General features: G+C 45.2%; 4 protein-coding genes across 4 annotated transcripts; 3 read left to right on the top strand and 1 right to left on the bottom strand.

Moving 5' to 3' along the window:
* Positions 1 to 7,411: 7,411 nt before the first annotated feature.
* On the top strand, positions 7,412 to 29,216 carry LOC136629156 (zinc finger protein ZFP2-like). Its single transcript, XM_066605313.1, has 7 exons — positions 7,412 to 7,450; positions 12,811 to 12,911; positions 13,181 to 13,360; positions 15,019 to 15,142; positions 15,225 to 15,289; positions 15,770 to 15,860; positions 26,016 to 29,216. The coding sequence occupies exons 2-7, from the start codon at positions 12,834 to 12,836 to the stop codon at positions 27,314 to 27,316; spliced, it is 1,839 nt and encodes a 612-aa protein (XP_066461410.1). The 5' UTR covers positions 7,412 to 7,450; positions 12,811 to 12,833; the 3' UTR covers positions 27,317 to 29,216.
* A 29,817-nt stretch (positions 29,217 to 59,033) lies between these two features.
* LOC136629199 (uncharacterized) lies at positions 59,034 to 69,439 on the bottom strand. Its single transcript, XM_066605373.1, has 4 exons — positions 69,376 to 69,439; positions 68,754 to 68,943; positions 61,113 to 61,266; positions 59,034 to 59,783 (listed from the first exon to the last, which is right to left on the bottom strand). The coding sequence occupies exons 2-4, from the start codon at positions 68,935 to 68,937 to the stop codon at positions 59,108 to 59,110; spliced, it is 1,014 nt and encodes a 337-aa protein (XP_066461470.1). The 5' UTR covers positions 68,938 to 68,943; positions 69,376 to 69,439; the 3' UTR covers positions 59,034 to 59,107.
* A 1,344-nt stretch (positions 69,440 to 70,783) lies between these two features.
* Positions 70,784 to 80,559, top strand: LOC136628749 (gastrula zinc finger protein XlCGF66.1-like). The gene is made up of 5 exons (XM_066604848.1): positions 70,784 to 71,130; positions 71,959 to 72,016; positions 72,088 to 72,237; positions 80,157 to 80,336; positions 80,419 to 80,559. The coding sequence occupies exons 3-5, from the start codon at positions 72,160 to 72,162 to the stop codon at positions 80,557 to 80,559; spliced, it is 399 nt and encodes a 132-aa protein (XP_066460945.1). The 5' UTR covers positions 70,784 to 71,130; positions 71,959 to 72,016; positions 72,088 to 72,159.
* Positions 80,560 to 80,607: 48 nt separating this feature from the next.
* LOC136629206 (oocyte zinc finger protein XlCOF22-like) lies at positions 80,608 to 111,638 on the top strand. Its single transcript, XM_066605385.1, has 3 exons — positions 80,608 to 80,689; positions 81,209 to 81,299; positions 109,736 to 111,638. The coding sequence occupies exon 3, from the start codon at positions 109,969 to 109,971 to the stop codon at positions 110,818 to 110,820; it is 852 nt and encodes a 283-aa protein (XP_066461482.1). The 5' UTR covers positions 80,608 to 80,689; positions 81,209 to 81,299; positions 109,736 to 109,968; the 3' UTR covers positions 110,821 to 111,638.
* Positions 111,639 to 144,179: the final 32,541 nt, after the last annotated feature.

Here is a 144,179-nt window from a genome sequence, read left to right as displayed (position 1 = left end):
ATAGTAGCACTCAAGACAGGCCCCAGTAACAATTCCGAAGCAGCAGTATAGTGGGAGCGCAGTCTTAGTTCCATTTCAGTAGCTGCAGTATAGCCAAGGCCCAAGTTACATTTATGTAGCTAAAGTGTAGGCCAACCCCACACACACTTCTGTACCATGAGTGCAGGTGAAGAACATACAAATTGCTATGATTACACTGTAGGTGAGGGCCCCAAAAAATTGGTGTACCAACAGTACTAATGTACCTCAGTAAAAATTGGCCATGCCCAACCAAGATGGCAGGTGAAACCCATTAATCGCTTTGGTTAATGTGGCTTAATTGGTAACTAGGCCTGGAGGCAGCCCAGTTTAACGAAAAATTGGTTCAAGTTAAAGTTTCAACGCTTTTAAGAGCATTGAAACATATAAAAATTGTTTCGAAAAATTAGATGAGTGAGCCTTGTGGCCCTAAGAAAAATTGCCCGTTCAGCGTGATTACGTGAGGTTTCAGGAGGAGAAGCAGGAGGAGGAGGAGGAATATTAGACACAGATTGATGAAGCAGAAATGTCCCCGTTTTGGATGGTGAGAGAGAACGTAGCTTCCATCCGCAGGTGCAGCCTACATATTGCTTACGTATCGCTGCTGTCCGCTGGTGGAGAAGAGAAGTCTGGGGAAATCCAGGCTTTGTTCATCTTGATGAGTGTTAGCCTGTCGGCACTGTCGGTTGACAGGCGGGTACGCTTATCTGTGATGATTCCCCCAGCCGCACTAAACACCCTCTCCGACAAGACGCTAGCCGCAGGACAAGCAAGCACCTCCAGGGCATACAGCGCTAGTTCAGGCCACGTGTCCAGCTTCGACACCCAGTAGTTGTAGGTGGCAGAGGCGTCACGGAGGACGGTCGTGCGATCCGCTACGTACTCCCTCACCATCCTTTTACAGTGCTCCCGCCGACTCAGCCTTGACTGGGGAGCGGTGACACAGTCTTGGTGGGGAGCCATAAAGCTGTCCAGGCCCTTAAAGACTGTTGCACTGCCTGGGCTGTACATGCTGCTCGATCTCCGCACCTCCCCTGCTACCTGGCCCTCGGAACTGGGTCTTCTGCCACTAGCGCTGTCGGATGGGAATTTTACCATCAGCTTGTCCGCCAGGGTCCTGTGGTATAGCAACACTCTCGAACCCCTTTCCTCTTCGGGAATGAGACTGGGAAGGTTCTCCTTATAGCGTGGGTCGAGCAGTGTGTACACCCAGTAATCCGTAGTGGCCAGAATGCGTGCAACGCGAGGGTCACGAGAAAGGCATCCTAACATGAAGTCAGCCATGTGTGCCAGGGTACCCGTACGCAACACATGGCTGTCTTCACTAGGAAGATCACTTTCAGGATCCTCCTCCTCCTCCTCCTCCTCCTCCTCCTGCCATGCACGCTGAAAGGATGACAGGCAAGCAGCAGGGGCACCGTCAGCAGTGGGCCAAGCTGTCTCTTCCCCCTCCTCCTCATGCTCCTCCTCCTCCTCCTCCTGAATGCGCTGAGATATAGACAGGAGGGTGCTCTGACTATCCAGCGACATACTGTCTTCCCCCGCCTCCGTTTCCGAGCGCAAAGCGGCTGCCTTTATGGTTTGCAGGGAACTTCTCAAGATGCATAGCAGAGGAATGGTGACGCTAATGATTGCAGCATTGCCGCTCACCACCTGGGTAGACTGCTCAAAGTTTCCAAGGACCTGGCAGATGTCTGCCAACCAGGCCCACTCTTCTGAAAATAATTGAGGAGGCTGACTCCCACTGCGCCGCCCATGTTGGAGTTGGTATTCCACGATTGCTCTACGCTGCTCATAGAGCCTGGCCAACATGTGGAGCGTAGAGTTCCACCGTGTGGGCACGTCGCACGGCAGTCGGTGCACTGGCAGATTAAAGCGATGTTGCAGGGTGCGCAGGGTGGCAGCGTCCGTGTGGGACTTGCGGAAATGAGCGCAGAGCCGGCGCACCTTTACGAGCAGGTCTGACAAGCGTGGGTAGCTTTTCAGAAAGCGCTGAACCACCAAATTAAAGACGTGGGCCAGGCATGGCACGTGCGTGAGGCTGCCGAGCTGCAGAGCCGCCACCAGGTTACGGCCGTTGTCACACACGACCATGCCCGGTTGGAGGCTCAGCGGCGCAAGCCAGCGGTCGGTCTGCTCTGTCAGACCCTGCAGCAGTTCGTGGGCCGTGTGCCTCCTATCTCCTAAGCTGAGTAGTTTCAGCACGGCCTGCTGACGCTTGCCCACCGCTGTGCTGCCACGCTGCGCGACACCGACTGCTGGCGACGTCCTGCTGCTGCTGACACATCTAGATTGCGAGACAGAGGTTGAGGAGGAGGAGGAGGGTGCTTTAGTGGAGGAAGCATACACCGCCGAACATACCACCACCGAGCTGTGGCCCGCAATTCTGGGGGTGGGTAGGACGTGAGCGGTCCCAGGCTCTGACTCTGTCCCAGCCTCCACTAAATTCACCCAATGTGCCGTCAGGGAGATGTAGTGGCCCTGCCCGCCTGTGCTTGTCCACGTGTCCGTAGTTAAGTGGACCTTGCCACTAACCGCATTGGTGAGGGCGCGTACAATGTTGCGGGAGACGTGGTCGTGCAGGGCTGGGACGGCACATCGGGAAAAGTAGTGGCGACTGGGAACTGAGTAGCGCGGGGCCGCCGCCGCCATCATAGCTTTGAAAGCCTCCGTTTCCACAACCCTATACGGCAGCATCTCAAGGCTGATAAATTTGGCTATGTGGACGGTTAACGATTGAGCGTGCGGGTACGTGGCGGCGTACTTGCGCTAGCGACGGCTGGACTGTGCGGTGCGAGACCTTGGTGGATGGGGCCGAGGACAGCGGAGGTGAGGGTGTGGGTGCAGGCCATGAGACGGTAGTGCCTGTGTCCTGAGAGGGGGGTTGTATCTCAGTGGCAGGTTGGGGCACAGGGGGAGAGGCAGCGGTGCAAACCGGAGGCGGTGAACGGCCTTCGTCCCACCTTGTGGGGTGCTTGGCCATCATATGTCTGCGCATGCTGGTGGTGGTGAGGCTGTTGGTGGTGGCTCCCCGGCTGATCTTGGCGCGACAAAGGTTGCACACCACTGTTCGTTGGTCGTCAGGCGTCTCTGTGAAAAACTGCCAGACCTTAGAGCACCCCGGCCTCTGCAGGGTGGCATGGCGCGAGGGTGCGCTTTGGGAAACAGTTGGTGGATTATTCGGTCTGGCCCTGCCTCTACCCCTGGCCACCGCACTGCCTCTTGCAACCTGCCCTGCTGCTGCCCGTGCCTCCCCCTCTGAAGACCTGTCCTGTGTAGGCGTTGCACACCAGGTGGGGTCAGTCACCTCATCGTCCTGCTGCTCTTCCTCCGAATCCTCTGTGCGCTCCTCCCTCAAACTTACTGCCCTTACTACTACCTCACTGCAAGACAACTGTGTCTCATCGTCATCGTCCTCCTCACCCACAGAAAGTTCTTGAGACAGTTGGCGGAAGTCCCCAGCCTCATCCCCCGGACCCCGGGAACTTTCCAATGGTTGTGCATCAGTGACGATAAACTCCTCTGGTGGGAGAGGAACCACTGCTGCCCAATCTGAGCAGGGGCCCGAGAACAGTTCCTGGGAGTCTTCCCGCTCCTGAGCATGTGTCATTGTAGTGGAGTGAGGAGGCTGGGAGGAAGGAGGAGCAGCAGACAGAGGATTCGGATTTGCAGCAGTGGACGGCGCAGAACTGTGGCTGGACGATAGGTTGCTCGAAGCACTTTCTGCCATCCAGGACAGGACCTGCTCACACTGCTCATTTTCTAATAAAGGTCTCCCGCGTGGACCCATTAATTGGGCGATGAATGTGGGGACGCCAGAAACGTGCCTCTCTCCTAATCGCGCAGCAGTCGGCTGCGATACACCTTGATCAGGAGCTCGCCCTGTGCCCACACCCTCACTTGGGCCTACGCGTCCTCGGCCACGTCCACGTCCTCTAGGCTTACCCCTACCCCTCAGCATGCTGTATTACCAGTGATTTGATTTCACAGGCAGGAAATAAATTGGCGCAAGCCTGCAGGCCAAATATAATTTTTTAACTTTTTTTAAAAAGGAAAGGCCCACTGCCTCTAGTGAATGAATAATAAGTTTAATAACTGTGTTGCGGCCCTGCAAAAGTGTCACAGAACTTTCCTGTTGCAGAGTTATTAACTGTGGCAGAGCAGGTATTTCCCAGGCAGGAAAGAAATTGGCGCAAGGCTGCACTCAACCGTAGCTGGTTGCGTCTGATTTTTTTACGTTCTCCACGCAGCACACACGTACACAGAGCCCTGACGGCTGTCAGAGGCAGGGCAAATATACTTTTTTCCCTTTTGTTTAAAAGGAAAGGCCCACTGCGTCTATTCACTGAATAATAATTTTAATAACTGTGTTGCGGCCCTGCAAAACTGTCACAGAACTTTACTGTTGCAGAGTTACTAACTGTGGCAGAGCAGGTATTTCCCAGGCAGGAAAGAAATTGGCGCAAGGCTGCACTCAACCGTAGCTGGTTGCATCTGATTTTTTTACGTTCTCCACGCAGCACACACGTACACAGAGCCCTGACGGCTGTCAGAGGCAGGGCAAATATACTTTTTTCCCTTTTGTTTAAAAGGATAGGCCCACTGCGTCTATTCACTGAATAATAATTTTAATAACTGTGTTGCGGCCCTGCAAAACTGTCACAGAACTTTACTGTTGCAGAGTTACTAACTGTGGCAGAGCAGGTATTTCCCAGGCAGGAAAGAAATTGGCGCAAGGCTGCACTCAACCGTAGCTGGTTGCGTCTGATTTTTTTACGTTCTCCATGCAGCACACACGTACACAGAGCCCTGATGGCTGTCAGAGGCAGGGCAAATATAATTTTTTCCCTTTTGTTTAAAAGGAAAGGCCCACTGTGCCTATTCAATGACTGATAACTGTGTTGTGGCCCTGCCTACACAATTCTGTGCCTGTAGTATCAATGCAGGGTGCAATGCTCTGCACCGCCGATTTTGAGAAAAAAAAAAAGGAACACAGCTAACAGCAGCCAGCACAGTACTGCAGACGGTTAAATGTGGCCCTAGAAAGGACCGTTGAGGTTCTTGAAGGCTACACTCACTCCTAACACTCTCCCTGCCTAAGCACCACTTCTGTCCCTAATGCCGGGTGCAATGCTCTGCACTGCCGATTTTGAGAAAAAAAAAAATTATCTCCACTGCTAACAGCAGCCTGCACACACATGCATCAGCTGGGCCATCATGGGGCACAGGGACCATGGTAGACAAGTTCTGTTGACTGTTCGTCATACACCGTCCTGTTCTGTTGCTCCCTTTTTTAGTCTAGTTTTCCTTTTCTTCCTTGCTGGCCTGTAACTGTAATGTCCTTAGCATATCAAAGTCAAAGTTTTTATCAATGTCCAAAATTTAGTCAATGTCTTCTTTTCTTCCACGGCTTGAGGGCCGCTGCCTTTGCTGTGTGGTCTGCAAGGGTGTTGCCTCTTGCTTCTCCATTGTAGGAATTGGTGTGAGCTCTCCACTTTGTCAGGCAGAAGTAGGGCCTCCATGAGACTCTGCACCGCTGCACCATTCTTAATTAGCTGTCCAGCTGAGGTAATAAACTGTCTGGCCTTCCATGTTGGGCCGTAATCATGAGCTATGCCAAAATCATACTGGGAATCAGTGTAAATGTTTGCCGTCTTATCTTCTGCCACTCTACACACCTCAGTGAAGGCCTTCAGTTCCGCTTCTTGTGCTGAGACATGCGAAGGCATTCTGCTTTTAGGACATCTTGTTGTGTGACCACTGCATATCCTGCAAGTCTGCATTTCCGCCTGAGGCAGTGTTATTCATATACGTAGTTAAACAGTCGTTATCTAGATACTGCGAAAGCAGCCAAGCACGCGGCCTTTGTATCCGGTTCTTCCTTGTGGTTTTCAAGATACATTTTGTCTTCGCCTTGCAAAGCCTTGGAATATCTGATAAAAGGCGACATATCAAGTTTTTGTCATTTTAGCCTAGAATTAGTATGTATGGAAAAATAGAATTAGTATACATATAAAAAGAAAGACACATACCGATATATATATATTTTTTTCCCGTATTTTCTACCTACAAATGTATATATTTCCCTCTCAGTAGTGCTGTATGTGTAATGTATACGGGGTAGTAGAGCTGTGTGTGTAATGTATACAGGGTAGTAGAGCTGTGTGTGTAATGTATACGGGGTAGTAGAGCTGTGTGTGTAATGTATACGGGGTAGTAGAGCTGTGTGTGTAATGTATACGGGGTAGTAGAGCTGTGTGTGTAATGTATACGGGGTAGTAGAGCTGTCTGTGTAATGTATACGGGGTAGTAGAGCCGTGTGTGTAATGTATACGGGGGAGTAGAGCCGTGTGTGTAATGTATACGGGGTAGTAGTGCTGTATGTGTAATGTATACAGGGTAGTAGTGCTGTATGTGTAATGTATATGGGGTAGTAGAGCTGTGTGTAATGTATATGGGGTAGTAGAGCCGTGTGTAAAATGTGTACGGGGTAGTAGAGCCGTGTGTGTAATGTATACGGGATAGTAGAGCTGTGTGTATAATGTATACGGGGTAGTAGAGCTGTGTGTGTAATGTATACAGGGTAGTAGAGCTGTGTGTGTAATGTATACGGGGTAGTAGAGCTGTGTGTGTAATGTATACGGGGTAGTAGAGCTGTGTGTGTAATGTATATGGGGTAGTAGAGCCGTGTGTGTAATGTATACTGGGGTAGTAGAGCCGCGTGTGTAATGTATACGGGGTAGTAGAGCTGTGTGTGTAATGTATATGGGGTAGTAGAGCCGTGTGTGTAATGTATACGGGTTAGTAGTGCTGTGTGTGTAATGTATATGGGGTAGTGGAGCTGTGTGTGTAATGTATACGGGGTAGTAGAGCTGTGTGTGTAATGTATACGGGGTAGTAGAGCTGTGTGTGTAATGTATACGGGGTAGTAGAGCTGTGTGTGTAATGTATACGGGGTAGTAGAGCTGTGTGTGTAATGTATACGGGGTAGTAGAGCTGTGTGTGTAATGTATATGGGGTAGTAGAGCCGTGTGTGTAATGTATACTGGGGTAGTAGAGCCGCGTGTGTAATGTATACGGGGTAGTAGAGCTGTGTGTGTAATGTATATGGGGTAGTAGAGCCGTGTGTGTAATGTATACGGGTTAGTAGTGCTGTGTGTGTAATGTATATGGGGTAGTGGAGCTGTGTGTGTAATGTATACGGGGTAGTAGAGCTGTGTGTGTAATGTATACGGGGTAGTAGAGCCGTGTGTGTAATGTATACGGGGTAGTAGAGCCGTGTATGTAATGTATACGGGGTAGTAGAGCCGTGTCTGTAATGTGTATAAACTCCTCCCAGCCTGGAGCCTGACCCCTCCCACACATGTGACTGATCACATGACAGTGACATCATCACAGGTCCTTGAAGCTGCTGTGGGCTCTGCAGGTGGAGGTCTGTGTGTCCGTCATGGCAGGTTATTATTAACCCTTCACTCCCTGTGTGGGATCAGACATCCCGGCTGTGAGGTGACTGATAGCTGCGGCTTTCCTCCTCTTCTGTCCTAGTTCAGTAGCTGCGCTGAGTCCTCAGCAGACAGGCGCCATCTAGTGGAGGACAGCACACACTACAGATGTATATGGGGTGATTCTTTTGTTAAGAAACCCAAGCATTCCTTAAAGGGGTTGTCCCGCGCCGAAACGTTTTTTTTTTTTTTTTCAACCCCCCCCCCCCCCCCCCCGTTCGGCGCGAGACAACCCCGATGCAGGGGTTAAAAAAGAACACCGGAGAGCGCTTACCTGAATCCCCGCGCTCCGGTGACTTCTTACTTACCTGATGAAGATGGCCGCGGGGATCTTCTCACTCGGTGGACCGCAGGGCTTCTGTGCGGTCCATTGCCGATTCCAGCCTCCTGATTGGCTGGAATCGGCACGTGACATGGCGGAGCTACACGGAGCCGGCATCCAGCACGAGCAGCCCCATTGAAAAAAGAAGAAGACCGGACTGCGCAAGCGCGGCTAATTTGGCCATTAGACGGCGAAAATTAGTCGGCTCCATGGAGACGAGGACGCCAGCAACGGAGCAGGTAAGTGAAAAACTTCTTATAACTTCTGTATGGCTCATAATTAATGCACAATGTACATTACAAAGTGCATTAATATGGCCATACAGAAGTGTATAGACCCACTTGCTGCCGCGGGACAACCCCTTTAATACCTATGTTTCATCTGATTCCTCATGACATTTGACCCAGTTAAAGCTTTTGGGGCAGGTCTCTCTACTGGTGGCCTGTTGGGGGTCCTGAGCCCAGTCGCCTTGTGCGCCCCCATCCACTTGTCCCAACACCCCCTAAGGCCTAATGCCCACGTGCACGCATGTATTCCGCTGATTAATTCCCACAGCAGAATCCCTGCATGCCTGCAGACATGGGCGGGGAATGCCAGCACACTCACCTGTCCGGACACTGCGGGTCTCCCCACTGTCGCGGACGGATCTTCTTTTTCCCTCCCGGCAGATATGCTCAGCACGCCGGTAGCGCACATGCGCCGTGCACATTATTTTAAACTCCTTCTATCCAGCACATCCGCAGCACAAAAACAGCTGCAGGTGTGCCGCGGGTGCGGACGACTTCCATTGATTTCAATGCGAGCCGTCCGTGTGGGAGATCCGCAGGAAAATGGAGCATGCTGAGATTTCTTGCTGTGCGGGCGACCCGCAGCCGGGAAAAAATCCCATCCGCATGCCTTTAGCTGCCCTACTGATGCTAATGCATTTCTATGAGCGGCAAGACTCACGGACTTTATAAATAAAATCCACACGTGGACATTGGGGCTGACAGTCCGGACAGAACGGCCGGTGGGGACAATTCATGGATGCGACCATCCAGCTTCTCACACCCCAATAATGCGCCCCCCTCTGGTAACGGGGTGAAATCTCTTCTCTGCGTCGTAGAGGCGTCTAGTGGTCAACAAGCTCTACACAAGCGGAAGAAGAGGTCACTACACACAAGGAGCCTCCGAGAGCCTCTTATAGGCCAAGGGGGGAACCACTTTTAGGGCCTCCGGTGACAAGACCGTTCATCTAATCACCACAACTCTCATCATTTGTATGTCTGCCTGAGATGGAACTGAAGGACGGGTTTTACAGCAACACGACAACTTCTTCTAGGGGCCGAGAGCGTACATTGTGTTATTGAAAGGTTCAGTATGCGGGTTCAGCCATTCGTCGGTTGTGGAAGCACACATTGCGCTTGTGTGGGATGCGACTCGGCTGCTTACCAACATTTGTATCGTATCATCAAGGTCATTTAGATAATATGACCGTAACAGGTGTTGAGCGGGTCAGGAGACCCCACAGAGGAGGGGGCTGGGAGCCGTCCTGTCTCTCGGCTGTCATCAACCGGGGGTCTTAATGCTAGAACAGGTTTTTTTCTATATTTATTAATATACGGATTAATATCTACTTTTTCCCCTTGGAGGCGCACTTTATTCACATCTGCATTCATATGTATGTTTAATTATTCTGATTTATATCAAAATACTAACGGCCACCTGTCCGTGAGTGACTGTGAGTTACATGTAATGATGTCACTGTCATGTGATCAGTCACGGGGGCTCTGAGCTCCACCCCTGATCACATGACAGGACATCATCACAGGTTCTAAAACAGCAGCCCTGTGCTTTCGACTCCAATCCCTTTCACTATATTATATTAGTAAGCGGCTCACTGCAACATCATATAAAAAGGCGACAGCCCTGATTGACTGACTCACTCGCTCACTCACTGACTGACTCACCACTAATTCTCTACCTTCCCGATGTCATACAAACATGAGATTTGGCACGAGCTTTTCTTGGGTCCTAAATAGGAAAAGTAAAGGGGTCACAACTTGATTATTCTATGCTAAGTGCAAAACTAAGTGACCCCCTATGTAATTTACCTAATCTAATTCCCTAACTTCCCAGTGTCGTACAAAAGTGAAATTTTGCATGATCATTCTTTTGCATGATCACAAACTGAGGAAAATCTAACTGACCTCTGAGTGTATATGCTGAAAGGCTGTAAAGTACATAAGAAAGCGGCCATGGACTGCAGGGTTGGAGTATGCCTTTAAGGCTAAGAAGGGGCTGCAACCTCCAGTATTGGATTAAATTTGAATAAAAAGGGGCATTACATTTAAGGGTAGAAAGTGAGGAGAGTGGGAGGGGGGCACATTCTGCAGAGGGACATTGGTACATGCAGTCTGAGGAGAATCTAACACTCCTTTATGTGTATTAATATTTTATTTCTCGGCTCCTCCGATGTAACCACGACTTCATGCCCTTGAATGGTTAATATTAACCATGTGATCCGACTTGTGATATAATTAGTCTTCACATGTGAGGAGGGCATGTAATTTTTAGAAATGTTGTGTGTTTATGCTGTAGGACCAGACGAAGAGTAAGAGCCAAGCTTTGTAGGCTTGAAATGCGTCACCACCGTTCCATGACTTTTACCTTTTGCCCCTCTTTTAATCAGCATGCATTTAAAGCAGAAGTTTCTTTAGTTTCTTCCTCCTTCTATGATGGGACAGCTGTGTACGGTCTGCATCCGTTTTGAATCATTTTCAGGCCGGTTTTACACTGTACTTTTGAAGTGTTTTTATATAAAAAATACTGAGCATTTCAAGTTTTTTCATCCATTTCATTTTTTTACATGAATTTTTTATGGTATTTTATATTTTGTAGTCAGAATACAGGAAATTGTAATAGATTCCACCTCCATTCATGTCCTGTGCAATGTTCCTCCATGCAAGATGCAACAGTGCCTCTACAGCGCCACCTATCGGAAGGCAGCATTCCTGCAAGTCAATGTCAGACGTTAACAAGCCTTGTAACAATGACTGGGAATATAAGCCAAACTCTACGGAGAAGCTATACCCTTCTTGACTCGCATCGTGGGCCTCTCATCCAGACAGCCAGCAACCTGCTCTGCACTGAAACAGCTGTCTGTACATCGTCATGTCTTCCTTCTGGAGAAGACTCTGGCTTTGGATAATATTCCCAGTCATTGTTAGAAAGCCTGTTGAAAAGTCAGACATTAACTTGCAGGAATGCTGCCTTCCAATAGGTGGCACTGTAGTGGTATTGTTCCATCTTTCTTTTGCATAAATTTCCTAAAGGAGCTAGTAGGTGTCATAAGGCCTCATGTCCACGGGCAAAATAAGAATTAAAATCCGCAGCAGATTTTAACTCTTCTCCTGCCCGCGGATCCGCACCCCATAGGGATGCATTGACCACCCGCGGGTAGATAAATACCCGCGGATGGTCAATAAAAGGGATTTAAAAAAAGATGGAGCATGAAAAAATCTGGACCATGCTCCATTTTCATGCGGGTCTGAATTTACTCACACGCTCCGGTTCTTCTCTTCGCCGCGACGCCATCTTCTCTCCGTCGCGGCCGGATCTTTTTTCTTCGGGCCGGCGCATGCGCGGGGCACGTCACCAACGTCATCCTGCGCATCCGCCGGGCCGAAGAAAGAAGATCCGGCCGCGACGCAGAGAAGATGACGCCGCAGCGAAGGAAGGATCCGGAGCGGGCGGGAGGTAAGTTTATTCTGATTTATTCTTATTTTCAGCCCTCATGTCTGCAGGGCACAAGGGACCCGCTGCAGATTCTCCATGGAGAATCCGGAGCGGGCCTGATTTTCCCCGTGGACATGAGGCCTAAGTCTCCTAACACCTACTAGCTGCTCTTGCTAAGGGCTCCTTCATACTGCCCAGGGCCCAATATAGCCTTCAACATCCATGTGAGAGCCTCGCCTCACTCCAGGGATGAAGGAAATCCCCCATCGCGGATCACAGAGTTCTCCCATTGTTTTCAATGGGGCTGGCGCTGCGATATCACACAGCCGGATAGAACATGCCGCGTTTTGTTTCTCACACATCACGGTGCTATGCAGGAAATTCGCATATTTGTGAGTCTCGCAACGCACAAATCTCGCACGATATTCTTGGCTATGTTCACATCTGATTTCCATCTTTCATTTTCTTGTTGTATCTTGAGAGCAAAAAGTCGGATCCAGTAAAATTTCCACTGATGTGAATTATTTTATTGCCGTTCCGTCTGGTTTCCGTTTTCATAAAGACTGAAGTGCAGGATGCTTTTTTCCTGATCCAATATTTAGAATTGTGCTGTCAGAGATATTTCCCCCCTTTGTTCTCAGTGGGGGACGCACACAAATATAAACTCTCCTGTTTGTATCTGTTGAAGCTTTTGTTCGACGGATCTGTAAAGCTGGGTGCCTGATCCTGCGCAGTGGTAACGTGTATGCCACCCTCCTGGGATTGGGAAGGCGCTGCAACCACATTCGAAATTGATTGCTGCATATGATATTTATGTGTAAAAAGAAATAGATGTCTGTCACCTGAGTTTGCTGAAATAACTCAACAGCTGTTCAATCTGCCCCATATCCAGTGCCGATTCTCCCATGGTTCCCTTCAGCCTCTGTATACACTCTTTGCATTCGTAACATTCGATGCAGCGGTAATACCAGTGTGTATGTCAGGTGAACTCTTCTGCATTCATGGTCTGTAATGGTCACACATCATACATACTGACACTGCAGCCAGTAATAGACTGTAGACATCAAATGAAGATCAGAAGATCCTCAAACACATGGCCTGACAAGATATTCAAATCTGTATACAAAAAGAGAGAATAGAAAATCTACACTTTATTATCTCCCCAAATGTTTACCCTCGTTATCTCCTGTAATTGTATAATTTTATGTGGTATTTTGTGTGATTTTAACTTTGTTTCATCTTTCCATTCAGGTTCCTACAAAATAGGATCAATAATGGAGAAGGACCTGAACAAGATGGCAGGGAGTGTACTAAATCTCACCCTAGAGATAATCTTCCAGCTTACTGGAGAGGTGAGAGATTCTGATGATGTCACATTACATAAATCTCATCTATGGTAATAACAGATGATGTCACTGGAGAGGGGAGAGATTCTGATGATGTCAAATTACATCATTCTTATCTATGGTAATAACAGATGATGTCACTGGAGAGGGGAGAGATTCTGATAATGTCACATTACATCATTCTTATCTATGGTAATAACTGATGATGTCACCGGGGAGGTGATGGAGTCTGGAAATGTCTGCAGTGATATTTATTACTGTTTCCCCATATACAGGATTACACAATAGTGAAGAAGACCTCTAGTGATGGCTGTCGGGCCCCTGTGTGTGATGGATGGGGAAGACCCCTGAGCCCAATCACGGGGCCCCCACCACACCCCCTGATACATGAGGACATCAATGTACAGAAGATTCTAGAACTCACCAACAAGATGATTGAGCTGCTGACTGAAGAGGTGATGCTGCAGGGAATGCTGGGATATTTTAGTTAGTGCTCTGCGATGTTGCCAAAATTAAAATCTTGTTTTTTTTTTCTTCTAAATCTGTGGACGATTCGCAATTTGAATCTTGCTTACTTTTTTTGATTTATAAACTGAAAATAAGTCCTCTAAGCCCTTGGTTTTTGCGGGATGCTGTACACTTTTTTTGGCACCACATTGAGGTACATATAATGCATTGCGTACGTTTTATTAACTTGGTTTTGGTGGGATGGAAAAAACCCAGAAATTCCACCCCAGATTTTTCTTTTTGCAGTGGTCCCTATGCAGCATAAATAAGATGTTCCCTTATTCTGAGGATCACGGCCATTACACCAACAACAAATTAATCATTTATTTCATGTATTTTCTTTTTTCTACAACAAACATTTTTGAGTGTTTATTTACATCTTGGCATTCCAAGACCTATAAAATGTAATGATCACCTTCAGGCCTCTTGTCCACGGGCGATATATCATTGTGTTATCCACGGCAATAATCCGAATGCGTTAATAATAGGTTTATCAAGGAAAATCGCTGTGACTTTAGCATTCTCCCGTGGTGGAAATCCGCTGCGGGAAAACACTACGCCTGTGGACAGGCGGCTTTATGTACATAGCACATGCATATTACACAACATTTATATCACTTAATATTGGGGTCTTTTTTCGCCACTGAGGCTTACAATCTATATTCATCTATCTGTATGTTTTCGGAGTCTGGAAGGAAATATACGGGGATAATATACAAACCCCACGTGGGACCCAGGACCCCAGAGCTGCCCGCTGACAATACTAACCACTAAGCCACTGTGCTGCCCACAGAGATGTGTGAGGTCTTGTATTTTTATGGGATGAGTCGTCATTTTCATTGATACTATTGTGGGTTACATATAACTGTTTCTTTGCTTTTGATTGAGAGTTGGATGAATGAAAAATACCAATTCTAAAAATGTGTGGCATCAGTTCATTTCTCACACCGACAGAAGTGCTCAATTACTGTAGGAAATGAACTACTGTGAGAGTCGCCTGCACATTCACTCATCCCTTTGTCGGGCAGTTATGTGCCCGACAGTTTCCCACAATTCTGTTTTACATTGAATCTCACAATCTCATTTTTCACAGCAGGCACTGCACTGCGCTATACGATAAAAGTAACTTACAGCGGGAAGACTGATGTGCTCATAAATGCCCGACAACCGTGACACCGACTATTGTTCCTGCGCTTTCACACAAGAGCTATAGTTGTTAAGTAATTGGAAGCGGAGCACGCTGGGGATCTCTTCCAGTCGCCTGCGTTCCTTCATTCCTAAAAGATAAACAACTGCCTATTTACACGGGCCGATAGTCGCTTGGTTTTTAGGTGAGCTAAAAACCAAACAGCTCTGACAGGTCAGTGATTTCTGTCTCTGTGCCTTGTTAGTGGCCGCATGCACACAGGACAACTAATGCCCCAAATTTCCATTTCCAGTGACTATTCGGGTGACAATTGCCCTGTGTAAAGGTACGTTCAGGGGCAAATTAATCAAGTTAATTTGATTAGTCACACAGCACTGTGCACCTTAATATTACTGAGACTTCTGGGTAATGACTATATTGTGGAAGCTTCTGAGTGATGACTGTATATTGTGTTGTCAGGTTCCTATAAGGTGTCAGGATGTTGCTGTCTATTTCTCCATGGAGGAGTGGGAGTATTTAGAAGGACACAAGGATCTGTACAAGGACGCCATGATGGAGACCCGCCAGCCGCTCCCATCACCAGGTAATAGACAGGACTAAATACACGGGGACTTTATTATCTGTATGTAAAGAATGACTTCAGTGTCTGTCTGTGTTTCCTTCAGTTCCATCCAGTAAGAGAAGCCCACCAGAGAGATGTCCCCGTCCTCTTCTTCCACAGGACCATCAGGTAGATGGAGATGTCCCTCTGATCTGTAGAAGGCAGTGAAGCTCTTGTCTTCAGTCTTATTAGATGTCTTCTACTTGTGTGATGAAGCCGGTGGAGAAGGCAGGCTTACCGCTGACCAGAGACATTCCATGTTGTCTGGATCTTCTCCAAGTTTTCTGGCGGTAGAGACTGCTGGTGGGAATAAGGAGCCAACAGGTTGGATTTATATCTATCTGCTCCTTTATGTTCCCTGAGACAAACAGCGGATGTGTCTGGTAGATGCTGATCTCCTCCACTGAGACAACGTGCAGCGTGTCTAGCCATGCCGGATATACATCTGTATGAGGTTCCTGAGGGGTCATTGAGCCGCCATCAAGCTCATAGAACTACTCTTGTCGAGTAATTTGTAGTCGTCATTACGGTCTATGGTCTTTTCTTGTCATGTAAAACCTTCCACATGACTTCTCTAACCGTCTGCTGACTTTTCCATTTTTTTCACAGCTTTTGTATCCGGATAAAGATCTGACTGTTATTAATACTACCAAGATAAATTTGACGGTCAAGCAGGAGCCTAAAGAGGAAACTCCTACAGGTGAGTACTACCCACTAAATAAAGCAGAGAACAGTCACAAATTCTCCTCAGTCTCCGGCTGCAGCTTCTTTACGTAGGTTTTTAAGTGTTGTGATCCGCCAGAATTTCCGCTGCATAATACCCCATTCATCCAAAATGCAAACTAATTACGGATGACGTGATGCCGTTATAGGTGATAATACATGATCTCAATCCCACTGAGAACCTGTGGTCAATTTCTTAAAAGTGGATGGACAAATAAAAACACAGAAAGTGTGATAAACTCCAAGCACTGATTCGGCAAGAATGGGTTACCATCAGTCAGGATTTCACTTAGAAGCTGATATCCAGCATGCCAGGGCGAAATGCAGAAGTCTTGAAAAAAAAGGGGCCAACATTGTTAATATTGAGCCTTTTCCTGAACTTGATGTAGTTGTTAATAAACATTTAAAAACATATTAAATAATCTTATTAAAATGATATTTTATACTTGCTGCATAAATTCCCCACATTGGATAACACAGCGCTTTTTTATAAAATCAACAGAATGTTTAGAGAACTTATTTGGGGGAAGAAGGGGGGGGGAGGGGGAGGGGAGTCCCCCGCATTAAACTGGAAGTTCTGAGTAACCCTAAAGAGAAGGGCGGATTGGCAGTACCCAACCCCCTGTCATATTTCATAGCTTCCCAATTACAACATCTTAGGGGTTGGGAATCGGAGGAAGCACAAGATGCTTGCTTCCGGATTCTGAAGGACTGTTTCGCCGGGTCAGACTTATTCGAAGTTCTAGAGAGAGGTATGTTCAGTAGAAATGGTCAAAATACCCCCACGCTACTACTTATCCACAAAACATGGTGTAAAACTAGGTCTATGTTGGGAATAACTAGTTGCACACAATACACTCCAATATGGAACATTCCATGTTTCCCAGAAATGTACAAATTGCAGGATTTCCAGGGATGGGAAGATAAAGGAATTGTAAGAATGACACAAATATTGGATGGAGGGGAGATGAGAACCTTCGAGCAATTAAGACAAGACTACGATCTATCAAATAAGGAATTTTATAAATACCTGCGGTTAAAACACGCCTTCCGGGCGGAGGGGGCCACGGAGGTGGAAATAACGGTAACAACAAATATAGTGGCTAATATAATCGGAACCGCAACCCAGTTCGGTCCAAGGCAAAATGGGAAGAGGACATTGGCCCTATTGAGGAGTCGCACTGGGAGGAAATCCTACAAATGATACCTAGTTTGTCTCTGAGTGAGTCGCACAGGCTGTCTCAAATATACTTGATACATAGAGTGTACCGTACCCCTGCCTTCCTACATAATATAGGAATAAGAACTTCACCTATGTGCGCAAGATACAAGACCCACACGGCAGACCTAATCCATATGATGTGGCGGTGCCCAAAGCTACATAGATATTGGACCAAAATATGCGAAATAATTAATACAACATTTGGAATAACTTTGGATCTCACACCGTTTGTGTGCATCCTGGGTAACATCCACGACTTAGCATTAGATGAAAACGAAAAGCTAGCGGTAGCCAGACTGCTATATATGGCAAGAAAAACGATTGCACAGCACTGGCTGGATGAAGACCCTCCCACAATATGTGAATTTAAAAATAAAGTTGCCCAAATACTTCCATGGGAAAAAACATATATGTTAAACGCAAAAATAGCCAAAAAAAAAAACATATTAAATTCTTACAATTGTACTTGAGTGTACTGTACAAACATCTGACTAAAAGATCTAAGTGGGAAACTTTGTGAAAAAGTCTCAATACTCTTGGCCATGACTGTATTTAATGGAAGAAAATCATCTGAATCTATAGAAGGTGAACTGTGTTAATGTGGTATCAAGTTGAGTGCCAGGACTGTTCAGGACAGACTGAAAGAATATGGCCGAAATGCTAGAATTTCATGAAAAAAAGCGATTAGTATTACTGAAAGAAAGATTGAGAAAATTTCAATTCTATCCTTTCAGTCATGTCCGACTCTTGGATACTCTGTAGGCCAGTCCTCTCCATGCTTCTCTATGGCTGCTTTCAGTTGCCTGATGTCCATTCCTGTGTCCTTCTTGATGGTGTTCAGCCCATGTGCCTTTTGTTTTCCCTGTTTGAGTACACTCACCATTCCAAGTAGCATCTCTTTCTCCACTGAATTCGCCTTCATCACGTGTCCAAAGTACGTCAGTCTCTGTCTCGTGATCTTGCCTTCCAGGGACACCTCTGGGTTGATACCATCCGGGACAGCTTTGTTGGTGACCCTAGCTGTCCATGGGATTAGTAGAAGTTTTCTCCAACACCACAGCTCAAAAGCGTCAATTTTTCTTCTGTCTGCTATCCTCAATGTCCACATCTCATAGCCATATGTTGCAATTGGGAAGATGATGGCTGTGATTAACCTTCGTTTGTTGGTGACTGAGACATCCTTGCACTTCTATGTTGGGTCCATGCTCACCATGGCCGTACGCGCCATTACTAATCGAAGCTTTATCTCGCCTGTCGAGCTGCCACTATGATGGATGAGGGACTCAAAGAATACAAAACTATTAACCACTTCAGTTTCCTTGTTGTTGACCTTTATATGGACTTCTTTGTTGGCAGTGGTCAAGATCTTGGTCGTCTTGATGTTCAGATGGAGTCCCATCTTCTTACTTTCATCTTTTAGCTTCAGGATCAGCATCTTCAGATGCTTTGCTGTCTCTGCTACCAGGATCGTATCATCATGTGTCTTAGATTAGTGATGGTTCTTCCACCTATTCTCAACCCAACATGCACATCATTTAAGTCCAGCCACCTAATAATTAATTCCACATAGAGGTTGAAAAGAAAATGAGAGAGGAGGCATCCTTGTCTTGTGCCCTTTTTGATCTTGAACCATTCTGTATACCCATACCTGGTTCTCACTGTGACTTCTTGATTGCTATAGAGGGACCTGATCAATGTCATGAGGTACTCTAGTACTGCTACCTCCCTTAGTGCTTCCCAAAGCTTATCATGCTCAATGCAGTCGAAAGCCTTGGTGTAATCAATGAAACATAGGTATAGCTTCTTCTGATACTCTTTTTGCGATGGTTTGCTATGTGGCCACAAGTCCTTCTCCCCAGTTTGAACATCAGGAAGTTCCTGGTCAGGGATATTGCCCAAGTGCTTCTGGATGATTTTCAGAAGCACCTTACTGGTGTGGGCAGTCAGAATAATTCTACTATTGTTTCCACAATCCTTGACACCGCCCTTCTATGGCAGTGGCATGAAAATTGATATTTTCCAATTCTTTGGCCATTTGCAGGTCCTCCAGATTGTCCGGCATAGTATTGTAAGTGCAGCTGCTAGGACCGGTTTGAGCAGCTCTGCAGGAAATCCATCAATGCCAGCTGCTCTGCTGTTTCACAGCTGTCTCACCGCCAACTCTATTTCACTTTCCAGCAGGTCTAGTTCCAGATCTTATTGGCCCCCATGTTCCTCTGGGTGGTCACTGCTGACACCATGGTTGCTAATTTCATTCCCGTCATGGGCCTTGAGGCTGCTTGGCAGGTGTAGAAAGACTTCTTTACCTGTTTCACAGTAGCATATTGCCAAATAATACCCTGGTGTGACTCTTCTTATAGGCTAATTCAAGGTGCATGCATTGAGACCTTCCCTTGACCGTAGTCTCTCTCTTTTTATCAGCAATCTGGAGGGTGATTGCAACTAACCATCTCCCACTGCAAACTAGCTTCTTATATGGCACGTATTCTTGAGCGACTTCAGTGATGTTTCCCTTTATCTCTGCCCACAGTTCATTTGGGTTTCTACTTTCCTGCCAGAACAAGTTAAACCTGCTCTTCGCCTCGACTGTGTATTGCACAGGGATCTTGCTGACATCATATTTTCTCTGCATGGCTGGACACTTGAGCTTGCATAGTCTGACCTTGAGTTTGTGATCGGACCCACAGTCTGCACCTGGTAGTGTTTTTGCTGTGACAATTTAATCTTTCCATTTCTGCTGGCAGAGTATATAGTTGATTTGATTGCAAGGCTGCCCATTTGGGGATGTCAAGGTATACAGGAATCATTTTGGCTGGGTTAAGAAGATGTAGATGATTCTAAACTTCACTTGGCAGAACTGAACAAGGCGGTTCACAACATCTCCCTTAGGTTGTGTTTGCCGACCACTCATGCTTCATCTCCTACTCCAATTTTGGTGTTAAAATCACCCATGATGTAACATAGTATGTTAGGCTGAAAGAAGATGATGTCCATCCAGTTCAGCCTGTCTCCACCCCCCCCCCCCCTTGTTGATCCAGAGGAAGGCAAAAAAACTGCTATGAGGCAGAAATCAATTTAGCCATTTTTTTTTGGGGGGGGGGGGAAGTGCCTTTATATAGTGGAAGAATAATGTTCTCGCCCCTATACCTCTTTTAATGCACCCCAAGAATTTATTTTCCTTTCAACAGCTGACTGGCATTGAGTGTTCCAGTTATGTTTTCAGTCAACTAGTACCCCCAGGTCTTTTTTCAGATTAGGTATCCCTAGCAGTACCCCATTATTGTATATTGGTGACATCCATTTCTCCTGCCAATGTGCATAGCCTTACATTTATCGATGTTGAACTTAATTTGCCATTTTTCATCCCAAGACCCCAGCTTATCTAGGTCCATTTACAGCCGAACATTGTCCTCCGTTGTATTAATTATCTTGTATAATTTTGTTTCATCTGCAAATATTGATATTTTGCTGTGCAGCCCCTCTATCAGGTCATTGATAAATATATTGAACAGAATGGGGCCTAATACTGAGCCCTGGGGCACCCCACTAGCAATGGTGGCCCAATCAGAGTATGAACTATTTATTACCACCCTCTGCTTTCTATCTCTGAGCCAGTTCTTTACCCAGATACACATGTTTTCACCCAATCCGAGCTGTCTCATTTTATATATCAACCTATTATGCAGCACGGTGTCAAATGCTTTAGAGAAATCCAGATATACAAGATCAATAGACCTTCCCAGGTCTGGCCTACAGCTTACTTCATTTTAGAAGATGATCAAATTGCTCACACATGATCGATCCCCATGAACCTGTGCTGGTGAGGAGTTATACTGTTGTTTTCCTTGATTTATTCTAAGATGGCGTCTCTCAGAAACCCCTCGAATATTTTTTCAGTTTAAAGTGAGACTTACCGGCCTGTAGGTACCAGACTCCCTTTTAGACCGCTTTTTGTATATTGGAACCAAATTGGCAATACAACAATCCAGTGGTATAACCCCGTTCTCAACAGAGTCCCTAAATATAAAAAATAGTGGTCTGTCTATCACGTCACTTAGTTCCCTTAGAACCCTTGGGTGTATTCCATCTGGGCCCGGCCATTTGCCGACTTTAATCTTTTTTTAACCGACTCTGCACTTCCTCTTGTGTTAGACAGGTGATATTTAGCGGGGAGTTCCCCTTATTCCCCTGCATCTCGTGTGACATTTCTTTTTCCTTCGTGAATACACTTGAGAAAAAACTATTTAATAGAACTGTTCGTTAAAGGGCCAGTACTTTCAGTGCAGATCCTTTTACTATTTATGGAATTGAAAAATAGTTTAGGGTTATCTTTGCTCTCTTTGGCAATTAGTCTCTCTGCCTCCTTCTTGGCAGTTTTGATCTTTTCCATATATAATTTGTTTTTTTCCCTTTATATTTTAATATTTTAAACACTTTCTTTTTTCGCTTATTGCCCCCCTTATAGTCTTGTCGAGCCACATTGGTTTCCTTCTACTTGTAGTTCTTTTATTTTTAAATGGTATGAACTGCCGACAAGAGGTAATTAGGATGTTTTTAAACTTCTCCCATTTGTCGTCTGTACTGTTATTTTTGAGGACATTGTGTCATTTAATGTTACCAAGAGTAATTCTGAGCTGATCAAATTTTCTTTACAAAAGTTCATTTTTTTTGTCGCTCCCTAATAGGGCTTTCTATTGAATGACAACTGGAAATTAATTATATTGTGGTCACTATTTCCCAAGTGTCCCTGCACCCCTGTGATTCTGTTCTTAATTTTTTTTACGTTTTTCCACTTTTCCGCAATAAAACCCCTTTTGTTTTTGGGAAATATTTTTTTCTATGTCGCTGCATTCAAAGTCCTATAACTTGTTTGTTTTTCCATTGAAGGAGCTCTGTGAGGGTTAATTTTTTGTGAGACGAGCTGTAGTTTTTATTGGTACCATTTTTAGGTACATACGGTTTTTTTGATCATTTTTATTGTGTTTTTTGTGATTCAAAATGAAAAAAAATTTTTTAATTCAAAGCATTTTGCCTCAGTTTTTCAGGTTTTTTTTTTTTACACTTTTTGCCATGCAGGATAAAAAGCGTGTTCAATTTATTGTACGTGTCATTACGGATGCAGCGATAGAACAAATGTGGGATTTTAATTAAAAAAAATAAAATAAAATGTATTCTAATATGAGGAAATGTACAAAAAGGCGTTTTTTTTAACATTTCTTTTTAACATTTTTCTTTTTTTACATTATTTTTATCCTTTCTTCCACTATTTGTGTCCCTCTGGGGGACCTGCACCATAGCACCTATGATCGCTATGATAAAGCATTGCAGGACTTCTCTCCTGCAGTGCCTTTTTGCTTGTTATAGCGATCATAGGCACTGGCAATACAGGGCGCCTGTAGCTGGCGTCCTATTGCGATGGCAACCAATCGGGCTCTCTGCAATTACATTGCGAGAGTCCGATAATGACACAGAGGGAGCGCTTTACATGCTGCTATCTACATAGCAGCAGGGAAGGGGTTAACAGCGGGGGGTCGCTGTCCCGATGTATCCCCGCTGTTGCAGCAGGAGGCTGGCTCTTAGTGACAGCCAGCTCCCACTGTCAGATAGTGCTGGACCTCTCCTGATCTTGCGCTATCCCCAGGACATAAATGTACGTCCTGCTGCGTTAAGTACCCCTCTGCCAGGATGTACATTTACATCCTGTGGAGGGAAGGGGTTAATTAATCAGAAGTACATAAGCAATAAAACAAAATTAATGAAAGCAATAATACAATCTTGGTTCCACATTATAACACCTGAAGAACTGAAAACTCCATGGGAAGGCCATGCGTTTTTGCTTTTTCTCGTCCGCACTTTAAATTCACCGGAATGGCCGTTTTTCTGCGATCACGGCCAGCGTTTTCTTGCCCATTCACACGACCGGGTGTGACGTTTTTAGCAAAAAATTACGCTGCACCCTGGAAAACCCTCGCTCGGCATAAATCCTTGCAATAACTTCAAAAGCCTCAATAGAGGCACCTGTAAGCTTTTTTCAGTGTTGGACGCTGCTAAAATACCTCCCCCTGCCTTTTTTTTACCAGCTCCCATAGGAACCTATTGGAGCTCCTGTCGTATATTGGCTAAAAGATAGAACCAGAACTATCTTTTTGAACACGGTATAATAGCCGACACGTATTTCGGTCACGTATGTTCCATTTTTTTCAGGCTGACGTGTGTCCGCGCCGTATCTTCGCCCGTGTGAACAAATCCATTGGTAACCAATGCCGCAGATGGTCGCATATATCGGTCTGGCGTAAAAACGCTCTGTAGAGGCACTCCTGTGAATAAAGCCTAAGGCCATCATTAAGGCTGAAGGTTCCTCAACCAAATACCAACTGACATGCTGAAAATTTTTGAATATTTATTTCCTTGTGTGTCTAGAACTGCCGTTCTACCATGAATTGTTGTATTAGATTCTGCATTAAAATATTTTACCGACAATATGTAATTTTATGGCCTTTATTGCAACAAGAAAAACTGGTGTTTTGAGCCATCAAACATCAAAAATGCATCTTTTTTAGAGATGAGCGAACGTACTCGTTTCGAGTAATTACTCGATCGAGCATCGCGATTTTCGAGTACTTCAGTACTCGGGTGAAAAGATTCAGGGGGTGCCGGGGGGCGGGGGAGGCATGGCGGCGCGGGAGCTAGCAGCGGGGAACAGGGGGGAGCCCTCTCTCTCTCCCTCTCCCCCCCACTCCCCGCTGCAACCCCCCACTCACCCACGGCGCCCCCCGAATCTTTTCGCCCGAGTACGGAAGTACTCGAAAATCGCGGTACTCGGGCGAAAAAGGGGCGTGGCCGAGTACGCTCGCTCATCTCTAGTCTTTTTTAAAAGGCTTCCACAATTTTGCCCACTAGTATAAATAGAATACAGAAAATGGAGACTATCTTATTTTCACTGACTTTTTATTCTTTTTTTTTAGTTTTATTGGGGGTAAAAAGCAAAGAAAAACCTTTTTTTTTTAAATTTATAGTTTTTTATTTTTAATATTGGCATATTTATGCTAAAATAAAGTATATGAATGGGTTCTCCAATTTGTTTAGGATATTTTGATGTATAATTTGTACAGTTTTAGATTATAGGACGCATATGGCAATGGTTTTGGTTGGTCAGCAGTGGGTGTTTTTCTTTTCTATACATATTTTTATTTTATTCCGTTTTTTTTTTACTTCTATGCCCCCCATGATGTCATATAGGACCTCAGGGGGTCATTCACATGTTCGTTTTTTTGTTTTTTTTTTATTTCACACTTTTGCACTGTAACTTGGGTATCCATAGTTGTAAGGTAAAAACATCCCCTTGTAGTGATAATTGTCACTCTCAGAGCTGATTTGGGTCAGTCAGGACCCTGCAGCTCTGCTGTGGCAGGAGGCACCCAGTGGTCACATGATCGCCTGGTTCGAATAGTGGAAGTAACACTTCCACTTTCTCTCTGCACTACATAGCGCTTATGGAGTGCTATGTGTCCTGTAATCCTTTAGGCAAACTGCTTCTACCTTCTCCGGGTCCTCGGCTGTGTCTGACAACCGAAGACCAAACCTGCTGCTGTTTCATTGCAGGAGCTGGAGCTTTAATCCTGTGAAGTACTTTTTTTATCTGCTGGGATTAAAGCCCAGGACCAAGCGCCATAAATTTTCCATGCTTAGTCCTTATAGAGTTAAGCACTGCTTGTTCATTGTTTCACATAGTGTATGTGAAATACTGATCGATTCTCATTCAATGAGTCAATGATGAATCTGCCTGTCTAAGCAGGCTGCACAAGCTAGCGATGATGTCACTAATCCAAACGAGAATTGTCCAGTATTAGAGGAATCTTTTTCACACTCACCTCGAGGTCAACGGGGTTGCGGTGTGAATAGCAGGTTTCTATCTTCTGAGTCTTGACCAACATCAGTTTATGGCGCTGCAATATATCTCATGGCAGCTCTGTGTAATAGCCCTTGTTGACCCATCAGAGAGCACATTAGTGGCCATAGTTCTTGTCTGACATGAAACCATATAGCATTATTGTATGTACTAAGCTTTTTCATATATGAGCAGTTCTATATTTGCTGTACACAATGTGTTACTGACATCCTGCTTTATGGGAGATTTTCTATGAGTTCTTCTGGAAAGCAGAAACTAATCTTTGTTCAGAAACGTCCAAATTTCTGTATAACATATTCTTGTTCATGTAGCTTGAGTTCTGTAATCCACCAGGGGTAGCAGAGGCTTATGGACCACAATGCTGTAAATTCTTCTACATGTCCCTTTGGTAGTCAGTTGGCTACTCGGGCGAAAAGATTCGGGGGGCGGCGTGGGGGAGCGGGGGATAGCAGTGAGGAACAGGGGGGAGCTCTCTCTCTCCCCCCCCCCCCACTCCCCTCTGCAACCCCCGGCGCCCCCAGAATCTTTTCGCCCGAGTAGTCAGTTACTCGAAAAAAGCGGTGCTCGAGTGCGAAATCACCCTAATCGAGTACGTTTGCTCATCTCTAAGTGCATGTATCTGTCAGGGAGTGTGTGAGATGGACACCACCTAATAGCACTGACTTACAGATCCCTTTATGATTCTCCTCGGAGCATTTAGTAAAATAGTGGTGACAGGTACACTGATACATGAACTTATGAAGATAGAGGCTTCACCACAGAAGGAGAAAACTGCAAGGCAGCTGCCTGGTGGCCAAACATCATGATTTACTGGTCCTCACTGTGAGGTCTGCTCTTAATTTGTGATCTGTTTTGCGACCACTTTCTCAGTTAATAATTGTATTTTGCTACTTAACTTGTAAATTGTATGGAAATACTTGGATAGAAATGTCATAAAATATAAATAACATTTTTAAGGTTATATTATTCAAATATAGTAAAGTCAGTTTTATTCTTTGCAGATGATGGTACTGGGAGCTCAGAGGGTTATCTGATAGCTGTAGATTGTAAAGCAGAAGATTCTGGTATCACACAAGATAGATATGAAGAGCCTGCCATTACCCCAGATATCCCCTCAGCCCTTCACAGCAAAGATCCATCATCTGATCCTTTTATACAAGGCTTATTTTCTGGTTCATCACAGACTGATAAGCAGAAGAAAAATTACAGGAGGGAGGAACATCCAAGAGCTCCAACAAGGGAGAAGCCGTATTCGTGTTCTAATTGTGGGAAATGTTTTACTCTAAAATCAAACCTTGTTAAACATCAATTAATTCACACAGGGGAGAAGCCATTTTCATGTCCACAATGTGGGAAATGTTTCTCAAGAAAATCACATCTTGTTGAACATGAGAGAATTCACACAGGAGAGAAACCATTTTCATGTCCAATATGTGGCAAATATTTTTCTGTGAAAACCCATCTTAATAGACATAAAAATCGTCACACAGGGGATAAGACATTTTCATGTTCTGAATGTGGAAAATGTTTTAGAGATAAATCCAATCTTTATCAACATCAAAAAATTCACACAGGGGAGAAGCCATATTCATGTTCAGAATGTGGGAAATTTTTTACTATGAAATCAAATCTTATTGTCCATAAAAGAACTCACACAGGAGATAAGCCATTTTCATGTTCAGAATGTGGGAAATGTTTTTCTCAGAAGTCAGATCTTGTTAGACATCAGAGAATTCACACAGGAGTGAAACCATTTGCATGTTCAGAATGTGGCAAAGGTTTCACTGTAAAATTACATCTTGATCAACATCAAAGTCGTCACACAGGGGACAACACCTTTTCATGTTCTAAATGTGGGAAGTGTTTTACAGATAATTCAAATCTTAATCAACATCTAAGAATTCACACAAGGGAGAAGCCTTTCCCATGTTTAGAATGTGGCAAGTTTTTTACTATTAAATCTAAGCTTGTTGTGCATCAAAGAACTCACACAGGAGAGAAGCCATTTTCTTGTCTAGAATGTGGAAAATGTTTCTCAAGAAAAGAACGTCTTATTGAACATCAGAGATCTCACACAGGAGAGAAACCATTTTCATGTCCAGAATGTGGGAAATGTTTTTCAAGGAAAGCGCGTCTTGTTGAACATCACAGACTTCACACAGGAGAGAAGCCATATTCATGTACTGTTTGTGGAAAGCGTTTTAACCAAAACTCAGCTCTAATTGCACATCAAAGAACTCACATAGGAAAACAGCATGTTTCTTGTCATCTTATTAAGAAATCACAAAAAAATATAAAATAAACAGTTACAGTCAAAGTAAAAGTTACAAGAGAAAGGAACTGTAATATATGATTCACAATAATTTTATTGGATTTAATTTGAAACAAATAATATGATGGCCCTAACTGTTAGCAAGGTAACAAGGTGTTTGAAACCATATCTAAGATACAATGATGAGCTGGAGCACAGTGGATGTCCAAGGGAGAAATGGATCCATTTCTCCCTTGGACATCCACTGTGCTCCAGCTCATGACTCTGTTACCCAGTATTTAGGGTTACAAGTTCCCTTCCCTGAAAGTGAAGTCATCCCAGCACTATTGATGAAGGAGTTTACCCGAAACGCGTTTATTAGCTAGATTTTAATTTTAATATTCTAAATAAAACGAGAAGTGGGATATTCATCCAATTGTTCTAGTACCTTTATTGGAACCTCCGAGGAGTTGTGCCTACACAGCAGATTTTTCTTTTAGCATATTCTACCCTCCCACCATTGGTGGGTTAATCTGAGTGGCAGTACATCCTATTATCTACCATAATCCAATTTAAGCACTTTAAGACCAGGGTATCTTCCCAGGCCTTTAGTCTTAGTCTTCAGTGTGGGTTTACTCCACTTCTCCCTCCACCTATTTCTCTTGTCTGTCCCTTAATCCTTCCTAGCCCAAGAGCACAGCAGAAATAATATCTATCGCCCATCACATTGGGTTGGCGACCTGACAGCACAGGATAAATCCAACCTTTTCTTTTGTGAATATACTACCTAATAAAAGTATTACGTTTTGTGGCCAATGCCTTAGTATCTTTAGATCAGTGTTTACCAACCTTTTCCAGCTTGAGGCACATCTAGGCAAAAAAAAAACATTGTCTAATGGCACCCGTGAAAAAAGTATCTGTTTCTCTCTTCTCTCACTGCACCCCCAGGAGCTTCTCATGGTACACCAGGGTGTCGTAGTGCCCTGATTGGGAATAACTGTTTTACACCGTTTTAAATTAGAGAAAAAAAAGTTTGCAGGTGTTTGGTATTTACCTGGTTTGGGTATAATTTGAATGTGGGCCTAACTAGCAGTAGGAGAGAGATGTAAACTGTGATGAAAAAAGTCTATTAAGGGTTTGCCCTTTTTGTAGTTCATTTTAAAAGCCATCAGGGCCAGGGGTTCTTGACGGCTTAAGGGTTTTAATAGTGCCACGTGCCTCAGCTAAAGAAATTTCCTTGCCTAGAAAATCCCTGTGCTCAGGCTTTAAGTGCATTTTGATAAATCAGATTTTGCCCAGTTTTTCTAGGAAATGTTCCTAAGGGCATATTTACATAAGTGATTCTCTCAAATTACGAGATGCAGAAAATTTGCATGAAAATAAAACGCATTCTTTGCAATCTATCCATTTGCATGCATGATTTTCATCCAATGGTTGAGAAAAAAAGTGCATTGCATTCACATTCATTGGTATGTAACATCTGTATCCACTGTGGGGTTTTTTAAGTCCCCTTAGATTTTTATGGACTATCTTTTGTCCGTAAATCTGAAACAGACTCTGTCTGTATAAGAGAAGCCATGAGGGTACTTGGTCAGATGACTGACTGTCTAAAGATGGTTCCTTGGGTATAATTCCACTTTAGGCCCCTCCAGCAGGAAGTCCTGTGACATGGAATAGAAGGCAATCGTCTTTAGACAAAAAGCTTAAATTGTCCACCCAATTGAAAAAATCCCTAGATTAGTGTCTGTTGCCCCAAAACCTTAAAAAGGGGTTCATTGCCTCTTTTCCCATTTATTTCAGTAACCACTGATGCTGGTCAGTCTGACTGTTGGGTGTAGGTGGCAGATAGGAGACTTCAGGGTTCCTGGCCTTCCCATGTCCACTCTCAATCCTCAAATACTAGAGAATTTAGAGCAGTATGGGAGACGTTGATGCAACAGAGGACATAATATGAGGGAAAAACATTAAAATAATTTCAAACATTACAACAGTGTCTTTTATTTGCCATCAGGGCAGCACTAGACATCCTCATCTTCAACATCTGTCATCAAGAATATTCTCCTGGATTGGAGGCAAAATAAAATCCTCAATGGCCATTCATCTAAAAGGCTCCTAAAACATCATAGCAGACTTTTTTGCTGACAGAAATTAGATCCACTGGTCTCTGACCACCGAAGTATTCAATCTGCTAATGTCTCAGTGGGGTCAGCCCTCTTTGCTTTAAAGGAGAAACTCAAAGTGCCACAGGTTCTCATCCCTAAATCCAACAGACAATGCCCTGGCACTGGATGCATTCTCCCAAGAATGGGACATGGACTTAGCATATGCTTTTCCCCCTCAACCCTATATGTCCCAAGTCCTACAAAAAATTCAGAACTGCCAGATTATGATAATCTTCATCACTCCAGTATGGACATAAAGACCCTGGTTCCCATTGTTGTCTTCACTGACGGTCCAGACCCCAATTCTGCTGCCTCTCAGGCAGGATATTTTGACAAGAGATCCACAGGATTAAGCTTACAGCTTGGCTCCTGAAAGGCGGAGATTCAGAGACCAAGGACTGTGGTCCAAGGTAATAAGCACTCTCTTAAAGAGCCGAAAGGACTCTACCTCTGCTGTATACTCCAGGATATGGGGAAATTCCATATCTGGTGCGGATCAGATAGACCAGACCTGAGCATGAACACGAATGCCTAGATAGGAGGACTAAGCCATAGAACCTTGAAGGTACTGGTTGTGGCCCTTAGTTCTTTCTTTGACACCCAACCAATAGAGAATAGGTTGGTCTGCAGAGTTCTCCAGGTAGCAGATAAACTTAAATCCTTTATTAGGAAATCAGTTCCCTCCTGGAACCTTAACCTAGTGTTACTCTGCGAGCTTCCCTTTGAGCCCATACAATCAGTATCTTTAAAAACCCTGACCATCAAAGTGGCTTTTTGGTAGCAATTACAACCACTAAACGGATTGGGGAGATACAGGCATTGTACTGTAGAGAACCCTATTTAAAAGTGCTTGATGATAGAATAGTCATGAGCCTAGATCTCGCCTTTTTTGCCAAAGTGGTATCGGTGTTCCACTTGGAACAGGAAATCATTTTGCCTTCCGTCAGTACCATATAAATGGCAAGAAATGGCACCTACATAACCTACACATCAGATGTGCAATCTTAACCTATTTACAGGTCTCACAGACCTTTAGAAGATCTGATAACTTATTTCTTCAGTTTCAGAGATAATGCGAAAGCAGCTTCAAAAGATTCCATCGCGGGCGTGGCTTACCGCTTGATGGAGTAAGTCGTGTCTGCCAGAGCTCCTGCCTGACCCGCCACTGTAAGAAGCAGATCCGCCGCCACCGACAAGAAGAGAGGCCAGCATGGGGAAGAAGAAGGCACCCGAAGCCCCCAGACAGCTGATGAAGCCTCCGAGTTTGGAGCGCTTCTTCTGCTCCCCTGGAGTCCTGACGCCGAGCAGCCGAATCAAGATGGTGTCGCGCCAGCCGGCGCGGGAAGCCGCCATAGAAGAGGAGGCACAGCCACAGTCACAAGAAGAAGAGGAGACCCGGGCCGGACCACAGCAGGCAGCGGAGAAGGAAGCTCAGCCGGAGGGGACAGACGGAGACACCAGCGAGGAGGAGGTACGGTCTCGGGCTAGAGACAGGAGAGTGGACGGCACGATTGAAGAGGGGGGAGGGGGAGCCAGCGCGCCACACAGTGAAGAGGGAGAACCCTCGGGAAGAGACCCCAGAGGCACGCAGAAAACCTGCTCCCCCCAAAAAATGAGCCCTGCAGGGCAAAATATAAAGCTAATTGTGCCACACACTAGCACAAAACAGGGAAGCCCAGAACGCCAGGGGCGACCAAATGGAGGGGGAAATGGAGAAAGTTGGAGGGATAGAGGGGAGGCAAGGAGCCCCCAGATGCCAGACCCCGATATGAACCGCCCCCTCGCAAAGATCCTCACAAGACATGGGGGAAAAGACAATCAGAGGCAAAACACCTGAAAGCCCTCCAAAGCAGCTCAACAAAAGATACGCTACAATCCGCACAACGGACAATAGTGAAGCTCACCACTCAAACCCTAAGGGGCCCCAGGTCCCACAAGTAAATGACGAAGAATGGGACTGGAGAGCCCATCTTAAGGCAATCCCCACAAAAGGGGAGATGAATGAACTACAAAAACTGGACGCAGCACACAAGCAAGATATAGCGATCCTACAGAAAGATATCAGAGAAGTGGGGCAAAGAGTAGTAGAAGTAGAAGAAGTACAGGATGAGATCCAGAACACTATAGTAGAACATGTGCATATATAAGAGGCACAAGCGCACCAGATAGCAGAACTGACCAATCACATCGATGATATGGAGAATCGACACATATGCAACAACCTTGGGTTAGGGGCCTGTCTGAGGAGATAAACAACGAACAACTGGAAGACTGGATTATCAAGTTTTTCAATAATTTGCTGCAGAGACCCCTGAACGTCGCCCTGGAGCTGGATAGAGTACATCGCGCTTTAGGCCCGAAACCAACAGACCCCACCAGGCCCAGGGATGTTCTCTGCCGAGTCCATTTTTACAGGGAAAAGGAGCAAATCCTACAGCGAGCGCGTAAGCTTGATACTCTGCAGTTCAAAGGTCGCTCGGTCTCTGTATATCCGGACTTCTCTAAACGCACGCTGCAGCTACGCAGGGCCCTGAGGCCCCTCCTAACTGCTCTGAGAGAAAGAGACATCTCTTATAGATGGGGGTTTCCCCTACAGCTACACGCAAGAAAAGGAGAGAAAGCGGCTGTCTTTAGACATCTAGGGGACTTACCCAAATTCTTGGGGACTCTGGAACTACCGCAGATTGCAATACCAGACTGGCCCAAAGTATGCGAGATGCCGGTCCCCCCTCCCAGAATAGAGTGGCAGAAAGTGGGAGGCCCCCGAAAGGAACCGAGAAACAAATCTCCAAGGACCCAAGACAACGGATGAAGGAGGAGGCACAGAAACCCTGATGACATACCCACACAAGGACTGATGCAACGAACTGATCAGACAAGCCTTCTACTCTATATGTCCAGTCTACCTTCTACAACGTGCCTTATCCTTCACCTCCTCATTTGCCTTTTTCTTCCTCTCTCTTTCTTTTGTTGAACGCTGAGAAGTCGGGCACGGCGGCAGGCGTGATCAGTGTCACCTGTTACACAAATCTATCTCATTATCTGTTTCGCACAAACTCTTCTTTCCTTTTCTCCACCCAACGGCGGAGAAGGCAGGGGCAGGCCTCTGTCGGTGGTCTCCCCTCCCCCACCTAGGGTAGGCAGCTTTTAGCTGCGCTTGAAGCTAGTCTATAGCGATTAATAGCGATTAGTTTAGAATAGTGAGGCCTAGTTCAAGGCCTACAGATGTTTTATGTTATGTACCCCTCCTTCCCCCTCTTCCCTGTGTCCTATCCCTCCCCTAGTACTCCTGACCCTGTCCAACCAAAACCTCGCCAGAAGAGTGCAACGAGAGACCGGTCCAGACCAGATTATGGCTAACCTGACGATCACCACGTACAATGCCAAGGGGTTGAATATTCCCTCCAAGAGAGGCCAGATTTTATATCACATGCAAAAAAAAGGGAGAAAAGTGCTCCTCTTTCAGGAGACTCACTTTAAGGCAGATGAGATTCCTTCCTGCTCCACAAAACTATTCCCTACCTGGTTTCATAGCCCGAACCCGAACCGAAAGGCGGGAGGGGTATCTATCGCATTTCATAACTCACTACAGGTGCAACCCCTTGGCATTCTACGCGATTCAGAGAGTAGATATCTATTTGTTAAGACGGAAGTATTTGGAAGATTGATCACGTTTGCAAATTTATATTTCCCGAACCAGGGACAGATACCCTTCGAAATTGCCGCCCTGAGGGAGCTGGCGAAGTTCGCGGATGGGACCGTCATAACCCTGGGAGGCGACTTAAACCTGGTCGTAGACCCGGAGCAGGATACTTCATCAGGTAAGTCCTCTATCTCACGGGCAGCAACTAGATCCCTGATGAGGGAACTGGGAGACATGCACCTGGTGGACTTATGGCGTCTGCTGCACCCGGGCGCCAGGGACTATACATTCCATTCCTTACCCCACAATAGCTACGTTAGACCTACATGTGAATTCGGGCCATTTGTCTGGTCTGATCATACCCCGGTATATGCCGACTTTGACGGCTTTCAAAAAGATCTCCGACTTAGAACCTGGAAACTCAATGACAACATATTAAAAGACCCCCAATGCGTTCAGGAGATGAAAACAACCATAGCCAACTTTGTGAGTGACCACCAAAACGATAACACGCGGGCCCCTGTTAAATGGGAAGCATTAAAATGTGTCCTGAGAGGTACCCTGATCTCCCAGGGAACAAGACTAAAAAAAGAGCGATCCAGGGAACTGGGAGACCTGTTGACAACCCTACAAGAGAAAGAGACGGCCAATAAAGAACCCCAAATGACGTCACTCGGGCAGAGATATCAACAATACGCCCAAAAATCTTGTCAATATTGGATCAGAGGATGCTGGCCCTTAGAGACAAGATACGTAGGGAAGCTTACGAGGCTGGGGACAAATGCGGAAGTAAACTAGCACGCCCGCTTCACCCTAGAACCTCGGCGACATTCGTACCCAAAATACAGAGAGCAGGGAGAACGCCGGCGATCTCCACAAGGGACATCCTGGAAGAATTTCGCACATACTATGAGAGACTATATAACATAAAACCCCACGGCCAGGCAATAGAGAAAGAGAGGAGGAAAAGGCATACTTAGAAAAACATGGACCGGGACTGCTGAAGTCAGAGGAGGCTGAAGCTACGGAGGAAGATTTCACGTGTGAGGAAGTCAGGGAGATAGTTAAAAATCTCAAGATAGGCAAAGCGCCAGGCCCGGATGGGTTCTCGGCCAGATTTTACAAACTCTTTGGAGAGGAACTGTCCCCCCTACTAACCGGGATGTTTAACGAGGTTTCCCAGGGAAGCCCCATTCCGCCTCAGGCCCTTCAGGCGCACATAGTAGTAATCCCGAAACCGGGAAAGGACACTTATTCCTGCGCAAATTACAGACCCATATCCCTGATAAGCCTAGATGTCAAGATGCTAGCAAAACGTATAGCAAATAGACTTAGTACTCACATCCCTGGCTTGATACATAGGGAGCAAGTGGGATTCGTCCCAGGAAGGGAAGTCAGGGATCATACGATTAAAACTATATCATTAATATCCCGGGAAAGGCAGGAAATAAACCACTGTGCTTGCTGGCGGTAGATGCAGAAAAGGCGTTCGACCGAGTCAGGTGGAGGTTCCTGGAGGGGACCCTCCATCAGATAGGCCTTGGCCAGAGGATGAGGGAATGGATCATGGCCCTGTACAAGGGACCATCAGCCAGAATTCGGGTAAATGGCGCCCTCTCTGACTCCATCTCGATCAATAATGGGATTGGCCAGGGGTGCCCCTTATCACCCTTGCTGTACGTCCTGTCTATGGAATCCCTGGCCAATGCCATCAGAGAAAACGGGTCAGTCAGAGGCTAAACGGAGGGCCCCTCCGAACACAAGATGGCGCTATTTGCAGACGACCTCCTCCTGTTCCTGTCGAACCCGAGAGTGGGGCTGCCAGTGGTAATGAAGGAGTTTGATAGATATGAAAGAGTAAGTAACTTCAAAGTCAATTTACAGAAATCGGAAATCCTAAATGTAACCCTAGCCCAGACTGAGGTAGAGGCCCTCTCGGAATCCTTCCCCTTCAAGTGGAGGACATCGTCCATTAAGTACTTGGGGGTTCAGATCCCGGCAGATCCTTCACAGATTTTCGACCTAAATTTCCGGCCATACCTGGAGGGCCTGAGGGCGGAATTGAGCAAATGGAGCCCGTTATATGTATCATGGACAGGGCGGATAAATGCAGTTAAGATGGATTCCCTTCCAAAGTTTTTGTATCTGTGTCAGACTCTCCCGATAACCTTGAATCGGCAATACCTCTTAAACATCCGGTCCCTAATCATTAAATTTGTATGGATGAGCCGTAAATCTAGACTTAGTCACAGGCTGCTCACGAGGACCAAAGAGGAGGGAGGGAACTGGTCTTTGGTCCTCCCCTAATGTTACGGTTATATCTGATATTGCCTCCATCTGTGCTGTCAGAATGGTCAGAATAGTAAAACTAGGATTAATTTTACCGTTAATCCCTTTTTCATGAGTCCATCATGACAGCACATGCCCTCCCTGGTAGATTACTGTATACTATGTATTTAAGATAACAATACATTGTATTTTCAGCAACAGTAAAAGATTGGGCCACATATCCATTGTGATATTTTGAAGTCCTAGTGGTAGGAGGTAGCCTTTTGAACTCTCCTCTTCCTGTCCCAGCTGGGTCAGAGGTCAATCCATGCTTTCATGATGGATTTATGGAAAAGGGATTAACGGTAAAATGAATCCTATTTTTTTATACATTTTTTTTAAAGGGGTTTACCAAGATTTTAAGTATCTTTATCCACAGAACAAATGATAACTTGCTGATTGGAGGGGGTCTCACCACTGAGACCCCCACCTGTCCGGAGAACGGAACTCTCGTGTCCTGATCTCCTGTCACTGCAGGGGACGCTTTTTCCTGCATAGTGACGTCACTCTGAATAGAGCGCTGGCTGAACATGCGCAATTAGTGCTCCATTTATTTCAAGGGGACTGATGGAAATAGCTGCTCGGCTATTTTGTCCGTCTCATTAAAAGTGAATAGAGTGTTAACACACTTGCACGACCATTGCTCCATTCAGTCCTTTACTCACTGTGGAGGCTTGGAGAAAGGGGAGTAACACTCAGAGTGAAGATGGGGGGGACTCGAGAGTCCCTTTCTCAAAATCGGCAGTGGTCTCAGCTTTGAGACCCCCACTGCTCAGCAAGTGGTCCACTTTCCACTATGTAGGGGTTGACTTGAAATCTTGGCATGCCCCCTTTAATTTTTTTTACAATATCCATTGGTCACTCTAACCACCAGAATTTTTTCCAGTTTATGATTGCTGAATTTATAATATTTATTATACGCTGTATTTCTATAATCAAAATAATTTCACATTTATTATAGTTATTTAGAATATATTTGTTCCCTGGCTGTTTTCCCTTGTGTCTTTAGGAGGTGCACTATCGCTGCAGTTTGTCTTTGTATGTTTCATCTCACTTATTTGTTATTTGATGTTCATTGGGGTTTTATAAAGAATGTATATATTTGGTCTTCTGAAAGATGGTTGCCATGTACGGTTTAAAGGAATTGCTGCGGTAATATAACGGTTAGCATCTTGGTCTCCAGTAAAATGGATGCAATGCAAGCCTGCGTTCCAATGTGGAGCGCATCATTGCAGAAGACAATGATATTTTCTCCTGGAATAACCTTGCAGGTTTGTATTTCTTTCATGATTGGCCACACTGGTGTGTGTGTGTGTATGTATGTATTGTGGCAATGTCTGCATGGACGGGATGGGGGTCGGCAACAACACAGCTGCACACAAAGTTCAACTTAAAGTCCAAATAACTTTATTTTCTTGAATATTGAGCAATAACAGAAAATCCAGTGGAAAACAATCGCCACTGGCAGCACATAGACTTTGTGCCCACCCAACGATGACTAAACAGTAGTTCTCTCACTTACTACTGATGTGTAGCAATGGTCAGCAGATGTCCACCAGGGTGGATGTGCTCACTCCAGGCTCTCACCCTGACTGCCTGAACTTGCAGCCTTTTATGTCCCAGTGCTTTTTCTTTCAGCTAAAAGTTAGGCATCTGAGCGGAAAGCGAACAGACACAATTTTAGTCAATGGAGCTAGTTCAGCATTGTTCGGCCACCGGGATTCCCCTTTCCTGCTGCCTGAATGGAGCAGGAAACCAGAAGCCTCGATGCAGATGTGAAACTATCCTGACTTTTTCATTTTTTCCCACGAACAGAGTTGATCCCTGTTTATTTTTACGGCGTTTACCATGTGGTGTAAATAGCATGTTAACGTTACGGTTTGTGTCAATAAGATTACAGCAATACCAAATGTATGTTTTATTGGTTTTTGTTTTTTTTATTACATTTGCCCAATCAAACACTATTTAAAACATTAGATTTGCACTACCACGTTACACAACCCAGAACATTTAGATTTTTCTGCCATTAAAGTTTCCTAAGGTTTTCTTTTGCATGAAAAGTTGCAGCTTCTACTGGTATCATTTTGGGATACATCTGTTTTTTTATCGCTTTATAGTGTGTTTTTTTGGGAAGCGGATGGATGAAAAACAGCAATTCGGACATTTGTTTTGTTTTACAATTTTTTACATCATTCACCATGCGGGATAAATGAATGCTATATTTTTGTAGTTTGGCTGATTAAAAACATGGTGATACCTATTATATATTGTGGCAAGGGGGTTTCTTGCCAGCCTCTCCAATCCGGGAAATGGTGCACCTCATGCATGTAAACATCACTCCAGGAACAGGAATTTCTTTAAGCTGGCACCTGCCAGCATTTATTCACACAGCACAGCAAATGCATACCACATATAACACAGTCCATATATATAGTCCAGAGTTTATCAACCCGGGGCATCTGAAGGGCATCCTCCTCCATCAAACATGTGATAGCTCCCAAACAGATCCCCACACGATCTCACTGGTCCGCCTTGGACCTCAGGCTAGCAGCCCTTCTAGCTCCACTGAGCTGGTACTCTCTCTCCTGAGTCTAGCAGGAAGTGGCACTTTTAACTTTAGCTTCTGCCACACCCACAGGTGTTAACCCTTTCTGCAGTATCAGAATGCCTGTCTCTAACCCTCTGCAGGCCGTTCTGTTTCTGCACTCATGCAATGTATATTTTAAAACATTCACATAAAAAATTGGGTTTCCTTGAGAAATTTTATTTTTTTTAGTGACCACCCATATGTATTTTCATAGCAGTTACTAAGAGGTCTTAGAAAGGGCTGCCGTAAAAATGTAGCCATCTAGACAAGGGGCAGAATGTGAATCTCATGCCAGGAAAAGCTGGGGCTTGACTGTCTACTGCCAGCTGGTCTTTTGCTTTAAAGGGGTTGTCCCGAGGCAGCAAGTGGGTCTATACACTTCTGCATGGCCATAATAATGCACTTTGTAATGTACATTGTGCATTAATTATGAGCCATACAGAAGTTATAAAAAGTTTTATACTTACCTGCTCCGTTGCTGGCGTCCTCGTCTCCATTGTGCCGACTAATTTTCGCCCTCCGATGGCCAAATTAGCCGCGCTTGCGCAGTCCGGGTCTTCTCCTCTTCTCTATGGGGCTCCGTGTAGCTCCGCCCCGTCACGTGCCGATTCCAGCCAATCAGGAGGCTGGAATCGGCAATGGACCGCACAGAAGCCCTGCGGTCCATGGAGACAGAGGATCCCGGCGGCCATCTTCAGCAGGTGAGTATGAAGACGCCGGACCGCCGGGATTCAGGTAAGCGCTGTGGGGGTTGTTTTTTTAACCCCTGCATTGGGGTTGTCTCGCGCCGAACGGGGGGGGGGGGTTTAAAAAAAAAAAAAACCCGTTTCGGCGCGGGACAACCCCTTTAACAGCTAGGAGCAGGGAAACCTCCAGTCTCAGTCATTGAACCACTCACAATGCATTTAGAAATGTTTAAGATTAGAGATGAGCGAGCACCAAAATGCTCGGGTGCTCGTTACTCGGAACGAACTTTTCGCGATGCTCGAGGGTTCGTTTCGAATAACGAACCCCATTGAAGTCAATGGGCGACCCGAGCATTTTTGTATTTCGCCGATGCTCGCTAAGGTTTTCATGTGTGAAAATCTGGGCAATTCAAGAAAGTGATGGGAACGACACAGCAACGGATAGGGCAGGCGAGGGGCTACGTGTTGGGCTGCATCTCAAGTTCACAGGTCCCACTATTAAGCCACAATAGCGGCAAGAGTGGGGCCCCCCCCCTCCCAAAAACTTTTACTTCTGAAAAGCCCTCATTAGCATGGCATACCTTTGCTAAGCACCACACTAGCTACAACAAAGCACAATCACTGCCTGGATGACACTCCGCTGCCACTTCTCCTGGGTTACATGCTGACCAACCCCCCCCCCCCCCCCCACAGCGCACACAAAAGTGTCCCTGCGCAGCCTTCAGCTGCCCTAATGCCACACCACCCTCATGTCTATTTAGAAGTGCGTCTGCCATGAGGAGGAACCGCAGGCACACACTGCAGAGGGGTTGGCACGGCTAGGCAGCGACCCTCTTTAAAAGGGGCGGGGCGATAGCCCACAATGCTGTACAGAAGCAATGAGAAATAGAATCCTGTGCCACCGCCATCAGGAGCTGCACACGTGGGCATAGCAATGGGGAACCTATGTGCCACACACTATTCATTCTGTCAAGGTGTCTGCATGCCCCAGTCAGACTGGTAATATGTACCTTAACAGTAACCGCGTTGGTGGTAATGTGGTGGTGACTGCGGACCTAGTAGCGTGGTTTTATTTTGTTGGTTTTCGGAATGTGGCCAGGATTAAGTGGGCCGTGGCGGGGGGATGGTGGGGGGGCTCTCTTGTAGTGTCGGTAAAGGTGAAATTCTTGGACTGGCACCAGACGAACCAATGCAAAGGCATTTGCCAAGAATGTTTTCCCTGTTGGAGGAGGAGGGGGATGTTTTTGAGGCACTACGTGTCCTCTCCACGTGTCCGTGGTTATATGCAGCTTAACAGTAACCGCGTTGGTGGGAAATGGCCTCGCCGCCATCATGTCTTTGGGAAGCCTCTGTTTCCACACCCCAGAGACATACCATTAGCAGCGGTATAGGCAGAGCCCAGAATTCGTAACATTTCAGCCGTAGCATTAGGACAGGCCCCACTAACATATCACTAGCAGCATTATAGCGGGAGCGCAGTCTTCGTTCCATGTCAGCAATAGTAGCACTCAAGACAGGCCCCAGTAACAATTCCGAAGCAGCAGTATAGCGGGAGCGCAGTCTTCGTTCCATGTCAGCAATAGTAGCACTCAAGACAGGCCCCAGTAACAATTCCGAAGCAGCAGTATAGCGGGAGCGCAGTCTTCGTTCCATGTCAGTAATAGTAGCACTCAAGACAGGCCCCAGTAACAATTCCGAAGCAGCAGTATAGCAGGAGCGCAGTCTTCGTTCCATGTCAGTAATAGTAGCACTCAAGACAGGCCCCAGTAACAATTCCGAAGCAGCAGTATAGCGGGAGCGCAGTCTTCGTTCCATGTCAGTAATAGTAGCACTCAAGACAGGCCCCAGTAACAATTCCGAAGCAGCAGTATAGTGGGAGCGCAGTCTTAGTTCCATTTCAGTAGCTGCAGTATAGCCAAGGCCCAAGTTACATTTATGTAGCTAAAGTGTAGGCCAACCCCACACACACTTCTGTACCATGAGTGCAGGCGAAGAACATACAAATTGCTATGATTACACTGTAGGTGAGGGCCCCAAAAAATTGGTGTACCAACAGTACTAATGTACCTCAGTAAAAATTGGCCATGCCCAACCAAGATGGCAGGTGAAACCCATTAATCGCTTTGGTTAATGTGGCTTAAGTGGTAACTAGGCCTGGAGGCAGCCCAGTTTAACGAAAAATTGGTTCAAGTTAAAGTTTCAACGCTTTTAAGAGCATTGAAACAAATAAAAATTGTTTGGAAAAATTAGATGAGTGAGCCTTGTGGCCCTAAGAAAAATTGCCCGTTCAGCGTGATTACGTGAGGTTTCAGGAGGAGGAGGAATATTAGACACAGATTGATGAAGCAGAAATGTCCCCTTTTTGGATGGTGAGAGAGAACATAGCTTCCATCCACGGGTGCAGCCTACGTATTGCTTACGTATCGCTGCTGTCCGCTGGTGGAGAAGAGAAGTCTGGGGAAATCCAGGCTTTGTTCATCTTGATGAGTGTTAGCCTGTCGGCACTGTCGGTTGACAGGCGGGTACGCTTATCTGTGATGATTCCCCCAGCCGCACTAAACACCCTCTCCGACAAGACGCTAGCCGCAGGACAAGCAAGCACCTCCAGGGCATACAGCGCGAGTTCAGGCCACGTGTCCAGCTTCGACACCCAGTAGTTGTAGGTGGCAGAGGCGTCACGGAGGACGGTCGTGCGATCGGCTACGTACTCTCTCAGCATCCTTTTACAGTGCTCCCGCCGACTCAGCCTTGACTGGGGAGCGGTGACACAGTCTTGGTGGGGAGCCATAAAGCTGTCCAGGCCCTTAAAGACTGTTGCACTGCCTGGGCTGTACATGCTGCTCGATCTCCGCACCTCCCCTGCTACCTGGCCCTCGGAACTGTGCCTTCTGCCATTAGCGCTGTCGGATGGGAATTTTACCATCAGCTTGTCCGCCAGGGTCCTGTGGTATAGCAACACTCTCGAACCCCTTTCCTCTTCGGGAATGAGACTGGGAAGGTTCTCCTTATAGCGTGGGTCGAGCAGTGTGTACACCCAGTAATCCGTAGTGGCCAGAATGCGTGCAACGCGAGGGTCACGAGAAAGGCATCCTAACATGAAGTCAGCCATGTGTGCCAGGGTACCCGTACGCAACACATGGCTGTCTTCAGTAGGAAGATCACTTTCAGGATCCTCCTCCTCCTCATCCTCCTCAGGCCATACACGCTGAAAGGATGACAGGCAAGCAGCAGGGGCACCGTCAGCAGTGGGCCAAGCTGTCTCTTCCCCCTCCTCCTCATCCTCCTCATGCTCCTCCTCCTCCTCCTCCTGAATGCGCTGAGATATAGACAGGAGGGTGCTCTGACTATCCAGCGACATACTGTCTTCCCCCGGCTCTGTTTCCGAGCGCAAAGCGGCTGCCTTTATGGTTTGCAGGGAACTTCTCAAGATGCATAGCAGAGGAATGGTGACGCTAATGATTGCAGCATCGCCGCTCACCACCTGGGTAGACTGCTCAAAGTTTCGAAGGACCTGGCAGATGTCTGCCAACCAGGCCCACTCTTCTGAAAAGAATTGAGGAGGCTGACTCCCACTGCGCCGCCCATGTTGGAGTTGGTATTCCACGATAGCTCTACGCTGCTCATAGAGCCTGGCCAACATGTGGAGCGTAGAGTTCCACCGTGCGGGCACGTCGCACAGCAGTCGGTGCACTGGCAGATTAAAGCGATGTTGCAGGGTGCGCAGGGTGGCAGCGTCCGTGTGGGACTTGCGGAAATGTGCGCAGAGCCGGCGCACCTTTCCGAGCAGGTCTGACAAGCGTGGGTAGCTTTTCAGAAAGCGCTGAACCACCAAATTAAAGACGTGGGCCAGGCATGGCACGTGCGTGAGGCTGCCGAGCTGCAGAGCCGCCACCAGGTTACGGCCGTTGTCACACACGACCATGCCCGGTTGGAGGCTCAGCGGCGCAAGCCAACGGTCGGTCTGCTCTGTCAGACCCTGCAGCAGTTCGTGGGCCGTGTGCCTCCTATCTCCTAAGCTGAGTAGTTTCAGCACGGCCTGCTGACGCTTGCCCACCGCTGTGCTGCCACGCCGCGCGACACCGACTGCTGGCGACGTCCTGCTGCTGCTGACACATCTAGATTGCGAGACAGAGGTTGAGGAGGAGGAGGAGGGTGCTTTAGTGGACGAAGCATACACCGCTGAACATACCAGCACCGAGCTGGGGCCCGCAATTCTGGGGGTGGGTAGGACGTGAGCGGTCCCAGGCTCTGACTCTGTCCCAGCCTCCACTAAATTCACCCAATGTGCCGTCAGGGAGATGTAGTGGCCCTGCCCGCCTGTGCTTGTCCACGTGTCCGTAGTTAAGTGGACCTTGCCACTAACCGCATTGGTGAGGGCGCGTACAATGTTGCGGGAGACGTGGTCGTGCAGGGCTGGGACGGCACATCGGGAAAAGTAGTGGCGACTGGGAACTGAGTAGCGCGGGGCCGCCGCCACCATCATAGCTTTGAAAGCCTCCGTTTCCACAACCCTATACGGCAGCATCTCAAGGCTGATAAATTTGGCGATGTGGACGGTTAACGATTGAGCGTGCGGGTGCGTGGCGGCGTACTTGCGCTTGCGCTCTAACACTTGCGCTAGCGACGGCTGGACTGTGCGGTGCGAGACATTGGTGGATGGGGCCGAGGACAGCAGAGGTGAGGGTGTGGGTGCAGGCCATGAGACGGTTGTGCCTGTGTCCTGAGAGGGGGGTTGTATCTCAGTGGCAGGTTGGGGCACAGGGGGAGAGGCAGCGGTGCAAACCGGAGGCAGTGAACGGCCTTCGTCCCACCTTGTGGGGTGCTTGGCCATCATATGTCTGCGCATGCTGGTGGTGGTGAGGCTGTTGGTGGTGGCTCCCCGGCTGATCTTGGCGTGACAAAGGTTGCACACCACTGTTCATCGGTCCTCAGGCGTCTCTGTGAAAAACTGCCAGACCTTTGAGCACCTCGGCCTCTGCAGGGTGGCATGGCGCGAGGGGGCGCTTTGGGAAAGTTGGTGGATTATTCAGTCTGGCCCTGCCTCTACCCCTGGACACCGCACTGCCTCTTGCAACCTGCCCTGCTGCTGCCTCCCCCTCTGAAGACCTGTCCTGAGTAGGCGTTGCACACCAGGTGGGGTCAGTCACCTCATCGTCCAGCTGCTCTTCCTCCGAATCCTCTGTGCGCTCCTCCCTCGCACTTACTGCCCTTACTACTACTTCACTGCAAGACAACTGTGTCTCATCGTCATCGTCCTCCTCACCCACTGAAAGGTCTTGAGACAGTTGGCAGAAGTCCCCAGCCTCATCCCCCGGACCCCGGGAACTTTCCAATGGTTGGGCATCAGTGACGATAAACTCCTCTGGTGGGAGAGGAACCACTGCTGCCCAATCTGAGCAGGGGCCCGAGAACAGTTCCTGAGAGTCTTCCCGCTCCTGAGCATGTGTCATTGTAGTGGAGTGAGGAGGCTGGGAGGAAGGAGGAGCAGCAGACAGAGGATTCGGATTTGCAGCACTGGACGGCGCAGAACTCTGGGTGGATGATAGCTTGCTGGAAGCACTTTCTGCCATCCAGGACAGGACCTGCTCACACTGCTCATTTTCTAATAAAGGTCTCCCGCGTGGACCCATTAATTGTGCGATGAATGTGGGGACGCCAGAAACGTGCCTCTCTCCTAATCGCGCAGCAGTCGGCTGAGACACACCTGGATCAGGAGCTCGGCCTGTGCCCACACCCTCACTTGGGCCTACGCGTCCTCGGCCGCGTCCACGTCCTCTAGCCCTACCCCTACCCCTACCCCTCAGCATGCTGTATTACCAGTGATTTCACAGCCAGGAAATAAATTGGCGCAAGCCTGCAGGCCAAATAGAATTTTTTCCCTGCTTTTTACAAGGAACACCCACACTGCGTGTATTCAATGAATACTAAGTTTAATAACTGTGTTGTGGCCCTGCCAATTTGTCCCAAAACTGCAGTGATGCAAAGTAATTCGCTACCTACAGCAGATCAGGGATTTCCCATGCAGGAAAAAAATTGCAGCACGCCTGCGGTAAAACGTAGCTGACTGCGTCTGATTTTTTCTGAACGTTCAGCGCACAGCACACACGTACACAGAGCCCTGAGTACTGTAAGAGGCAGGCCAAATAGAATTTTTTCCCTGCTTTTTACAAGGAACACCCACACTGCGTGTATTCAATGAATACTAAGTTTAATAACTGTGTTGTGGCCCTGCCAATTTGTCCCAGAACTGCAGTGATGCAAAGTAATTCGCTACCTACAGCAGATCAGGGATTTCCCATGCAGGAAAAAAATTGCCGCACGCCTGCGGTAAAACGTAGCTGACTGCGTCTGATTTTTTCTGAACGTTCAGCGCACAGCACACACATACACAGAGCCCTGAGTACTGTAAGAGGCAGGCCAAATAGAATTTTTTGCCTGCTTTTTACAAGGAACACCCACACTGCGTGTATTCAATGAATACTAAGTTTAATAACTGTGTTGTGGCCCTGCCAATTTGTCCCAGAACTGCAGTGATGCAAAGTAATTCGCTACCTACAGCAGATCAGGGATTTCCCATGCAGGAAAAAAATTGCCGCACGCCTGCGGTAAAACGTAGCTGACTGCGTCTGATTTTTTCTGAACGTTCAGCGCACAGCACACACGTACACAGAGCCCTGAGTACTGTAAGAGGCAGGCCAAATAGAATTTTTTCCCTGCTTTTTACAAGGAACACCCACACTGCGTGTATTCAATGAATAATGTATGTCTTCTGGCCCTGCCTACACAATTCTATCCCTGTAGTATTAATGCCGGGTGCAATGCTCTGCACAGCCGGTTTTGAGAAGAAAAAAAAATGCAACACTGCTAACAGCAGCCTGGACAGTACTGCACACGGATAGATGTGGCCCTAGAAAGGACCGTTGGGGTTCTTGAAGCCTACACTAACTCCTAACACTCTCCCTGCCTAACCCCCACTTCTGTCCCTATTGCAGGGCGCAATGCTCTGCAGATCCAATTTTGGAAAAAAAAATAAAAAATACTGTGCTAACACAGTACTGCACACTAGTAGATGTGGCCCTAAGAAGGGCCGTTGGGGTTCTTGAAGCCTACACTAACTCCTAACGCTCTCCCTACAGCAGCTCCAGCACGATAGTACTTTCTCTCAGCTAACTCACAAGGCATGTGTGGCGAGCCGCGGGAGGGGCCGATTTTTATACTCGGGTGACATCAGATCTCCCCAGCCACTCACAGCAGGGGGGTGGTATAGGGCTTGAACGTCACAGGGGGAAGTTGTAATGCCTTCCCTGTCTTTCAATTGGCCAGAAAAGCGCGCTAACGTCTCAGAGAGGAAACTGAAAGTAACCGGAACACCGCGTGGTACTGGTTACGAGTAACGAGCATCCCGAACACCCTAATATTCGCACGAATATCAAGCTCGGACGAGTACGTTCGCTCATCTCTATTTAAGATGTTTTAGCTTTTTTTTACATTTTGTTATGACCTTGTGTAACCTAAAAAATTCAAGTTTTTCCCCATCATTTTGCACTCAATACCCCAATAATGAGAAAGTAAATACCAGAATGTTGTTTTTTTTATGAAAAAGTACCGTTTTTCACTGACATACCGGTAAGTATTCACACCCTGCTGAAGCACCTTTTGGCAGCGATTGCAGCTTCTAGTCTTCTTGGGTATGATGCAGATCCTCCCAAGCTCTGTCAAATTGGATGACCATCTTCTTGTCTCTCCACAGATGTTTAGTTTTGTTCAAATCAAGGCTCTGGCTGGTCTACTCAGGGCATTCACAGAGTTGTCCTGGCTGTGTGCTTATGGTTATTTTCTTGTTGGAACCTTGTGGCCAGTCTGAGGTTTATTGCGCCCTGGATCAGGTTTTCATTAAAAATATCTCTGTACTTTGCTCCATTCAACTTTCCATCAATCCTGATCAGTCGCCCTGTCCCAGCTACTGAAAAACACCCTCGCAGCACGATGCTTCCACCATCATGCTTTACTGTTGGGATGGTGTTGGGCAAGTGCTGAGTAGTATTTGGCTTTCTCAAGGCATAATGCTTAGAATTGAGGCCAGAGAATATTGCTTCTCGCAGTCCTTCAGGTGCTTTTTGGTAAACTACAGACAGGCTTTTATGTGTCTTTTACTGCAGAGAGGCTTCTTTCTGGTCACTTTGTTTTTATAAAACCCTGATTGGTGGTGTGCTGCAGTGATGGTTGACCTGGAAGTTTCTCCCATCTGCACACAGATTCTTTGGAGCTCAGCGAGAGTGACCATTGGGTTCTTGGTCACCTCTCTTACCAAGGACCTTCTCCCCTGATTACTGAGTTTGGTGAGTTGGCCAGCTCTAGAGCCCTGGTTATTCCAAACTTCTTACATGCAAGAATTTTGGAGGCCATTGTGCTCTTGGGAATTCAGTGTAGCCTTCTCCAGATCTGTGTCTTCACACAATTCTATCTCTGAACTCTAAAGTCAGTTTTTTCCTCATGGCTTGGGTTTGGCTCTGATATGCATTGTGAGATGTAAGACCTTATATAGACAAAGGGAGTGTCTTTTAAAATGATGTCCAATCAAGTAAATTTACCACAGAGGGACTCCAATAAAGCTGTCGAAACATCTCAAAGATGATGAAGAGAAATGGAAGGGAACCAAAAGCTAAATTTCAAAGTGTCATATCAAAGAGGAAAATACTTATGTCAATGCAAAATGTAAATTTTTTATTTTAATTAGAAATCTTTCTAATATTCTCTTGTTACTTTGTCATTATGGGGTATTGAGTGCAGAATGATGGGAGAAAAAGTTGATTTTTTATTTTTAAATTTGCACAAGTCCACAACATTGTACATGCCACAGTCAATAGTGACCAGAACATGTAAGTGGCTGACAGGGAGAAGGGGTACCTAATCACCTATTGGTACTCTGGGATACGATTGAAAAATTCTGGTGGGTTGTCAAGGCAAACAGAGGCTCGAGGAAGGCCTCCAGGTCTGCCATGAATGCCAGCCTATTAGTTCCCCCCGCCGCTCTCCCCCGCCGACACCCGAATCTTTTCTGACGAGCAGGCAGGTACTCGAAAAGCACTATACTCGCTTGTGTATTTTCCCTTAATGAGTATGCTTGCTCATCTCTAGTAAGCATATATTTGGGAGGCACCTTGCTACACTCATTAGAAGAGCTTTAAACTAGAACAATAAGGGAAGTAAAAGGCCAGGCAAAAATACGCAACTATTTAATTCATTTGAGAACCTTGCTATTAGAAGTGGAAAAAGTTAAAAAAAATTAGAAGGAAAGTAGAAGAGCAAGAGACACCGATCACAAACTAAAATATTTCTACACAATTGCACAAAGCATGGGAAACAGACAATCAGAGCTCCTAACATAGGAAGAGAAGTATAATGTCATAGGCATCACAGAAACTTGGTGGGATGATACACATGATTGGAATACAGGGCTAGAAGGATGCACCTTATTTATAAAAAACAGACTTAATTAAAGGGGAGGAGGTGTTGCGTTGTATGTTAGGAAAGTATACACTCAAGTTCAGAGAATGGTAGTTCTGTGGAAACTGTTTGGGTAACAATACAAGGAGAGGGACTTCTGGATCTGGCCTCATGAAGTGAGGCAGCAGAAGAGAAGCACTCCATCCCCACTGCTGCAGAAGCGCACCTTTACATAGCCATAGACCGCACTGTAACCCTGGCATAAGCGCCGCTAGGTCAGCGGGCCCTGTCGGTGAGCAATGCGCCCTAACTTACTGCTCCGTTCACCTTGCACCACTCACTATACCGCTTGATGCGTTGGTGAGGAGAGACAGCACATTGAGTGCTGCATCTGCTGCTGACACTGCTCCTTCTATCGGGAATACCAGAGTAGGTGCCCCTGAACCTGCTCCCTGTCGCTTGCTTACCTGTCTGAGGTGCTGAAGAGGGAGCTGTGGTATGGAGAAGTGTGCCTTCTCCCCCCTCCTTGTGGCTGCAGTGGCCATCTTGGGACACACGTGGAGACAGGAAACAGGCAGCAGAGAAGGGTGCCTGAGAGGAAAAGCAGAAGCACTAAGTAAAATCCGTGCAGGAACTGCTGTGCCCGCACTTGAGGGAGAGCTGTATACTGCCACATTATAAATCAGCTCCTGATATCAGTGCCACCAATATAACTCTGCTGTACCGAGCAGAGAGAACATAAAAGATTAAAAAGAGAATTTTCTGTGTAAGAGTTGCATTGTTAAATAAGACTATTCTAGAGATCCCCATCTCTGCATGTTGCTCACTATGAGCTGTATCAATGCTTTGCATTAGGGATATGAATCTGTGATTGTTCCCAGCAAGAGAAACCACGTAATCTTGTAGATATACCACCTTTTAATGGCTAACAAAAATACATAATGTAATAATAGCGAGCTTCCGAACCAACGCAGGGTTCTTCTTCAGGCTTAAATGGATTGGATCTGAAGAGGCATGGATATTTATACACACTTATAACATACATACTTATGACAAGGCACAGATGTGGATGTGATTGGTTCGCACTTAAAAGGAATTCTGCAACAGCAAACAAATTTTTTTTGTCTAGGCACTGATAAAGGAGTGAAAGTTTTATGGTCCCTAAATTACTGTTGGGGGGGGGGGTTGTCAGGCTAGAATTGCTGCAAGAGATACACAAACATTTTTAGCTAAACACTGATAAGGGAGTGAAAGTTTATGGTCTCTGAATTACTGTTGATGGGGGTCTTATCTGTGCAATAAATGTCTCACACCTCCCATTGACGCATAAATCCTGGGGAATAATTTAACCCAGTATTCAGCGTGTCAAAGGTTGTTATCAATTTATACTCCCAAATTCTTCTGTGGTTTTGCGACTTGAAACCACCCTTCAATATCAAAACTCTCATATCTCCTATGTCATGTCCACGGTTAGAGAAGTGCTCGGCCACAGGCAATTCTCTTTTTCTGTGTTTAATCGTGTGGCGATGAGATCTCATCTTCGCTTTCAGTTTCTGTCCTGTTTCTCCAACATAAGGACCCCCAACAGGACATTTACTGCACATGATCAGGTACACAACATTGGACGTGGAACATGTGAATGTCCCTGGGATCTTATAGTCCTGCTGTGTGTTGTGGATTTGTATCCTGTCCGCAGTCAGTATATGTGAGCAGGTCTTGCAGCTCCTTACCTTACAAGGATGAGTTCCTTTTTGTGTGTCAGAGGGTAATGCACTCCTGATTATAAAGTTCCTCAAGTTAGGAGGTTGCCTGTAACACAGAAGCGGAGGGTCTGGGAATATGGTTTCCAGACGGTCATCCTTGTGTAGGTATGATGGAGTTTCTTTGCAGTCTTCCTTCATACCTCTGTGGATTGTAGGTCACTACTAGAGGCACATGTCTGTTTCTTTCCTTCTTGTATTGGGGTAGTTGATTCCTGGGTATCCTGGTAGCTCTGGTGATTTGGTCATCTATTGAGGTGGGATGGTAGCCCTGATTTATAAATGTCCTTTTAAGATGGTACAAATGTTCCTCTCTGTCTGTTGAGTTGGAGCAGATCCAGTTGTATCTGATGGCCTGGCTGTAGATGATGGACTTTTTGATGTGTTTAGGATGGAAACTGTCCCATCTGAGGTATGTGGGCCGATCAATCAGTTTTCCGTACAGGGATGTCTGTATTGAGTTGTTTGAAATCTTTATAGTGGTGTCCAAAAAGTTGATTTCTGTATGCGAGTAGCTTAATGTCAGGTTTATGGTGGGGTGGAATGCATTGAATCTTTCATGGAATTGTATTAATTCTTGTTTGGTGTGGGTCCAGATGATTATGATGTCATCAATGTAGCGGAAGTAGGCCAATGGTTTGTTGGGGCAGGAGGCCACAAAGTCACTCTCCAGTTTTGCCATAAAACAGTTGGCATATTGCGGTGCCATTTTACTGCCCATGGCAGTCCCCGTGAGTTGCAGGAATATCTCTTTGCCAAAGGAGAAATAATTGTGTGTGAGAATGAATCTTGTGAGTTGCAGCACTGCATCAGAGGCAACCCTATGGGCCTCAAGGTGCGCCTGGCAGGCAGTCAGTCCATCCTCGTGTGGGATGTTGGAATGCAAGGATTCCACATCCATAGTGGCCTGGATGGCGCCATTGGGGAGGGGACCTACGGTTGACAGTTTGTTCAGTAGGTCCGTGGTGTCTTGCAGGTAGCTGGTTGTGTTTCTCACCAGTGGTTTGAGGATGCCTTCCACCCATCCTGAGATTCCTTCAGTGAGGGTTCCCACACCTGAGATAATTTTCCTGGGTTGGCAGCTTTATGTAGTTTTAGAAGCATGTAGAATGTTCCAACCTTGGGGTTCTCCGGTATCAAGTCCAGAAGTTTTGTAGAGCCCACAGACAGACTTCTGATGACCCTTCTCAATTTCCTCACATATTTCTGAGTCGGGTCTTGATTCATTTTGGTGTAGTGTCTGGTGTCCGTCAGCTGTCTGTCTGCTTCTTTCTTGTAGTCCGATGTATTCATGAGGACTATAGCACCGCCCTTATCTGCAGGCTTAATGGTGATTTCCTTGTTGCTTTTAAGTGCATGGATGGCCCTTTTTTTCCTGCATATTGATATTAAATGTTTCACTTCCATGCTTGTCCATCAAATCCTCCTGATGAACCAGCTATAGAGAAATATATGTAGTTGGGGCAACGCGTTGAGGTGTATGAGAGATCAGCTGAGGGGCATATTCACATGCTATGATGAATGATACAAACATATGAATAATAGCTGAAGATATGAACTCATAGGAACCCCGGCTTCTATTAGGCAGCGGTCTTTATATAGAGACCAATATATGAGCAGGCCAAAACAGAACAATGCAGGGGACACGTGTTCTAGTATAAATAAAAAGTTTACATACATCAATAGACCTCAGAATACTCTGATGTGTGAACTATAGCCACCTCTGAAATCTGACATGCAGCTAGCCAATGCTAACGGCCCTATTAGCTGCATATCAGACTGAGAGATAGATATCCAACAAGAAGGATTGACTGGGGATCCTAACTCTAATACCCATCTGCAACAATAAACATATAGAGTGGTAGAATTATCTACAACTATACTGAATAAAGTGTTTGGGGTGACATTAAGGAGAAGAGTACATCTATATATTTTGATTGATGGTATAAGCAAGAACTTTATGGTACTGATTAGTGGACAATCATCAATAACCATTTTTTGACTTGCCATCTTTCTCCGAGAACATTGTAACACACTCTGAGACGAACATACTTCTCTAAATACCATATGCATAATCTTTTCCATTTCAATTAATGTCATCATCTATGACACTTTCAGTGGAACTTAATGTTCTTTAATTGTCATCATTTGGTTGATGCACAATTTATTTGATTACCTCACCAGGGACCCATATATTGTCAAAAAGGTCTGTCGCATAAAAAGAATACAAACACGCCAGACTGAATATACTTTATTATAATAGTGTGTTCTGCCATTGAACAACAAACACACTTTAATGTATGCAGAATACACTCGTGCTCTCATGAGCTTATAACCATAATGGGTCCCGGATTTGTCTAGAAACCCTCTATTTATTACCTTTTTTGTATGTAGTGTGTCCTTGACTAGGTCATTTTATTATTAATTAAATAAAAGTTAATTTTTAATCCTAACCTAGGAAATTGAACTTGGGTTTACTACATAAATATTGGAGCATAATCGTGTTTATTACATAGGCGAATCTGCATTTAAGACTACATTTGCACTCTGGAAAGCTTCATAGGCTGTTATTTTTTAAAAAGGAGATCAAGGCTGCAAGCCTGCAGGTTTCTGTTTGTTTCTGGCATTTCGGCCATACAGAATTGAATGTGTTAATCTGGAATCAAAGCTGGAATCAAATGGACACCAGAGCATCTACCTTTGTTCAAAAAGCACTTGGAAACTAAAGGCAACCCTGACAGGAAGAAGAATGGCAGACCAATGGCCATTACAGAATCAGATGTCAAGTTTTTGATGGTCAACAGTTTGTGTAATGATCAGGTGCAGGTTCAGAGCCTCTTATGCAACTAGCGCGGGCCGGTAGTATGGTCAGAGGAAGCCAGGTAGTATCAGTTGCGATATAAAGAAGCAGGCAGGTAGGAGTTGGAAGAAGCCAGAGGTCAGTACACAGAGAGTAGCAATTGTAGAAGGACGAGCAGGTACGTAGAGGAGCTTGACTACAGGCTGGTAGAACAATAATCATGCAAGGAACTGGAGGAAGGGCCAGGCTTTTATAGGAAGTCCAATTAAGAAACAGGGTGAAGCCAATTGAGTAACAGGAGCAGAAGCTAGGGAAAAGATCAAGGTTAGGCAGGGCTACTGCCTGGCACACAGGGGCTCCTGGGTTTGCATTCTGACATCAGCCCCTTCCTTCCAGGATGACCCCTATACATCCCAGGGGCTGGTTTTCCAAATACCTTCAATGGAACTTCCCCCTGAGCCTTGGGGCATGAACACTGCATTCTGGTTCCCAAGAATTTTCCTCCGGTCCATACCCCCTCCACTGCACCAGATACAGCAATTTCCCTCTAAACACCCCAGAGTCCAAAATTTTCTCAAAGAGGCATTCTTCTGGACCTTGGACATCTACCGGTGGAGGAGGTGGCTGACTTCTTCCAGGAAAAGTGTTCTCCCTGAATGGTTTGAGCATCGACACGTGGAGCACAGGATAGATCTTCAGCTTGTTAGAGAGTTTCAACCGGAAGGCAACCTGGCCAAGTTTTGCAGTAATCCCAAATTCCAATTTGGGAGAGGACAAATGTGTTTTTAAATTTGTGGTAGACAGTCAAACTTTATCACCCTTTTTATAATTTTCTTGGGCTTCTTGTGGTACTTCAATTAGCTTACCTTGGGTTTCCCGCAATGTAGTTAGCCTATGTGTCACAGTAGGAGTGGTAGTATTCAAGGGAAGATCAGGAATAAACACTGTATGGAAGCCAAAGTTACCAAAAAAGGGACTTTGTGATGTGTAACTATGTTTGGAGTTGTTATAAGCGAATTCTGCGGTTAAGAATCCTGGAGATAGGAAATAAAACAGCGGAGGTAGTGCTCAAAAATCTGGTTGGTCCTTTCAGTCTGGCCATTGAACTGGGGATGGAAGGCGGAAGACAAATTGATAGTAATATTTAGGGCAGTACAGAAGCTCTTCTAAAATTTTGATATAAACTGAATGCCTCTGTCAGAAACGACATTATCAGGAACGCCATGCAGCCTAAATATCTCCTTGCTCATTAATTCCGGAGTTTGTTCAGCAGTGGGAATGTCTTTGGTGGGAATAAAATGGGCCATTTTTGTAAGTCGGTCCACCACAAGGATGGCAGTCATTTCCTTAAAAGGGGGAAAATCCACATAAAAATCCATTGATATTGATCAAGGCCTGGGTGGGACTGGAAATGGTTGTAAAAGCCGTGGCACAAGATATCATGGTGTCTTGTTTTGTGCACACGTAACACAAGAGGCAACATATTTTTTCACATTGTTCTTACAATTAGGCCACCAAATTGAACGAAGCAGTAGTTCAAGAGTTTTCCTGTCTCCAAGATAGCCTGCAAGTTTAGGATCATGGACCATTTAAAAAACTTCAAGTCAAACAGAATAGGGAACATACAGTCTGTTTTCCTGCATCCAAAACCCCTTCCTAAAAGGGAGGTCCATATCCTAAGAAGCATGATTAAGAAAGGAATCACTTTGGTACCCATCTTTGAAGTTTGTTAAGAATTCTTTTGAGTCAAGTATTTGTGGTGGGGGTGGGGGCGGACGAGGATACAAATGTGGCAGGTGCATTCAAAATGTCCATAACTAGTTCTAAAAGCAGTCTTCCACTCATCCACTGGGTGGATCCAAATGAGGTTATAGTTCCCTCTCAGACCTTGTTTGGTAAAAGTCTTGGCAGGATGGAGTCTTTCCAGCAATTTCAGGATTAAAGGGGTGGTCTCGCGAAACCAAGTGGGGTTATACACTTCCGTATGGCCATATTAATGCACTTTGTAATGTACATTGTGCATTAAATATGAGCCATACAGAAGTTATTCCACTTACCTGCTCCGTTGCTAGCGTCCTCGTCTCCATGGTTCCGTCTAAATTCGCTGGCAGCTTGCTTTTTTAGACGCGCTTGCGCAGTCCGGTCTTCTCCATTCAGCACGAGCCGCTTCAGTGTGCTCCCCGCTACAGCTCTTCTGCGCATGCGCAGACGAGCTGTCACTGCTCGGGAGCGCGCTGAAGCGGCCATTCTGCACCATCCTCTGTTAGAGGAAGGTGCAGAAACTGGAGCTGCCCAGCGGAGAAGCCCAGCCCAGCCCAGCAGCCCCGAGAAGCCTCCCAGGTAAGTGATGGGTCGGGGGGGGGGGCTGCCGCTGCGCCGGGGGGGCTGTCGCTAGGCCGGGGGGGGGCTGCCGCTGCGCCGGGCTGCGCCGGGGGGGGGCTGTCGCTAGGTCGGGGGGGGGGGGCTGCCGCTAGGCCGGGGGAACTAGCGCTGGGCTCCGGGGCCTTCACCTGGGCTGAGGGTCTAGCGCTGGGGAGCCGGGGGCTAGCGCCGGTTACCTGCTGTCTGGTCGGCGGCTGCGGGGCGTCTGGTCGGCGGCTGCGATGCGTCCGGTTGCCATGGAGACACAGCTGGCGGCGTCTCGGGAGCGCGCACGTCGGGCTGCAGCGAGCGACGGGGAAAGAGCCGGCGGCCATCTTGAGAAAACTTTATAAGTTGCTGAAACGCTGGAACGGTAAGTACGAACCAGCTAGAAATGTCATTTACAGGGGTAATTAGTAATGTATGTTTAATGGGGGGGACTGGGCAAAAAAAAAATTAACTGCTTCCTCGAGACATCTCCTTTAAGGGAAGAGGGTAGCAATTTTTGACAGTTGTTTTATTTAGTTCCCTATATTCAATGCATGGCCGCAAAGTTGAGTCTTTCTTTTCTACACAGGGGTGCTCCAGCTGGAGATGAAGGTATTCTCTGAGTACCTTGAATTCTGGTTCGGAAAGATGGTAAATTTGACCGAAAGCAATGGTTGTTCCAGGGAGCAGATGAGAGAGTAGTTAATCAGGTTTTTTGTTTTTTTTTTGCTGCAGACATGATTGAATTGGCGACTTATCAGAATTCTGCTGACAATCTTCAGAGATTTAGGTATGTTCAAGGGTGGGCAGTGACATCTCACAATGTTCTTTAGAGTACCCAAAGGGGAAGGTAATAGTCTTTTAACCCTAGATGTAGAATTATGGGTAGAAAACGCAAGAGACTCCTAGAATAACTGGAAACATGGAGAAGAGATCAGATGGTAATCAGGTTCAATAACGATTTCAAGTTTGATTATCTTATGAGTTACAGGCCCCGAAGACAACAGTGATGCATCCACGGTTTCCATATCAATTGGTATGGGTTTGGTCCTACTTGAAATGCCATTATGAAGGGCTTATTTAATGTCCCTGAAATTCCCTCCAGTTCCAGAATCTAACATAGCAGAGCATTGTAATTTTGATGTAAATTGATGTTTAAATGATTGTAAATGCAGAGATGTGTTCATGCATAATACTATACACGTTTGTTTAATCAATGCTACATATGTGTTTGAATATATATATATCTGAAACCTGTAATCATTTGTATTATTCTAATTATTAATTTAAAAACAGGTGTTGTGGAGGATGTGTGTCTATGCAAGGTGAAATGTCTTTTTCACTATCTGAAGCAATAGAATGGAATGGGCCTGTACTGCTAACTGTTATCAGAATATGCAGCTTGATAGAAACACACGCTCATAACCTCAGGGCACACGTTTTACCCGCACATAACCCTCAGGCGTCATTTGATGACACATTGCTCATTCCCGCCCCTGCCCCCTCCATCGAACTCAGAAAGATGGCGCTGGCTCTTCATCTGAAAACACGTCATGTCGACGACAGCAACTCACGCAGGATCGGATGCAAAAAGACTATATTTGGACCACCCAATCCCATACTTTGATTTCTAACCCCGTATTGCTTCCTGCTGCCCATAAAGGGCAATTAACCCTTAATGCTATAAAAGATGCTTTACGCCTACAAATAAACGGAGTCAGGAAGACTTTCTACACTGACAGTCTGGTCTCCGTGTGATCTCTTCCATTGTGCGCACAATCTCTGAACATAAATCTAGAAGGGTGCAAACATTCCTATTGATTACACCGTGGACCCCAAAATAAATCCACATCAGTATCTAATATGTTTTTCAGGTACAGCAACATTATTGCTCCTGGAACACAGACCATGCTGACTACGAGGCTAGCAACATCAAGGATGCAGCATGGAAAGAGGACTCATAACTCCTTGGTTCCTGACAGGCCAAACATGACACCGCGCACAAAGATGAATGAGAAGATAGCTATATAATTACATTATATATACACACATACACACTTTATGACCTTTCCTTTCTTTGTTTTTGGATGATGAAATGTAAAAAAGTTACTCACTTGCAGCTATATTAGGCCCTGTATTAGGAGTATTTGCAGGGTGCATTGTTAATGTGTCAATCTCCAACCCACCTACATTACATTGAAAGGTTGTTGGACTTGTTGTTACAAGTTTGTCTACGCTCCTTTGGATGGTGTACTGGTGCAGAGAAGATAGTCTAATTAGACATGACTGGTTACAATGAATACTTACTAGTTCATAGTGCATGTAGACAATGAAAGGGTTAACATCTATATGTCCATACAATCAATCACCTGATATAGAATTTGAAGGTGGTGGCTCAAAGTACCGCTGCCCGTTCGTAAATCCAGTAAGCCTTGGAACAATATGTCACATTGTTCTTGACACTCTCAATGATGGATTTAATCTCCAAGATCAACGGTGAGGTCTGGTGCCATAAATGTGATCTACACAACGCCTATTACACTTATGCTTTCGCTTTTCCAAACTTTCATCTACTACTTTTATAATCTTTGGCCCTCCAAATAGTGTGGAGATGATTGGCTGAGAGGGAATTGGCTAGGGGAGGGCTATTATAATATTATATTTAAAAATTTTCAGCCACAAAGTGACTTTATTGTTTTCATAGATCTAAAGATATTATGCAAGTTCAGCCCAGGCATCGTTAGTCCGTTTCTGAAGATCATTTAGATACAAGTGTGCATGAAGTCTTCTTCATCAGAAGGAAGAAGTTCACGTTGATGATCAACCTGGACCATCAAGCTGCCCACCAAGACCATCTGCAGCATCCAGCTCCCATGCTTTTCAAGACAGTATTGGTAGAGATGTAAGGCGTAGGCATGGATCTCAGCGTTGTTCACACAAGGACCTAACTCCTCAATCTGAACAAGAGGCCATGACTTTCAGGCAGAGGTTAGGCACTGAAGACTAATTTAGACACTTTGGTTATACAGTTACAAAATGTGGTCTTGCGGCCATGACCTTAATGCTGGCAATGATGAGCATTTAAGAAAACGCAAATCAAACCCGCCCGTGGACATTGGGCCTATAACAGTGATTCTTAACACCAAAAATGCTACACATAGTAGATAGAGGCCCATTCAGCAAAAGGCAGTCACTAGAAATAGTGTCACCTCAGGCAATGGCACTGGGGAAGGCAATGGCAAACCAACCCGCAAAAACAGTCTGCCAAGAAATCATCACCCAAAGAGTCAGGCATGAGTCGCTGCTTGCACCAGGGAGCTTTACCTTACCTTGTCAATTTTGTATTTTTATCTGGCACCAATTGCCAAATTGCTCTGGTTTTAATCAAAGTCAATAAAGTTTAGATTTTAATCCTATTCTGGGAAGAAATTTTCGGTCTTTAATTTGTACTAAAACCCATCTGCCATGGAAAACGGTTCCTTTTACAAAACCGTGAATGACACTTGCACCCTTGCCATTAAAAATTGACAGGATATAGATCCCCAACACAGCAGGACTATAAGATCCCGGGGACATTCAAATGTTCCATATCCAATGTTGTGTACCTGATCCGCTGCAGTGAATGTCCTGTTGGAGGACTTTTATGTAGGAGAAACAGGACAAAAACAGAGCCAAGATGAGATCATCGCCAGTCAATTAGAGAGGGAAACACGGAATTACCCGTGGCAAAACATTTTTGTGGTCAGGGACACGGCCTAGATCAGATGAGAGTTATTATACTGAAGGGCAATTTTAAGTCGCAGCGTCACATTAGCCTGAGGCAGCATCACCCATGTTTTCATGTGTTTATTTCAGTAAACAGACAGTGGCTCATACCAGAGACACTGCTTGATTACTGCAGCCAAAATTGCCATTTTTTGAACTGTTTACATCCAACTGTTCACCATGTGAAGTCAATAAAATACAACACGGATTGGTTAAACTTTTTTTTTCTTAGCAAAAATATATGAACAAACGAACATAAATTTAACATTATAAAAGTTCCAGACTTTGTAACCAAAGTAATTAAAAAAAAAAAATTTACAGGTCTTTTTTCAACACGATAGTGGACTCAGTGTCACACGACTCTAAAAATGGAACACTTTCCATACAGCTTGGTCCAGGCTGTGGGGAAGATTCTTTAATAGGGCGACTTAGAGGTGGTAGAGAGGGGGGCGTACAATATGACTCCTGGCTATGAGATTGACCATTGGTTCCATCAGGAGAAGGAGAATCACGGTCAACTTTACAGATCATGTAACGGTAGGTGTGTGGTTGGTGGGGTGGTGTTGTTGGAGTGACGTACTCAGCCTGATGCCGGTACCGTTGTCTACGCTGGACCCTCCAGTTGTCTAAGGCCTGGAAGCAGTCATCTGTTGAGAATGGGGGTAAACAGGCTTCAAATAACGTCGCTATTGCGGACTGCATCTGGGGCACTAAATGCTGAGGCAATTGTCGGAAATTGTTGGCCAAGCTCTTACAATACTGATCTGCCCAGTCCTCTGGTTTGCTTTGTAAATAGGCACTCTGGTCTACTTGTGACACAGGTCTTTGGCTTGTAGCAGCTCTGTGTTGCCTTGTAGAAGTACAGCCAATACGGAGGCCTCGGAAAGCTCCTCTATTGCTTCCGGATGCTCGGCCGCACTGGAGACCAGTGAGAAAGGCGATTCTGTTTCTTGGAACTCCCTTTCTTCTTCTGGGGATGTTATCAGATGTCCTAATAAAAGAACCAAGCTGTAATCAAACTTGACTTTGGAGTGTTGGATGTATTATCAAAGTTCTGAACAGGTGATTGTTATTAACAATGAAAGAACACAACTAGCCTTGTCAACTTCTACAGGAGACAACATGGCGGCCGTGGATTCAAGTGGGAGAATTTTGCTATAATTTCTGATGCTAGTTATAGTAGCCATTAAGGCACAAGATGGACATGTCTCCTGACACTAAGCTCCACGTGCTTTTCAAAATAGGTCATAAACAATATTAACCCCGTAGGGAGGAGTTTTCTCCCCCCCTTCATTTCCAGTTTTTTTCTCCTCACTTAAAAAAACAATGCTTTTCTTTATCCATCAACTTAGCTGTCTGGGAGCTTGATCTCTGAGGGACAAGTTGTATTTTTCAAATGGTACTATTTAATGTACCATATAATTTACTGAAAAAGTTTTTAATAGATTCCTAGGTGGTACTATTTGCCCATAAGAATAGCTAGACTTTCTCCGGGTGCCTCAGGAACGTGTTGGAGAGGATGTGGAGAAGTGGGCTCTCTGTCATATTTTTGTGGGAGTGCCCACCCAGCTTATCTTTATGGATCTCGGTGTTCGCAATTATTAAAATTATGAGCATAAAAATTAAGCAAATCCACAGTTGGCAATATTGTTGTTGGGTAGAGGAGAGATATTTCTCCTCAATGCAGGGAAATTGACGCACATATTTTACTTAATGTTAAACTACTAAAAGCCAGAGTGTGGAGGTCCCCTAACACACCTTCAATCCACAATTTAATTAGTATGACATTGGAGTATTGTTCGTATGAAAACCTTTTTTGCCCCAAGGCAAAATAGAATGCACAATTATAGAGAAACTTGGCAGCCATGGTTAATGGGCGTAAACCAAGCATTAGATAATGAAAGAACACAATAGCTAGCTAGGAATATTACTATTTAGGCCTGGAAGGGTGCTTTCTCTCGGGCTATGGATGTGATGGTTCTGCAAACAGCACCCTGCGATCTCATCGTAGGGAGGGGGGACTTTCGGAAACCCCCAAACTCCGATTGGCAGCTATTAGTCATAAGAAACAGCCCACACCAGCATTGTATGGTATCGGGAGCCAAACCTGCTCCCCTATATACAAAACCCCGAAACTCCATAACATACAGTATGAATTAAGGGGTTGAAGAGGAGACATTTTTGTTGAAACAGAATACTACTTGTGTCCAAGTTTAGACTTTGGACAGCGGAATTCTGTAATATAGTGATTAATAAGTAAAATTGCCTTTACAAATAATATGAGAATAGAGATATATCAATAAAGCGGTGTGACACTTACGGGGACACGTCAATCAGTTTTCCTAGAAACAACAGCAGCTTATAGAATTTATACGGCCTCTTGCTTTGTCCTTCAGAGTCACCACGATGTTGTGCTGTATATTCGCGCCGGAATTGGTCCCGCGCGCTCCTCCAGCTTGTTTTCACATCTCTCACTACATGGTTTAAAAAAAAACAAAAAGAAACACGACATTGTTCAGTTTATACAATTCATGTTTAAAGACGGAATTGAGAAAAAAAAAAAAAAAAGTTTACAGTCCCCAAAAAGAGCAATCTAAGCACGGCTCCCAAAAATGCATTTCAAGAAGAAACAGTATCAGGTCAGGTCCTAATAATATGTATACATGTGTGTTCTACACCAAAAGTGCAGGCAACTTCTACAAGTATATTTACATCATGGAGGTTCGGAGTTTGTTTAGAGGGGGAGGGGTGGGTCGAACCCGCGCCATACAATGTGGCTGTTTCTTACACCTGACACCCAACCACAACAGCTGTGATCAGCACTCCGCTGATCAGTTTAAAATCCTTTAAAATGCCACTGACAATTCTCACAGCAGCATTTGAATACCCCGATTGGAGTTCTGGCGATACCGAACAACTCCCTATGATGAAATTGTGGGTTCTGTTCAGCTGCCACGGCAGCCGGGGGCTTTCTGAAGGCCCCCAGGGTTGCCATTACAGATTGCCTATCCAGTTATACTTGTAGTGTGGCTTGATAGATTGCAGGTCAGATCATGGTACTCCAAAGTAGTAATATAAAAATAACCAAAATCTTCTAAACTGCATGGTGACTAATGCTAGAAGTCTGACCAATAAAGGAGACGAATCAGAAGTGATTATGTCGGAGGAAAACTACAACATAGTGGGAATAACAGAGACCTGGTTGGATGAAAGCTGTGACTGGGCGGTGAATTAACAATTTACAGTCTGCTTAGAAGGGATCATTAAAAAAAATAAATAAAGGGAAGAATGGTGAGCGGTATGTCTCTATGTAAAATCCTGTTTAAAGCCCATATTATGGGAAGATATATGGGAGGAGACAAACAGGTGGAGTCTTTAAGGGTGAAAAATGCATAGAGGGAAAAATAAAATCCTCATAGGGGTTTTCTATAGACCACCAAATATACTGTGGTGGCCTTGCCGCGGCCCGTCAGCTTACGTGTTTGGGGGAAAATACTAATGAACACCTGCATTTATCAGTGTGTGTTTTTCTTTTGCATGCGGTTTACTATAGATGCTGGAGGAGCCCAGGATGGCATGGTAGCGTGGCACTCTTTGACAAAGCAGTGGATTGCCCTGTATTAACAGTGTGGGTTGTACTCCTGTATGGCGTGGTGCACATATCTATGGCGGTCATCCTTGGTATCAGTTCATATTGTGCAGATAAGCTTTGGAAGCAATCACCCTTCCCCCGCCTTGTGTTGGGTGACTGCTCATTAGTCTGCAATATGGAGGAGCAAAAGTGTTCATATGTAATCAGGTTTGCTGTATGCTATTAGGGTACATGGTGATTGAGCATTCCCTGAAGTATATATCTTGTATCTGGCTTCTTTTTCTGTGAGTTGTGATAAAATATAACAGAATCTACAGAAGATTTATTATTGAAACAAATAGAGGAAGCAGCATATATAAATAGGGAAAGTATGCGGGGCATTAACCCCTTAATGACGCGGCCCCTTTTTCCCCATTTTCGTTTTTTCCTCCCCCCTTCAAAAAAATCATAACTCCTTTATTTATCCATCTACGTCGCTGTATGAGGGCTTGTTTTTTGCAGGACGAGTTGTATTTTTCAGTGGTGCTATTTAAAGTACATATAATGTACTGAAAAAGTTTTTAAAAATTCTAAACAACATTTTGCCATCTTTTAGTGCGTCTTGTTTTTACGGCGCACAAATGGCAACTAAAGCGACATGATAACTTTATTCTCTGGGTCGGTACAATTACTACGATACCAAACTTGTATAGGTTTTTTCTTACTATACTATTTTTTTTTTTCAAAGACTTAATTTTTTTCAATTTATTTCTGCCGTCATTTTGCGCGCGCAATAACATTTATTTTTCCATCGATGTAGTTCAGCGATGGCTCATTTTTTGCGGGATGTCCTGTACTTTCTGATAGTACCAATTTGAAATACATACGACTTTTTGATCGCTTTTTATTGCGTTTTTTCTGGGAGACAGGATAACTAAAAAAGTGCATTTCTGGCGTTCTTTATTTTTTCAGAAGACGTTCACCGTGCAGGAAAAATGCGATACTTTGATAGATCGGACTTTTACGGACGCGGCGATACCAAATACATATTTTTATTTTAGGATTTAGATTTTTTAATAATAGATATGGCAAAAGGGGGGTGATTTAAACTTTTAACTTTTTTTTTTTACAATTAAAAAAACTTTGATTTTATTTAACTTTACTTTGAAGTCCCCCTGGGGGACTTTAACATGCGATGCTTTTAGCGCTCCTGCAGTATGACGTAATGCTATAGCATTACGTCATACTGCAGTTTAACAGGCAGTCCATCAAGCCACCTGACGGGGATGGCTTGATAGGCAGTCTGGTAAGGCAGCCCTGGGGCCTTTCATTAGGCCCCCGGCTGCCATGACACCTGCACTGCTCCCCCGATCTCACTGCGGGGGGGGGGGGGGGGGGGGCGTGCAGGACCCCCGAACATCGGGGGATTTAAATGGCGCTGTCAGAATTGACAACAGCATTTAAATGGTTAATAGCTGCGATTGGCCGAACGGCCAATAGCGGCTATTGCCCGCGAGTGTCAGCTGTTATAAACAGCTGACGCCTGCACTGTATGAAGAGAGGTTGCCACGCAACCTCTCTTCATACATACCCCGCTGCTCCCTGACGTACCGGTACGTCATGGAGCGGGAAGGGATTAACTATCTGGATATAAAACTGGGAAGCAGAAGCCTGTGGATTTCATAAAGAAAACAACATCTTATCAATTACTAAAGTTACCTTACCCAACTTGTACAGGACCCAGCTAGGGGGAACGGCCATTTTGGACTTAACCCTTTGCAATCCAATTTTGGATTCAGAGTTTCCTAGGGGGTCTTTCTCTTTCTGCCATTATACAATGGCACCGTCTGCTGGCTAGAGCCAGTACTGCGGTATGGGACATGCTGGAGAGGCCCCTGACAACAGAGTGGCCAGTAATATATAGTAAGAATACCCTGCCGGACGACATCAGAGCTGTATAGCCTTCAATTAGAATGTCTTCAGACGTCAGACAGTGGATTGGAGAGGGTTAATATTAACAGACCTGACAGAACAACAGGGGTGCAGAAAAGGGGGGGGGGGCACCTGGGAAATAGTAACCATAAAATATTACATTTTAATTTGTCCTTCAAAAGAGAGTTTTATTGAGGAGCTTCGTAAATACTACAAACTTTAGGAAGGCCAATTCGATCAGCTTAGTGATGCCTTTAACCTTATTGACTGGAATAATGCCCTCAAAAATAATAGAACAGACAATAAATGGGAAATGTTTAAAGACATCATAATTACTTACTGTGAGAGGTTCATACCTTACATGAATAAAAGGGTTAGTAATAAGAGAAAACCAATATGGCTCAAAAAGATGTAAAGAGGGCAATAAACGCTTTCTTTTTACTGTTTAGACTACTAAAACAAGGCAGGGAAGAAGCACTAAAAACCTATAAAGAAAAAAAATAAATAATGTAAAAATCAGATAGAAGAAGCGAAGATGGAGACAGAAGACTTATTGCCAAAGAGTAAATTTAACCCTAAACTGTTTAATTATATAAGTAGTAAAAAAGATTAATACCGAAAGTGTTGGCCCTTTAATAAATAATGTAGGAGAAAGTGTAGAGGGCGATGAGGAGAAAACAATTCTATTAAATAGTATTTACAAAGGAATATGAAAGGTCAGATAAGAAGCAAAGTGATAAACTCTCCACTAAATGTCACTAGTCTAATCCAGGAAGAGGTGCAGAGCCGTCTTAAAAAGATTAAGCTAGAGAATCTCCGGGTCCCAATGGTATAACCCCCGGGTTTTAAAGGAATTAAGTAATGCGATGCACAGACCCTTGTTTTTTTATACTTAAATAATATATAGTGACACTTCTGTTCCACTGGATTGGTGCATAGCCAACGTGGTGCAGATTGTCAAAACAGGGTCAAAAGGTGAACCTGGAAATTACAGGCCAGTAAGTCTTAGGCCCAATGTCCACGCGTGGATTTTAATTATAAAATCCGAGCATTGCCCCCACACGGGAGATCCACACCTCTTGCCGCCCATAGGAATATATATTAGCATCTACACGGCAAGTAAAAGCACGCGGATGTGATTTTTTTCCCGGCATGCGGCTGTTCACCGTCAGTCATGTGCAGCAGTTTTTTTTTTTTCAAAACTTCAAACTTCCTGTGCCGCCACCAGGCGATGACGCAGGTACCCGCGACCTATCCGTAATGTCAATTGCGGATGGGACACAGGTTAGACGGCTGCTATTGACTTCAATGGAAGCAGTTCGTGCAGACACCGCACATAAATAGAACATGCTGTCATTTTATTTCCGCTCATGGAAATCACAATTGCCATCTGCTCTTCTGGGCGGATATGCGAATGTTCTATTTTTTTTATATGTGCAGAACACCACGGATCGCCTGCGCAGGTGACGATCTCGGATTCCGCAATTCAAATCTGGTTGTGAGAGGCCATCCAAACACAGGTAAATGTACAGTTCTGCACATGGGCAGAGGAAATACATGTCAACATTACACACCAAATGGGAAACCACTGGGGAGCACTGACATGAAGAAGGACTTGGGGACTTTTTGTTAACTGTAAGCTTAACTGGAGCATCCAGTGTCAGGCAGCTGCTACCAAAGCAAATAGGATCATGGGGGCATCAAAAGTGGTCTAGGGGCACATGATGAGAACATTGTCCTCCTTCTTTACAAGTCACTGGTCAGACCACACATGGAATATTGTGGACAGTTTTGGGCAACAGAACTCGAGGAGAACATATCAGAGCTTGAGTTGGTACAAAGGAGGGCAACTAAAGTAATAAGTTGAAAGGGTGGACTACAATACCCAGAGAGGTCATCAAAATTGGGATTATTTAGTTTAGAGAAAAGGATGGCTGAGAGGCGCCCTAATAACTATGTATAAATATATCAGGGGATAATACAGAGATCTCTCCCATCTATTTATACCCAGGATTGTGACTAATGAAGGGGCACCCTCTACATCCAGAGGGAAGGAGGTTTATACACTGACAGAGGGTTTTTTACTGTAAGAGCAGTGAGACTGTGGAACTCTCTGCCTGAGGACGATAGTAAATTTGATACATCTCCTTTGCTGGCTCTACCTCCGCTCCTCTGTTGGGGTCCCACAGGGCTCGGTCCTCGGCCCCCTCCTTTTCTCCATCTACACAGCCCCTATTGCACAAACCATCAGGAGTTTTGGCCTCCAATACCACCTCTATGCTGATGACACCCAGCTATACATCTCTTCCTGTGACATCTCTGCACCTTTCCTCCAAAACATCACCGACTGTCTGTCTGCTGTCTCTAACACCATGTCCTCTCTCTACCTAAAACTAAACCTCTCTAAAACTGACTTACTGGTGTTTCCGCCCTCTACTAATATCTTCATCTCAGTGTGTGGCACCTTAACTCCCAGACAGCATGCCCGCTGCCTTGGGGTCATATTCGACTCCGATCTCTCCTTTACCCCCTACATCCAATCTCTCGCCCGAACATGTCAGCTGCACCTCAAGAACATCGCAAGAATCCGCTCTTTTCTCACTGTGGACACGCTAAAAACGCTTACTGTTGCTCTCATCCACTCCCGGCTCGATTATTGCAACTCGTTGCTGATCGACCTCCCCCGCACCAGACTCTCCCCTCTCCAATCCATCCTGTATGCGGCAGCCAGGCTCATCTTCCTGTCCAGGCGCTACTCGGACGCCTCTGCCCTGTGCCGGTCACTGCACTGGCTGCCCGTTAAATACAGAATTCAATTTAAACTCGCTACCTTCATCCACAAAGCCCTCCACGGCGCAGCGTCCCCCTATATCGCCTCCCTCATCTCAATCCATCACCCAGCCCGGGCTCTCCACTCTGCTAACGAAACCAGACTGAGTGCCCTTCTAATCTGAACTTCTCATTCCCGCCTCCAAGACTTCTCCAGAGCAGCACCGGTCCTCTGGAACGTGCTAGCAAGGGCTACCCGGGCAATCCAGGACTCGCAGAACTTTAGGCGCGCTCTAAAAATGCACCTCTTCAGAGAGGCATACCGCATTCCCTAAACAAACCCCTCTGTACTCCGCCTGATAACATGCTCCCTGACCTACTGACTGCAATCCCTGCCAGCCACCATCAACCGCTCCTGCAGTCATACTGTTTCTGCCATCACACGGCTAAATGTCTGACCATTGTCTATGTGTATATCACCCCTCACTCTCCACCTCGCCATATCGTACACATCTCCAGCCCTTTACCTTCTGTATCACCCCATTACTTGTAGTATGTAAGCTCGTTGGAGCAGGACCCTCACCCCTATTGTATCAATCAACTGATTACTATGTAACCGTGGTTCTGTATTTTTTGTACTTTTGTCTTTCTGTATCCCCCATCTTTGTAAGCGCTGCGGAATATGTTGGCGCTATACAAATAAAGTTTATTATTATGAGGGGGCTGGATGCCTTTCTTGAGCGACACAATATTATATGTTATTGTTAATAACTTCAGCAGGGTCGGTGATCCGGGGATTATTCTAATTACCAGATTGAAGTCAGGAAGGATTTTTATTCCTTAAAATGGGGAAAATTGGCTTCTACCTGATTGTTTTTTCTTTCCTCTTCCTCCGGATCAACACCTGGGAAAATGGGGCGGGGCAATAAGCTGCACTGGATTTACATGTGTCTTTTTTCGGCCTTCCATATTATGTTACTATGTAACACTATGGCATTACATCATTCTGCAGTAGTGATTAAACCATCGCAAGTTCATGTCACCTATAGGGACTAAACAAAAGTAAAGAAAACAAACCGCAAAAATCAGAATTGCACTTTTTGATCACCCCATCCCCATGAAAAAAAAGGAAAAAAAAAAAAAATTGTATGAAAAAGGGATCAAAAACTTTTATGTGCTCCAAAATTGGACCAGTAGAAACTACAGGACGTCCCCCAAACAACGAGCCCCCCACAACCAGTCAGCAGGGAAATAAGAATGTGATGGCCGATTGTGGCAGAAAATGCATTTTAAAAAGTAGTACAGCGAAAAACAAAAAACTGCAGGCTTGTTACCGTTGTATCCGTGACGACGAAAAGAATAAAAGTAGCGGGTCATTTTTGCTGCAGGCCGTACTCTGTAGAAACAAGACCCCGCAAAGATGGCAGAATGTCGCTTTTTTCCCCATTTCACTCCACTTAGAATTTTCATTATATAATACAACTCATTCCACAAAAAACAACCGCAGACGGCGATGGGCGAAGGAAAGCGGTGAGTAGGAATAAACAAAGATGTCCTTAAGGGGTTAAAGCAGGCTCCAAGTGAAAGTGGCGCAGTGCACGCCAGACGCCGCGTACGCCAACATCTGTGCTGTGCGTGTTCTCGGACCCAGGTGACATCCAAGAAGAAAAGGAATGAAGGAACACTCACAGAAGTCCTTCCTCTGGTAGGAAGTGGCGCGGTCCCAGCGCTCCTCGAAGACGTTTCGGGCCACCTCCTCCCAGCAGGTGTCCCTGAGATGGCGGTCCTTGTACTCCTCCGTGGTGGTGTCCCACAGGGCGGGCTTCTGCTCCACCAGACCGATGAGGAGCTCCACGTCCACCCACCGCGGCATGATGTCCTGCGTACACAAACGGCATCTACAATGGCGGCTAAACACACTGCGTATACGTAAGAAAATGCTGCATCCCCGTCTACGGGCGCTTGCGCAACGAAGTAGGGCGAGCATTGTATTATTTCACACTCCTAAGATACGCACGGGTGAACGAATGGCTTGGAATCAACGGGTGATATTCACTGCGTATCACGCACACAGATACGCTGGTGTAAACGGCCCCCTCCTCACCGTCTGTGAGCGCAGCATCAGTACTACTGTTAAAGCTGCGCACCAGTTTAATACTGGACGTCGGGAATCATTTACGGCTCCCACAACCGCGAACTACGTTGTCGCCAAACGTTACGATAATTATTTATTCTGCCCGTTATATCTGGCTCTGCTGCGCGGACAGAACACACCCGGCTCTGCTACATGCGTGCTAACCCCCATACATACCTTCAGCTCACCAGTAGCGACCACAACCAACCAGCCCGGCAGTCCTGCACACACTGAGCCCGACAGCCCTGGTCATGTGATTCCTGACTCCTCCCACACACATGACTGGTCACATGACAGTGACATCATCACAGGTCCTGGAAGCTGCTGTGGGCTCTGCAGGTGGAGGTCTGTGTGTCCCTAATGTTATGGGGGAGGGGAGGGTTAACCCCTTGGTGACCGCTGTGGGAGGGGATTAGTATTTTCTTCAGGACCGGCCTAGTTTAGGTCGAAAAAAATATAATTTCCCCTTAATTCTGTGGGTCGTTTATGATATTGTACCCCCTTAGATTGTAAGCTCCTGCGGTCAGGGACGGCAGCGCTTCGCCCTCAGGACGGCTTTAGTGCTTGTATAAGACACGGACGGGCGGATTCGTCTAAGGATAATTTGCGCCAGATCCTCGCGGATATATCTGTGGTCGTAAAATTTACACGTATTTCGTAGAGAATAGAACTCCTTGATTTCAGCGGTTCGTTCACATTTCTGTAATTTGCGTGCGTATTTCGATTGCGCAATAAATGGGGACTGCTCTCCTGTTCTGTGCACGTGCGTAGCAACGGTCGCCATAGATGTTTATTGTGGGTGCGCAAATCTGCATGCAAGGAGATGCGAGATACCGCTGGAGAAAGGGCACATCTGGAGTTCATTCGCTCACGTGATCATATTAGAATTGCGCATTCCGTGGGTCTGTACGTCTGTGTGGTACGCTGCAGCTCTGGCATTTACATTGGTTTATACAGTTCCTTTTCCATTGGCGGGTCGAATTGCGTAATCCACGAGGGCAAAATAGAACGTTCTACAATGCGGCATGTATTCGTGAGAGAGAAGCCATTGTTCTCTATCGCTGCGCGTATAAACACGCCTCTTCACTATTACATTGCGGTTGGGCTGCGGGTATACGTGTCATCGCTAAGCAACAGCAAGGGAACTATAAACAAAGCAGGTGCACTGCGCACGGCCGCCTGTGTGCGGACGCGGTCATGTGTAGTACAATTCTGCGGCTGGGCGCAGGGTCACGGCCCGGTTCACATCTGTAAAACGCGGAACTGCGAGTGCAATGCGATTTTTACTATTATAAGGCTTCCCACACAGGGGCGAGCGTGCGGTTTCACCTTCGGCGTGAGGCGTTTTGCTGCAAAACATTCTTTGAAACCGCGGGTGATGACAAAAGGGCGGTCATCTGTAAGGCCAGGGTCACACAGGCGGATTTGGATCGCACATTCCGTGACTGCCATCCACGCGGGACATCCGCAGTAAACACGGGCACACATTTTTGCTTTTTCATTCACACTCACGGATATAAATTGTATATTCCAAGAGCGGAAGAAAAATCGCAGCGCGCTCTATTTTGCCGCGGAATCTGCGTAGATGGCTTACATTGATGTCAGTGTAGGCTGTCCAACCCACATCCCATGTGCAATCAACATAGCATATGGGCTGCGGGTACCCACGTTATGGCTAAGTGACGGCTGCACACTTGCGAGACTGATATCTGGACGTGATTCACGGCCGATATCGCCCTCGCAGTCCTTTTGAAAACCCCTGGATGCGAGGTGTTTTCACAGCCTTGTATCGCTGCGGGGGCTCCCTTCATCTCCGCGGGGCTCCCTTAATCCTCGCTGCAGCTGTCACAGCCGCGGCAGGAGAACACGATCACCTCCCACCGTTTTCAGTGGAGCCGACACTGCTGCCGCCAGCCTCATTGAAGATAATGGGTGAGAATGGGGAGCATCTTCTCCAACATGTTTCTCCACCCATGAGAGAAGTATAGAGTAGGAAGAGCAGGAGGAGGAGGGTCATAATATAGATCAGAGGCAGGAGAGGGGGGTAACGCAGCGTTCCTTTCATCACTAGCTCTAGCTATTCTATGTGGATAGACAAACGAGCTGGAGGACACTCTTAGGCCTGACATCTAGAAATATGGGCCACCACCCTTGGGCACTTTGAGGCATATGAGTGCTTTTATTCTGCAGTTCTTGCAGAAGGATCATCGCATAGCCCACATCAAAACATCAGATCATTACTGGGTGGCCACCCTCCTTGATCCCTGCTACAAGAAGGACAAACCTCATTCCTGGAGTAGAGGGACCTCAAACTGCAGCTGTATCAGGACAGAGCGTTAAGCAGCTGGAGCAGAGTATTTCTCGATAGCGGCAATGGTGAACGAGCGATGAGCCGCTGCAGCAGCACCACCACCAGTGTGGCTTAGCCCGTTGAAGCCTGCAACAATAGCACAGGGCAGGACTCAGAGGAGGAGACTGGATGAAGTTCTCCATTTACTTGTAAACCGACTATTGAGATAGCTGACGGCACCCGCTCAGGTATTTTAGTCAGCCCCATTGAAATGAATCATTGCGGGGAAAGAAGCACCTGTAGTGACAGGAGAACGGGACACAGGAGTCTCATTCTACAGTTGAGACGGGGTATTGTAAGGGAATACCTTGCAATCTTTGTACAATCCATTTGTTTTATAGGGTAGCTTAATTGAATATTTGATTGCCTAGTTAATTACTGCTAATTGACCTGTCTCTGGTTATACTTAGGAGATTTAACCCATTTATGCTTGTGCTGCCTATGGACTCCAGGAAATAGAAATTCCAGGTAAACAAATTTGCACTTTTTTGGTGGGGTTTTGTGTGTTTTTTGTATTTTCTCATCTTCTTTCAATTCAGGTCCCTGCAATGTAGGATACTCTGCTGATATCTCCTGCATAAGACAATTTTTGTCTGATTGACCCAAGAAGGATGGAGAGGGACAAGAACAAGATGGCAGAGAGCATATTAAATCTTACCCTAGAGATACTCTTCCAGCTTACTGGAGAGGTGAGAGATTCTGATGATGTCACAATATATCATTCTTATCTATGGTAATAACAGATGATGTCACTGGAGGGCGGAGAGATTCTGATGATGTCACAATATATCATTCTTATCTATGGTAATAACAGATGATGTTACTAGAGAGAAGGGGAATTCTGATGATGTCACATGACATTCTTATCTATAACAATAACAGATGATGTTGTGTCAGTTTGAGCCTGAGGGCTTGTTAAAATGGGCGTTAAAGCTAGCTGCGCAAAAAAATTGCAACTAGTTCTGCAGAAAATTGTCCGAATGGATGATTTTGTGTGCTGAAGTTTGGAGCATCAGACGCATGTTTTCGGCCATCCACACGGCCGAGAGTGACCAAAAAAATGCGCTGCTGGAGACTGAGATGTAGGAAATTCCCTTCCTCTCCCCAGGGCTTACCTTTATCTCCCTGGGGCTCCTCTTCATCCCTGCAATGAAGGGAAGCCCCAGGAAGATGAAGCGATTCTCCGAGGCTTCCTTTCATCCGTGCGATGAAGGGAACCCATGGGGAGATGTAAGGAAGCCCCGCCGTGTGCATGAAAAACTGGGCATAAAACTTCCAATGTCTCAGTACTCCTATCCCCTCCCTGTCACTCACACATTGTTTTTGATAGCTTTCTCTCACTCCTAACGATACTTTGCTGCTTTGCCTGCTCCTGCAGCAGCTCCCCCTTTACATTTACTTCAATTGCAGCCTTTCTCGTCTAGGTGCGATTTTCCTTTCTTTTGACGCTGCTATGGCTATGCATGTCCTATTTTCTTTTTCGATGTGATTTTTTTCCCTGTGTCTATAATTTGCTTATATGGACATTTCCATTGGAAAGCATTGGAAAGTGGGCAACCGAGACACAATAGAACGATCCAGCTTCATGTAGCTAGTTTTGTTTTAGCCTTAACAATAAATGATGTGCCAAGTGTGGCACAGAGTGTTAAGGCAGCAGAGCCGCAGTCCTAAGCTCTCGCTCAAGACCTGAAGGTTGTGGGTTCAATCTCCGTGTAGTTCAGGTTTCCACTGGGACCACAGATCGCTTGGATGTCTTCCTCCTGGTTGGATCTTCCCGCCAAGATCTGTTCTGCTGTTGGGAATTTTTTTGTAATGATGTTCTTGGATTGTGTAGCTGGTGTTAACTTAAAGGGGTTGTCTCGCGAAATCAAGTGGGGTTATACACTTCTGTATGGCCATATTAATGCACTTTGTAATGTACATTGTGCATTAAATATGAGCCATACAGAAGTTATTCACTTACCTGCTCCGTTGCTAGCATCCTCGTCTCCATGGTTCCGTCTAAATTCGCTGGCGGCTTGCTTTTTTAGACGCGCTTGCGCAGTCCGGTCTTCTGCTCTGAGCACGAGCCGCTTCAGTGTGCTCGCCGCTACAGCTCTTCTGCGCATGCGCAGAAGAGCTGTATCTTCTCGGGAGCGCGCTGGAGCGGCCATTCTGCTACCATCCTCTCTTAGAGGAAGGTGCAGAGCCGCCCAGCCCAGCCGCCCAGCCCAGCCCAGCCCAGCCCAGCCGCCCAGGTAAGTGATGGGTGACGGACTGACGGGGGTGACGCGTGACGGACTGCCGCTGTGGCCCCGGAGCCTACCGCTGGGCCCCGGAGCCTACCGCTGGGCCCCGGGGCCTACCGCTGTGGCCCCGGAGCCTACTGCTGGGCCCCGGAGCCTACCGCTGGGCCCCGTGGCCTACCGCTGTGGCCCTGGAGCCTACCGCTGGGCCCGGGGCCTACCGCTGGGCCCCGGGGCCTACCGCTGTGGCCCCGGGGCCTACCGCTGGGCCCCGGAGCCTACCGCTGTGGCCCCGGGGCCTACCGCTGGGCCCCGGAGCCTACCGCTGGGGAGCTGGGGCCTACCGCTGGGGAGCCGGGGCTAGCGCGGGGAGCCGGGGCCTACCGCTGGGGAGCCGGGGCCTACCGCTGGGGAGCCGGGGCGTAGCACTGGGAGCTGGGGCGTAGCGCTGGGAGCCGGGGCCTACCGCTGGGGAGCCGGGGCGTAGCGCTGGAAGCCGGGGCGTAGCGCTAGGAGCCGGGGCTAGCGTGGGGAAGCCGGGGCCTAGCGCCGGTTACCTGCTGCCTGGCGGTGGGTGACTGGTCGGCCGCATTCAATCCCGGGGTCCGGTCGGCGGCTGCGGGGCGTCTGGTTGTCAGGGAGACACAGCTGGTAGCGTCTCGGGAGCGCGCACGTCGGGCTACAACAAGCGACGGGAAAAGAGCCGGCGGCCATCTTGGGGAAACTTTTTATAAGTTGCTGAAACGCTGGAAGTGTAAGTACAAACCAGCTAGAAAAGTCATTTACACAGGGGCTTAGTAATGTATGCTTAATAAGGGGGACTGGGCAAAAAAAAAATTTCACTGCTTCCGCGAGACAACCCCTTTAATCCATCATGAAGTGGTCAAATGCATTGGTTTAGAGGTAGAAGCAGTGGAGTTCCCTATTCCAGTGTCTGTTATTGATGCCACTTCTTATCTCCGAAACTTTTAGAGTATGTTGTCCTGAATGTTCGTCTCAAAATTGGTCAGTTTCACATCAAGACTATCACATTGTATGTCATGGAGTCCCTCCCGACATAGGTGGTGCTAGGCTCACCTTGGTTGCAGTTGCACACCCCAGTGGTGGATTGGAAGAAGGGGAATATAATCAAATGTAATCCTTCTTGTACTTCTGATTGCATGTCCGCAGAAGTGTTCTCGGTCCAGGTGGGTGAATTACTTGATTTCGTACAGGAATTTGCAAACATTTTTTTCTGAAAAGGCAGCAGATAGGTTACCACCCCATCAAAAAGGGGATTGTTCCATTGAGCTTATCCCAGGCTGTAGGCTACCCAAAAGTCCCTTGTATAACTTAAAGGTTCCTGAAAGACAGCCCCTTGGGGAGTATTTACAGGACAGCCCAAAAAAGAGGCATATTTGTCCTTCTCATTTTCCATTGGTCGCAGGTTGTTTTTTTTTTTGTGAAGAAAAAGGATGGGGGGGTTGCAGCCTTGTTTAGATTTCAGTGAATTCAACAAAATTATGATGCTGCATCCATTGCCACTTATCCTAGATCTTTTTAGTTAGGTGTCTGGGGCCAGCTGGTTTACTAAATTGGATTTACAGGGTGCTTATAATTTAATTTGTGTCAAGGGGGGGGAGGGGGGGAGGGAAGAATGGAAGACTGCTTTGAACACCCTGGAGGGGCATTTTGGTTAACAAAGATTTTTATTGATTTTAAGAATGTTATATCATTCGAAAATTTCAACATTAAAGTCATGTTTTAAATCGGGGTTACAAGATCATCAAGAATGACAATAAAGTTATGTAACAGATTTTTTTAATAAAGTTCTAGGTTTTCTTTCTTCAATAACATTGACCCCTAATAAAATAGGGATAAAAGGAGAGGTCAAGAAACAAAAATAAGAGATTAAGGGGAGACAAGAGAAGGGGAACACAAAAGGGAAGAGTAGGGGGGGGGGACGACTATAGCTGTACTTATTACTTATCATATACTTATGTCTGGTGTGAAGAATTAGGATGGGCCTTCTATTGTCCAAAACAAAGGTTATATTTCTTCATAAGTTTGTTGGGGGTGTGGAGGATGCGCTTGATGGTAAGGTAGGGTCCACTGGATGGAAATGGGATCTAGCTGTTGAATTCTACAAAATATTAATACCAACACATCCATGTTTTTTCATATAATGTTTTGCGGTCCATAAGGATGGCTGCCAGCTTCTCATGGACCATGATCCAAGATAGTTTAGTTTTCACAAAGGGAAATGTCTAGAGCTAAATTAGAAATTCCACCGAAAATAGTTGGGTTTGCGAAGCGGGGGAGCCAAGTGGATAGAAGGTTATGCCAGACGGGCAGTTGTTTAGTGTTGGGGGCATAATAATTAACAAATCTGACTTGTGAACCATTAAAGGGGTTGTCCCGCGAAACAAAGTGGGGGTATACACTTCTGTATGGCCATATTAATGCACTTTGTAATGTACATTGTGCATTAAATATGAGCCATACAGAAGTTATTCACTTACCTGTTCCGTTGCTAGCGTCCCCGTCTCCATGGTGCCGTCTAATTTTCAGCGTCTAATCGCCCGATTAGACGCGCTTGCGCAGTCCGGTCTTCTTCTTTTCTGAATGGGGCCGCTCGTGCCGGAGAGCGGCTCCTCGTAGCTCCGCCCCGTCACGTGCCAATTCCAGCCAATCAGGAGGCTGGAATCGGCAATGGACCGCACAGAAGACCTGCGGTCCACCGAGGGTGAAGATCCCGGCGGCCATCTTCACAAGGTAAGTCAGAAGTCGCCGGAGCGCGGGGATTCGGGTAAGTACTGGACGGTTTGTTTTTTTTATGCCTGCATCGGGTTTGTCTCGCGCCGAACGGGGGGGCTATTGAAAAAAAAAAAAACGTTTCGGCGCGGGACAACCCCTTTAAGTGTACCCGAAATTATTAGAAACCTACCCTCGGGTTCCCGGTGGATCTTCTGTAGAGTGAAGGATGTTTGCCTAGATATCCATATCCCCAGACCTCTCTTCTTCTCCTATGCGGAGGCCAGATAGTGTGTTGGGTAATTGCGGTGGAAGAAGGTTGGAGTGAAGGTGGGGGCAAAATGAATCTCCCGGAGGAAAACAATGTCAGCCCGAATTACGTGGTAAAAGTCAAAGGCTTTGTGTCTCTTGACAGGAGAATTAAACCCCTGGACATTGTGTGAAACAAAGGAAATTGGTTTAGCAGACATAATTAGGCTAGTTATAAAATTGCCTGTTAGGATTCAGGGTCATGAATAGGAGGCCTGAAAGAATCCACACGGTTACCCTTCCATGAAAAAGATTGCATAAGGCCCTGGGAGGGACATTTTGAAAGCTTGGTTACACCTTTTGGCCTAACCAATGCACCTGCAGTGTTTCAAGCCTTGATAAATGAAGTTCTGCATGAGTTTACCGGTCACGTTGTACTCGTGTGTTTGGATCATACTCCTATTTTTTCTCCAGACTATGAATCTCATGTTTCTGATGTTTGTCTTGTTCTCCATGCACTACGTGAGAATAAATTATTTGCAAGAAGAGAAAAATGTCTCTGCTGTTCACGAAGTTTCCTTTCTGGATCATCTTATATTGTCACCCAGAAGGGATTCAGGATGGACCCAGAGTAGGTTCGGATAGTTCAAGACTTGGTAAGACCAGACAATGTTAACCCCTTAATGACATGGCCTATTTTGGCGTTGAGGACCAAGCGATTTTTGGTATTTTTTCATCTCCATTTTTCAAAAGCCATAACTTTTTTATTTTTCCGTCAACGCGGCCATATAATGGCTTGTTTTTTGCGTGGCGAACTGTAGTTTTTATCGGTGCCACTTTTGTGTACATAGACTATATCGTAAAACTTTTATTATTTTTTTATGATAACAGGGAGAGAAAACGCATCAATTCTGCCATAGATTTATTTATTTTTTTACAGCGTTAATCATGCAGCATAAATGACACATTAAATTTTTTCTGCGGGTCGGTACGGTTACAACGATACCAAAATTGTTATATTTGTTTTAGGTTTTAACACTTTTTTGCAATAAAAACCCTTTTTTTTGGAAATCTTATTTTTTTCTCTATAGCTGCATTCAAAGTCCTGTAACTTTTTTATTTTTCTATGTACGGAGCTCTATGAGGGCTTATTTTTTGCAAGACAAGCTGTAGTTTTTATTGGTACCATTTTGGGGAATGTACGGCTTTTTTGATCACTTTTATTGCATTTTTTCGGAGGCAAAATGCTAAAAATTAGCATTTTGCCTCTGTTTTTTAGCTTTTTCTTTTTACGCTTTTTGTTGTACAAAATAAAAAGCGTGTTCAACTTTTTGTACACGGCGTTACGGACGCGTCAATACCAAATATGCGGGGTTTTAATTTTTTTTTACCTTCTTTTATGCTAATATTAGAAAAAGCATAAAAAAAGGAGTTTTTTACATTTTTCTTTTTTTTACATTTTTCTTTTCTTTTTTTTTCACTATTTGAGTCCCTCTGAGGGACTTGCAGCACTATGCCTATGATTGCTGTCATAAGGCATGGCAGAGCTACTGCTCTGCCATGTCTTATCACTTATACAGCGATCATAGGTATAGGCAATACAGGACGCCAGTGTCTGGAGTCCTGTTGCCATGGTGACAGGCCGGGCTCTCGCGATGACATCGCGAGAGCCAGCCGGAGACACAGAGGGAGCACGCGCCCTCTGTAAACTCTTTCCCTGCCGCGATGTAATTAGATCGCGGCAGGGAAGGGGTTAACAGCGGGGGGCGCATCTCCGATGCCACCCCGCTGTTGCAGCGGGACGCCGGCTGTGACTGACAGCTGGCTCCCGCTGCGGGATAGCGCGAGGTCAGTGATGATCTCGCGCTATTCCGATGACGTACCGGTACGTCCTGTTGCGGGAAGTACCAGGCTCCAAGGACGTACCGGTACGTCCTGGGGAGGGAAGGGGTTAAAGCCTTTCAGAGATTTCTGGGATTCTCCAATTATTATCGCAAGTTCATTCAAAGTTTTTCTGGAGTGGTTGAACCCCTAACAGACATGATTAGAAAGGGTGGCTTCTTGTCAAAATGGTCTCCGGAAAGCATTGCAGTCTCTTAGAATTTGGTGCAGCCGGAGGTGTCCAGGCCTTCTTTTGTAGAGATGGACGCTTTAGCAAATGGAGTGGGGGCTGTTCTTTCTCAGGGCATGGATATGGTGCAGAACCTATGAAGGGGGAGTATAGTTTGTTTCCAAATTTTGGCAGTTTTTGTGTATTCAGTTAGGATTTCAACTTCCCTTCCTCAATGCATATCATCCTCAGACGAACGGTCAAACAGAAAAGTGTAATCAAAATTTGGAGCAATACTTGCGGTGGTATATTTTGGCCTTTGGCTGAGTTCGCATAGAATAATAGGTCTTTGGAATCTACAGGCACTTCACCATTTTTTGTAACTATGGATTTCACCCTTGTTTTAGTTTGCTTACTAATGCATGTTTAGAGGTACCAGAAGAAGGTAAGTTTTCCTTTAATATCGAGATAATTTGGGAGGAGGTGCCTAAGTCTCTACCTAAACAATATATTGATCTTAGGGTTGGTTCGTCCCATCCTGCCCCTGACATAGTGGATGGAGATCTTCAATTTGAGATCAGTTGCTTTAAAGACTCCAGCTATGTAAGGAACACCCTACAGTTTTTGCTCCATTCGTGGTGATAAAAGCCAGAGAAAAGTACGTGAGTACCAGCCGTGTATATCAGGGCAGACTGTCTCAGAAAAAGCGATCATAAACATAACCAGGGTAGACCGGGTCCTAGGGGTCTGGAGGCATCCTCCAGAAACCCCTGAAGTATGACCAAATACACAGGTTCAAACTGACACAACAGTACCTCCACTTCTGGAGGGGTCCTCTGGACCACTAACCCAGTCTACCTGGGTTATATTTATGATAACTTTCGATGGTCCACATTGACATCTGCAGACAAGACCCATGTCCTTTCCTCTGGTCCGTATCCCCACCAATGAATCAAATACTGTAATGTGCTCCTCACATAGCGGGAGTCTATAATGCGACTGATCTGAAATTGTAGATTTCCATCCACTTCAATAAGAGCAGGAGGGGACGAACCAACCCCAGGATCAATATATTGTCTAAGCAGAGACTTGTGAAACACAGTAGCTATCCTCAAGGAGTCCGGAAGCTCCTATGGATCCGATAGTCACTGAAGAGGAGGGAGATTCTGATGATATTACTATAGATAAGAATGATGTAGTGTAACAACAGATTATATGACTTGAAAGGGGAGAGATTCTGATGTCACATTACATCATTCTTATCTATGGTAATTACAGATGATGTCCCTGGAGAGGTGATGAATTCTTGAAATGTCTGTAGTGATATTTATTACTGTCTCCCCATATACAGGATTACCCAATAGTGAAGAAGACCTCTAGTGATGGCTGTCGGGCCCCTGTGTGTGATGGATGGGAAAGACCCCATAGCCCAATCATGAGGCCCCCACCTCACCCCCTGATACATGAGGATATCAATGTACAGAAGATTCTGGAACTCACCAACAAGATGATTGAGCTGCTGACTGGAGAGGTGACGCTGCAGGGAATGCTGGGACATTATACAGTAACAGCACTGGAGGCTTCTGGGTAATGACTGTATATTGTGTTGTCAGGTTCCTGTAAGGTGTCAGGATGTCGCTGTCTATTTCTCCATGGAGGAGTGGGAGTATTTAGAAGGACACAAGGATCTGTACAAGGAGGCCATGATGAAGACCCGCCAGCCACTCCCATCACCAGGTAATAGACAGGACTAAATACACGGGGACTTTATTATCTGTATGTAATGAATGACTTCAGTGTCTGTCTGTGTTTCCTCCAGTTCCATCCAGTAAGAGAAGCCCACCAGAGAGATGTCCCCGTCCTCTTCTTCCACAGGACCATCAGGTAGATGGAGATGTCCCTCTGATCTGTAGAAGGCTGTGAAGCTCTTGTCTTCAGTCTTATTAGATGTCTTCTACTTGTGTGATGAGGCCGGTGGAGATGGCAGGATTACCGCTGACCAGAGACATTACATGTTGTCTGGATCTTCTCCCAGTTTTCTGGCGGTGGAGACTGCTAATGGGAATAAGGAGCCAACAGGTTGGATTTATATCTATCTGCTCCTTTATTTCCCCCGAGACAAACAGCGGATGTGTCTGGTAGACGCTGATCTCCTCCACTGAGACAACATGCAGCGCGTCTAGCCATGCCGGATATACATCTGTATGAGGTTCCTGAGGGGTCATTGAGCCACTATCTAATATATATGTCCAGCTTCTAGACCTGCAATTATGTGGCACTGATAACTACTGCTGGCAGGTCATAGTTGTTTGTCATAATAATTAATGATTATTTTTGGTCATGTAAAACCTTCCACATGACTTCTCCAACCGTCTGCTGACTTTTACAATATTTGATTCACAGCTTTTGTATCAGGATGAAGATCTGACTGATATTAATAATGTGAGGGGCGATCAGCGGTGTAAAGAGGAGATTCCTACAGGTAACCGCCCAGGTGAGTAGTAACCACTAAATACAGCAGAGAAGAGTCACAGATGACGTGATCAAGCACATGTAATTTGTCATTCTGCACAAACCATCATGCTGATCTTCCAATTTATTCTGACATGCGATGGTCAGGCCGTTCATATGAATGAACTAACACAATTAATCAGCTGTATTCTGTCCAATACTTATCTCATGTGTATGGCCAATGTGGCACCAAGTCAAGGGATCACCATATTCTGGATTAAGACCTTGGATCCAAAATCGATTGCAACGGGCAATCTGGACATGAGGTCACTAGACAGGTTACACTTGGTAGGATTGCAATGCAAGGAATAGAAAAGATCTGGAAAAGCAAGGATATTAGCATTGCAACAAAAACCAGATTGGTCAGTGTAATCGTCTTCCCCATAATGACGTATGGTTGCAAAAGTTGGACGCTCAGGAAAACAGACAGAAGTAAAATTGATGTGTTTGGACTATGGTGCTGGAGGAGAAGGATCCGGACACCTTGGACTGCCATGACAACAAACAAGGCAGTATTAGATCGCGTCAAACCAAAAATATCACTAGACGGCAAAATCATCAAACAGCGGCTCTCTTTTTATGGACAGGTGATGCACACTAACTCACTGGAAACAGTATTTATGCTTGGCAAGGTCAGTGGAAAGGGAAGATCAGGATGACAAAGAACAAGATGGCTGGATACGATCAAGGCCACCATGGACATGTCAAGTGACGAACTGAAAGAATTGGTGAAAGACAGGAACGCATGGAGAACAGTGATCTATTAGGTGACCGAAGGTCGGATCAGACTGATTGAATGATCATAATCATCATTTTGTCCATACAAAGGATATTTTGTTTTTGTACATCAAATTGTGTGCAAGTAGTAGCAGATAAGGTAAAAGTTTATACATATATCTTTTCCTGGAGTGTTTAATCTGTGGCTATCTCGCCTGATGCTCCAACAATGGTCAGCCATCATATGTACATGCCATCTACCCTGATACCATCCGTCCATGAGCTTAAAATCTTGGTGGAATCTTTCACCTTGCTTATCACTGACCAAGGTCTTCCAGGAAGTCATCAATATGGCTATGCAAAAAATGCACCTTGATGGTCATGTTGCATCCAAGCATTTTATAGTGCTCCAGGAGTTTCTGGACAATTTTGGTGTAATTCTTTGCTCGCTTATTTCCAAGAAAGTCCTTGACAATGTCTTTGAATGGTAACCAAGCGTTCTTTTGGAGTTCTGACATGTCCTGATGAAATGTTCATCTCTGATAAGTTGCTGAATTAGTGGACCATCAAACACACCAGCTTTCATTTTTTCAAATGACAGGATAGGAAATGCCAAAATGAGGTTCTTGAAACAGTCTCCTTCAGTTGGCAAAGCTTTAACGGATTGTTAGATGAGACCCAGATTCATGTGCAGAGGTGGAAATACAATGTTCTTTCTGTCAACAAGTGGCTCATGTAGAAGGTTTGGATCACCAGGTTTGAGGTCAGATCTCGATAGCCAACTCCTTTCCACCCCATGTTTCTCATGAGCTCTGCTGTCTAAAATGCACATATAACAGTGATACTTGGTGTATCCTCATTGCTGACCAAGAAGGAAACATATCATCTTAAAATCAACACACATGATCCAATTGTGTTTGTGATATTGCAACAACTCAAAGACTCTCTTTATGTGTCCACAAAGAGAAACTGAATGGCCAACTGGGACTGCGCCAAATAAATTGCCATTGTGGAGGAGGACACACTTTATGCTCTTCTTTGAGCTATCGATGAACACTCTCTATTCAGTTGAGTTATAGATTGGACTTCCTAATTCCTCCATTAAACCATGTATATTATGGCAATACACAAAGCCACTGTCATTTCTAAAGGATTGTAGAAATGCAATTTCTCTAGATCGAGCGTAGGATACCTTTACTCCTTTTTCAAGCACATTTTTCTCATGCAGTCTTGATGCTAGGAGTTCTGAAGCCTTTTCTGATGGTCTCAAATCTCCTGCCAAATCATGCAGGTCATGCTGATCTAATTTCTTATGAACTAAGTCATCTTCAATTTAAAACTCTTCATCATTGCTGTCACTTAGTTTTTCACCATAATCATGTTCTTCAAGAGAGGGTAGTTCAACGAAAACTGGCTCTGGGATTTCATCTGACTGAGACACTAGACATATAGCTGAAATCCCAGTGCCAGTTTATTTATTCTTGTTATGTCTTGAATAGAGATGAGCGAGCGTACTCGGAAAAGCACTACTCACTCGAGTAATTTGCTGTATCCGAGTATCGCTGTGCTCGTCCCTGAAGATTCGGGTGCCGGCACGGAGCGGGGAGCTGCAGGGGAGAGCGGGGAGGAACGGAGGTAAGATCTTTCTCTCCCTCTCTCCCGCCCGCTCTCCCCTGCTCCCCGCTGCGACTCACCTGTCAGCCGCAGCGGCACCCGAATCTTCAGACCCGAGCACAGCGATACTCGGATAAAGCACATTACTCGAGCGAGTAGTGCTTTTCCGAGTATGCTCACTCATCTCTAGTCTTAAAGTTTTCACTATAAAAAAGTAACAGCAACTGCAATGATCTTTTAGCTCTCGTCAAACCATAGGTATACCAAATGGCAACTTATCACGTGTTGCTTTCGTCCACATTCGTAAACTCTCGACACACTGCTGGCACACCTTGTGAGAGGCCTGAGACTTATATTGATCACCAAGTTTAATTTTGAAATATACAAAATAGGCCTGCTTGACAAATGCGCTGATGTTCGCCCTTTGTCTGAGAATGGTAATACTGCCACAAATATAGCAAAAGGAATCAGGGTTGTTTAGGCACTTACGGCAAGAAATAGCAGGTGTAGACATTATCTGCAGGAAAAGAAATAAGTGTGTAAATAAAATACATTTTGGTAATTCACTATGTAGAGCGGCACACAACTCCTCACCACACTGGCACCAAGAAAACTGAACAGCCAGGACAAGTGGTTCCCAAACTTTTTCAGCCATGGAGCCCTTTTTGAGGCAAAAGTTTCTCGTGGAAACCCAAGGTGTGGTTAGGAGAAGGATTAGGGGCGTGGCTTATCACAACATACAATTTTTACCTCCGTCGTTATAAAAAGGACAGAGCCTTTTAAAAAAAAATACAGGGAGGAACGCTGGAGCATTGGATGTAGTAATAGTGACTCTCCACAGTGGCCTCGGTAGTAATAGTGACCCCACAGTGGCCCCAGTAGTAATAGTGACCCCACAGTGGCCCCAGTAGTAATAGCTTCCCCCACAGGGGCTGCAGTAGTAATAGCATCTCCTAGAGTGGTCCCAGTAGTAATAGTGACCCCCACAGTGCCCTCAGTAGTAATAGAAACGCCCACAGTGGCCCACAGTAGTAATAGGGACCCCACAGTGGCCCCAGTAGTAATAGCGACCCCCACAGTGGCCTCAGTAGTAATAGCTTCCCCCACAGAGGCTGCAGTAGTAATAGTGACCACCCACAGTGGCCTTGGTAGTAATAGTGACCACCCACAGTGGCCCCAGTAGTAATAGTGACCCCACAGTGGCCCCAGTAGTAATAGCTTCCCCCACAGGGGCTGCAGTAGTAATAGTGACCACCCACAGTGGCCTTGGTAGTAATAGTGACCACCCACAGTGGCCTCGGTAGTAATAGTGACTATCCACAGTGGCCTCGGTAGTAATAGTGACCCCACAGTGGCCCCAGTAGTAATAGTGACCCCACAGTGGCCCCAGTAGTAATAGCTTCCCCCACAGGGGCTGCAGTAGTAATAGTGACCACCCACAGTGGCCTCGTTAGTAATAGTGACTCTCCACAGTGGCCTCAGTAGTAATAGTGACCCCACAGTGGCCCCAGTAGTAATAGTGACCCCACAGTGGCTTCAGTAGTAATAGCAACCCACACAGTGGCCTCAGTAGTAATAGCGACCCTCACAGTGGCTCCAGTAGTAATAGCTTCCCCCACAGGGGCTGCATTAGTAATAGTGACCACCCACAGTGGCCTCGGTAGTAATAGTGACTCCCCACAGTGGCCCCAGTAGTAATAGTGACCCCACAGAAGCCCCAGTAGTAATATTAACCCCACAGTAGCCACAGTACTAATATTAACCCCTTCAGCAATATTAAGCTCACAGTAGCCACAGTAATATTAACCCCCTCAGTAATATTAACCCCACAGTAGACGCAGTAATATTAACCCCCTCAGTAATATTAATACCACAGTAGCTTCAGTAATATTAGTCCCCCAACCCATATACTTACCTCCTCCTTGCAGTCAGCGCTGCTCTTCCTCTGCTCAGCACTGATCCCAGGTGCACACTGATGTCAGTGTGTGAGCTCGGAATACTTCCTCACTTGCCCTCTACTGCAGAACTAAGAAGGAGAGGACTCAGGGGAGGAGGATCCTAGGTGCACACTGTCGTCAGTGTGTGAGCCTGGAACACTTCTTCCCTTGTTATCTCCTGCGGAACTAAGGAGGAGAGACTCAGGGGAGGAGGATCCCGGGTGCACACTGACGTCAGAGTCTGCACCGGGATCAGTGTTGAAGTGTGGTTACCGGTGGGGAACTCTGACACCCTGCTAGTAGTCACTACATTGGTGAGCAGCCGTCGGAGCCCCTGACTGTGAGCGGCCGTTGGAGCCCCACGGTGCCCCTTGGTCGGAACCCCTTGACTGTTGCTCACGGAACCCCAAGGGCTCTGCGGAGTACAGTTTGGGAACCGCTGGCCTAGACAAATAACAAACGGTCGCCAAGGTCATCCTCTCTACTTGAGGGAGGTTCGCTCTTGGTGAATAGGAGAACACTTGTGCTCCACTCAACCCAGGCTGAGTAATTGCATTTAGATTAAAAACCTGACTTGATAGAAAGCTAACTGCATTTTTTAAATCAGCATGACTATTTTAGACTATTTAGTCGCCTTAAAAACCAAAGTCAACTAAAATTTTGTATGGAAAATTATTTTGGCGTATTATAGATGAGGTATCACATAGCAATATTTGATCTGGCTTGATAAGCAATACCAAGTTTTTGGTGTTCCGATATAACCAGAGTTTTCTCCGGCTTTCATTGTTGTATTTCTGTTAGTAGCAATTCACTGGTAACAATGGCCTGGCCAGGGCCAATGGAGGTCAAAGGGGAGGAGGAGGGGGGTTCTTCTCTCTCGGTGTAATGACCCAAAGGGGGGGGGGGGGATTGTAAGACTGTTTTGAGTTTTGGATTTATAGAGAGGTTGTTGGGCCAAACCCCATTGCAGGGAGGGCATAATCTATCCATGGGGTCCAAATACTCAGAAACCTATCATATTTGTCTACTATTATCGACATTAGTATTTCATTGATTAACCCCTTAACGACGGCCCCATCGGGAAACTACGTCCTCAGAAAGTGGGCCTTAATCCTAGAGGACGTAGTTTTATGCATCCTCTTTGGATTGATGCCCACTGGCCTGAGGACGTGACAGCTCCATGCTGTCGGTGCCCGCAGGTAGCCGACAGCATGGAGCTGTCATCCCAGGATGCAGGCAGTCCCCCCCGGCATTGCGATCGGCGCTATGCAATGGATAGCGCCGATCGCAAAAAAGCAAAGAAAAGTGCGTAAAAAGTTAGATATTCAGCTGCTATGATGGATCGGATCCATCACGGCAGCTGAAAATACTCACACGGCTTGTCGGCGGTGTCCCCCGGAGATCTGGTCCTCCCGGACCCGCCGGCGGCCTTCTGCGCATGCGCGCCTGACGATGACGTCACGCGCACGCGCAGAAGCCCGGGTGTCCCCGGCAAATTTAAAATCTCCTGGCTCCCGGCTCCTGAAGGTAGCCGGGAACCAGGAGGTGTTACCGGGGACCACTGTGAGCGGTCCCCGGGCCCGCGATCACCGCTATCCATTGCGATAGCGGTGATCGCGAAAAAGTTTAAAAAGTAAAACAAAAGTAAAGTTTCACCTCCCCTCATGGATCGGATCCATGAGGGGAGGTGAAGATACTCACCCCCGGTTCTCTGCAATGTCCCGATGTCCCGGGACCCGAAATCCCCGTCTGCGCATGCGCGCCCGATGATTGACATCGGGCGCGTGCACAGAGGGGCTCGAGCCCCGGGAAATTCAAAATTGCTCTGCTCCTGGCTGCCATGTGTAGCCAAGAGCAGAGGGATGTCACCAGGGACATGATCACTGTCATCCAATGGATGACAGTGATCATGTAAAGTAAAAAAAGTGCAAAAAGTAAAAAAAAAAAAAAAAAAAAAAAAAGGGGTAAAAGGTAAAAAAAAAAAAAAGTGCAAAAAGTAAAAAAAAAGTTTTAAAAAGTTAAAAAAAGCTTGCGTTTCATCTCCCCCCACGGATCATATCCGTGAGGGAGGATGAAATGACGTACCTAAGGCCTGCGGATTTATCCGCGGACCTCAACCCAGCTTCTGCGCACGCGCCCGTCACCAATGTGGCAGGCGCATGCGCAAAAGCCGTGGTTTTTTAAAATCTCCCTGCTCCTGGCTACAAAACTTAGCCGAGAGCCTGGAGATTTCACGGGGGGCCGCGGTGAGCGGTTCCTGATCACCTGTTCGCCGTTATCCAATGGATAATGGCGATCACGTAAAAGTTAAAAAAAGGTGAAGCTTCATCTCCCCTCACTGATGCGATCGGTGAGAGGAGATAAAATTTTTTACCGGAGGCCTCCATATTTGCACCCCAACGCAATCTTCTTCCGTGAACTTTCCCGTATCTGCGCATGCGACCGCTGGCAAAACACCGGACACATGCGCAGGAGTCGGGGAGCCCAGGAAACTTAATATCTCCTTGCTCTCGGCGACCAACGGTCACCGAGAGCCTGGAGCAGTGACGGGTGGCCTCGTTGAGCGGTCCCCGGTCACGTGAAAAAATGGTAGCGATCTACCTTTGGCCGGTCTCACATGACCGGATAGGAATTACGGATTCCGCATGCGTTTGATTAGCGGTAATACGCAGATCAATCGCATTGGATTACACAATTCCGCTCACATTAGCGGGTTGGAATTGCGTAATCCACTCGCAGAAAAGAGAACGCAGCATGTTCTATTTTACCACGGATATCCACAACATAGAGCCCATTGTGCTCCGTGGTCGTGGATATACCCGCTGCCCATACGCAACTACATTGTATACGGGCTGTGGGTACCCGCGTCATTGCTAAGCGACGGTGCGGGATATACAAACAAAAAAAAGGTGTACTGCGCATGACCGCCCGTGTAAGTACGCAGTTATGCGCAGTACATTACACGGCCGTACGCAGGGTCTCAGCCGGGCTCACAGCCGGGATCCACCTACGGCTGCGTAAGCCCGGCGTTATTCAGACCGCTACCTGTAATACGCAATTTACAAGAAGCCCCGGGAACGCTCGCCTTCCTGCAGTTCCAGGAGCAGCTTGTTGAGCGCCTTCTGTGTGTGAGACCGCCGCACCTCATCAAGCTTACGGAGACTCACAGAGCGCCACTTTTTACACCCCATCCCCGCCACTGAGGTCAAAAAATGACTCCCAAAAAGCATGAGAGGAGGGGGGATACACGGTTTTATTGCCCCATGTGCCCATCCCAACCAGCCTCCATAATTACCCGTCTTTGGAAATACTACACAGTTCACATTATTACTTTTATCTAAGATTTGGGGAACGCCGAAAAGGGCGTGGAGGGGGGGGGGGGATTTTAGGGAGTCAATTTTTATTCCGTACAAATGAGCAATGGGGCCTGGGATTTATTCAGTTATGCCCTGCAATCCAACTGGTGTTCCCTCCATTACAGGCCTTGCCATGTTTCCTGTAAGTAGATTAGGGCCACAATGGGTATGTTTTTGAACACGGGACAAACGGGGGTATCCATTTTGGGGTGAACGTCTTCATTCCTATGTGTGCTGTACAAAAAAAAAAAGTTTTTAAATTGACAAAATTGCCAAAAAAATGAAAATTGTATTTTTTTTCTTCTGCTTTGCTGAAATTTATTCAAATACTGTGTGGTCAAAATACGCAGTACACCCCTGGATGAATTCGTTAAGGGGTCTAGTTTTTAAAATGGGGATATTTGTGGGGGTCTTTATAGTTTTGGACGCTCAATGACTCTATAAGTGGGCAATGGGGCCTGGAATTTATTCCGTTGTACCCTAAAATCCAACGGGTGCTCCTTCCATTATAGGCCTAGCCATGCGTCCTTTAAGTAGATTAGGGCCACAAGGGGTATGGTTCTGAACACGGGACAAACAGGGGTATCCATTTTGGGGTGAAAGTCTTCATCCCTATGTGTGCTGTACAAAAAAAACAGTTTTAAATTGATAGAACTGCCAAAAAAATGAAAATTGTAATTTTTTTCCCACTGCTTTGCTTAGATTTATTCAAAAATTGTAGGGTAAAAATACACAGTACACCCCTAGATAAATTCGTTAGGGGGTCTAGTTTTCAAAATGGGATCATTTGTGGGGGTTCTCTGTCGTTTTGGCCGCTCAAGGGCTCTACAAGTGTGCAATGGGGTCTAAATCACCTTCATGCTAAATTTCTGTTCTGAAAGCCACCGACTACTCCTTTCATTTTGCGCCCCGTTGTGCATCCAGACAAAAGATTAGGGCCACAATGGGTATGTCTCTGAACACGGGACAAACAGGGGTATCCACTTTGGAATCACAGGGGCAGAACTTTGTCTGACTAAATCAAATTGGAGCCCTTCACAGTGACAGACAGACTAAAATATAACTTTTATTCAAGACTAACATAAAATAATGACTTGGGCTAAGAACAAGACAAACATAAAGACAGAGAATATTACAGTTAGGTGGGTATATGGAATTATTAGAATCACCCCACCTAGGCTATGATAAAGACGAGACTGAAGAGTCGCTAGTGATGCATCAGATAGCTCGTAATTTAATGAGTAGAATCACGGGTATCCGATAGAAGTCTAGAAACACTTTGGTACTGGAGCAAAATTGCTCAAAAAACGTATGGAGATCGCACTGGTTTAGTCGTCACTTGCGATTAATCAATCCAACGGTCACTAAAGCGGGGCCGCAGTACCTAAAAACTATAAGAAGAGTGTCACGCATCAGTGTAGCGACCGTCTGTAACAAAGTGGTCACATTCGGATAGGTAGATGATCAAAGGATTTGATAGTTACTTAGCCAATAATATGATTTGAGGAAACCATAAAAGTACCTCAAGTATTTGGCTCAGAGTAGTATCAGTCCATATCATTTGGAAAGAACGGTAAGCTCTCTTTAGTATAAGTATAGCTAAATATACAACTCATATAACTCAAGAGAGAAGAATGTAAGAACTCTCTTTATGTGAAAGGGTGATTACTGCTCAAGAATAATTACTGCTCGTCGAAATATGATTACTTGCTCAGGAATAATTACTGCTCAACGCGTTTCCCTACTAGGATTGTTGGTAGTTCATCAGGAGCAATTGTATGAGTTATGCCATACGATATGACAGGTTCATTGAGTTGAAAACTCAAGAGAAAGAGAGAGAGAGAAAGTGCCACAATCGTGTTTTGAGACACGAAGGGTTAAATACTTTGTCAGATTTTGAGAAAGTACCACAATCGTGTTTTGGGACACGAAGGGTTAAATACTTTGTCAAATTTTGAAAAAGTGCCACAATCTTGTTTTGGGACACAAATAGTTAAGAGAAAGTGCCACAATCGTGTTTTGGGACACGAAGGGTTAAATACTTTGTCAGATTTTGAGAAAGTACCACAATCGTGATTTGGGACATAGAGGGTTATATAATCTCTGTCAGATTTTTGTTGGTGTGGTCATGCAGACTAGTTAGGAGATGTGCAGGAGATATACTGATTTATAGAGGAATATACTGCACATCAACTAACCTCAAAGAATTGAAATGGGATCAGAACTAGAAAGTAGGGGATTAATCAGGACCCATACTTAGTTCATCATCCAATAATCTTTGAACAAGGTCGCTAAATAGCGAAATAGCGGTCTGCAACTTGTTCATATAATAAGCTCTATAGATATATAGTAGCCTGGGATTAGTCTATCAAAAAAGAGAGAGTTCTAGGCTACATAGAGCTTTTTTCAGATCCCTTTCATTCTATCAAGGTCTCTAGGCAGCGCATAGTAGCATAAGCAGAGCGGTGTCTTTGCTGCCTAGATATGAGACCTACATCCAACACACACACATTCAAATAAAATAACAAAAGTGGTAGAGCCTGGAGCTCTGATGGTGATATTATTGGCTAAGTAACTATCAAATCCTTTGATCATCTACCTATCCGAATGTGACCACTTTGTTACAGACGGTCGCTACACTGATGCGTGACACTCTTCTTATAGTTTTTAGGTACTGCGGCCCCGCTTTAGTGACCGTTGGATTGATTAATCGCAAGTGACGACTAAACCAGTGCGATCTCCATACGTTTTTTGAGCAATTTTGCTCCAGTACCAAAGTGTTTCTAGACTTCTATCGGATACCCGTGATTCTACTCATTAAATTACGAGCTATCTGATGCATCACTAGCGACTCTTCAGTCTCGTCTTTATCATAGCCTAGGTGGGGTGATTCTAATAATTCCATATACCCACCTAACTGTAATATTCTCTGTCTTTATGTTTGTCTTGTTCTTAGCCCAAGTCATTATTTTATGTTAGTCTTGAATAAAAGTTATATTTTAGTCTGTCTGTCACTGTGAAGGGTATCCACTTTGGGGTGCAAGTCTTCATTCATGTGTGTGCTGTACCAAAAAAGCAGTTTTTAAAACGACAGAATTGCCAAAAAAACGAAAATCACAATTTTTTCCTTTTGCTTTGCTTCAATTCATTCAAAAACTGTGGGCTCAAAATGGGCAGTACACCCCTAGATAAATTCATTAAGGGGTCTAGTTTTCAAAATGGGGTCACTTGTGGGGGTTCTCTTTGATTTTGGCCGCTCAAGAGCTCTACAAAAGTGCTATGGGCCTAAAACTCCTTCAAGGAAAATCTATGTTCTTAAAGCCACCGACTACTCCTTTCGTTTTGGGCCCCATTGTGCATTCAGACATAAGATTAGGGCCACAATGGGTATGTCTCTGAACACGGGAGAAACAGGGGTATCCATTTTGGGATGAAAGGCTTCATTCATGCGTGTGCTGTACAAAAAAAGCTGTTTTTAAAATGACAGAATTGACAAAAAAATGAAAATCACAATTGTTTCCTTTTGCTTGGCTTGAATTCATTCAAAAACTGTGTGGTCAAAATGGTCAGTACACCCCTAGATTAATTCGTTAAGGGGTCTAGTTTTCAAAATGGGGTCACTTGTGGGGGTTCTCTTTGGTTTTGGCCACTCAAGAGCTCTACAAAGGTGCTATGGGGCCTAAAACGCCTTCAAGCAAAATTTATGTTCTGAAAGACACCGACTACTCCTTTCATTTTGGCTCCCGTTATGCATCCAGACATAAGATTAGGGCCACAATGGGTATGTTTCTGAACACGGGAGAAATGGGGGTATCCATTTTGGTGTGTAAATCCTCATTTTCATGGGCTCTATAGGAAAAAAATATGTCTTTAAAATGACATATTTGCAAAAATATGAAATTTTATTTTTTGTACCCTAAATTGAACTAATTCCTGAAAAGAACTGGTGGGGTCAAAATACTCATGACACCCCTCAGTGAATACACTAAGGGGTGTAGTTTTTAAAATGGGGTCATTTGTGGGTGTATCTATTATTCTGACACTTATGAGCCTCTGCAAACTTGGCTTGGTGCAGGAAAACAAAGTGCTCCTCAAAATGCTGAAAAGTAATGTTAAATTTGTACATCCTCTAAATGGTTAAAAAAAACACAAAAGTTTTTCAAGTGTGCATTCAGAATAAAGTAAACAGATGGAAATACATATCTTATCAAAAATTTGTACAGTATGTTTGGACATATTTGAGATATTACGGTTGAAAATGTGAAAAAATGACAATTTTTTCAAAATTTTTCCAATATTGGTACTTTTAATAAATATACACAAATTATATCAGTCTCTTTTTACAATCTAAATGAAGTACAACATGTGGCGAAAAAACAATGTCAGAATCACTGGGATATGTAAAGCCTTTACGGAGTTATGCCACGTTGAACGACGCATGTCAGATTTCCAAAATTTGGCTCCGTCTAAGGCGCAAACAGGCTTCGTCACTAAGGGGTTAAATAACAGTTCAGAAGACGCTTAACCTCAGAGAAGTCCAAGGAGGCCTTATGCCAAGATTGAGCGATAGTTTGTTTTTGGCTAAAAAAAAAAACAAGATTAATTTTCGATCCTCCTATTTAACAGGGCTTCCCTTGGGTATTTTTTCTCAGGTTATGATAGGTTACTGAATAATATGTCCTAATGCAGAGTCTTTTGACTCGAGGGCAGGACCACATGTATGGAACACGTCTCCTGGGAGGAGCACCCCCGGAAGCACTCTATGGAATAGCCAGGCACCGCATGTGCTATTCTAGTGGGAACTAAATACCACAATTTTTTTACCGATTATCATTCTGTTTAAAGGGCTTTAATGCAGTAGCATCCTGAGCTATCGAGTCTCTGGACCTACTGCTCAGCACCTTAGACACATATTTGTCTATGCCATCATGGCGCAATGACTCCCCACACTTGGCATAGCCTGTATTGTCTTTCTGGAAGGGGTCATTGTGGGAACAGCTCAGAGCTTACTTAGGGCACCTTTAGGCCCCCTGTCCATTGGCGATGCAAAGTCCTGTGGCAGATCGCCGCCGCAGGAGCTGCCGGCCGGGAGCAGGAGCCGCCACCGATTTTCCACTGGTCAGCCCTGCGAATTGCCCGCCGCAAGCGGAGAATTGCAATGATTCTCCGTTCATGGACAGCTGCTGGCGCTTTCCATAGCAATGCTATGGAAAGCGTCGGCCGTCGTGATTCGCCGGCAGTAATCCGCCAGCGAAATCACGCCCGTGGACAGGCACCCTTACACGGAGCATCTATTGTTCAGATATTTGCTGAGCAAACTCTTAAAGGGGTTGTGTTGCGCCGAAACGGGTTTTTTTTTTTTTTTGCATAGGCCCCCCGTTCGGCGCAGGACAAACCCAAGGGATGTATTAAAATAAAAAATAAAAATATTACTTACCCGAATCCCCGCTCTGCGACTTCTTCCTTCTTCCTACTTCTTCCTTCACCAAGATGGCCGCCGGGATCTTCACCCACGATGCACCGCGGGTCTTCTCCCATAGTGCACCGTGGGCTCTGTGCAGTCCATTGCCGATTCCAGCCTCCTGATTGGCTGGAATCGGCACACGTGATAGGGCGGAGCTACGATGACGCGGTGACCAGCTCTCCGGCACAAGCGGCCCCATTCACCAGGCAGAAGCACGGACTGCGCAAGCACGTCTAAAAATGCCAGAAAAAAGCGAAATTAGACGGAGCCATGGAGACGGGGACGCCAGCAACGGAGCAGGTAAGTGAATAACGTCTGTATGGCTCATATTTAATGCACGATGTATATTACAAAGTGCATTAATATGGCCATACAGAAGTGTATAGACCCACTTGCTGCCGCGAGACAACCCCTTTAAGTTTACAAACAGTTTTTCATTTGCTTTTAGACAGATCGATGATTGTTCATTAATTTATTTGCTTAAATATCGTTCACAGAAGGGATCTCCTAGCAAATTTGTTCACAAGTCATTCAAAAAAGAAAAACTGTGACTTTACATGGGACAACTTTTGATCAACCAGTGACTATTTTTTTTGTATATATTCTTTATTTTTCAATTTTAATAGAGTGGGGGGGAGGGGTTACAACAGAAATAGAAATAAATCAGTGGTAAATCACATTACAAAACAATCAATCCTGTAAAATACAAAGAAAAATGACAGCTCTGCTGAAAATACACTCCAATATCAGAGAAAAAACTATTAGAAATATAGAATAGAACATTTATGTATTATGTACATATAGTAGAGTACATAAGTAATCCAATGGTTGGGGGGTATCAATGATTTATGGAGGTGGGCCAGGAACGTTGCGAAGAAACGTAAACCAGGGATCCCAGAGATTCATGAATTTCTCCAGACCCCCTTCACGTCTGGCTTTGACCTTCTCGAAAGAGCATATACTATTCACCTCATTATACCTTTCTGGCATGGAGGGAATTGTGCTATCTCTCCAATGCCTCGGGATTAAAATTTTAGCTGCATTTGTGAGAAATGGGACAATAGCTTTGTATTCAACTAGGAGACTTTGGATATTCATGTTCAAGAGGACGATCTCAGGTGTAAGGGTGATATTAGTTTTACAAATAAGGCCAAGTGATCTTTGGATCTCCTCCCAGAATGGTTGTAGGAGCGGGCATGAGAACCAAATATGGGTGAAGGTGCCAACACTATCTGAGCATCTCCAGCATAGGGGGGAATAATCCGAATCTATTTTGTTGAGTAGGGCCTGGGTTTTATACCATCTGGAGATAATTTTATAGTTTAATTCTTGAAACCTAGTGGAGGAGGAGGGCGAATGTGAATTGTGGAGGATATCTTTTACTTCATCAGTAGTAAAATTGGTGTTTAGTTCAGTCTCCCATCGGGGTATAAAGGAGGGTTGCAGCTCATACTGTATCAGGGCCTTGTAGATTTTGGAGATTGCGTTTTTAACGGGTTGGGGGTTCCAGAATAATTTGTGGAATAGCAGATTCTGATCTGTATCGACAATATCTGGAGAATAGAACCTGATTGTATCCCTAATGATACATAAATCTTTGTCATTAAATATAGTATCTCCCCGTTGGTTTAAAAATTGGAAATCATGTGGTACGGAATCATCTATTATGAGACAACGGTATTGCAATGAGGCTAAGTAGATATCTTTTCTAATTTTCTGCTTAAAGGGGTTGTCCCGCGAAAGCAAGTGGGGTTATGCACTTCTGCATGGCCATATTAATGCACTTTGTAATATACATCGTGCATTAAATATGAGCCATACAGAAGTTATTCACTTACCTGCTCCGTTGCTGGCGTCCCCGTCGCCATGGTGCCGTCTAGTTTCAGCGTCTAATCGCCGGATTAGACGCGCTTGCGCAGATGGGTCTTTTCCCTTCGGCTCTCTCCGGCAGCAGCGAATCAGGAGGCTGGAATCGGCACATGTGACGGGGGGCGGAGCTACGCGATGACGCGTACAAGGGGGCGGAGCCAGAACGCCGCTGCTGCCGGAGAGAGCCGAAGGGAAAAGACCCATCTGCGCAAGCGCGTCTAATCCGGCGATTAGACGCTGAAACTAGACGGCACCATGGCGACGGGGACGCCAGCAACGGAGCAGGTAAGTGAATAACTTCTGTATGGCTCATATTTAATGCACGATGTATATTACAAAGTTCATTAATATGGCCATACAGAAGTGCATAACCCCACTTGCTTTCGCGGGACAACCCCTTTAAGTACTCTGAATTTGTTGGGAATTAACAAGAGAAGTGGGGTGAAACCGCTAATCAGAGGTACCAGTTTATGTTTTTTGTTGGATTTATGCCATGTATTCAAAGTTAGCCGGGTGAAAGGGTTTTGGATCTCTTTCAATGTTGTTTTGTTAAGTTGGGTGGACCACATTGATAGTTTCTGATCATTGTTTAGGGAGGAAAGTTCCAACTCCAACCACAGTTTAGGACTTGCTTGGCGGGATAAGTCCACCATGCGATTCAGATGTGATGCAATCCAGTATATTTCAAAGTCTGGGAGTCCTATGCCTCCCTCTCTTTTTGTTTTGATAAGAGTTGCATGTTTAACCCTATGTCCTTTACCTTGCCAAATGAATTTTGCTATGAGATTTTTCAATTTGGCAAAAGAGCTCTGAGGGATCTCTATTGGCAATGTTTGTAGTACGTATAATATTTTTGGTAAGCAGGGCATTTTGATTAAATTCTTCCTGCCAAACCAGGAAATAGGCAAAGTATTCCAGGAGATAAGATCCTTTTCAATTTTCTCAAGTAGGGGGACAAAATTTAATTTATAGAGATCTGCAAGGTTCCGGGATATTCTCGCCCCCAGATATGTAATTTGTTCACTTGAATTTTTAAAAGGTGAGATTTTTAAAATTTCTGTCCACTGGTCTGGCTCTATATTTATATTCAACAATTCTGATTTTGTGAGATTTAGTTTAAAATTGGATATTTGGCCAAAGTTCTTAAATTCTTGCAGAATGTAAGGAACTGAGTTTTGGGGTTCTGTGAGAAAAAACAACATATCATCTGCGTAGGAGGCTGATTTGTGTTCCCTACAACCCCATTTCATGCCTGCAATTTTATCATTTTGTCTGATTTTTTCCAGAAAGGTCTCCATAGTAAGAACAAATAATAGAGGGGATAGGGGGCACCCTTGCCTGCTGCCGTTGCTAATATGGACTGTAGGGGAGAATTCCGAGTTTATTTTAATTTTAGCGGAGGAAAGGGAGTACAGCGCCATAATCTTATCTATGAATAGTTCTGGGAAACCAAATTTTTGAAGGGACATTCTAAGAAATAACCAATCAACCCTATCAAAGGCCTTCTCGGCATCAGTGGTGAGCAGGGCTAATGGGGATTTGCTGTGGTGGGCTAGGTGCATCAGATTTAGTAGTTTTGTGGTATTATCCTTTGCCTCCCTATTTGGTATAAAGACCACTTGTTCGGGACTGATTAAACAAGGCAGTATTGATTTTATTCTGTTGGCTAGGATTTTAGCATATAGCTTGACATCGTTATTAATTAAAGATATGGGTCTATAGCTGCTGCATAAAGTAGCATCTTTTCCTTCTTTGGGGATTAAGGTTATGTGTGCTGTCAATGCTTGTTTTTGGAACAGATTTTCAGTGCTAGTGGTAATGAAGTTGAAATAATGTACCAAATGTGGTGTGAGAGTTTCTTGGAAGGTTTTAAAGTAAAGGAACACGAAACCATCGGGACCTGGGCTTTTCCCATTTGGGGCGTACTGGATACTTTCCTCCACTTCTTGGGGAGAGATCGGTTCAAGGAGAGATTGTAGTTGATTTGTGGGTTCATTAGTAAGGTTAACCGAGTCCAGAAAATCACGGATCTTTTGCTGTTTAACGGTTATTGACTCCTTGGGATTTCGAATATTATATAGATCAGTGTAGAATGCATGAAAAATACTGGAGATATCTGCAGTTTTGTAATGCATTTTATCATATTTATCTTTTATTTTAGGGATGAATGCCTTAGCATTCTGAGTTTTAATTTGGGCTGCGAGCTTTTTACCACATTTGTCAGCGAAGGCATAGTGTTTATATTTTGCAAAGAAGAGGTATTTTTCAAATTTTTGGTTAAGGAGTAGGGATGAGCGAGTATACTCGCTAAAGCACTACTCGTTCGAGTAATGTGCTTTAGACGAGTATCTCCCTGCTCGTCCCTGAAGATTTGGGGGCCGCCGCGGAGCGGGGAGAGCGGGGAGGAACGGAGGGGAGATCTCTCTCTCCCTCTCTCCCGCCCGCTCTCCCCTGCTCCCCGACGCAACTCACCTGTCAGCTGCGGCGGCTCCCGAATCTTCTGGGACGAGCAGGGAAATACTCGTCTAAAGCACATTACTCGAGCGAGTAGTGCTTTAGCGAGTATACTCGCTCATCCCTATTAAGGAGCTCTTTTAGTTTAATACGCAAGTTAAACAGGCGTTTTTCATGTTGGGGTGAGAACGTTTTCTTGTTACATGATTCTATGTTTTTAATCTGCTCAATGAGAGAGGAAGTCTCTCTCTCTTTTTCTTTCTTCTTTCTAGCACCCAGTTCAATAAATAAACCTCTTATTACAGCCTTGTGGGCCTCCCAAAGAATCGCAGGGTTATATGGCTCCAGAGCATTCTCCCTGAAATAATTTTGTAGGCCTTTTTGTATATATTCGACATCCTCTTTGTTATTCAACAGGTTGTCATTTAATAGCCAATTGGTTGCAGAACTCCTCCTGGGGGACAAAGCCATGTTCATGAAAATAGGGGCATGATCTGAGTAGAGGATAGGGTCATGGAATGTTTTGATGATTGAATCTAGTAAAGAATGCGTGACAAAAAAATAGTCTATTCTTGAGTATTTTTTGTGGACTGGGGAATAAAAAGAGAAATCCTTTGTATCTGGGTTAAGAACCCTCCATGGGTCCACCAGGTGGCGATCCGCTAACAGATTCTTAATTTTTTTTAGTTTGAGAAAAGAGACCGCCGAGGAGCCATTAGAAGTGTCTAAGGTAGGATTAAGTGGAACATTAAAGTCACCGCCAAGGATAAGATCACCCTCTGAGAATTCTTGTAATATATTAGCGACTTTGGTGAAGAAGGCATCTTGATAGGAGTTGGGGGCATACACATTAGCTAAGGTAATTGTTCTGTCACCAATTGTACCCTTGATCAAGATGTACCTGCCCTCGGGATCAGTTAAGGTATTAAACAATTGAAATGGAACCTTTTTATGTAGAACTATAGCTACACCTCTATGCTTTTTCAAAGGCGTGGAGGCGTTAAACCATTTAGTGAAAACTTTGTTTTTGGTAACAGGGGTGTAGTTTTTTTTAAAATGCGTTTCTTGAAAGAAAGCAATGTACACACCATGTTTCTCTAAATAATGCAAAATTTGGGACCTTTTTTGTGGGACATTAATAGCCTTTACATTGAATGAGGCTAGGTGTAAATCAGCCATTACTGTAGCTATGGGATGTACCTTTTTGAGTTGACGATATCAGCCGAACTGTCAGAAAAATACAGAACATAAAAGAAGGGAAACACAAAACTTATATAACTGGCCTGTGATTGGCCAACATTGAACAAAAACATTATAACCTTTTGCTGCTGGACCAGATTATAGGGACAAAGTCCTATCTGGAACCAGATTATCAAGCAGGAATTAGGAAATTGCCTGGACGTGGTGAGGCTCAGGAGGTCCATGACTCCCAGCGTAGTCTGTTATCTGTAGGGAAATGTTAGATAAAAGCAGAAACAGATATACTATGCAGTGGAAGAACAAAACACTAAGATAGAGAATGAGTGGTATTGCCAAATAGCGCCACTTAGGTAAAAGGTATAGCATTCAAGCATTATAATATATGAATTAACGTTCAAACGTTATCATTCATTAGGGTGCCCTCTTCCAGGTGATTTGTAAGAGTCCGAGTCGTGAGTTCGGGACTTCTTAACTTTACGTGGTGTTACCGACGACCAGGTCTCACATCTGGGAAGAGGTGGTATATTCAGAAAGTCTTCAGCTGTGGTCCAATCGGGAATTTGGATATGACCGAGATCTAATTTTCGCAGGACCAGAGGAAGATCTTGAGGTGTTCTAATAGTCCAGGTTCTGTTGTGCCCGGATATAGCTAAGCCAAAAGGAAACAAGCATTTGTAGGGTATGGCCTTTTCCCTCAGAGCTTTAGTCAGAGGCTGGAGTTGCCTTCTTAAATCCAGGGTTAGTTTGGATAGGTCTTGGAAGATTAAGATCTTTTTAGCCAGTCTGGCTTTGTACAGAATCTCCTCCTTGACTTTGAAGCTTTGCAGGCAGCACAATATATCTCTCGGTTTGTCTGCGTTTATTGATCTGGGTCTAAAGGCTCGATGTGCCCTTTCAAGGCCCAGATCATGGTCGTCTGATTTACCCAAGAGCTCATTAAAAATGGCGGCTAGAGTCACTGGTATTTCTTTATCTAGGACAGATTCAGAGATTCCTCTGATTCGGATGTTGTTTCTCCTTGAACGGTTTTCAAGGTCATCAATTTGCAACTTTTGAAAATAGGCTTCTTTATGTTTATCAATGAGGATCTCTGTTACTCTCTCAGAGTGGCTGACCACCTGAGTATAAGTGTCCTCCAAAGATTGTACTCTTGTGTATATTTGCTTTACATCCTTCCTCATCTCCAATATCTCCTCTTTGATTGTCTGGGTAAATTCTTTAAATAAGTCTCTAATGCAGTCCTTAGTTGGTAAGGCTTTGATGTAATCTCTTAATTCTGAGACCTCCTGAGCTTGCGCACCCTCTTCAAGGTCGCTATCTGAGTCCGAGATTAAGGGTTGAGCAAGTAGGGATGAGCATTTGACTTCCTCCACAGTGTTCTTTGTTCTCATCAGTCTTGAAATCTCTGGCGAGGTTTTTTTGAGGATCTTTTCACTTTCCAGGTATTTGTTGGGAGTTTTAGTATTTTTGTTTGTCTCCGGGTTGGCAATTTTGACGTTCTTCTCCATTGTGTCTGCTTTGTATGTCACTACGCTGGGAGAGATGTAGGGCTTGTTCACATTAGTATATTATTATCTTGCAGCGATTTTCCACGGTGCAGAAGGATCATAAGAGAGCAGCTTGGCATGTGGGATAAGTTGTAAGTTGGTCGCTCTAGCGCTGCTGATTTCGGTCTTAGGCTGTTTGTAGGCGTGACAAAAGCCGATCAGCCACGCGTCTTTCTCCTGCAGATGCCAGGCCACGCCCCTACCAGTGACTATTTTTAAGTGAGCTGAAACGACCAGCAATCAAATTCTGCTTGTCACACTTTTTGTGGCCATGTTTACATGGGCCGACTATCATTTGAATTCGCTCATTCAAGTGATTATTCAGCTGACCGTTACCCCTTGTAAAACCACTGTGATAAAGCGCTCCCACGTGGCTTCTAGTTAACTTAACAGCAGAGTTTTTTTTATTTGATCATTTCATCTGGCTTCCTCTGGATACACACACTTAGTAACAGTTTGTGAGGCTGAAAAAAAAACCCATGTCCATCCAGTTCAGCCTATTAGTCCCCCCAATGCTGATCTACAGGAAGGCAAAAAAAAACCAACGAGGTAGAAGACAATTTTCCTTATTTTAGGGGAAAAAATCCTTTGTGACTCCATTCTGGCAATCAGAATAATCCCTGGATAAAGGAAGGACCTCTCCTACCCACTTATTTTCCTAATCCTTCCTTTCTTATGAGGAGTTGCCATCCTTTTCTGGGCTAGTTCCAATGCAAAGCTGCTCCAGCAATTAACTGATCAGTGAGGTTGCTGGGTGTTGGATCCCCACCAATCTGATGTTGATGAGCTATTATAAGGAGAAGTCATCCGTAAAAAAGACTTCTGAAAACCCTTTAAGTTGCACATACATATTCAGTAACTGTCAGCAAAACTTTCACCCTCGTATACACATGCACACTCAGCCTAAGTGTCCGACAGCTATTCCATAGTATAACGCACGACTCGTTCCTGTGTAATACACAGGACCAATAGTGGTTCAAGTGAATGGAGGTGGGGCAGCCAGGTTTGTTCCAGCTCACCTGCTTCCATTCCCAGTAAACATGAGTCACTCAAAGATTGGGCAGCTCTTGTTTACACAGGTCCATATTTGCTTAGTCTGTAGTTCTGCTAAATGCAAACAACTCCAACAGATGAGCGATTTAGTGCCTTGTCAGCGGCCACGTGTACACAGGCGACTCTTACCCAAATTCGCTGGTGGTAGTCGCTCCATATAAAGGAACTTCAAGTTGCTGCCAGACAGCTCTTTCCTTCTTACACAATTTGCCCAATGAACATTGGCTGAATAGCAAGTGTATTTAATCTTTATTACATTTTCCCTTAGGATAACACCATGCACCATGGACAATTTTCCAACAGAATGTAGAACATGTTTCTGTGCGGATCTATAAAGGCTATTACACAGTACATAAACAAAATACAAATGCAATGGGGAAAGGTGGGAGTGAAACCCTTCCACCTACATTTCCTCCTGTGAGTCTTCCTTCACCTTTTGAATGTCGGTGACGTCATCACAAGGGGCTGGCTGCTCAGTTAATTTCAATAACTAAGCAGAGAACCAGAAGAAGGCCATTACAGTTAGTCCATCCCCGCCCCTTCCCCCAATACAATCTCAGGGTTGCAATGTGTTGCCATTGCAGCCTAGAGAGTTTTGAAGGTTTCCAGGCCTACCATATAATCAAAAGCACAGTATACTGTAATATTAAAGTATTTGAGCATGCTGTACAGGTGATCAAATGATTACAAGTTAAAGTTTCCTATGGAGACAAAAAAAAGTTTAATATAAAAAAATTAAAATATTAAAAGATAACCCTTTCCCTTTGTCTTAGAGTATATAATACCATTTAAAAAACTATACAGATATAACTAATCTCACAAAAACTAGCCCTCGTATGGCTTTTTTAATAAAGAAAAAAAAAGCTATAGGATGAAAAAATGAGAACCAAAATAATTGAAAAATGGCTGGTCATTAAGGGTTTAAGGAGCAGACGCTTTGTGAAAGTCCTGTAAAGGGCTCTGCAGTTTTTGTTGTGCGCCAAAGAAAGGATTTGCTTCCATTGTAGAGGGGAGGGGGATATAAAGCCTTTCACTTGAACAGAGAACACCTAAGATGTTTCTTTTCAATCTTCTTTTGCCCCCTCCTTTCTGGAATCCTGCATTGAGCAGGGGGTTGGACCCGATGACCCTGGAGGTAGAGTTCCAACTCTACCATTCTATGATTCTTGACAGTCACACCAAACGGGAGAGATTGTGGGAGGGATTGAGTGGAGGTACACATGATGGCACTAGAGAGGCTGTATTCCTCAAGCCCCATAATGTCTTATGTGTACCTACCTCCCATGCCCCCCAGCCTCCACATTACTACCTTCAAAGTCTCCTTCCTCCTTACTTTGTACACCAGCATGAATATCATAGTCCCTGCATATACATTATCTCCTGGCCACTTCTGCTCAAGCTGTGTAGCAGCAGTGAGAAAGAGCAGTTGGAGTAGATAACCTTTTTGAATCAATGCGCCACCATGACAGTGGTGGATCCAGCTACACACTGAGTTAATCTGCACATGCATGTTCACCAGCAAAACTATGCCTGACTGGACATGCACAAAGCAGTACAATGGACCCTTCCAAAGTACAAGATCAGGTAAGTTTAAAAAGGCCCTGTCCAATTTCCCTTTCCATGATAGCCAGCCCTGAGGTTTTTAGTTAGGGCCCAGGACTCCTCCCTTCTTAGTTTTTCCCATACAATTCTCCTTAGGGCATAGCTGGTTCCAGCTGCCAGATTCCTCATCCACTCCCGACAACGGCCTATTTTTATAGAGCTTCCCCTGCTGCCTCATGCAATCTCTTTGCTACAGCCCCATCTCAATTAGCCGGGGCATGTAAAAAACAAAATTATTTGCCAACACCCCCTGCTTATTTCGCGACCATTCCAACAGACCTCAGAAACGCACCAGGGCATCCCTCTCCAATTCCTTATCAGGATCCCATATGGGATTGACCAGTTTTCAGGAACCCTCTTCAAATCATTTCTCATCCCCAAGTGATGAGCTCTCATCGATTGTGAATCTGATTTGGATGTAAACCACTACTCAAAGACAAAAGATAAGGTGGACAGTTTCATCTCTGCTGTTAGAGACACTTTACAGCTCAAGGATGCAGCAGTCCCTCAGAGCAAAGTCTATTTAGTCATGCCTGTCATAGCCAAAAGCACATTAGTAACTACTCTGACTTTGATAACGTACTTTCCAAAAAATAAAAACACCTGGACAAGCAATTTTCCGAAGGCCTAAGTGCCTGGACATCCTTTACACTTTGCCTGGCTAGTGTCTAAATGGGCATCCTCCCTCACTGCGGACCCCCCATCTCGGTGTCCCGCATCTCCAATTCTACCACCCTACCATAGTTGGATGGAGCCTTTCTCAAGGACTTCACAGACAGAAGCATCAAAGCCCTTGCGGAGCCAACCCTTTAGGCAGCTGTATCCTCCATTTAGTTTTCCCGCCACATGGGTCTTCAAGGCCTGTCTGCCTAGTCCAATAAGCTCAAAAACGGCATCCTTTCTGGGGCCCCAGCCAAAGAGTTTTAAGATCTTGTTTATCAGATTACCCATGTTGGAAAATATCCTTGTTTAGCATTCTTGGAGTCTGCCACATACTATTCTCAAGCTTCTAGCAACATTGTAGCCATTTGTAGAATCCTGTGGCTCAAGGGGTGGAACGCCAATGCAGCTTCAATACGATCCCACACAGGACTTCCCTTTTCATGAACCTGCCTGTTTGGATGCAGATGTGACAAAATTATTTTCAAGGCCACCAGAGGCAGGAGCTCATTGCTATCGCCAGGCCAGATCCAAATGTTCTCAATACAGTAGGATGTGTGTCCCTTTTCAATCCTTTTGCCAATTCTCCTCATGCATAGAAAGGCCATCCGCTTTCCAGAGGAAGAGGAGACCATCTTTCAAACCACTATTCACCATAGATTAAGACAGACCCTCAAAGAAATATTCAAAATCAGCAAAAAGAGCTGCACTCCGATTGGTTAAAATATAAACACGAATAGCCAAGCCAAACAGAGAAAAGCACACACCCAGTGTGGTGAGGACTGTCTCAAGATTAGAGCAAGTCACCACACCTCCTGCCTTGTTGGCCCTCAGTTGACCTCTGCATCTTTTATAAACAAATTTGGTAGAATTTGAGAACTCCCCATCTCCTCAGGACATCTATTCGAGGAGCATGTCAAATTCACATACTGTAACCACACAGGCCCAGAAACAACAGCAATAATGGAGTAAAAAATGGAAGAAACAGGGGCTCAGGGATAGCCTCCAGTATAGGTCACAATTGTGTGGTACTCAACGTATCTTCACAAAGATCATAACCAGCATGGCGATTCTAAGGTCCAGGGGAGTATTGGTCATTCCATACCTGGATTACATCCTCATCAGGAATTTGTATGGATGCAGAAAAAGGAATCCGCACTTCTAGTAGACAATACTCAGATGCCCACTCACAAGACTGGATGTAATCTTTTCATTGGGTCAGAAGACCATAAAAAGATTACATTCAGTCAGTGAGTGGACATCTGAGCATGGCCTACTAGGAGCGTGGGGTCATTTTTCTTCATCCATATAAATTGTTGCTGCGTGCCATTGTTTCTCTTTAGTTGGCAGACTCTCCCCAGCCAGCCCTCCTGATCATCAGGATTAGATCTACCAAGGAAGTCCATCATGTGTGTACATGCCATCTAGGACATCTAGGTGTTGTTGGAGGGGTCACTTCGGGTACCTCCATTAGGCACCAGGTAAGTCCCCATACTTCACATTTCTCTATCAGGATTTTTTGTGGCAATTGCTATTTATATGATGGAGCACTGTCCATAATTGTGTGTTTTATGATCTACATCCTCATCAAAGCACCCTCGAGGAATGAAAATCTGTAGAGTGTGAGAATCACCATAGAGACACAATCATTTTGGCTGGATTTTCAATGAGTCAAAGCCCTGCCTCAATTCTTTCCAATACATTCTCTTTTATGGATGTTGTTTGACATGTAATCAGTGTGTGTCTTTCTCCCGGTGAACAAGAGACTTTCTCTTCATTCCGGAGTTGGTACCCTGAGTCAGCATCCCCTTCATTTGCTTCACTTATGTATGAGGATCCTGGGCAAGATGATGGCCGCCATACAAGTGGTTCTCTTTCCCCAATTCTCTGTTAGGCTTCAGAAAAGCTTAATTTTCTCCAGTTTTGAGACAGCTCTATCCTGCCCTTGGACTGCTGCATTCAGCTTCCTGCTCACGTGTGACTGTCTCTGTTGTTGCTCAACTTCAGCGGATTCTTCAAAGTTGCTCCTTCCTCCCAGTCTGCTGGCTGAGGGGTAGCGTTTTTTAAGTCGTCCCATTAACTTCCTGGAGCTCAGAGTGATTTTTCTCTCCCTCTACCATTGGCAAGTATCCCTTGCAGGGTATCGAGTTTGGATCCAAACAGACAATGTTATGGCCGGGGCATACATCAATCACCAATGAGGTCATAAAAGAGGCAGCTCCTATCCAATCTTGGGTGGAGCATCACATTGCTGGGGTTGACAACTGGGTCACAGACTTCATCAGTCAGGAGCAAATCAATCCCGGGGACTGGTTATTGCCTTTCACCTTAATGAAGAAATGGCACAGCCATCCTTTTGTCTCCCTCTGCCCCATCCCAAGGAGGTGTCTCTGCATAAACTGCAAATTGTCTGTATTTGGTGGCTATGTTTTCCTTTAGGCACTCTAACTCTTTTTACCATACTAGACGGTTGACGTAGGTGGTCACCAGCCTCCAACGTGACCATATACTGGTGTATTCACTCAGCTATTCTTGAGGCTTACAGAATGAAAGGTCAATATCCTCATCCATCATTTTTGGCAAACTCTGTCCATACAGTGGGTGCTTACCGGGCTGTGCAACACAGGCCTCGGCTTCTCAGCTTTACAGGACTAATACAACTCCGTAGCAGCATACAATGGTGCAGAGATGGATTGCTAAAAAAGCCTTTATTCCTCCATTTAAAAAGCAACGTTTTGATCAAACAATATGATCTTTCTCACCAATCTTGGCAGCTTTACAGAACTGTCACATGCTCCTCTGCCTACACCTTCGCATCATTTTACAAAGTGTACACCTTTGCATCGGTGAATGTGAGTTTTGGTTTTAAGATTTTGCAGGCAGCATTAGCTAAGCATTCCGGATAAATTTTGTAATTCCGTTTCCCTTCCTAGGGACTGCTTTATAACACCTCATGGTTCTGTGTCTCCCAATAAATGACCAAGAAAGGGAATTTTTGTCTTACCATAAAATCCTTTTCTTGTAGTCTTCATTGAGGGACACGACATTCCATTACTCTGTCCTTCTCAGGGGTACCAAGTTGTTGGGTTTGCTCTGTTTTTGGTGTTCTAACATTGGTTAAAATCACAAAGCTCTAGAAGAATCTGGGAATACAAATTTATAACAACTTTTGACACTTTTAACAGAGGGCTAGATTTTTCAAGAGGATTCATTCGTGAATGGGAAGTATGAGAAATCTATAGCACATAATATTCTGGCCTGGTGACCCCCTAACACTAATTCAGTGGACTATTTAAGTATTTATTTCTCTGCTCATCCTGTTGTGGTATTCTTTTAAGTGCAAATTAATCACATCCATGTCTGTGCCTTATCATAAGTATGGGCTTAGTCAGACGGGCGTTTTTAGCCGCGATTTGCGCATGCGCATGCGTCCGGCGATTTTTTAAAACCATTGCTTTGCAATGGTATCGGACACATGAGCGCTTTTTATGCGCTCGTCCGATAAATTATAGAACAAAAAATCGCAGATCGCACCTATCTGCGATCTGTGATTCCTGTTCTCTTCTGTATATGCGCTCAATGGGGCCGGCGGCAGCAGCGCCGACCCCATTGAGAACATATAGAAGAAAAATCATTCTTCTCTGCCACAGCTGTAACAGCTGTGGCAGAGAAGAACGATGTTTGCCCATTGAATTCAATGGAGCGGCAATACAGCCGCTCCATTGAAAGCAATGGGCTGCCGGCGTGCGCGGGGTGAATTGTCGGGAAGGGGTTAAATATATAACCCCTTCCCTGCAATTCATCCTAAAATGTGTTAAAATAAAAAAAAATTGTATACTCACCTTTCCGCTGCAGCCGGAGTCCAGCCGCGGCCGCTGTCAGTTCTCCTGAACTGCTTCTCGGCACTATTCAGCCGGCGGGGCTTTAAAATCCCCGCCTGCTGAATGATCTGCCTCTGATTGGTCACAGCCCTGACCAATCAGAGGCTGAAAACACTCACACACCCATTCATGAATTCATGAATGGGTGAGTGACTGCTGCCTTAGGGGCAGGTCTGACTCACATCCATTCATGAATTCATGAATGGGTGTGAGTGAGGCATGCCTCTGATTGGCTCAGCGCTGAGCCAATCAGGGGGCAGGTCTGACTCACACCCCCTTCACACCCACTGCAGGACGGCCGCGCGGAGCTTCGGCTGCCGGCAGAAGGTGAGTATACAATTTTTTTTTATTTTTACACATTTCAGGATGAATTGCAGGTAAGGGCTTATATATTTAAGCCCTTACCGACAATTCATCCCGGGCTCGCCCGCAGCGCATTGCTTTCAATGGAGACGGCTGTATTGCCGTCTCCATTGAATGCACTGCGCTGGACAGCTCCGGCCCGTTTCTAATAAAACGCGGCTAGGAGCAGATTTTCGGGCGATTTGCGGGCGACTTGCGCGCACCGGTCACGCGATTTGCGGATGCGCATCCGTCATGCGATCCGCAAATCGCGTGAAAAAACGCCCGTCTGACTGAGCCCTATGAGTGTATATATATGCATGCCTCTTTGGATCTATTTTATTATGGCTGAGGAAGAACCCTGCTATAACATCATATATTTTTGTTAGCCATTAAAAGGTATCACATCTACAAGATTACTTGGTTTCTCTTGCTAAGAATAATCACATTTTACTAGAAGAGTGGTGACAGGTACACTGATACATGAACCTATGAAGATAAAGGCTTCATCACTGCCTGGTGATCGAACATCATGACCTAGTTATTCTGACTCTAAAGTCTACTGTTAAATTGCAGTTTTTTAATCCACCACTGCCTTAGCTAATAATTGAATTTTGCTACATTGAATTTATAATTGTTTATATAGAAATGTTGTAAATTTCAATATCATTTTTAAGGTTGTTTCAATGAAAAAAATCGTAAAATCAATTTCATTCTTGGCAGATAACAGCACTGGGAACTTACAGGGACATCTGATATCTGCATATTGTAAAGCAGAGGATTGTGATATAACACAAGATACATATGAAGAACCTGCCATTATCTCAAATATCTCCTCAGCGTTTCACAACAAAGATCTATCATCTGATCTTTTTATACAGGTCCTATCTTATGATGCATCACAGATTGGAAAGCAAAATACAAGTCAAAAAAAGGGAAAACTTCAGAGAGCTCACATGGGGGAGAAGCTGTATTCATGTCCGGAATGTGGGAAATGTTTTTTTCATAAATCAAAGCTTGCTACACATCAGATAATTCACACAGGGGAGAAGCTGTTTCCATGTTCAGAATGTAGGAAATGTTTTTCTACTAAATCACAACTTGCGAATCATCATAGAAATCATACGGGAGATAAACCATTTTCATGTTCAGAATGTGGAGAATGTTTTCTGTATAAATCAGGTCTTGTTACACATGAGAGAATTCACACAGGGGAAAAGCCGTTTCCATGTTCAGAATGTGGGAAATGTTTTTCTACCAAATCAGATCTTATTACACATCAGAGAATTCACACTGGTGAGAAACCATTTTCATGTAAAGAATGTAAGAAATGTTTTAGAAGTAAATCAAAACTTGTCAGACATCAGAGAACTCACACAGAAGAGAAGCCATTTTCATGTTCCGAATGTGGGAAATGTACTTCTACAAAATCAGAACTTGTTAAACATCAGAGAACTCACACAGGAGAGAAGCCATATTCCTGTTCAGAATGTGGGAAATGTTTTTTGTATAATTCTGGTCTACATAGACATCAGAGAATTCACACAGGGGAAAAGCCATTTTCGTGTTCAGAATGTGGAAAATGTTTTAAAGATAAATCAAATCTTGATCAACATCAGAGGATTCACACTGGGGAGAAAGCATATTCATGTTTAGAATGTGGTAAACGTTTTATGTATAAATCAGATTTACATAGACATCAGAGAATTCACACAGGGGAAAGGCCATTTTCATGTTCAGAATGTGGGAAAGTTTTTACCCAAAAATCAAATCTTCTTAAACATCAAAGAACTCATGCTGGGAAGTAGCCATTTCTTTTTAAAAACTCATTTTTATGACCGAAGGCACAAGAAAAACTACTGTTACAGTCAGTTTCATGTGATGTAGGAGGAAGGGAAAGCAATACAGAGTTTAGGGGAGGAGGATTTATCAATGCTCTTGCGCCAGTTTTCTGATGTAAAAAGGGGCAAATTTTGTCACGTGTTAAGGAACCTTTTACATGGAATGGAATTGTCCGGAGATTGTACCGCAGATGTGGATTTTGTCTTTCAGTGAGGATTTTGTTGCATTTTTTACATTTGAATCATCATCTTATGTTGCAGCATTGAGAAGGCCCGATAATGCTCTCGATAGAAGAGAGGATGACATTTTGGATATATTTTTTCTCTATTTTAGAAACCTGTATGCTTCTAAGTTAAGTGTGGATTGTGAAGATTTTTATGACTATTTGGCTCAGGTGCAATTGCCAACTTTGTCTAATGATCAGAGAGCGATATTAGAGTCTCCTTTGACACTGGATGAGTTAAGGGATGCAGTAACAACACTTCCTAATGAAAAGTCGTCTGGGTTAGATGGTCTTCCAACTGTATTTTTTAAGAGTTACCAGGATATGCTTCTGCCACACTTATTGACAGTATTTAATGAATCATTACATGACTCTTTACTTCCACCATCAATAAGAAATGCTATGACTGTTTTAGTTTCATCAAGGTTTTATTGAATATTATGACAGAATTCAATGTCATCCAAAAGTCTTAATTCCCCATGCAGGGGCTAAATATTGCAAGTTTTGCTATGACTGTTTTAATTCTTAAATCGGGAAAGAATTTGTCTCTTCCTAACTCCTATCAACCAATATCTCTGTTGACTTCTGATGTTAAAATCTTTGTGAAGGTACTTGCAAATCCATTGCTTTTATTAAAGTCTGGCTTCATGCCAAACAAATCAACTTCTAATAATTAAAGGCTGCTATACCTGAATCTTCAGGTGGATCATCGAGTTTGTTGAGTGGAATTATTTGTGGGCTGTTCTTCATAGGATGAGAACAGCCCACAGTGAGACATTTGTGGCATGAGTTATACTGCTCTATTCAATGCCAGGGGAAAGAGTGAAGATAAGTGGTTGTATTTTGAGACGGATAGTGTGGGAGCAGGGAAGAAGGTGGTAGTGTCTCCTCTTCTTTTTTCTTTGGCAATCAAGCCCCTTCACGTCATGTTTTTCCACAAATCACAAAAATGTGACAATTTAGAAAAAAACATAATTTTTTAATGATATTCATATGTGACAACATTTGTAACATGTGAAAATGGAAACATACCTAACATTTACCACTTGGCTCCCCATAAGATTTCCTCTTTTTGCATTTTCTGTGGTGTTCATCCGCACAGTCTCTTTTTAACATCAAACAACGGTCGGCCATCATATATGCAGTCCACGTTCCCTGCCAACTCTTTTTTTTATCACGTTAATATCCTGGTGAAAGCGCTCGCCATGTTCTTCCATAAAATCATCAAGATTGTCAGGAAAGTAATTTAAATGAGCATGAAAAAAGTGAATTTTGACGCTCATGTTGCAACCAAGCAGTTTAGAGGATTCCAACATCTCATAGACTAAAATGGTGTATTTTGCAGACTTTGTGTTCCTCAAAAAGATTTGTAACACCTTTCTGAATGCAGTCCATGCTCGCAATTCGCATTCACTTATGGCTTTCTCGAATATGTTGTCCGCCATTAATTTTAGTATTTGTGGGCCCATGAAAATCCCAGCATTGATTTTGATTGATGGAAGGTACTGAAAGCATTAAACTATCCCTGCATAAAGCTGTCATGAATTGCTTCATTAAGCCTAGTTTTATGTGTAATGGTGGCAACAGTATTTTCGAGGAATCAACCAGTGGAGGTGAAACAATGTATTTTTTGCCAGGTGTGAAGGTACTTCTGCCCAGCCACTGCTTCTGAACCCAATGTTCAGTCCTTGTTCTGGAGTCCCAGTCACACAAAAAGCAAGGAAAACTGGTGTAGCCTGCTTGTTGGCTGAGCAATCTTGCAATCACCTTGAAATCCCCGCAGACAGACCATTCATGAAGTTTGTACTACGCACTTTCCAGCAAAAAAGTAAGCTTTTCTTATGCCTCTTTCATAGTCACAGAATGTGCTACTGGAATGGATTGATGGATGTTAGTATTGTGTGATAGAACACCTTTTAAACTGGATTTGCTGGCATCCATGAACAATCACCACACTCCTGAGTTGTAATTAATGTTGAAGTTCATGACTGCTGGAATGTCTCGACAATGTACCAAACTGCCTTCCTCAGCAAAAAACGGAAGTGAGTCTGCTTCTTAAAATCTGTAAGGCGAATCACGTATTAGGACACAGTAAATTCTTTTCATAAAGTTGTGATTCTAACAACTCTGATGCATCTTTAGGTAAATTCAGATCACGGACCAAATCATTCAGTTGATGGTGGGTAAATAGCACTAGGGGTTTAACCCTCCATACTGTCTGGTTGGTACATCTCATCACTTGTATCACCGTCTGAATTGTCGCCTGTTGGGGGCTTGACATTGGATGGGGATGGCACAGGGATAGTTTCACTATGGGGCAATAATCTCATGGCAGATGGCATATTGGGATACACAATGTTACACTTACTAGTACTGAAATGGCCAACGCTCATCACTGTGCAGAAGTAGCAGTCGTCACTGTAATTTCTTGGCTCACGCCACTCCATGGGTACACTAAACAGCATTTATTCCCTTTTTCAACTTTTCCAGTTCCACAACCCCTCCACACATGCATGGCACACTTTGTGAGGAGCCCACAGTTTGTTTTGATCTGCAAGTTCACAGTAAATTCTTTTCATGAAGTCATGATCCTAACAACTCTGATGCGTCTCTAGGTAAATTCAGATCACTAACCAAATCATTCAGTTGATGCTAGGTAAATAGCACTGGGGTTTCGCCCTCCATACTGTCTGGTTGGTACATCTCATCTTGTATTACCATCTGAATTGGTGTCTGTTGGGGGCTTGACATTGGATGGGGATGGCACAGGGATGGATTCACTATGGGGTATTTCTGATTTCTTGGCTCACGCCACACCATAGGTACACCAAACGGCATTGATTCCCCTTTTCCAGTTCCTCAACCCCTCCACACATGTGCGGCACACTTTGTGAGGAGCCCATACTTTTTTTCTGATTGCTAGTTTAATCCTGAAGTATTGAAAATAAACATTTTTCATGAAAGGCGTAATCTTTTGCCTTTGTTTTCCTGTCGTATAACTGCCACATATGTAGCAAAATATTTCTGGATGATTGACACAACCTCATAAAGCTCTTGTACACGCCACGAAGAAACAACCGACCGGTCTCTATAAAGAAAGAAGGGAGAGGTGGCGTAAGGTATGAGTCATACCGGTGTGCCAAGATTACTTTCTCTCATATTTAGGCTTTGTGAATGCGGCAAAACTTCGGGATTCTACGTCCTCACTAAGTGGGCTTTAATCCTAGAGGACGTAGAAACATGCGTCCTCTTAGGATTAATGCCCACTTGGCTAAAGACGTGACAGCTCCATGCTGTCGGTACCCGCAGGTAGCAGACAGCATGGAGCGGTGATCCTGGGCAGCGGGCAGTCCCCCCGGCATTGCGATCGGCGCTATCCAATGGATAGCGCTGATCGCAATGAAGTAAATAAAAAAGTGAAAAAAGTTAGATATTCAGCTGACATGATGGATCGGATCCATCAGGGCAGCTGAAATTACTTACCCGGCTTGTCGTAGATGTCCCGTGGTGAATGGGTCCTCCGGGACACAGAGCCGCTCTTCTGCACATGCGCGCCAGACGTATGACGTCACGCGCATGCGCAGAAGGCCGGGAGCCCCGGCAAATTCAAAATCTCCTGGCTCCCGGCTAATGAAGGTAGCAGGGAACCAGGAGATGTTACCGGGGACCGCGGTGAGTGGTCCCCGGGCCTGCAATCGCCGCTATCCAGTGGATCGCGAAAAAGTTCAAAAAGTTTTTAAAAAGTACAAGTTTCACCTCCCCTCATGGATCCGATTCGAAAATACTCACCTCGGGTCCTCCGGCATGTCTTGGTCTTCTGGGAGCTGAAGTCCCCCTCGGCGCATGCGCGCCCGATGTCAATCATTGGGCGCGTGCACTGAGGGGCTCAAGCCCCGGGAAATTTAAAATCCCTCTGCTCCTGGCTGCCATGTGTAACCAGGAGCAGAGAGATTTCACCGGGGATATGATGACTGTTATCCAATGGATAACAGTGATCATTTCAAGTAAAGAAAAAGTGTAAAAAGTAAAAAAAAAAGTTGAAAAAAGTAAAAAGAAAGTTAAAAAAGCTTACGTTACATCTCCCCCCACGGATCATATCCGTCAGGGAGGATGAAATGACGTACCTAAGGTCCCCGGATTTAACCACGGACCTTACCCCAGCTTCTGCGCACGCGCCCATCACCAAAATGGCAGGCGCATGCGCAAAAGCCGTGGACTGCCAGGGTAATTTAAAATCTCCCTGCTCCTGGCTGCAAAACTTAGCCGAGAGCCTGGAGATTTCACGGGGGGCCGCGGTGAGCGGTTCCTGATCACATGTTCGCCGTTATCCAATGGATAATGGCAATCATGTAAAAGTAAAAAAAAGGTGAAGCTTTATATCCCCTCACCGATGCGATCGGTGAGATGAGATGAAACTTTTTTTTTAATTAAATGTATTTTTTATTAAGCTTTTTCCACCTTTTACATATCTTTATAGCATTTTTGTATACAACTGTTTCCCCTCCATGTATCCATCTCAGCCATATATCCTTGTATTTTTGGCTGGTCTTGCGCTTAGTATATATACTCTTTTCCCACGGTAAAATTTGGTTGACCTTGTTTTTAAATTCTCCTAGCGTGGGTGGTTCTTCATCTAACCAGCGCTGAGCTATTGTCTTTCTAGCTATGTACAATAATCTGGATACTGCCAGTTTTTCATGATCATCTAGCGCTAGGTCATGTGTATATCCCAGAATGCACACATATGGTGTAAAGTCCATACGTATGCCGAATGCCGTATTTATTGCATCTCATATTTCCACCCAATATCTATGCAATTTCGGACATCTCCATAGCATGTGGATTAGGTCCGCCGTGTGGGTTTTGCATCTTGCACACACCGGAGAGGTTCTTATTCCTATGTTGTACAAGAAGGCCGGGGTGCGGTACACTCTGTGTATTAGGAATATTTGCGATACTCTGTGCGACTCGCTTAGAGATAGTTTGGGCGTCATTTGTAGGATTTCCTCCCAGTGCGACTCCTCAATGGGCCCTATGTCTGCCTCCCATTTTGCTTTTGTTGGTATCGGGTTGTGTGCATTGATCGTGTCTTGTATGTGAGAGTATAATACAGATATTTTCCCCGCTGTGGTGGTGGCATTACCTATTATGTTCGCCACTATATTTGTTGTCACTGTTATTTCCGCCGAATTATTTTCCGCTTGTATAGCGTGTCTAAGCTGTAGATATTTGTAGAAGTCACTATTGGGGATGTCATAGTTCTGTCTTAGCTGTTCAAGGGTTTTCAGCTCCCCCCCCTCCAGTATCTGGACCACTCTCCTGACTCCCTTGTCTTTCCACCCTTGGAAACCGTGTAGTTTGCTGATTTCTGGTAGATATGGGTTATTCCATATGGGGGTTTACTGTGTACAGCTTGTTATACCGAGCATATTTCTGGTCTTCCACCATACTTTATGCATTAGTAGTAACGTGGAAGCATTCTGGCCGTCTTTTTTAAATGCTCCGCGTTCCAGTGTTTCAAACAAGTGTGACCCGGCAAAAAGATTTTTAAGGATTCTGAAACTGGCGCCTTGTGTCTCCTCCGTCTCCCATCCCCTGAGGTGTTGCAGCTGGGAGGACATGAAGTACGAAAACGGGTTGGGCAAAGCTAGTCCGCCCTTTTCCTTTGGATTGTATAGCAATTCCAGTTTTATCCTAGGTGTCTTCCCTCCCCATATGAGTTCTCTAAATAGTCCCTTGGCCTTGTGAAAGAATTTTTGTGTTATCCAGTGTGGGGAATTGTGTGTTAGATATAACAACTGCGGCATCCATATCATTTTTATAAGGTTCACCCTTCCTATAATTGTCATGGGTAGTTTGCGCCATATGTGAAGTTTTTGTTTCCATTTTTCCATGAGTGGTTCTAGGTTTATTTTCCCATACTCACTAACCTTTCTCGTAATTTTAACTCCCAGATATTTAATTATTGGGGTGCATTTCAGGGTTATTTCTCTATTAATGATTTGCGTTTCGGGAGTGTCTATTGGTAATATTTCGGATTTAGTCCAGTTGATGGTGAGTCCCGAGAAGGTTCCGAATTCTTTTATTACTTGCATCGTAGTTTCCAGGGATTTTTTCCCATCCCCTAAAAATAGTAGCATATCATCTGCGTACAAGGCAATTTTCTCTTCCATATTTTCTCTTCGGAATCCCACTATTCCCTGATGTGTTCGGATCTTGCACGCTAGAGGCTCTATTGCTAGTGCAAACAGGAGTGGCGATAGTGGGCACCCCTGCCTTGTCCCTCTGTGTAGTGGGAACTTTCCCGGATTCTGCACATGCGACCGCTGACAAAGCATCGGACACATGCGCAGGAGGCGGGGAGCCCAGGAAATTAAACATCTCCTTGCTCCCAGCGACCAATGGTCACTGAGAGCCTGGAGCAGTGACCTTGTTGAGCGGTTGACGGTCACGTGATAAAAAGGTAGCGATCCACTTTTGGCAGGTCTCACCTGACCGGATAGGAATTATGGATTCCGCATGCATCTGATCCGCGATAATACGCAGATCAATTGCATTGGATTACACAATTCCGCTCACATTAGCGGGTCGGAATTGCGTAATCCACTCGCTGAAAAGAGAACGCAGCGTTTTCTATTTTACTGCGGATATCCGCAACATAGAGCCCGTTGTGCCCCATGGTCGCGGATATACCCGCAGCCCATACGCAACTACATTGTGTACGCGCTAAGCAAAAGTGCGGGAAATACAAACAAAAAAAATGTACTGCGCATGACCGCCTGTATAAATAGGCAGTTATACGCAGTACATTACGCGGCCGTAAGCAGGGTCACAGCCGGGCTCACAGCTGGGATCCGCTGCGGCCCTACGGCTGCGTGAGCTTATTCAGACCGCTACCTGTAATACGTAATTTACAAGAAGCTCTGGGAACGCTCGCCTTACTGCAGTTCCAGGAGCAGTTTGTTGAGCTTTTGTGTGAGACCGCCACACCTCATCAAGCTTACGGAGACTCACAGAGCGCCACTTTTTACACCCCATACCCGCTACTGAGGTCACGAAATACCCCCCAAAAAGCATGAGAGGAGGGGGGATACCGGGTTTTATTGCCCCATGTACCCATCCCAACCAGCCTCCCTAATTACCCCTGTCTTCGGAAATACTACACAGTTCACATTATTACTTTTAACTAAGATTGGGGAAAGCTAAAAAGGGCGCGGAGGGGGGGGGGATTTTTTTAAGGTGTCAATTTTTATTCCGTACAAGTGGGCAATGGGGCCTGTGATTTATTCAGTTGCGCCCTGCAATCCAACGGGTGTTCCCTCCATTACAGGCCTTGCCATTTGTCCTATAAGTAGATTAGGGCCACAACGGGAATGTTTTTGAACACGGGACAAATAGGGGTATCCATTTTGGGGTGAACGTCTTCCTTCCTATCTATGCTGTACAAAAAAAAACTGTTTTTAAATTGACAAAAGTGACAAAAAAATGAAAATCGTAATTTTTTCCTTCAAATACTGTGGGGTCAAAATGCGCAATACACCCCTAGATGAATTTGTTAAGGGGTCTAGTTTTCAAAATGGGGTCATTTGTGGGCGTTCTTTATTGTTTTGGACGCTCAATGGCTCTACAAGTGGGCAATGGGGCCTGGAATTTATTCCGTTGTACCCTGAAATCCAACAGGTGCTCCTTCCATTATAGTCCTAGCCATGTGTCCTTTAAGTAGATTAGGGCCACAAGGAGTATGATTCTGAACACGGGACAAACAGGGGTATCCATTTTGGGGTGAAAGTCTTCATTCATATGTGTGCTGTACAAAAAAACCCTGTTTTTAAATTGATACAACTGCCAAAAAAATAAAAATTTTAATTTTCCCCTACTGCTTTGCTTAGATTTATTCAAAAATTGTACGGTAAAAATACACAGTACACCCCTAGATAAATTTGTTAAGGGGTCTAGTTTTCAAAATGGGGTCATTTGTTGGGGTTCTTTGTCGTTTTGGCCGCTCAAGGGCTCTACAAGTGGGCAAGGAGTTCTAAATCATCTTCATGCTAAATTTCTGTTCTGAAAGCCACCAACTACTCCTTTCAATTTGGGCCCCGTTGTGCATCCAGACAAAAGATTAGGTCCACAATGGGTATGTATCTGAACACGGGACAAACAGGGGTATCCATTTTGGGGTGCAAGTCTTCATTCATGTGTGTGCTGTACAAAAAAAAAGCTGTTTTTAAAATGACAGAATTGCCAAAAAAACGAATATCACAATTTTTTCCTTTTGCTTTGCTAGAATTCATTCAAAAACTGTGGCATCATAATGGGCAGTACACCCCTAGATAAATTCGTTAAGGGGTCTAGTTTTCAAAATGGGGTCATTTGAGGGGGTTCTCTTTGGTTTTGGCCGCTCAAGAGCTCTACAAAAGTGCTATGGGGCCTAAAACGCCTTCAAGCAAAATTTATGTTCTGAAAACCACCGACTACTCCTTTTATTTTGGGCCCCGTTTTGCATCCAGACATAAGATTAGGGCCACAATGGGTATGTCTCTGAACACGGGACAAACAGGGGTATCCATTTTGGGGTGCAAGTCTTCATTCATGTGTGTGCTGTTTGTTGTTTTCAGTTTAGCTTCTGGGATATATTCCCTGTATGTTGCCTTACTCTTTGCTTGTTGTTCAGTGTCAATGTCTATGTGTCAAGATCCTATATCCATGTCAGTTCCTATGTCCTGTTCCTTGCTCCGCTCTGTTGATATCTGCTTTGTGCCTGACCCAAGCCACCTGCTCTAATACCATGCCTGTTGCTGTGTTCTTACTGATTTAAGTTTTGTTTCTGTGAGCTATTTCTGCGAAGATCAAAGCTTTATTTTACCAAGAGTCCTGCTGCATCTGTCATCTCTGTAAGGTTACACCCTAGAGAGGGCCACATCCAGCGCCCAGGTGACCCATATCCCTATGACACTGTGATCTCCTCTATTACATCTGTGTGACAAGAGATGTGTGATCATCATCAGTAATTGTAACAGAAGTGTGTCCATCTGTGGTAGGGTTCGTGTAATACCATCACACAAACCCAAGCTGGTCAGAATTGAGATCACATTTAAATTCCTATTTTGCATCTGTTTTCTCTCAGAAAATAGATGCAACATCAACTGATCTTCCCTGTGGTGTTGGGCGAATAAAAGAATGCAGACTATCTATAAACAGTGAAATGGTGAGGGAACACTTAGGCCGCCAGCACATAAATGGATTTGAATTGCGGAATCCACAATCAGCACCCACACGGATGATCCGCTGTAATATTCACACACTGGAAGGCATTAACTTCTGCAGCTTCAAGCAGACAAGCAGATGTGAATCACGTTTTTTTTTCCAGCGGAAAATGAAAATCGCAGCATGCTCTATTTTAGCTTGGATTCTGCACGGATGGGCCCCATTGATCTCTAAGGGTGTATTCAAATCACAGTACATCCGCAATTACATTGCGGATGGGCGCAGATTTGTAGGCGGATAGTTTGTAGGTTGCTAGGAGTCCACATAAAATGAATTTAAAAAGCTGGAATGCGGGAAAAAGACAGTGCAGGATAGATTTTTTCAGATAAGAACACCCTATTGTCCATTGCGGTAGTCAGGGTATTTAATATGAGCAGATTCATTGCTCTCCCAAGCCAAGAGAGCAGTATGCAATTCTGAAGGCATGGTTTTAAGCTTTCACCATGACAAAAGCACAAGAAAATATGATCTGGGCATTAAGCTTTTATATAGAAGGGTTTTTCTCGGTTGTTGGTCAACTTTCTGATGTAATCACCTGATTGCAATATTTTTCCCGTGCAGACGATAGCATCCGCATTGAAAAACTATTGCATCCGAGATCATCCACAAACACTCACAATTAATATCCGAGATGAATCGCAGGTCTTCTGCGGCGGAAATCCACTTGCAGAATCCGACCTGTTCATGTGTAAGTGGCCTTAGTTAACTTACATGAATTCAAGTCCCCATAACATCCTAGCATACTAAAAGAAGCTGCAGAGGTAATTGCTGAACCACTCGCCGTAATCTTTGAAAATTCCTGGAGAACAGGAGAAGTCCCAGAAGATTGGAAAAGGGCAAATGTTGTCCCTATCTTCACAAAAGGGAAGAAGATGGATCCAGGAAACTACAAGCCTGTGGGCCTGACTTCTATACCAGGAAAGATCAAATTATTAAAGAACATGTATGCAAGTGCTTGAATGAGAATAAAGTAATTAACCAGAGCCATCATTGGTTTGTAGCAAACAAGTCATACCAGATGAATCTCATTTCCTTCTATGACAGAATCACTGATGAGGTTGATCAAGGCAATGGGGTAGAAATGACATATCTTGACTTTAGTAAAGAATTTGACAAAGTATCTCATACTATCTTTATAAAAAAAATTACCAAAAAATGGGATTGACAAGGCAACTGTCAGGTGAATTCACAACTAGCTGTGTGATTGAACTCAAAGAGTGGTGATAAACGGCTGTACATCCAATTGAAAGAATGTCTCAAGTGAGGTACCACAAGGCTCTGTCCTAGGCCCAGTGTTGTGCATCATTTTTATAAATGACCTGGAGGAAGGAATTGAGGGGAAACTGATCAAATTTGCCTACAATGAAAAAAAGCACATACAAAATAGAGGGAATTGAGCTAAGCAGCAATACATGTGAAAAAGACTTGGGTATACTAATAAATCATACACTGAACACGAGTCAAAAGTGTGATGCCGCAGCAAAAAAAGGCAAACACAATTCTAGGATGTTTTAAGTCAAGAGAAGTATAGAGTATAGATCATGTATAGAGTATAGATCTTCCTTAGACCTTATCTGGAATACTGTTGTTAGGGACAGCGAGTGTAAACCCACTGTGCCAATCAACAGGTTTGACTTTGGGCTAATCCTAAAGGTGTTATCCTGCTGACTCTGCAGTCTTCATCCTTTATCACCTACACAGGGAACCCTTTAACACCAGTACAGGGATCTGGCCTCCGCTGCGGATAGCCAAGTAGGCCACTACCTCTTGAAGTAGTACCTGTGTGGTTGGGGTCAGAAGCACCGATGCAGGCACCATGCAAACAGGCTGGATGTTCGGACAGAAACTGTAGCAAAGATAGGTTTGACAGAGCAAATGGGTAGGTAATAGAGCAGGGGCAAGGGCAAATAAGACAGGGAATGGTACAGACACACTAGCAAGGCAGTGGACCTGTACTGGCAGCAGAAGCAAAACACACCAATACTCTGCTTTTAACCTTGCTCTTTCCGTGCCATCGCTAGGCGTTTATGCGAATATCCGCAACCTTTCCGCAATGTCATTGTGGAAGGGCCATGGGTCAGAAAGTTTCCATTGACTTCAATGGAAGCTATCCGTATGGGGTCTGCACAAAAATGGAACATGTGATTTTTCCTCCACCAGCGGAAATCGCAATTGATTTCCGCTCGTGTGCAGTAAGAAGCGCTTTTCCATAGCATATTATGAACGGTATTTGTAGGGGATCTGTGGTGCGGATGCCCACCGTGAATTCTGCAATGCCTAAGTCGGCAACAAAAAGAAAATCTTAGGACTCTTGGAACATCATGAAAAAAATAAAGAAGGGAGTTTGCAATTAAAGTGAAAAATAGACCAGTCACTAAGGGCTCATGTCCACGGGCAAAATGTGATTTAAAATCCGCAGCGGATCTCCCGCGCGCGGATCCGCACCCCATAGGGATGCATTGACCACCCGCGGGTAGATAAATACCCGCGGATCGTCAATAAAAGGCATTTAAAAAAAAATGGAGCATGAAAAAATCTGGACCATGCTCCATTTTCGTGCGGGTCTCCCGCGGGGACGGCTCCCGCGGGCTTCTATTGAAGCCTATGGAAGCCGTCCGGATCCGCGGGAGACCAAAAATAGGAATTTAAAAGAATTACTCACCCGGAGCGGGCGCTGAAGGTCTTCTCTTCCTCACGGCCGCATCTCCCTTGCTTCGGCTCGGCGGATGTGCCCGGCGCATGCGCGCGGCACGTCGACGACGTGCCGCCGGCGTGAGGAATTCATCCGCCGGCCGAAAATGAAGATCCGGCCGTGAGGAAGAGCAGAGCGTCCCCGCCCGCTACGGATAGGTAAATGCTTTTAAATTGCTATTTTCAGCGCCCATGTCCGCGGCGCAGGAGGGACCCGCTGCAGATTCTCCATGGAGAATCTGCAGCGGATCTGATTTTCCCCGTGGACATGAGGCCTAAGGGGTAAAAACTGGCAGCTCATATGGCAGTCTAAGGGTATGTTCTCATGGGCGATAACACTGCTGAATATCCACTGTAGGAAATTCCACATCAAATTCTACAGTATTTCTGCAGTTCTCTCCATCTAAAACTCCTAGTCTCTTTTTCCTCAGATGATTATGCAGAATCATAGAATTGTAGAGTTGGAAGGGACCTCCAGGGTCATCTGGGCCAACCCCCCGCTCCATGCAGGATTCACTAAATCATCCTACACATATGTCTATCCAGACTCTGTTTGAAAATTTCCTTTGAAGAACTCACCACACCTCATGGGAACCTTTTACACCAATTGATCACCCTCACTGTCAGAAAAGTGTTTTCTAATATCTAATTCGTGTCTCCTCCCTTTTAGTTTCATCCAATTGCTTCTAGTGTTTCCTTGTGCAAATGCAAGTAAAGGTGATCCTAAAAGGATAATTCCTATTAGGGGGGCAGATCCACAATGAAGTCTATAGATATAAATCCCCGTGGCTTGGATGGGACTGAAAGAGGTTGTAGGAAACCCAGAGGATGAACCTGTGGCATCTTGTTTCAAGCACATGCGTCGCAAGAGGTGACATACCTGTTCACATCCCAGCTGTAGTCAGGATACCAGAAGGAACAGAACAAGAGTTGCAAAGTTTTTGTGACCCCCAGGTAACTGGCAAGCTTGGAATCATGCACGAGCTTAAGGACTTTGAGTTGACCAGCCTTCAGGAAATATAGTTGGTCTTTTTGCATCCACAGTCCATTCTTAAAAACAAGCTCCATATATTTAGATAGGCGACTCAGGAAAGGGTCATCTTCATATCCTTTTTTAAACTTAGCTAGTAGGTTTTCTTAGTGCACAATGCCCAAAATATTTCTTGGGGACAGAATAGTGCAGTCTGTGTTTCATCCTCCTTCAGGTTCCGAAAAAATCCCAGACGTCCGCCTTGCTATTTCTGGAGACGGGTCAGTAGGAAATAATGACGTTGAACCTGGAGAAAAACAGGGCCCATAGTGCTTGTCTTACTGTGCTTGACAAAGACTCCGGAAGAAGTTGAAACATTGCTGCTCTGACCCTTGTCATATGGATCAATAAAGAAAATACCATTTTGGAGTACTGGTTGTGCTGCTCAATTTATGCGCTATCTGGATGTTTTACTGTGCTTGTCTTAACCTTTTGGCTGTATGGAGAAATTCTAAGTTTTTATGGTCAGTAAGAACTGTTACTGGGTGAGGAGCTCCTTCCAGGAGGTGTCTCTATTCAGTGAAAGCGACCTTGATGGCCAGAAGCTCCTTGTTTCCGATATCATAGTTCTCTGCAAGTGACAAGGTATACGACAAAAATGCAGAAGGGTGTAGTTGCATCTTATCTCTGACTCCTTGTCACAGGGTAGCCTCTACTGCAATTAAAAGGCATAACCTCAACAACTCAAGGCAATTCTGGTCTTGGGGTGATCAGCACTGGTGCCAAAGTAAAAAAAGAATCTTTAGTTTCTCTAAAGGGATCTGTGAACCAAGAAAACGCTTGTGCTGTCATTGTGAGGGCAGTGATAGGAGAGATGACCTTCAAGAAATCCTTAATAAATCTGTAGGAATTCACAAATCCAATAAGGTACTGTACTTCCTTTACAATGCTTAGAATGGGCCAATCAGTGATGGCTTTAATCTTGCTGGGGTCCATACTCAAGCTGTCTGGAGAAAAAATGTATCCCAGGAATTGCATTCGGGTTTGTTCAAATTCTTACCTCTCTAGTTAAATGTAGAGTTGATTCTTTTTGAGTCGCTTCAGGACCACCCGGACGTGCATGCGATGTTTCTCCAAATTATCAGAGAAGATAAGGATGTCATCGAGATATGCCACTACGAAATGGTCCAACAGGTCTCAGAATGCGTCGTTGATCAAGTGCTAGAAGGTAGTGGGAGCATTGCAGAGGCCAAACAGCATTACCAGATATTTAAAGTGACCATACCATGTTCTAAATGCAGTATTCCATTCATTCCCTGTGCAAATCCATACAAGGTTATTAGCCCTTCTTAGATCTAGTTTGGTGAAGATTTTAGCAGAGCTGAGTCTCTAGTAATTCCAGAATCAAGAGGAGGGGGTAGTGATTTTTAATCGTGATCTTACTTAACTCCCTGTAGTCAATACATGGTTACAGGGTGGAGTCACTCTTTTTCACAAAGAATTTGGGCAACCCACCCGGGCAAGAATAAGGTTGAACAAATCTATTTTTCAAATTTTCATCCAGATATTCTCACAGCACCTTCAATTTTGGTTCTAAAAGGTTTTAAGTCTGCCCAAATGGAATAGAAGCTCCATGGAGCAACTCCACTGAGCAATCATAGGGCAGATGAGGTGGTAGTTCGTAAGCTTTGTTCTTGCTGCAGACAGCCCTGATCATTTAGTACTGAACCGGTAATGCTTACAGTCCTGTTGACAATCCTCGGAGTGTTGCACTGGTTTAGGGGCAGATGGTGCCATCTTGCAGTTCTCTTTACAGTACTCTGAAGAAAAGCAATGGTCCTTGATTCCCAGTTGATAGAGGGATTATGAGTAGAACCAGGGTATTTCTGAAGATTATTGGAAATCTAGGGGATGAGATGAGCTGCATACTGATCGTTTCTTGATGGTCAGGGGCCATGCAGAGCTCCAGTTTGATTGTCTCCTGTGTGACTGGTCCCGATGACAAGGGTAAGTGACCCTTCCACGGTCTCCATATCAATGGGTATGGGCTTGGTTTTGGCTTGATATGTTTTTGTGGAGAGCGAATCTTAAGTCTATGAAATTTCCTCCTGCTCCTGAATCCAACATCGTAGAGCATTGTATCCTCTGATTTCCCATTACGATCTCTATGGGAGGACAAAATGGTAGAACGGGGAAAAGGTCTTCACACTGTCTTGAATTACAGGTGAAGAGGCTTGCTTGGCAGCATCCCCCTATCTCATGACAATTGGATTAGTCATGGTTCTTGACGTTCTCTGGAAATTATTTGGCCAGTTTAAGGCATAATGTCCCGGGCTTCCACAATAAAAGCAGATTTTCAGTATGGCGCCTTTCTTTTTCAGTTGTGGAAAGGGCTTTACAGATGATATCAACTTGCATTGGTTCTGGTGCAGCTTCAGTCCTTGGCTTGAGACTCAAAGGGTATCGTGGTCAGGAGGAAAGCCAGAGGACTGTATTGGTAGTTCTCAGTTAATTTGTAGAGGAGCAGGCAGGAGAGTAAATGGGTGGTGGGCATGCACAACCAGGTGGAGGCAGCCACTACTCTACAATATTTGTAAAAAAAAGGATAAAATAGGTCTACAAATATTGTGGAGTAATGGCTGCCTCCACCTGGTTGTGCATGCCCGCAACCCATTTACCTTCTGTCCCTCCTATTAGAGATTATAAATGGTATCCTACGCTCCCTAGTTTTATTTGTAGGTTTAGTCCCAAGTAGGGAACATTTTTAAAAGGTAACTACCCATCTTTTCCAGGTTAAGATTAAACCACCTGGTATTAGTGTTAGGACCCATTTGAAAGCTTGGTCACCTGGACGTTGGTAGATAGGCCAATGTAATTTGATCAAATTATATACTAAAAACCTTGCTTTATTTAAAGGGGTTGTCCCGCGCCGAAACGGGTTTTTTTTTTTTTTTCAACCCCCCCCCCCCCCCCCCGTTCGGCGCGAGACAACCCCGATGCAGGGGTTAAAAAGGAACACCGGAGAGTGCTTACCTGAATCACCGCGCTCCGGTGACTTCTTACTTACCTGCTGAAGATGGCCGCCGGGATCCTCTCCCTCGGTGGACCGCAGGGCTTCTGTGCGGTCCATTGCCGATTCCAGCCTCCTGATTGGCTGGAATCGGCACGTGACGGGGCGGAGCTACACGGAGCTACACGGAGCCCCATTGAGAAAAGAAGAAGACCCGGACTGCGCAAGCGCGGCTAATTTGGCTATTAGACGGCGAAAATTAGTCGGCTCCATGGAAACGAGGACGCTAGCAACGGAGCAGGTAAGTGAAAAACTTCTTATAACTTCTGTATGGCTCATAATTAATGCACAATGTACATTACAAAGTGCATTAATATGGCCATACAGAAGTGTATAGACCCACTTGCTGCCGTGGGACAACCCCTTTAATGTGATTAGAGTATTTATTATAGGCATGTATACTTCTGATAGCAAATGTATTTTGCGTGCTGTTGCCGCTTTTTGGTCCCAGCTTATTGTGTGTCCACTCTCAGCACCACAACACAGAAGGTGCAGCTCCGGCCCCTGTGTAGTGGATGATGCTGGTAATTGCAGGTGATGTTCTCATTAAAATCAATGACAGCTGCACCTGCAATTACCAGCACTGCCCACTATACTGGGATGTGAGTAGCAGCTTCTGCTCTGCACCCTGTGTGTTATGGCAGCTGATCGGCCAGGTCCTCAGCGGCAGGCCCCTGCCAATCAATTACCGATGATTCTGAGGATACGTCATCAATATGTGCTTGGAGGACCCGTTTAATCATACACCTAAATACAGAGGTGTGCAGAACAACTGCATCACATGCTCCATACGGTGTTTGGTACTGAGAACAGTAAATAATCCACATAAAACCTCCACAAACCATTGTAAGCAATAGAAAAAAAACATCATACAATGTGATTTAATGTATAAGACATTTACGGCAGTTCACAAGGGTTTTATGCTTCTTACTAACGGTATATTCACACAAAGTCCTACATCGTTTGATCACCTCCTGGTCATATGATCCCTGACTCCTCCCACACAGATGACTGATCACATGGTGGTGACATCATCACAGGTCCTGTACGCACTAGGCTGCTGTCGGAGGTATGTGTTTGCCCCCTCATTTGGGGATTAGCCCAGTTTGGGTCTAAAAAAAAATAACGTTACCTTTATTCTATGGATGTTTTTTAAAAACTTTTTTTTACATTAAAAAACACTGAGCTCATGTCGGTACGGACTGATTCGGCCTCGGTCACACACACAGTTTTTGATGCTTTTTTAAAATACTTGTAAAAAAAAACATGGTGGGCGGATTTACTTGCAGCAATGTTTTATGCATCGGCCTAAGGAAAAGTTGCACTGGTGTAAGTGCGGCAAATGTATTACCATGCACAAGACTCTTAATATATGTGGCACATCTGTTGGCCAGACTGAAAACTGCGCCAACTGTGAGCTGCAGAAGGCTTCAGCTTTATATTATGTCAGTTTATGGTGTAAGGTATAGTAAATGTAATAGGCCACGCCCCATAACACTAAACCACACCCATTTGTTCCCAAAATAGGAAGAGCTTAGCACAAGTCCTCAAAAAGTTGCAATTTTAGCAGTTGTACTAAAATTGGGACTTTTTTGCACCGAGGTTTGAGTATGATGGGTTTATTACATACTAGCTGATATACCCGGCTTCGTCCGAGTTAATTTAATACAGGTGTTTACGTGTTGTTGGCATGGAAAATTTTATGAAGTCAAGGTTACTGTAGAGTAGCTAAGGAATAAAATATGTATACACATAGAGGAACATTAGATTCTCCTCAGGCTGCATGTACCGATGTCCCTCTGCAGAATGTGCCCCCCCTCCCACTCTCCTCATTTAGGACCTAAAGAATGCTTGCACCAAATTTCATGCTTGTACGACACTGGGAAATTACATTACATAGGGGTGCACTTACTTTTGCAATTAGTATTTAATAATCAAGTTGTGATCCCTTTACTTTTTTTAATTTAGGACCTAAAGAATGGTCATGCCAAATTCCATGCTTGTACAATACTGGGAAGTTACATTTCATAGGGGTGTCAATTCTTTTGCACTTAGCATTGAATAATCGAGTAGTTGTGCCAAATTTCATGTTTGTGCAACACCGGGAAGTTAGAGAATTAGATTTGGTACATTTCATAGGGGTGCCATTACTTTTGCACTTTGCATTGAATAATCGAGTTGTGACCCCTTTGCTTTTCCTATTTAGGACTTAAAGAATGGTTGTGCCAAATTTCATGTTTGTACGACTTTGGGAAATTAGAGAATTAGTGGCGAGTCAGTCAGTGAGGGCTTTCGCCTTTATATATATAGATAACCAAGTGTGGTTAAATCATTTTAAGCATTTTTCATGGCTTTTTTTTCGTACAAGGGAGTAAATTTTTGCATGGCTTCAGATTAAAAGGTATTTTCTCCTCCCCAAAAAATGGAATAAAAGTGATAAAAAAACTGTATGTACCCCAATATGGTACTAATAAAATCTGCAGCTCATCACATCATGCAAAAAACAAGCCGCCACAGAGCTTCGTCCATGGGAAAATAAAAAGGTTATGGGACTTTAAATGCAGTGATACAAAAAAGAGAAAAATTTAAAAAAGGGTTTTTATTGGGCAAAACTAGAAAAACAAAAAAATATATAATTTTGGTATTGTTATAATCGTACTGACCCACAAAAAAAAGTGCATCCTGTCATTTAGGGTGGATTCAGACGACCGTATATCGGCTCGGTTTTCACGCCGAGCCGATATACGGTGTCCTCATCTGCGGGGGAGGGGGAGGATGGAAGAGCCAGGAGCAGGAACTGAGCTCCCGCCCCCTCTCCGCCCATCTGCACTATTTGCAATAAAAGGAGGTAGGATAGGGGCGTGGCTACGTCCTGAGAATTAGCCCTGCCCCCGCCCCGCCTCTCCTCATTGCAAATAGTCCAGAGGGGTGGAGAGGAGGCAGAGAGGGGGCGGGAGCTCAGAGCACTGCTCCTGGCTCTTCCAGCCTCCTCCCCCTGCAGAGAGAGACGACGTATATCGGTTGGGCGTCAAAACCCAGCCGATATACGTTCGTCTGAATCTAGCCTCATTCTGTATTATTTACGCTGTAAAAAAAAAAAACACTGGCAGAATTGAAATGTTTTTTCTCCCTGTCCTCCAAAAAAAAAAAGAGTTTTACAATACATTATATATATTCAAAAAATGGTACCTCTAAAAACTACAGTTCGGCACTCAAAAAACAAGCCCACATATGGCAATGCCGACAAAAAAATAAAAGTTATGGCTTTTGATAATTGATGAAAATCTTCAAAAAAAAATCATTATCTCTGTATGGTCAAAATAGGCCATGTGCTTAATGGGTTAACCCTTGCTACGCTGTAACACAAACAAATCTGTAATTAAGGCACAGAAGATTTGATCTTCTTTGTAATGCCAGTTTTTACAGCATTCAGACACCCTGGCAGATATTGTGTTAGGTGCTCGAGGTGATCAGTGCCAGACAAACAACTCGGTGGCAAGGAAGTTGTGAAAACTGCAACTAGAAGTTTACTGAATATTTAGCAGCAGGTTATAGACAATTTTTCCCTGAAAAAAAAACCCTGTCTTATATTAATTTTTGCCCCAAGAGAGGCACAGTGTCTTATTTTTGGGGGTTAAGCGAAAAGATGGTAGCAGCACTCCAGTGTATATCACCAATGGTGTGAGGCAGTCCACTATGCAAAGCTCGACTAGGAACCCTACTCCTGGGTCCCAAATTCATGTACCGAAAACAAATAAAGTTGAGCAGCATCCAGTGGTAAAATGTCAATGCATCATATAAGATGCTGCTTTATTCATCCATATTGGTAAAAGGTGAACACGCCATGTATCGACCCTGTCCCAGAGTCTTTATATAAGACACTGTCTTATATTCACTTTCGCCCCAAAAGAGGCACAGTGTCTTGTTTATGGGTGTTGTCTTATAACAGTTACCTAGTAGACGGCATTCGGGTCCCTTACGCTAGTCTCCGTCACTGCTGCAGGCTTCCGTATAGTCCTGAATGCCAACAGAGCATTTCTTCCTGGTAGCACGGCTTGAATACCCTGCCTCCAGTAAGGGAATGCTCTGATTAGGTCATTGAGCGCCACATCAGCCAATCAGAGCCAGCGTTCAATTAACCAATCACAGGCATTCATTGAAAGACAACATTGAATGACTGTGATTGGTTCATCGAGGTGGTCCCAACTTTTATACTGCACTTATCACTAGCCTGTATACCCTTACGTTATCACATGTGTCTTGTCTAAGCCATGGGCTTCATTTTGAGTTTAATCTAGGAATACTATAACTCCTGCTCCACATACAAGCTGATAACAATCCTGCAGCATTGGGTGCTGTATGCTACATGAGCAGATAATTCACGGCACTACACTGACCCAAACAGGAAGTGCAGGGTCTTATACCACCTCCCCTTCCAGAAGCTTCTAACATCTTCTGGCTTAACCTTTCTTCTGCCAATCAGGACTCAGGTAACACAGAGGGGCTGACTGATAGTAGGAGATCTCTCCATTGCTAAGGCAAGGCACAGATACAAGAGATACAGACATATAATCAAATGCAGTGCAATATATGTATATGGTGACACAGTCTCCCTTACATGTTCATGGTACTCAATAATGCAAGAATGGGTCGCTACACATGCTAGTCCATCGGCATCCTCAGATTGCGTTCAGATTGCATTGTAAGGTGCACCAATGAGATGCAGGCAGGGGCCCCCCTCCAGCTGACTGTTTAGATATGTGGTTACCTCTGCCCGAGGCATCTAAACAGTTAAAGGGGTTGTCCCGCGGCAGCAAGTGGGTCTATACACTTCTGTATGGCCATATTAATGCACTTTGTAATGTACATTGTGCATTAATTATGAGCCATACAGAAGTTATAAGAAGTTTTTCACTTACCTGTTCCGTTGCTAGCGTCCTCGTTTCCATGGAGCCGACTAATTTTCGCCGTCTAATGGCCAAATTAGCCGCGCTTGCGCAGTCCGGGTCTTCTGCTTTTCTGAATGGGGCTCCGTGTAGCTCCGTGTAGCTCCGCCCCGTCACGTGCCGATTCCAGCCAATCAGGAGGCTGGAATCGGCAATGGACCGCACAGAAGCCCTGGTAAGTAAGAAGTCACCGGAGCGCGGGGATTCAGGTAAGCACTCTCCGGTGTTCTTTTTTAACCCCTGCATCGGGGTTGTCTCGCGCCGAACGGAGAGAGATTGGCGCACGTAAATCGGCTTGTGGATCTAAATGCCGCTGTTAGAATTGGAAGCGGCCCCTAAAGGGTTAACAGCTCTGCTGAGCCATGTGGCTTATTGGAGCTGTAAGAAACAGCCTGCGTCCGCATTGTATGAAGGGAGATCGTCTCGCAATCTCCCTTCATACATAACCCGACGGTGCTGGATGTAAATGTACGTCCCATAGTGTTAGGCGTAAAAGTCCACAATGTATCACCTCAAATGTTTCTGTTTATTATCTCCTTTAATTGGTAATTTTTATGTGGGATATTGTGTGGTTTTTACGTTTTCTGATGTTCTTTCTATTCAATTCCCTACTTTATAGGATGAAGAAGGATAGGAACAAGATGGTGGAGGGTATAATAAATCTCATCATAGAGACACTCTTCCAGCTCACTGGAGAGGTGAGAGATTCTGATGATGTCACATTACATCATTCTTATCTATGGTAATAACAGATGATGTCACTGGGGAGGTGATGGACTCTGGAAATGTCTGCAGTGATATTTATTACTGTCTCCCCATATACAGGATTACACAGTAGTGAAGACCTCTAGTGATGGCTGCCGGGCCCCTGTGTGTGATGGATGGGGAAGACCCCAGAGCCCAATCATGGGGCCCCCACCTCGCCCCCTGATACATGAGAACATCAATGTACAGAAGATTCTAGAACTCACCAACAAGATGATTGAGCTGCTGACTGGAGAGGTGACGCTGCAGGGAATACTGGGACATTATACAGTAACAGCACTGGAGGCTTCTGGGTGATGACTGTATATTGTGTTGTCAGGTTCCTATAAGGTGTCAGGATGTCGCTGTCTATTTCTCCATGGAGGAGTGGGAGTATTTAGAAGGACACAAGGATCTGTATAAGGAGGCCATGATGGAGACCCGCCGGCAGCTCCCATTACCAGGTAATAGGACTAGCTACACATGTAAATGCGACTCCAAACACCAGCTCACTGCATAGATACACTTCCCATGGGGGCACTGACAGGTGCAAAGTACACTGTAAACAACCATAGAAACAAAACTCCAACACTTTCTTGGCTTCGAGGATAAAAACAGCAATTAATTTAAATTTCATGGTAAAAACCAACTTCCACAATTGCGCTTACATGCTTCAAACAGAGTTCTTATTTATAGCATGTTCTTTTACAGAATAATCATCCTTTAAATGCAAAAAATAAATGAGGTAACAAAAAGTCCCAGCCAATAACCGAAGGACAGTCATTATAGGACATCTGTAAACAGTAAAGCATCTAAAATCTAATAAATATTCAAAAGAGTTAAGTCAGCAGAATAATACTGTTATGACAAGTTATACCTTTAATTAGTAACCACTTAATAGCCAGAGACCTGCTGAGCTCTACTACGTCATTGCCAGCATCTGGATCTGCTCTCTTACACCAGTGCCAAGCCTTGTCTGCTTGTCTGTGCTGCCAAACTACCCCGCCTTTGCTGGTCAGTTTATGGCTTTAAGGATTCACTAAACAGCCCCTATATGTGTTGTTACTGCCAAAAAGAAGCACTGTCACTGTCATAGTGTGCAGTGATGATGGGACTCCCCGCGGGGACAAAAGAATCCCCTGCCACGGCTGTGGCAGAGGACCATTGCTTTCAATGAGCCTGCTGGCGTTACTGCCCCCGCCATTGAAAGCAATGGGAGCGGATCGCTAACCCATGCTGTTGCTGTGACAGCTGCAGCAGGAGATTCCTTGGATGTGAAACCCTGGATGCTTTCAGTCGAGGGGATTCACCTTGTTGTCAATGGGGCTGGCAGCATCCCCGCCGGCCCGATTGAAAACATGCTGAGAAGATTGTGATCCCCTGCCACAGCTGTGACAGGTGTGGCAAAGGAACGTGATGTTCTCCCATTGAAGGCAATGGGATATAGGCAACCCTCATAGTGATTTTCGGGGGAACGGCTTTAAATATAAGCCCTTTCTTGAAAATCAGCCCTAGCAATAGTACAAAAATAATTAACTCACCTAGAAGTACTGTGCGGCTCTTCTCCATGTCTCTGGCAGTCTTCGTCTGTCTTCTGGTGGCTGGGGATTGAAAACCCCCTCCAGGAAGCACTGCCTCTGATTGGCTGAGCACTGTGACCAATCACAGACAGCGCTCAGTTGTCATTTAATGAATGGCTGAGCACTGCCTGAGATTAGCTTAGTGCTCAGCCAATCAGACCCAGCACTTTCTGGAGGTGGGGATTTTTAATTTCCTGGGCAGCAGTAAGTGCTTCAGAGCAGTGCTGGGGAGCCAGCAAGAAGATGTGCCGGAGCCCCGACAGCGGCGGGGGTAATGTATATATTTTTTACTGCAGCTATGGATGATTTTCAGGAAAGGGCTTATATTTCAAGCCCTTCCCCGAAAATCACTGCGGGGGTTGCCGGCAGCCCATTGCTTTCAATGGGGTCGGCTGCAGTAGTGCCAGCTAGAGATGAGCGAGCGTACTCGGTTTGGGTGTTTTTGCACTCGAGCACCGCTTTTTCCAAATAACTGACTACTTGGACGAAAAGATTCGGGGGGCGGCGTGGTGGAGTGGGGGTAGCAGTGGGGAACAGGGGGGAGCTCTCTCTCTCTTCCCCCCCCCCACTCCCCTCTGCAACCCCCCGCTCACCCGCAGCGCCCCCTGAATCTTTTCGTCCGAGTAGTCAGTTACTCGGAAAAAGAGGTGCTCGAGTGCAAAAACACCCGAACCGAGTACGCTCGCTCATCTCTAGTGCTAGCCCTATTGAAAGCAATGAGCATGGAGCTTCGATCACACGCATTTTTAAGATGCGTGGAGCAGAGTTATTTTGTGCACATAGCTGCGCAAAAAAAAAAACGCTCGTTTGACTGAGCCCTCAATAGTCAAATCCATATGTGGATTTCCCAACACAGATTTGGTGGGGAGTCCGCATTGAGTAGTGATAACTGATTTCAAGTTCATGTACAGAAATAAACTACGCTGTATGGAGTATTCTGCAGATTGTTGAGAAAAGCAATGGTACACAGATTTTTACAGATTTGATGCAGAATCTGCCCAAAAAATTATTTGTGACCGTATAGTAACGAGTGATGAGCGAGCATACTCACTAAGGGCAATTGCTCGATTGAACATTGCCCTTAGCGAGTACCTGCCGGCTCGGGAGCAAAGATTCGGCTGCCGGCGGCGGGGGAGAGCGGGGAGGAACGGAGGGGAGATCTCTCTCTCCCTCTCTCCCCCCCGCACCCTACTGCTGACTGCCACAACTCACCTGTCACCCGCGCCGGCACCCGAACCTTTACTCCCGAGCGGGCAGGTACTTGCTAAGGACAATGCTCGATCGAGCAATTGTCCTAGCGAGTATGCTCGCTCATCTCTAATAGTAACGCAACATACCATTATTACCTTAATCAGTTGTACCACAGAAGAGGAAGAGGATACACGACACTGCTGGAAAACAGGGCTTCATTCAATACAACTGATGTAATAGGAACAGCGCATTTTGGTGTCACATTGACACCTTCATTGGGTCACTTACAGAGACAGGTAACAGGCAGAATTTAAAAGCTGCGTGCCTTCAGTCACATGTGACATCATCTGGTCAGCTGATCAGGCTCGGGCACAACGCAAGACAATTGTTCCAAATCAAATTACTGAATTAATAATACGTAAACATATATAAAAACAACAAGGGATTAGGAGAGATAAAGCCAGGACAATATGTAAAAGGGGCAATTTAAAACACTATGAAGCAAAAAAAAAAATCTAAAGATAGAATTATGTCAGAACAGGATCAGAGATGAGCGAGCATGCTCGTTCGAGCAGTAGCATACTCAAAGGTGCTCGTTACTCAAGCGAGCACCACGCAGTGCTCGAGAAAATTTCATCCTCTCCTCCCCACATGCTTGGTGCCATTTTTTAGCCAATAAACATGCAGGGAAGGCTTTGGCACATCCCGCTGCGACGTGCCAACCCTGTGCATGTCTACAGCAGTGACTGGCTGGCCTGATCAGGTTACCTCCGAGTATTAAAACTCTGGTCACCCACGGCTCGCCTCACATGCATGCTGAATTAGCTGAGGGACAGACCTGCTGGTATTCAGGGACAGTGATAGTGTAGGTTAGAGGTTGCGGTTAGGTGTACAGAGACTAGATAGGAAGTAACAAAACTCCTATCATTTTTCATTTTTGGGGGGGGGCTTTAAGCGTAAACTATATACCCGTGTGTGCGTCCTGTCAATCCACACTATCTATCAACAGTATACACTGTTGAAATTTTTTTTTTGCCTGCTCAAAGCGTACGCTATATACCCGTGTGTGGATGCTGTCAATTTACGCTATCTAACAACAATATACACAGTTGAAATTTGTATTTTGGGGGTTCAAAGCATACGCTATATACCCGTGTGTGGGTGCTGTCAATCTACGTTAACGACAATATACACTGTTTACGGTTTTTTTTGCCCGCTGACAGCGTACGCTATATACCCGTGTGTGAGTATTGTCAATCTACGCTATCTAACAACAGTATACACTGTTTAACTTTTTTGTTTGTCCGCTGACAGCGTACGCTATATACCCGTGTGTGAATGCTGTTAATCTACGCCAGTGTTTCCCAACCCTTTCAGCCTAGGGCACCCCAGGGAGAAAAAATTTTATGGCACGGCACCCCTACCAAAAAGGGGTGTGGTTATGGGTGTGGTCATGGGCGTGGCTTATTATTACATAGGATTTTTACCTAGATCATTATAAAAAGGACAGGGCTGTTTAAAAAAAAAACACAGGGAGAAATGCTGGAGCGCTTGGTGGGCTATTGATATACATTATATTTAAAATTAACATGTTGTGGAATTAAATCCTTCACATGTCGGTGTCCACGCGGGTTTTGTACAGATTGTTTCCACACGTGTTGATGATTTTTAAAATCTCTCCACTTTGCTGCTACAGCTACTATAGATTACACAACTAATCCGCCCCATGTAGTAATAGTCCCCCCCATGTTGGTGGCCCCGGTAGTAATAGCCACCCCCTATATTACTGGCCCCGATGGTAATGGCAACCCCTAATATTGCTGGCCCCAGTGGTAATGGCGACTCCCACAGTGGCCTTGGTAGTAATTATTGAGAGGCCGACAGCAACGTGGAAGGAGTTTGAGCCCATGCTGGGGGGGGGGTTAGGGGTAGTTTGAGTGTAGGGCCGCCTGCAGACATCCGGGACCCCACCCACACCCCTTCTCTCGCGGCTCTGGCTCTGTAATGTGCCAGGAGTGGCATTTCTGTGTGGGCCTCTGCGAGACCCACACAGAAATAGAACATGCCATGATTTGTTATCCGCGTGTATTTTCACAAGGACAAATCGCGGCCGTCTGCATAGAATTGTGTTTTGCAGTGCAATACTATGCAGGCAGGCAGGGGTGGAAATTCTGCGGGAAATCCACCCGTGTGCAGGGGCCTTAAGCCTAGTGCCCACGCCCGTGACGGGCTCCGCAAGCGAAATTCCACACCAGAGCCCGTCACGGCGCCCCCCCAGAGACCCCATACTTACCTCCGGATCTGCCACCCGACATCCCGCATGATGTTCCGGCGCACATGCGCAGTAGAGCACGTGACGCGTCGGTAGAATGATGTGACGCGCTGGCAGCGTCACATGACACGCCCACAGCATCACATGATGCAGCTGGCGGTAGGCGGGGAAGCGTTTTCACACTATCTTCCGCTGTGCTACAGAATAGAACATGCCGCGGGTGAGTACCTGTGATTTAACGGTGCAAAATTCCATGGTGGAATTCCGCACCGTGAACATTGCGCTATTAGGTTCAATAAAACCTAATAGCTGCGGGGCAACGCGGCGGATTTCCACCGCATGATATGCGGTGCAAATCCGCCCGTGGGAATCAGCCCTGAGGCTTACATTATTAGCTGTTTACACCTAATAATGTAAGCCTATTAGTAAAAGTAATGGTAGCCTCAACCCTCCAGCAGGGGCACAAAACTTCTTCATAAACCCCCCCCCCCGCCTCCACACACACACACGCATAGCTGCACGGCCGCCAGGACTGAGTGTCAGCAGCCAGGACGCCCTGCAGCCACGACAGAAGAGAGACGAGGAAAACACACAGCGCCGAGGTGGGGTGAGTGACAGCTGTGTGGCCAACAGTGGCAGCGCAGCTACGGCGACCGCAGCAGCCAGCGGGGTGGGGGTCAGTGAGGTCAGCAGCAAGAGCTCCGGCGGTCTACAGCGGAGCAGACAGAGGACCGGGGACCACTAATGGCAGGAGCGCTGGGGTTTTAAGCCCCGGTCAGCGGGGGGAGATTAAAGGCAGCGGCGGCAAAGGGAGCAGCAAGAGGACCGGCAAAGGGACATTCAGCAGAATGGGCAGCAGGGGGCCGGAACACATTTGACTGAGAGCACCCACAGCCTATCACATGCTGGGGGCATCAGCAAATGTCACAGCTGGTATATTATGTCCCCACCTAACTTTCGGTGGCGACGTAATACACCACTGCCGACGTGATTTCCAGCCGCAGAGCCGCGGCATCCCTGGCAGCCTCTCACGGCACCCTGGTTGGGAATCACTGATCTACGCTATCTAACAATAGTATACACTGTTCAATTTTTTTTTCTTGCCCGCTGACAGCGTATACGCTATGTACCCATGTGTGGGTGCTGTCAACCTACGCTATCTAACAACAGCATACATTGTTTACATTTTTTCTTTGCCCGCGGATAGCATACGCTATATACCCGTGTGTGGGTGCTGTCAATCCAAGCTATCTAACAACAGTATACACTGTTTATAATTGTATTTTTGGGGTTCAAAGCGTACTCTATATACTCGTGTATGGGTGCTGTCAATCTACGCCTTCTAACAACAGTATACAATGTTTAAATTTGTATTTTTGGGGTTTAAAGCGCACTCTATATACCCGTGTGGGGGTGCTGTCAATCCACGCTATCTAACAACAGAATACACTGTTTATTATGTCTATTTTGACCTATAAGCGTACGCAAAATAACTCTCATTTTGCATAGCATTTTGTACAAGTGCATTGTCTAATATGATGAAGACTAGGGGTAAGGGTCGAGGACGTGGGTGTCCGAATGAGGGTGTGGGCAGGGGCCGAGGTCCTGGGCGGGGAAAAACAGTGCCTGCTGCTGATGGATTATTAGAGCGCCATGTATCTATGCTGCCTATCTTCATCTCACATATAGCAGGTCTGCGTGGTAGACCACTATTAAAAGCACGACAGTGCAATCAGGTGAAGACATGGATAGCGGCTAACACATCCAGTAATTTATCCAACACCCAGTCTTCCACGCAGTCCACTCACGCTAGCCAAGGCACTGGACCTCTGAATGCTCAGGCTGCTCCTCCTTACTCCCAGCCTGGTCACTGCAGGAAAAGGAGAGATTCAGAACAGGCATACTCCCAGGAACTGTTCTTGGGTCCCTTCTTTTCCGAGTCGGAAAAAACTGTTCATCAGCCACCTCAGGAATTTGTTGTGACCAATGCCCCAAATTTGGACCTTTCACAGACTCAGGTTGATGAGGGTGGGGACTTCCAAGTAGTCTCTCAAGAGGTACTTGTGAATGATGATGATGAGACACAGTTGTCTATCAGTGAGGTGGTTGTTAGGGCAGTAAGTCAGGATTCAGAGGAAGAGCTGGTGGATGATTAGATGACTGACCCGACCTGGGTTGGTAAGCCTACTGAAGACAGCGCTTCAGAGGGGGAGGCAAGTGCAGCAGCAGAACAGGGTGGCAGAGGAAGTGGGGTGGCCAAAGGGAGAAGCAGGACGAGAGCAAGTAATCCCCCAACTGTTCCCCACAGCACCTCCTCGCGTCAAGCTCCCATGCACAGGGCTAGGTGTTCGAAGGTCTGGAGGTTTATCAATGAGAGCGCGGATGACCGACGAACAGTGGTGTGCAAGATGTTCCGCACCAAGATTAGCAGGGAAGCCACCCCTACCAGCCTGACCACCACCAGCATGCGCAGGCGTATGATAGCTAAGCACCCAATGAGTTGAAATGAAGGCCATTCACCACCTGCGGATCACACCACTGCCTCTTCCCCTGGGTCACATCCTGGCACTGAGATGCGTTCCCCCTCTAAGGACACATGCACGAGCGTCTCCCAGCCTGCACCCACCCCTTCACCTCCACGGTCCTCCACTGCCTCCACCAATGTGTCCCAGCGCAGCGTTCAGCTGTCCATAACCCATGCATTGAAACGTGTATATCTCCAAACTACTGAGCCTGACCATGCTGCCATATAGGCTGGTAGAAACCGAGGCTTTCCGTAACCTCATGGCGGCGGTCGTCCCTTGGTACTCGGTCCCCATTCGCCACTATTTTTCCCGCTGTGCCGTCCCTGCCTTACACTAGCACATGTCATGGAATATAAACCGTACCCTCACACAACGCGGTTCTGGGAAGGTCCACTTAACCACTAAGGCGTGGACAAGTGCTGGCGGACAGGGACACTACATCTCCCTGACAGAACATTGTGTTAACCTAGTGAAGGCTGGGACTGAGTCTGATCCTGGGTCCGCTCAAGCGCTACCCACACCGAAGATTGTGTGTCCTACCTCGGTCATAGTTTCTCCTGCTTATTATGCCACCTCCTCCAAACCCCCCACCCCCTTCTCCTCCTCCACCTCTCAATTACTAACTGTGAGCGCATCGCCTTCAGTCGGTAGCTCGAGGCGCTTCAGCATTGCCGTGAGTAAGCGTCAGCAGGCCGTGCTAAAACTCCTGTGCTTAGGTGACAAGAGGCAAACCGCCCAAGAGCTGTTACAGGGTTTGACGGATCAGACAGATCTGTGGCTGTCGCTGCTGAACCTCCAACCAGGCATGGTCGTGTGTGACAATGGGCATAACCTGGTGGTGGCTCTGCAGCTTGGCAGACTAACACACGTGCCATGCCTGGTCCACGTGTTCAATCTGGTGATTCAGCGCTTTCTTAAAAACTACCCCAATTTGTCTGAGCTGCTCAGCAAGGTGCGTCGCGTGTGTGAACATTTCAGAAAGTCCACCACAGATGCTGCCACCCTCAGGACACTGCAACATCGCTTCCAGCTGCCAGTGCACGACTGTTGTGTGACGTGCCCACGCGCTGGAATTCAACGTTGCACATGTTGGCCAGGGTTTATGAGCAGCGTAGAGCTATTGTTGAATGCCAGCTGCAACATGGCCGTTGGAGTGGTAGTCAGCCTCTGCAGTTCTTCACAGAGGAGTGGGCATGGATGTCTGACATCTGTCAGGTGTTAGGAAACTTTGATGAGTCAACACAAATGGTGATCAGCGATGAGCTATTATCAGTGTAACCATCCTGCTGCTTTGCCTGCTGAGAAGGTCGCTGCTAAGTATTAAGGCAGACACTTTGCAGAGAGAACAGGAGATGAGGGAATGACAATACATCGTGGGCCAAGTAGCAGGAGAGATTAGGGGTACAGGCAGCATGTCCAAGGCAGGCAGGAGAACGCTCTCCAAGGCTCTTATGGCTCCCCAGCCAGACTGTGTCACTACTCCCCGGTCTAGGCTGAGTAGGAGGGAACACTGTAAAAAGTTGGTGAGGGAGTACATAGCCGACCGTACCAACATCCTCCGTTAGACACGTGGCACAAACTAGCGCTGTACGCCTTGCAGGTGCTGGCCTGCCCTGCCACTAGCGTCTTATCAGAGAGGGTGTTTAGTGCTGTTGGGGGGATTATCACGGATAAGCATACCCGCCTGTCAACTGACAGCACCAACAGGCTTACACTCATTAAGATGAACAAAGCCTGGATTTTCCCTGACTTCTCTTCTTCACCTGTAGAAAGCATCGTAACATAAAGATTCTTTAAGCTGGAACAGAAGAACCATGCACCCTCTATCATTCAAAAAAAGGTGAGAAGTAGCTTGGTCTATCTTTCTCTGATCCTCCTCCTCCTAAACCAGCAAGTCAGCACGCGGAACAGCCAATTTTTCAGAGGGCCAAAAGGCTCTGTAAAAACTAATTTCGGAGGTCTGCCTCCAGGCTCTGTTAGCAAATTAAGCAAGCACGAGCTCTATGTTGAAAAAAAATTTCAGGGTTTCACCTGCACTCTGGGTAAACACATTTTTCAGGGGTACATGCACTCTTGGTACACAAATTTTTCCGGGGTTCGCCTATACTCTTAGTAAACAAATTTTTCCGGGGTTCGCCTATACTCTTAGTAAACCAATTTTTCAGGGGTTCGCCTATACTCTTGGTACACAAATTTTTCCGAGGTTCGCCTATACTCTTAGTAAACAAATTAATCCAGGGTTCGCCTATACTCTTAGTAAACCAATTTTTCAAGGGTTCACCTACACTCTTGGTCAACAAATTTTTAAGGGGTTCGCCTATACTCTTGGAATACAAATGTTACAGGGGTTCGCCTATACTCTTGGTAAAGCAATTGTTTCAGGGGTTCGCCTATACTATTGGTCAACAAATGATTCAGGGGTTCTCCTATATAATCTTGGTACACAAATGTTTCAGGGGTTCGCCTATACTCTTGGTACACAAATCTTTCAAGGGTTCGCCTATACTCTTGGTAAACAAATGTTTCAGGGGTTCAACTGCACTCAGGGTACAAAACTCTTTGGCTGTAGAATGGGTTGTTGAATTGTGCAGATGTGTAGAAGTACTGGCATCTGCGTCTCCTTTATGCCCACGTTTGTGGCTCATTAAATTTTGTGATGAAGGTGGCATGAGATTGGAATAATTGGAACCTAACAGTCCTTTTTAAGACTGCAACTCCATTCTTGTGCATCGTCAGTTTGGCTGCCTGCGACCAGTAGTGGCCACAAAGCATTCACAAGCATCCTGGCTGTATACTGCATACTGTTACTGGTTCTATACAATATACTGGTGTACACAGACTATATAGGAACTAACAAAACTCCTCTCATTTTTCATTCTTTTATTTGCTTTTTGCTGAAAGCATCTGCATAATAGGCCCAAGTGTGTGTCCCAATGATAGAAGTAGCTTGGTCTATCCTTCTCTGATTCTCCTCCTCCTAAACCAGCATGTAAGCATGCTGAACAGCCAATTCTTCAGAGGGCACCATAGTCTCTTTAAAAGCATTTTTTCGGAGGGCCACTTCCAGGTTCTTGCCACCAATTTTGAGGAGGCTCACCACTACAGTACAGCAAACGTGCTGGTCCCAGCATCATATGCCCACAGAGTCCACAAATGTATCCCAGCACAGTGTCCAGCTATCTGACACCTAGACAGAATGAATTGTCCTGCTTTGGCCACTCAAACTTCTTCATGTGTCCCACTGTCCTTGTAGCTATCAAAGGAAGTGTAACTGATTTCATGAGACATTGACAGTTTCACTGTATACCTGTAGTGGCAACTTTTGTGACACCTCCTGCTTAAAACAAATCTCTTGTTTTACAATGCGTTGTTGAATTGTGCAGATGGTTAGAAGTACTAGCATCTGAGTCCCTTTTATTGCCACGTTTGTGACTCCTGACAATTTTGTGACGGAGGTGGCATGGGGTTGCAATTCTGATCAGCACTGTATAACAAGGCAGAACTCATTGTACACTGTCTGTTTTTGGATTTAAGCGGACGTAAAATACCCTGAGTGGTAACCAGCCGGATTGGTTTAGACCTGAGAAACGCACACATCCCTCAGGGTCTGCGATCGTCGGTATCTGCAATCTGCTCCCGATCCGTTGCGCAGCGCGGGGTCCTGCTTTGGCCACTCAAATTTCTTCATGTGTCTCTCTGTCCTCGTAGCGATCAAAGGAAGCATAACTGATTTCATGAGACATTGACAGTTTCACTGTATACCTGTGGTGGCAACTTTTGCAACACCACCTGCTTCAAACCAATCTTTGGTTTTAGAATGCATTGCTGAATTGTGGAGATGGGTAGAAG

Source organism: Eleutherodactylus coqui, chromosome 5 (assembly GCF_035609145.1).
Source record: "Eleutherodactylus coqui strain aEleCoq1 chromosome 5, aEleCoq1.hap1, whole genome shotgun sequence".
In the NCBI taxonomy this organism is placed as follows: domain Eukaryota; kingdom Metazoa; phylum Chordata; class Amphibia; order Anura; family Eleutherodactylidae; genus Eleutherodactylus; species Eleutherodactylus coqui.
The sequence above is the reverse complement of the archived record's forward strand: the minus strand, read 5'-3'. Positions and strand labels throughout refer to the sequence as shown.

Excerpts from the sequence above, each read along its gene's own strand:
- LOC136629206 (XM_066605385.1), top strand. The coding sequence starts at position 109,969 with ATGGGGGAGAAGCTGTATTCATGTCCGGAATGTGGGAAATGTTTTTTT.
- LOC136628749 (XM_066604848.1), top strand. The coding sequence starts at position 72,160 with ATGGAGAGGGACAAGAACAAGATGGCAGAGAGCATATTAAATCTTACC. Across the intron at positions 72,238-80,156 it reads TCTTCCAGCTTACTGGAGAG|GATTACCCAATAGTGAAGAA; the intron begins GTGAGAGATTCT and ends CCCCATATACAG. Across the intron at positions 80,337-80,418 it reads TTGAGCTGCTGACTGGAGAG|GTTCCTGTAAGGTGTCAGGA; the intron begins GTGACGCTGCAG and ends TTGTGTTGTCAG.
- LOC136629199 (XM_066605373.1), bottom strand. The coding sequence starts at position 68,937 with ATGCCGCGGTGGGTGGACGTGGAGCTCCTCATCGGTCTGGTGGAGCAG. Across the intron at positions 61,267-68,753 it reads CTACCAGAGGAAGGACTTCT|TGAGAGATGTGAAAACAAGC; the intron begins GTGAGTGTTCCT and ends TAAACCATGTAG. Across the intron at positions 59,784-61,112 it reads AAACTGATTGACGTGTCCCC|GACATCTGATAACATCCCCA; the intron begins GTAAGTGTCACA and ends TTCTTTTATTAG.
- LOC136629156 (XM_066605313.1), top strand. The coding sequence starts at position 12,834 with ATGGAGAAGGACCTGAACAAGATGGCAGGGAGTGTACTAAATCTCACC. Across the intron at positions 12,912-13,180 it reads TCTTCCAGCTTACTGGAGAG|GATTACACAATAGTGAAGAA; the intron begins GTGAGAGATTCT and ends CCCCATATACAG. Across the intron at positions 15,143-15,224 it reads CCAGCCGCTCCCATCACCAG|TTCCATCCAGTAAGAGAAGC; the intron begins GTAATAGACAGG and ends TGTTTCCTTCAG.